We start from the raw sequence: 144,179 nt of genomic DNA on the forward strand, positions 1-144,179 counted from the left end.
TAACCACACTTTGGGGAGAAAGAAGGTAGACCAGGCTGTACTGGTAGATCTCTGGGTAATTTTCAGTAGATCCGTTTCTGACAGAACTGTTCAATACAGCAAAAAGAAGGCCCCACCATCCCTTCTAAATCAGTCCTCTGCAATGAAAGCTGTGTAAACAGACTGCAAGCTCAATTCTGATACTAAAAACAAATTCTTGGTCTGAGCTATGTACCGGGAGGCACCCTGTTCTTTAATTGTAGCTGTACATCTGCCATGGGCCGCTGTTTAGCAGGTGACGCCGGCTGGTGGACCTTGACGGTCTAGTAAAAAACGAAGTAGATGTCTACCAAGTTGCGTGCTGGGGGGTTATTGTGTTTCTGTAACGTTTTTGTTTTAATCTGGGCCTTGCTATCGTTCGCCGCCGCGAACGCCATGCCTGGGGCGAGAGGCGGCGGCGAGGCAGCTCTTCCCCGGCGCCGAGCTCACTCGTCACGGCGGCGGTGCGAGCGCGATTGGCTCCGGCGCCGCGGCCGCGAGGGGGCCGGGGACGGTCGCGGAGCATGCGGCCGCTGCTGCACCCGCCCGAGCAGCGGCGGTGGGTGTCGCTCCTGGCCGGGTGGGGGGCCGGGTGGCGCGGCTCCCCGGCTGCTCTGGCCTCGCGCTTGGCCGGCAGAAGCATGGAGGAGGAGCCGGTCCCTGAGCCCGGCGAGCAGGGGAGCTCCCCGCCGCCGGCCAAGAGGCAGCGGCGGCGGCTGCTGCTGGCGGCCCAGAGGCAGGAGAAGCGGCCCGGCCCGCCCGAGGAGGGGGAGAAGCGCTACGTGCCGCCCCCGCAGAAGCGGAATGCCGGCGTCAGCTTCGGCGAGGCTCACTTCGCCGAGACCAGCTACTACTTCGAGGGCGGCCTTCGCAAGGTGCGGCCCTACTACTTCGACTTCCAGAATTACTGCAAGGGCCGCTGGGTGGGCAAGAGCCTCCTGCACGTCTTCAGCACCGAGTTCCGCGCCCAGCCCCTCGAGTCCTACGAAGCCGCGGCCAAAGCCGGCCGCCTCCGGCTCAACGAGCAGCCCGTGCGAGACCTCGGCGTCATCCTCAAGGTGACAGGAGGCCAGATCGACGGGGCTGCTGGGTATACTACGCCAGCCTTCCCCAACCTGGCGCCCTCCAGATGCGTTGGACTACAGCTCCCAGTATCCCCGGCCTTAATGGCCATTGGTTCTGCGGACTGGGCGCACTGGGAGTTGTAGTCACAAGAATATTAGAAGAGTCATGCTGGATCAGGCCAAGGGTCTATGTAGTCCAACGTTCTGTTCACCAGCTGTTGACCAGGAACCCACAAGCAGGACACAAGTGCATCAGTACCCTGCCGCCCATGCTCCCCAGCAACTGGTGTAGATAGGCTCACTGTCTCTGGTACTGGAGGCAGCACGTAGCTATTGGGACTAGAAGCTATTGTTAGCCTTCTCCAGGAATTTGTCTAACCCCCTTTTAAAGCCATCCAAATTGGTGGCCATCACTACATCTTGTGGAAGTGAATTCCATAGCTTAACTGCACTGTGTGAAGAAGTACTTCCTTTTAGTTGTCCTGAATCTCCCACCAGTCAGTTTCATGGGATGACCCTGGGTTCTAGTATTTTGAGAGCAGGGAAAAAATAGGCCAACGCATCTGGAGGGCACCAGGTTGGGAAAGGCAGTGGCTGGGGGGCTAAATTATTATCCTGCTCTGTACCGCTTTAGGCTGTGTGTGTAGTATCTTTGAACATGCCCATTCAGGTTTTCCCTTGCTGGTGCAAGTGTTGCCAGAACATCACCATCCAAGCAGGAGGAGGAGGTTTGGAAGGATATGAGATACCTTAAGGAGGAAAAAAAAGCCTTTGGGGTGGGTGGCTACATAAAACCTGCCAGACAGCCCAGGGATAACACAGTGACATGGAATGTTGCAGGCTGAGGGTGCGTGGGGTGGGGGTGGGGGACGGACCCAAAAGATTGTGAGGGCGAGGAAATGGTATGGAGTGGCTGGACAAGGAGAAGAAAAGGAAGAGAGACAGAGAGCTCAAATGGGTATATAGAACCATCTCACTGTCTGGATAGATATTCTGCTTTACATAGAGATGCTATTTTAAAATGCCCCCAGAGGTGCCCATAGAGATCAATTGAAAAATCAAATGTTTTAATGTAGCTGGGGCACATGGGGCACATGTCAACCCCAACCCTTCAGAACCCCCCCCCCCCAAATAAAAATAAGAGAACCTCAAAATGGAGAAAGAAACTAGAGTGGCTGGACAGAAGCACTCCACTCTGCAGAATTTTGTTGCACAGTCCCACATTTGTCATATAAATAAATACCAGTTGAATTCACTGCTTCAGGAGACAGTAAGTTTGTTTTAAATTTTAAAATAGATGGCTTTTAATTTCATGTCCCTTTGAAAGCTTCTGTTATGTCCTAGAACTAACTTTGAAGTAACTGACTTCAAAAGTGAAGATGCAGATTGCAAACCCTTTCTTGTCTATAGAGATCATAGAAGTGGTGTGGTATGTAAATACCTTTTACATAATAGAGAATAATGGATTTGTAGATACGACACCAAAATTCTCCCACTGTGTTTCTGGCTTCCCTCGGCCTTAATATTGAAGTTCTCCTTTTCATTTTAAGTGGAGTTATTTGCCATAATGCTTCGCAAACAAGCTATTCGAGAATTCACTGATCCTACTAATGTACCATGATTGCTTTGCTGGCAGAATAATGACTTTCTACGGAATACAGTACATCGCCATGAACCTCCAGTCACAGCACAGACCATTGAGTTTCTGGAAGAAAATGATGAGGTTGTAGTTGTAAACAAACCTTCGTCTTTACCAGTCCATCCATGTGGCAGATTTCGGCACAACACTGTCATCTTTATTTTGGGTAAAGAACACAACCTGAAGGAGCTGCACACTATTCATCGGCTTGATCGTCTGACGTCAGGTGTCCTCATATTTGCCAAATCGGTAGAGGTGTCCAAGAGGATTGATGAGCAAGTTCGACAGCGACAGGTGAAGATCAAAGTTTTTGTTGTTGTTGCTCACACTGATAACCCACCCTTCCTCCAAGGAGCTCAGGGTGGCATACATTAGATGGAGATACCCCCTCCCCTCTATCTTTACAAAAGTCTTGTAAGGTAGGCTAGGCAGAAAAAGTAACTGCTCACCCAGTGGGCTTCATGGTGCTATCAGGGATTCATACAGGTCTTCCCAAACCAAGCCCAACACACTAACCACTACACCTCACTTTTCTTTTTTTCACTGTAGAAAAATACAGAATGAAACAGATGGATGCAATAAAAATTATCCTTGAATAAGGTGTTCAGAATCTTCCTAGGATGGTGCTGGTTCAGACTCTTGGCAGACCCTTGAGTACATGGGGCTGCCTGTAGGCTCACAACTTTACATAACTGAACTGCATATTACAGGAGTAGGCAACCTGGTGAACTCCAGATGTTCTGGACTACAATTCTCATAAACCCCAGCCAACATGGCCAGTGGTCAGGGATTCTGGATGTTGGAATCAAAAACATCTGGGGGGTACCATGTTTCCTGCCCCTGGTGTATTACAGCTTTCTACACAAAACTAAAAAAAAAAAAATTCTTAAGATGTTTCTTCTTTATTAATCTTTTTACATGTTATGCAATCATAGAATCATAGAATCATAGAATAGTAGGGTTGGAAGGGGCCTACAAGGCCATCGAGTCCAACCCCCTGCTCAATGCAGGAATCCAAGTCAGAGCATCCCTGACAAATGGCTGTCCAGCCTCGTCTTGAAGGCCTCCAGTGTGGGAGAGCCCACCACCTCCCCAGGTAATTGGTTCCATTGCCGTATTGCTCTGACACTCAGGAAGTTTTTCCTGATGTTCAGTCGGAATCTGGCTTCCTGTAACTTGAGCCCATTATTCCGTGTCCTGCACTCTGGGATGATCAAGAAGAGATCCTGGCCTTCTTCTCTGTGACAACCTTTCAAGTACTTGAAGAGCGCTATCATATCTCCCCTCAGTCTTCTCTTCTCAAGGCTAAACATGCCCAGTTCTTTCAGTCTCTCTTCATAGGGCTTTGTTTCCAGTCCCCTGATCATCTTTGTTGCCCTCCTTTGAACCCTCTCCAGCTTGTCCGCATCCTTCTTAAAGTGTGGTGCCCAGAACTGGACACAGTACTCCAGATGAGGCCTAACCAGTGCTGAGTAGAGGGGAACTAGTACTTCCCGGGATTTGGAAGCGATGCTTCTATGAATGCAGCCCAAAATAGCATTTGCCTTTTTTGCAGCCACATCACATTGTTGGCTCATATTCAGCTTGTGATCGACGACAATTCCAAGATCCTTCTCGCTCGTAGTGTGGTTGAGCCACGTATCCCCCATCTTGTAACTGTGCATTTGGTTTCTTTTTCCTAGGTGCAGAACTTGGCATTTGTCCCTATTAAATGCCATTCTGTTGTTTTCTGCCCAGCACTCCAGTCTATCCAGATCACTTTGAATTTTGTTTCTGTCTTCCAAAGTATTAGCTATCCCTCCCAATTTTGTGTCATCTGCAAATTTGATCAGCATTCCCTGCACCTCCTCCTCCAAGTCATTAATAAAAATATTGAAGAGCACTGGGCCCAGGACTGAGCCCTGCGGTACCCCACTCGTTACCTCTCCCCAGCTTGAGAAGGTCCCATTGATAAGCACTCTTTGAGTCCGATTCTGTAGCCAACTGTGGATCCACTGGATCGTTGTTTCATCTAGCCCACTTCGAGCTAGTTTGCTCATCAGGATATCATGGGGCACTTTGTCGAAAGCTTTGCTGAAGTCGAGGTATATGATGTCTACAGCATTCCCACGGTCTACAAGGGAGGTGACTTGATCAAAAAATGAGATCAGATTTGTCTGGCAGGACTTGTTTTTGACAAATCCATGTTGGCTTCGAGTAATCACTGCATTGTTGTCAAGGTGCTTCCAGATGGATTGCTTTATGATCTGCTCCAGAATTTTCCCAGGGATTGATGTCAGACTGACTGGTCTGTAGTTCCCAGGTTCCTCCTTTTTACCCTTTTTGAAGATAGGGACAACGTTAGCCCTCCTCCAGTCATCTGGCACTTCCCCGGTCCTCCATGATTTCTCAAAGAGAATAGACAGCGGTTCTGAGAGCTCTTCTGCCAGTTCCTTTATGACTCTAGGATGCAGTTCATCTGGCCCTGGAGATTTGAACTCATTCAAAGTAATGAGGTGTTCCTTGACCATATGCCTGTCGATCTCAAGCTGCAATCCTGCCCCTTCAGCCTGTACTTCGCCTTTGCCAGGGGGGTCATAGACCCTCTTTTGGGAGAAGACTGAGCCAAAGTAGGAATTGAGCACCTCTGCCTTTTCTTTGTCCTCTGTTATCATTTTGCCATCCTTATTTAATAGCTGAACAACCATTTCTTTCCTCTGCCTTTTACTATGCACGTAGCTGAAGAAAGCCTTTTTGTTGTTTTTAGCATCCCTCGCTAACCTCAGCTCGTTCTCCGCTTTAGCCTTCCTGACGCCATCCCTGCAATTCTGTGCTACCTGCCTGTACTCTTCCTTTGTTACTTGGCCTTCTTTCCACTTCCTATATGTGTCCTTTTTTGTTTTCAGGTCATCCCTAAGCTTTTTGTGAAGCCACATTGGCTTCTTCTGTTGTCTTCCACCTTTTCTTCTTGTTGGAATTGTTTGTGATTGTGCCTTGAGAATTTCCTTTTTTAAAAGTTCCCACCCATCTTGGACTCCTTTTCTCGCTAGCATTGCTTGCCATGGGACCTTACTGATCATTGTTCTGAGTTTATTAAAATCAGCTTTCCTAAAATCCAGGGTACGCGTTTGAGTACACTCGGCTTTTGCTTCCCTTAGAACCAAGAACTCAAGTACAACATGGTCGCTTTCCCCCAGAGTTCCTGTAACTGCTACTTTATCCACTAAGTCATCTCTGTTGGTTAGGATCAAGTCAAGGATAGCCGATCCTCTAGTTCCTTCCTCTACTTTCTGTAGGAGGAAGTTATCCGCCACACAAGTCAGGAATTTCCTGGAGGGGCCATGTTTTGCAGAATTTGTCTCCCAACAAATATCGGGGAAATTGAAGTCCCCCATTACTACTACATCATGCTTCCTTAAAACATTGGCTATTTGCTTTTCAAAAGTTTCATCCTTGGCTTCTCCTTGATTGGGTGGCCGGTAGTAGACTCCGACCACCAGGTTCCTTTTATTCTTTGCTCCATTTATTTCAACCCAGATGCTCTCGATGGGGCTACCAAGCTCCTCCTCCTGTATTTCTGTGCAGAGATATGTATTTTTCACATACAGTGCAACCCCGCCTCCCTTTCTGTTCCTCCTGTTCTTTTTGAACAAGTTATATCCTTCAACTGCTGTATTCCAGTCATGAGAGTCATCCCACCAAGTCTCAGTTATACCTATCAAGTCATAATTTCCCTCCTGTATTAAGAGTTCAAGTTCGTTCTGTTTGTTTCCCATACTCTGGGCATTAGTATATAGACATCGAAGACCATGTGCTTCATAGTCTGGCTTTCTTCCTACATGTGTCTGAAGACTATTATTGGGCGCTATCAGCGCTGTTCTCTCCATTGCAGTGCATGCGCCTACGTCCATTGTTACCCCCAACATTACATCTCCCTTCCCCGTAGGATTCAGTTTAAAGCCCTCCTGATGAAGTTCTTCATGCTGTGGCCAAACACATTCTTCCCATCCTTTGTGAGGTGCAACCCATCCCTAGCCAACAGCCCATCTTCCAGGAAGTATAGCCCGTGGTCCCAGAATCCAAATCTCTCTCGTCGGCACCACCTTCGTAGCCAGTCATTCACCCGGAGTATTTTTCGTTCCCTTTCTATCCCTCTTCTAACTACTGGAAGGATGGATGAGAAAACTATCTGGGCCCCAAAGTTCTTGAGTTTCCTTCCCAAAGCTTCAAAGTCTGACGTGATCTCTTCGTAGCTCCGCTTGGCGGTATCATTTGTTCCCACATGGATGAGAAGAAAGGGATACCTGTCAGTGGGCTTTATGAGTGCAGGCAACCTTTCAGTCACGTCTCTAATCTGTCCTCCCGGGAGACAACATACCTGGCGAGTCCACGGGTCTTCGCGACATACTTGGGTCTCGATCCCACGCAGCAAGGAGTCTCCCACTACTACCACTCTTCTCTTCTTCTTCTTGTAGGCCTGGGTTTCATCGCCTCTGTTTGACTGACCTTTAGCCTCTTGCTCACTCTCATGCAGGTTCCCCTGTGATTCTTCCTCTGCAGGCTGTCCTCCAGTCTCATCTGCAAGTACCTGGAATCGGTTCCACAGCTCCACCGCTTCCACTGGTGCAGAGTGGCGTCTAGTTCTTCTTCTCCTAACTAACATAATCAGTGCTTCATGTTCTGCGCTGTATATGAGCTTGAATAATTTAAGTTTTTATTAAATGCGAAATGTTTTTCAAGCTCTTGGGGACTGTAAGGAAGGAACTGTTTGCATGTGGCTGGGAACCAGAGCACAAATGTTACTGCCCATCTCCAAATTAGCAAAAGCCTTCTCCAGCCAGCTCCTGATGAGCCTTCAGCTGTGCTGGCAACCTGTATGCAATGCTGCTGGGTGGATTATAGACTTCAAAAAGACAGTAAGCTGAGATCCTCAGAAAGTTCCTTTATGCAAAAAATGTATGTTTGGAACTGGAACCTTTGAAATGTATAGGCACCAGAGGTGGAAAGTGAAAGTAACTATTGGGATTTTAAACTTGCTGTGTCTTTAGACCCTGCCCTGGGATTGTGTACATGTCTCAGCAAGGTTGCTACATCTGAGCAGGTGTGGGTCTGGTAATTAAGTGTTATAAAAGCATTATCTTCACTGCCTGGAGTTCCATGATATAAGAAAGGTGAGCTATAAATATAATACACCAGCCTTCCCCAGTCTGGTGCCCTCCAGATCTGTTGAACTACAGCTCCCATCTTTCCTAGCTATTGGCCATGCTGCTTGAGAATGATGAGAGTTGTAGTCGATCACATCTAGAGGGCCCCAGGCTGGGGAAGGCTGTACTAAGCTGGATGTAAACTTGTTTTGTATTCTTGGCTGTTGACCAAATTAGTGTTGGTCTCTGTGATGTGTTCTTGGCATCTGAGGAGCTTCAATAGCCACCTATAGATTGCTTTGAGTTGGATCTCTGTTCATCTTCATGTTTTAAAGTTTTTTTCCATCCTCAGTACAGGTTTTCAAATAATACAAAGGTGGAGTAGCATGAGGAAGCTAAGCAGGTCATGCAAAAGGTCAGCCTTCCCCAGCCTGGAGCCCTTTAGATGTTTTGGATTCAGTGGAGGCTGGTGGCTCCGATGTCAGTGGGGCAGTGAATTCTTCAAGGCTTTGCACCTTGGAGAACTCCTTTAGAGTTCAGACTGAAACCCAGAGCAGATTTGTTGCCCCACAAATGACGGAGCCAGCAGCCTCCACTGGTTGGACTGTAACTCCCATCATTCCCATCATGATGGGAGTTGCAGTCCAGTGTATCTGGAGGGCACCAGCTTTGGGAAGGCTGGGTGAGTAGGTAACTTACTGTCATTCTCACACACTCACCTCTTCTGCATTTTAGCATTGATGTTACTTTTTGCTGTTGCTTTTCTTCTCCCCGGCCCCAATAGCTGGAGAAGGAATATGTATGCCGTGTGCTTGGAGAGTTTCCTGAAAGCGAGGTGACCTGCGAAGAGCCCATCCTGGTGGTATCTTACAAAGTGGGGGTGTGTCGAGTGGACCCCAAGGGTAAAGTGTGCAAAACTGTCTTCCGGCGGCTCAGTTACAATGGCAAGACTAGTGTGGTGAAGTGTTACCCTTACACTGGCCGTACCCATCAGATTCGCGTCCATCTACAGTTTTTGGGACACCCAATTGTGAATGACCCGATCTACAACACTGATGCCTGGGGTCCTGCAAGGGGCAAAGGCGGCCATCTCAATAAAACGGATGAAGAGCTGCTTCGGGCGCTGGTGGAGGAACACCTTTCGAAACAGAGTCTGGGTGTCTTGGAAGTTGCTGAGGAAGACCTGAAACCACTCATAGGAAATCATGTGCAGGAGACTCCAGGGAACTGTGCTAAGCCTGGGCAGGTCACCCTTGTAAATGTCAATTCTGGCAGTACTGAAGCATCGAAGGGTGAAGGCGAGAGTGAAGTACTGGTGTGTTCTCAGGGTTCTGCCCCCCAAGCGCAGATGTGTAAGACCGACAGAGGAGAAATGTGTTCAAGTGAGCACCTGGATGAAAAGGATCCTCTGTGTGGAGAATGCAAGATAGTGAGGCCTGACCCATCCCCCAAAGATCTGGTGATGTATCTCCATGCCTTGCGCTACAAGGGAGCAGAGTTTGAATACTGCTCCAAGATGCCTGCCTGGGCCAAGGATGATTGGGAAGAGACCAGGGACTTTTAAAAAGTTTTGTAAGTGTGTGTGTGTGTGTGAGTGAGTGAGTGAGAGAGAGAGGTTACCACTGTTGTTTTTATCAGTGAGTGTAACTGCGTGGAGGAAGACTTCCTTTTTGATTAGTGTGAGGGAGCCATTAAAAAAAAATGAATACCTCATAAAGTAGTTTTTCCATTGTCTGTTTTATATATTTTGGGTCTCTTTTTATTGCAAAGAAACTAGATAGAATTATTTGAAGATGCAAAGCTTCTTACCCAACAAGAATGTTCTTAATTTGAATTATTATCATTTCTAAAGTACCTAAAATCTAAACACTGTACAGAAATTAAAAACAGATCCCTCCTTGCAGGCTTTTGGTGTAATGCTTTGTAAATAATGAATGTGGTTGACGTGCTTAACATCGGCAATTGGCAATTGACATGTTAGCTTTTCATTTGCTTTTCTTTTTTGTCTCTGTATAAGATGTTACTGTAAACAACTTGTTATTTCTGATGCTATTGTGGTACTTAATTTTATTTTGTTTTTTTATTTCAGTTTATTTCTGCCCCCATCAATTTATCGAACACTCCTGAATCCTATTCACAAATTAATACCTACGCTCACTCACTCTAGCACGAGTTGCATGGTACCCTTCTGGCAGTGATGAAACTCTGATAGCCTCACTGGTGGCCATTTTTAATGGATTTGGTCATAGTTCACACAGCACCAATAGTGTGCAAGGCAGGGCATAAAGCATTGGAGAGGCATGGTTCCTGCCCAAATGGTTTAAAATCTAGTTTAGTTCAGAAACAAGACAGCTGCATTCCTTGCAGAGTAATAGTCATAGATTAATCTTTGCATTCCCATTCCTGCACACAACATTACCTAAGCGTCTTGGAATTGAATGAAATTAGCAGATTTGCAGTTAAACACATCTTCTTGTCTCTACTGATCTTTTTAAATACCTAGAACCTATTTTATATTGTAGGGATTTTAAAGTTCTAGTGTGTCTGTCCCACTGGTGCTATCGCCCTAGTCTCCTACTTTCTCTACCCCTTGGCTTCTTAGGACATCTAATGCAGAGTTTGGCTAGATTTATCACTTAAAGTGTGATGAATGTGCATACTGTATGCAGTGGAAAGATAACCCTGTAATACCTAAGGGACAAACTAATTCAGGTCTATCAGACATGGGGCCAATGGTTTTACTCAGAACAGTGAGTTCCTCCATCAGGTCCACAACTCTGGGATTTTGCATGTATTCCATAGCAGCAAACCCATTTTTGCCACTAAGCATATCTCAGTAGGAAGTCACAGCCAATCCTTGGTGTTGATAAATAGACTGTTCTTGCATTCACATTTTATGTGATTAGGTATACACTTAATTGGTTGGTTCACATGTAACAACCCTGTCTTAATGAATGATGTCTGAAGCTATGAACAAATGTTGGACACATGCTCTCCCCACCAATCTCTTGTGCACTGGCTTTGGTGCTTTGACCATAGTTTCTTTAAACCATGGTTTCCTTATGATCTGGTTTGCGTGATCGGATAAGAAAAGTAAATCACCATAGCTTATTTTCCCAACTCCCGTGCCCCATAATTACACATAGTGCAGTTTGTTGTGTCGCCAGAACCTGACGGGTGGGTTACAAACCACCTGCAACCCTAGAACAAGCCATGAGTTCCGGGGTACTTTGTAAGCACCCCCCCGCGCTGGGTTCGGACGACATGACAAACCATGGCCGACAGTGGTAATTATGTAGTGTGAAGAGCAGGAAAATAAACTAAGGTGGCTTATTTTCATTCCCCATCATGTGAATCCAGTCACGTCTGGAACTCTGCTTTACTGACTAGGATCTGAACTCACAACTAGTAAACTGGCATTAAACCAGTTCCCTGTTTCAGATATAAGGGACAACTATGGTTTAAAGAAGCCATGTTTGATGCACCAAAGCTAGTGCACTAGAGAAGAGCACAGACCTGACTATAATTCATCTCAGTAAACCAGAACTATTGCCATTAAGCCAGGATTGTTACATGCAAATTTGCCCAGTATGAATTAGGTATACATCTAGAAACAGCAAAATGGGAAGAAGCCTTTAATCATTAACTCTTGCTGAGAATATAGCTGCTGCTTCCCTAAGATTTCTCAGCTGTCCTCGGAGACTTCAGAAAGGCAGGTGGGCGTGCTTGGTTCCTTCCCCAGGAAAGAATATTCTAGCATAGGCCAAGGGAGACATGAGAAGGTGAAGGATCTGCAGTGCTTGAAGTGATTGCCTTTAAATGAATGAACATAGCAGGGCCTTACAGGTAGGTGTGAATTGTAGCCACTGGTAGATGCACATACGTGTAGCAGTGAGAGCGCAGGACAGGAAGGCCTGGCGTGCTATGGTCCATGGGGTCACGAAGAGTCGGACACGACTGAACAACAACAAGAAAGAAAAACGTACAACACACAGCATTCCCCAGTCTGCTTTGTTCTGTCTAAATATGCATAGGATTGCACCATAAAGCTACAATGTGCTAGGATTTGGGCCCCCAGCCCTTTGGCCCCACCTCCTTTGCCTTTAGGCCCACCACTGTACTACAGCCCCAGAGAACTTCTCCGAAATTGAATTTGGCTGTCAGGCTGAAAGAGGTTTCCCACCTCTGCCCTCCTAAAAAGTCAAAATGTACTTGGTGTTTGTTTGTATTCACAACCTGGGAACCTAATCATTCGTAAGTCTCAAATTATTTACACTGTAAGGGAAAAACTGCAGGCTAAAATTTCAGGGTCCCTGTGGATACCTAAGCCCACCTACTTTAACCAGCCTCAGTTTGGCCCTGACGTGGGGTTCCTTTGGGGACTAAGACCAGAGTGTTCACATTCATTCAGATTTACTTAAATTCTACAAATAAGGACTAAAACAACGATATAAGTTAAATGCATTTATTAAAGAAAGATAATGTTTTAACAAGCACACAAACCATCAGCGAGCAAAGCAGAGATAAAAGTAATATTTCTGGCAGCTCTATTTGGTTACCATTCATACAAGTTCTTTTTCCGGTAAAAGGGACCCTCTCCTAAAAGAGAGACCCGATCCCTTCCGTGTCCGAACTTAAATACCCCACTATCTTGATGTCCTCCCCTCTAATACATATTCCAAAAATTATATTTTCCATTGGAGTATGTCAGTTCATACGTGCATTTTCGTGACATATTTCCCAGCAATTCTGATGCATCTCGTTTACCCTGAAAATGTCTCAGTTTCCCATTTCTGCAGTCAAATGACTCTCCTTTTCCTAAAACCAGTTGGAACCAGATCTGTTCTTCACCCTCCAAATGTTCTGTGATAACTTACTTCGAGCCACCTCATCCTTAGAGATGTATGCAGCCTCATCTTACAGCATACATGATGTCAATTGATTCCCGTATCCTATTGCCCCTCTAAGCTCTGGCAAGCAACTGACATACCTATCTTCCTAGTTGCCCCAAGCATCATCCCTCTATAAGTGTCATTTCTTACCCCCTTAAACTTTTAAACTCCCCTTACCCAAATGTTAATGTAAAAAGTGTACCCAAATGTAAATTGCAAGGCCCAAGACAATTGTTACAACACTACTGGGCAGGCCAGTTAAATATGCCACAACCCAGCCATATACTGAAATAAGCCACCTTCTACTTGGCAGAGGCAGGCCTCAGAATCAATTATGCAAGCATGAGGTACATGGCACCATTGGCGCTAGTACAGATGACACGCTGAGGGTGCCCACAAATCTGTAGAGCAGATCTGTCAGTGCTGCACATTTAGAGCCTTCCTTCCTAGCCAGTTTTAGTGTGGCTGGCTGCTTGTTCAGTAACTCTGTTCCTTAATGCCTCTGTATAACCATTCCAATAAATTAAGTGTACAAAGGGGCTCATTAAACAGTTGTAATGATAGTTAACCTGTGGAGCAGAATTGCCTTGTGGGAGCCTTTCACTGCCTACTTATGTGCTTTAAAAATCTGTGTAATGATAAGAACTATTCTAGCTTCTTGGAAGCATAACATCAAATGGAATTCCACCATTTCCAATATACACACATTAAAATATCTCTTTATAATTATTTGGGCAAGGTCAGTATGTTTGAACGTGCCTGAACTGTGGGCCCTGCAAAATGCATATTGTGTTTGGATTTCTTTGCCTGAGGAAGCCACAGAACCCAGGTGCAATAATCATGCAAAAGTGGGGAGGAATCACATTTTCCCAGGAACAAAGCATTCTGGTTTGAGTGCTTAAACACGTGAAGTGCCGACAACAGCAGTAATTCTGTAAAAATAAAAATAATTTTAAAAAGTTGTCCAGATTCTACATGACGATGGTGCTGTTATTGTGCAAAATGAACAGAGAAAGGTCTTTGCAGACACGGTCTGAAACCACAGAATGTCCTTGGAACTGGAGACTAGTTAAAGGGGGCGCAAAATAGCTGTTGCACAATGAAGAGAGAAATCTCCCTTAGAGATTTCTATTGGGATTAATGCTTCCATAAATGAACGGGGATGGAACTGACCAAGTTGATTGAGAACATTTTATTCAGGACAATAAAATCCAAAGGAGGCTGAAGATCTCCAGACGTTTCTGTGTAGTCTGGGTGACTGGGAAAGGGAAAAGCAGATGGTATTCAATGACCTAGTTCACATGATCATGGTGGGTTGCTGTGGCTTGTTTAAGCCCTGGTGAGCTCTGGCATGTGCTGGGCAGTTTTTTAATATTCAAAAACTCAAAACAAAATTTACATCATATCAATAATTACAACCTCCAACAATATGGCTACAACAGCAACATTGCACAACAACAATGGATCCTAATGTTTATGATCTCACATTGTGAGTTCTTAAAAGGATAGAAGGATCAGGAGGGAGAGATCATAGGTTATAAAGTTAGTTACAGGAACCAAAGACTATCCTTTAATATGTATAAGACTATCCTTTAATATGTATAATTTTCTTTGGGCCATTATTTGAATGACTTGGGGCGCAATCCTATGGCTGCTAGTCAGCGGCTAGATGGCCATAGGACAGGTTGGTTCCCTGAGAACTGACCTCATAGGCAGCATGGACTGGCCCTGCACTCGGCACTAATAAGAAGAGTGGTAGCAGCGAAAACTGGGCTGTCCTGGGGGCAGGCTGGGGCGGGGAGGGTGGATGTGCCTTTCCGATGCTTCCTATGCATCGTCCGGCATCCGCCCCCCCCCCCCAACTTCCTGCATCTAGACAGCCGAAATCTAGCCACGAATGCAGGGCGGCTGAAGCACGGAGGGGACGATCCCTTCTGTGCTGCTCCTGCCCTGCATTGGATAGGCCACCTGTCCCGATAGGATTGCGCCCTTACCGTTTAAAATGTCAGGTTACCTAATCTACTTATTTATAGGACTGAGTCAGATCTTGTGTTTAAGAAGAAAGGCAAAACCAAACCTCCAGTTTAATAGTCATGTGATGTGAACATGAGGGCAATTTTTGCTGAAGAAAAATGAGCATGAATTTTTGCAATAGGAAATCTTGCTCACCAGCTGGGAAGATTTGACCCTGGGACTGCCAATTGTTGATCCCTGTTGTAATACAGGGATAATAATAATGTTAATAATAATAATATAATATAACATTATATAATAATGTTGTAATACTACAGCTTGTGTGCTTGAGCATACAACAGGAACATAGGAAGGAAGATATCCTAAATCAAGTCCAGTGAATGGTCCATCCAGGGCCGGTCCTACCATGAGGCAGGTTGAGGCAGTCACCTCAGGCTGCAGATTTTAGGTGTCATAAAAGGGTAGCAGATTATTAGTTATTTACTTTGTTATTATTGTATTTCTACTGCCAGGGATGGAAAGAGGTGCTTATGGGATGTTCTGCCTCATGTACCAAAATAAGTTGGCTGGCTTTGGATATTATGAACTGTGGGTGGGGGTGCTATTTGCTGCTCTGCCTCAGGCAGCAAAATGTCTTGGGCCAGCCTTGGGCCCATCTAGTTCAGCACTGTCTACACTGATTGGTAGTGGCTCTCCAATGTTTCAGATGGGAAACTTAATCCAGCCCTACCTGGAGAAACCAGAAAAGGCATGGGCCTTTTGCATACAGAGATGTATTCTACCACTGAGCTACAGCCTTTCCCCAGGGTAAGTTCAAATTGTAAGACCGTAGAAGCAAACTGCTGGGATGTGCTTCTGTGGTTTTATAATCTGCCCTTCTGTATTATTTTCTGAACTCTATGCTATATAGCAGCGGCCCCCAACCTTTTTGGCGCCAGGGACCAGTCTTGTGGAAGACAATTTTTCCACGGACCGGGGCGGGGGGGGGGGGATGATTTCGCTGGAGGATTTCTGGCCGCTGGGACGCAAATGGCATCCGCGTAGTGGACACCATTTGCATCCCTATTCTTTGCAGTAATCGGCTACGTAAAGATTTATGTAGTCTATTACTTGAAGAACAGGGACGCAAATGGCATCTGCTATGCAGATGCCATTTGCGTCCCAGTGGCTGGAAGTCTGCCAGCGGCCGGAGCCGGCCAGCAGCTCTGTGGACTTGCTGCGCAGCAGAGCCGGCTGGGGCCAGCGAGGATTCCGGGGGGGGGACACACGAATCGCCTCCCCTCCCCACGGATCCCCCGCTGACCCAAGGTGCGGGGGTTTCACACACCCCTGTGGCCTGGGGGTTGGGGACCCCTGATTTATTGCATACTCATGACTGGCCACTCATGGAAGCTTGCGGGTCCTTTACATCAGCGGTCCCCAGCCTTTTTGGCACCAGGGACCGGTCTCATGGAAGACAATTTTTCAACGGACCGCGGGGGGATGGTTTTGCTGGTGGACTTCCGGCCGCTGGGATGCAAATGGCGTCCGCATAGTGGACGCCATTTGCGTCCCTATTCTTTTCAGTAATTGGCTACATAAAGCCTTACGTAGCCTATTACTCGAAGAACAGGGATGCAAATGGCGTCTGCTATGCGGACACCACTTGCGTCCCCGCGGCCGGAAGTCCACCAGTGGCCGGAGCCGGCCGGCAGCTCTGCGGACTCACTGCGGAGTGAAGCCAGCCGGGGCTGGCAAGGATTCCGGGGGAGGGGGGGAGGGACAGATCGCCTCCCCCCTGCGGACCTAAGGTAAGGGGGTTTTGCACACCCCTACTGCGGCCCGGTTGCTAACAGGCCATGGCCCGGTACTGGTCCGCAGCCCAGGGGTTGGGGACCCCTGCTATATAGTACATAAACAAAAGGTTCTTGCACCAACACATGTAGTGTGGTGATCTTTGTGGGGGAGGAACAGCATGGTGACAAACTGCATCAAGGTAAGTATAGACTAGAGAATGTCTACTTATTAAATCCACTTATGGGAGAAAATCCATCATTATCACTAAGAAACAGAAAGGGTATGGATACATCATGCATAAGAATTTCAGATCAGGGAATACCTTGAGTGAATGCGTAGAAGAGTGCTCGAATGCTAGACATCCAAAATGCCTTTTAGACACAATTTAATAACTACAAAATACTGTTTCTACATTTTCTATCAAAGAATGCCCCTTTTCCTGTGATTTCCAGAGGGACAGCCTTGTTACTCTGTTGCAACAAAAACAACAAAGAGTCATGTGGCACCTTAAAAACTAACAAATTTATTATGGCATAAAGCTGTCCACGGCTGCAGTCCAGTCCAGTTAATCAGCTTCCATAATAAATGTGTAAGGATGCAAATCTAAGCATGTTTCGACAGAAAAAAGACCTACAATTCCCAGCATGCCCCAGCCAGGGAATTGTAGGACTTTTTTCTGTCTAAAAATGCATAGGGTTGTGCCCTTAGTCTTTAAGGCTGCAGTCCTATAGCTATTTCCCCGAGAGTAAGCCTCGTTTAACTCAATGGGAGTTAAAATGAATATCATGTAGGATTATGTTCTATGCAGCAGTTTCCTGTGTCACAGAAAGTTACCCTCGTTGTAAGGGTCATTGTGAGTATCTGAGTGTGTGTGTCATGTATGAGAATGGGCATATGAATGTGGTTATGTGTGCGAGGTGGAACATGTAAGGATGTGGTGTGGCTTCTAAATCCGATTTCCACCACCAAGACCATCACTTGCAGTATTATATTGATCCGTTGAAGGTTCTACTAGGAGAAATCCGTACAACTTTTTCATTCCAATTTTCCACATTTGAGAAAGAACAATTGTGTACTTACAAAGAGTAACCCTAATCACCCAAGTCTGACCTAAGAAAAACCTTCTCTTGTTTTTTGTAAAGATTTTTTTTATAGGCGCTAAAGCATTTACAAAATAAACTCTTTGGACTCTAGGATTCAAAGAGAGCTGCCTGTAACCAGTTAATTAACCACAACTGCTGGTGGAGAGAAAGAAGAAGCATGTACATATTAAATAATTTGTCCACTTGGCAAATAAACACTAGGAACATCAATATGATATTGACATTCAGCTAAATAATTATCGTTTTAAGGAAAAAAAATTACGACGAGGATGGGATTCGAACCCACGCGTGCAGAGCACAATGGATTAGCAGTCCATCGCCTTAACCACTCGGCCACCTCGTCACAGAAGCTTACTTTCTCTCCAAGCCTACAAGGAACTGTTCCAGCCAAATTCCTTTCTCTTATTACTGGTTTGTTTGTGTGACTACGCAATCGCTTCTAAACATTAACTGCATAATATGTGCTACAAGTTTATGTACTGATAAACAATAACCGGTCCGAGATCCCTCGGATTGTTTTCTCTCGTCTTTGCTATCCCTCTCCCTGTGATTAGTTCAGAGGCGGAGCAGGACTGGCCGATTGGAGGCGGCCATGTTGTACGGAAAAAGGACGCTGCCATGATGTACTGTACAGAGAGCAGCGTTCAGGCGCTTCTCCGCCGTACTTGGCGGGCGAGGCGCATGCGCGCGGCCTGGCGGTTAGTTTGAATCCAGTGGCAGAGGCGGCCGCCTTAGTGGGCAGGGACGACGGAGAAGGGCGGGCGGGGCTGTCCTCCTCCGTCTCAGCTGTGGGCTGCGGGGGGAAGCTCTGACCGAGAGCGGGAACAGAGTCCGTTCCTCGGTGCCGGATCTGCGGCGCCCTGCCCGACCAGGTGAGGCGGATCGCACAGCCGGGGCGGGGTGAGGCTGGCCTGCGGGAGCTTTCCCCTCACGGTTCTGGCTCCCGTGCTTGGGGCCCTGAAGGGGTTCATACCGCGACTGCTGCACCCTCCTGGGCAGGACCCCTCTTCGCCTCCGGGCTAACCACCCCACCGCGTTCGCCCTCGGCCTTCTCGTGCTTCGGCTTTGCAGCCCCTTCTTGTGCAGGTTGACTAGGGAGTAGCTCCCCCGTATTCAGCGGGGCTTACTTCCAAGTAGGCGAGTGCCCAGGATGGTGGCCTCCGCCCTCCGCGGCGCTGTTCGTGAGGGCCCCGCTCTCGCCCGCTGTCTCCTCCGCTACCCCTCCCTTCTCTCTTCGTTGTCGCTATTTGCCCCGAGGCCAGTCTTTCAGCTAAAATTGTGTTGGAGAGCGAGGCCAGACAGCCGCAGTTTCTCCGCGTCTCCCGCCCGACACTGTCGTGAACTCGCGCCTTGACCGCTCAGTCTATTGCACGTTTCCTCGTCGGTAGTTAAGTCCCATTGAATTCAGTGGGCCTTTCTCCCTTCTAAAGTTCTGCTGCTATCCTGTTGGAAGGACAGTCGCTGGGTTTCGAGATCTAATTCCGCAGACTGTGGTTGTTGTTGTTCAGTCGTGTCCGACTCTTCGTGGCCCCATGGACCATAGCACGCCAGGCCTTCCTGTCCTGCGCTCTCTCCCGGAGCGTGCTCAAGTTCATATTCATTGCATCCGTGATGCTATCTAGCCATCTCATCCTCTGCCGTCCCCTTCTCCTTTTGCCTTCAGTCTTTCCCAGCATCAGGGTCTTTTCCAGGGAGTTTTCTCTTCGCATTAGGTGGCCAAAATATTGGAGCTTCAGCTTCAGTATCTGTCCTTCCAATGAGCACTCAGGGTTGATTTTCTTTAGGATGGACTGATATGACCTCCTTGCAGTCCAGGGCACTCGTAAGAGTCTTCTCCAGCACCACAGTTCGAAAGCATCAATTCTTCGGCGCTCAGCCTTCCTTATAGTCCAGCTCTCACAGCCATACCTTACTACTGGGAAAACCATAGCTTTGATTATATGAACCTTTGTCGGCAAGGTGATGTCTCTGCTTCTTACTACGCTGTCTAGGTTTGCCATAGCTTTCCTCCCAAGGAGCAAGCGTCTTTTAATTTCATGGCTGCAGTCACCGTCTGCAGTGATCTTGGAGCCCAAGAAAATAAAATCTGTCACTGCTTCCATTTCTTCCCCTTCTATATGCCAGGAAGTGATGGGGCCAGATGCCATGATCTTCGTTTTTTGAATGTTGAGTTTCAAACCAGCTTTTGCACTCTCCTCTTTCACCCTCCACAAGAGGCTCTTGAGATCCTCTTTGCTTTCTGCCATTAGGGTGGTATCGTCTGCATATCGGAGGTTGTTGATAATTCTCCCAGCAATCTTAATTCCGACCTGTGATTCATCCAAGCCGGCATTTCTCATGATGTACTCTGCATATAAGTTAAATAAGCAGGGTGACAATATGCAGCCTTGTCGTACCCCTTTCCCAATTTTGAACCACTCGGTTATTCCATGTCTGGTTCTTACTGTTGCTTCTTGACCCTCGTACAGGTTTCTCAGGAGACAGGTAAGGTGGTCTGGTACTCCCATCACTTTAAGAATTTGCCACAGTTTGTTGTGATCCACACAATCAAAGGCTTTAGCGTAGTCAATGAAGCAGAAATAGACGTTTTTCTGGAATTCTCTTGCTTTCTCCATGATCCAGCGAATGTTAGCAATTTGATCTCTAGTTCCTCTGCCTCTTCGAAACCCAGCTTGTACTTCCGGTAGTTCTCGGTTCGCATACTGCTGAAGCCTAGCTTGTAGGATTTTGAGCATCACCTTGCTGGCATGTGAAATGAGCGCAATTGTGCGGTAGTTTGAACACTCTTTGGCGTTGCCCTTCTTTGGAATTGGAATGTAAACTGACCTTTTCCAGTCTTGCGGCCACTGTTGAGTGTTCCAAATGTGTTGGCGTATTGAGTGCAGCACTTTAACAGCATCATCTTTTAGGATTTTAAATAGCTCAGCTGGAATACTGTCATCTCCGCTAGCTTTGTTGTTAGTCATGCTTCCTAAGGCCCACTTGACTTCACTCTCGAGGATGTCCGGCTCAAGTTCAGTGACCGCACTGTCATGGCTATCAGGGACATTCAGATCTTTTCTGTATAGTTCTTCTGTGTATTCTTTCCACCTCTTCTTAATCTCATCTGCTTCTGTTAGGTCCCTGCCTTCTTTGTCCTTTATCATGCCCGTCTTTGCACAAAACGTTCCCTTGAGATCTCCGATTTTCTTGAAGAGATCTCTAGTCTTTCCCATTCTGTTGTTTTCCTCGATTTCTTGGCATTGCTCATTTAAGAAGGCCTTCTTGTCTCTCCTTGCTATTCTCTGGAACTCTGCATTCAGTTGGATATACCTTCCCCTTTCTCCCTTGCTTTTCACTTCCCTTCTTTCCTCAGCTACTTGTAAAGCCTCATCAGACAGCCACTTGGCTTTCTTGCATTTCTTTTTCTTTGGGATGGATTTCGTTGCTGCCTCCTGAACAATGTTACGGACCTCCGTCCATAGTTCCTCATGCACTCTGTCTATCAGGTCTAATCCCTTAAATCTATTCCTCACCTCCACTGTATATTCATCAGGGATATGATTTAGGTCATACCTGAATGGTTTAGTGGCTTTCCCTGTGTTCTTCAATTTAAGCCGAAATTTTGCAAGAAGCAGCTCATGATCTGAGCCACAGTCAGCTCCAGGTCTTGTTTTTACTGACTGTATAGAGCTTCTCCATCTTTGGCTGCAAAGGACATAATCAGTCTGATTTCGATATTGACCATCTGGTGATGTCCATGTGTAGAGTCGTCTCTTGTGCTGTTGGAAAAGAGTGTTTGCTGTGATCAGCGTGTTCTCTTGGCAAAACTCTATTAGCTTTTGTCCTGCTTCATTTTGTATACCAAGGCCATGCCTGCCTGTTATCCCGGTGATTTCTTGACTTCCTTCTTTAGCATTCCAATCTCCTATGATGAAGAGGACATCTTTTTGGGTGTTAGTTCTAGAAGGTGTTGTAGGTCTTCATAGAACTGATCAACCTCAGCTTCTTCGGCCTCAGTGGTTGGGGCATAGACTTGAATTACTGTGATGTTGAATGGTTTGCCTTGGATTCGTACAGAGATCATTCTATCGTTTTTGAGATTGTACCCCAGTACTGCTTTTCCCACCCTTTTGTTGACTATGAGTGCTACTCCATTTCTTCTAAGGGATTCTTGCCCACAGTAGTAGATATGATGGCCACCTGAATTCAATTCACCCATGCCTGTCCATTTTAGTTCGCTGATTCCCAAGATGTCGATGTTCAGTCTTGCCATCTCATGTTTGACCACCTCCAGCTTACCTTGATTCATTGATCTGACATTCCAGGTTCCTAAACAATATTGTTCTTTACAGCATTGGATTTTCTTTTCACCACCAGACACATCCACAGCTGAGTGTCCTTTCGGCTTTGGCCCAGCCGCTTCACTCTTTCTGGCGCTACTTGGAAATTCCCTCTGCTCTTCCCCAGTAGTATATTGGACACCTTCCGCCCTTAGGGGCTCATCTTTTATATCATATCTTTTAGCCTTGTGTTACATTCCATGGGGTTTTCTTGGCAAGAATACTGGAGTGGGTTGCCATTTCCTTCTCCAGTGGACCACATTTTGTCAGAACTCTCTGCCATGACCTGTCCGTCTTGGGTGGCCCTGCACAGCATAGCTTATGGCTTCACTGAGTTACGCAAGCCCCTTCACCACAACAAGGCAGTGATCCATGACAGACTGTGGTGCTTAGATTGTATCCAATAGTAGTCCTACTTAGAGTAGAGCCATTGAAATGAATGGGACTTAAATTAGACCGGCGTCCCCAACTTGGTGTCCTCCAGACTACAGCTCCCATCTTCCTCCCAGCCAGCATGGTCAATGGCTATGCTGGGTGGGGATGATAGGAGTTCTAGTCCAACACATCTGGAGGGCACCAGGTTGGGGAAGGCTGAGTTAAACATTGGACACAACCCATTGGATACAAACCCATAAATTACATTATGTTTTATAGAGAGATAAGGAACACTTTCAAACATATGCTACCTGATCATTTGAGGAAGAAGAAAACGTATCATGTTTCCCCAGAAACTGTGAGAGGGGTTACCTAACATTTTATTATTTTTATTTCCATTGTTTCTGCCCCAAAGAACCCCAAGGCAGCTAGTTGTACTATGGCTTCACAGGTTTTGAAAGACTAATGTCACTATTTTTGCAGGAAACCAGAGTCTTCCAAAATGGACAGGGTTTATTCTGAAACAAGTGAGGAAAAGTAAGTTGAGCTTCCAGCAGAGGCCTTTTCTATGTTGGCAGTTTATTTTTGTTTTTTATTATGTGGCTTTACATTCTGATTACTACCTGTATATCACCTAGTGTGTCAGAAAACTTGAAGTGGTTTTAAGCAAATTGTATGTTATCTGTGACATCACTGAATGTAATTCAGCATAGTGTTTAGTTTCAGAAAAGAATAAGCCATGGGTTAAACTTGGGATTGTTTAACCCAAGAACAGCCCCAAGTGCTCTTGTTTGGATGACACAGAAACAACCTTTGAGGGATGTTAAAGCAAACAGGAAGCAGCTCACATGTGTCTCAGGAGTGGTGCACATCCCCGCAATTCATGGGTTAATTAACCCACAATTTGCCACCAGATGCCACTGTGAAACAGGGTCCTTGTGCAAGTAGAGTTGAAGAGGAATGGGATTTTGGCTTTCATGCTGAGTTCTCCTTTTGCTTTTTTTAGAGACCTCACAGATGTCACATATAAAAGAAGAATTTCCTCAGTAAGTGTAAACTGTGAATAAGATCTACATATTTACTCCTTGTAAAATCAGGTGGTAGTCATCCTGACTATGTTTACTTGTATAAAGAGAAAATGTAGTGTAATTTTCTGAAGGGGACGTTACAACATCTATTTGACAAATTCATGGAGAATAAGGTTAGCAATGCTTACTAGTCACTATGGCGATATGCTACCTCCTGTATCAGAGGCACTATGGCTCTGTATACCAGTTATTGGGGAACACAAGTGGGAGGATGCTATTGCACTCATGTTCTACTTGTGGGTTTCCCACAGGCAGCTGGTTGGTTACTGTGAATAGAATGGTGGACTACATGGACATTGATCTGATCCAGCATGACTCTTCTTGTGTTATGGATGTCCTTCAGTCTTGCTCATATGAAAATAATAACAGAAATACTGCATTTGTGTTATGCCAGAAATAGAAGACCTTGATAATTATATATGTCTTGTCTGCTTTTCTCCGATCTTGGGATTTTGTTTGCCTGACCTGCTAGCTAGGACCGTATTTCAGTGTGAAATAGTCAGAATATTCCATTCAGCAACCAAGACATTATAAAGTGCCTTTCTTTGCAATGGTAGCCAGAAAAACCTGACAGTTTTGTGAAGCTGAATGCATTCAGCTTGATCTAAAACTTCGTATTGTGTGTCAGCTCTACCAATAACTGGCTTTTTAAATTCAGAATTCCAAGCTGTTGTGTTGAACTATATTGAATACATATGCCAGGCTTCCTGCTTTATGAGCTATGGTTTAAATCAAAGATACACTTCTTAAACAATCTGTAGACTTAACATGGACTATTATCTAGTGGGACCATGGTGCAAAGGCAAGGGAAGAATGCTTAGCCTCAGCCAGATATTTTCCTGGAGTTCTTGCTACTGCAGCTCTACGGCCAACAAGACAAGCTACTGTTTAGTTTTAAGTGTTTTGTCATGTTAGTTATGGAAAAGAATGCCACAACAGTGAACAAAGTTCATTTCCATACATACCAATGGTTTCTTTTGATCACAAGCATAGCAAACATTTTTGCTTAGCCCTGGTACATTCTGCTTCTCAGCTGAAGTGTGTTCATCTGTCTTTGACTTGCAATGTTCAGACTGTGATTCTTAATTATTAATTATAGGGATATGGTATGACTGAATATCTTGGGCCACAATCCAGAGAGCTGCTTTAAGTGCATGCCTGCAAAGTATGCACTACACAAACTTTTTTGTATGTTTTGAACAGCAGAATTTGCACTACAAACTTCTTTTTGAAATTAGCTTGCCATGTAGTCTGAAGTGATGCCTTGGGGCAATGAGGAGTCTCCTGGTAGAAAAAGAGCAAACAGTGAAACTAATAATGTGGTTCTCTGGATTGTGATTTTCATTTGTAGGGTAAAATTATCTACTATACATGATTATTAAAACATAAGGGTTTTTTCAGTTGCTTTTTTTGTTGGTGCTACAGAAATTATTTTCTCAACTGTGCATATTTCCTTTTTAGATTTTAAAAGTTCCCCGAACTCCTCTTCGTGACCTAGGGAGTGGAAATGAATTAAGCCAGGTAAACTTCCAGTCTAGGTGTTTTACAAATGAGGCCTGTTACCAATCTGTGTCAACGGCCACAACTTCCCACTGGATTTTAAAAAAAATAAATTGTAATTATATAAGAAGGCAAATAACTTCTTGGCGTATTTACAAAGAAGCAATCCCAACTAAAATCAGTGGGACATACTTGCATGTAAGTGTATTTGGGAACGGGTTACAACAGTTCAGGAATATATAAGGTTTATTTCATACTACTACTTAGATTTCTTATTCTACTTCAGGCAGTGTTCCTTAAGCTATATTTTGCATCTTAATTGTATCAGAAAGGTGTAACTTTTTCATGAAGAAGCAAGGTTCTTAGATTGACGATCTTAAAAATTATTTTGCCATTTCGCTTGGGAAATAGCCCCGTTAGTTGGTTGTGGGCTACATCTCCAGTGTTCCATCTCCAGCACTAGCATGGATCATACGTATAGATTTTTTGCAGTTTATTATGTTCAGGTATCATGGATACATAGCTCTAATAAGTTATTTTCCAGTGTTACACATGATATCAGACATCCTAGTTGGAAACTTTCATATAAAACAGAACTTGCTGCCTATGAATTTCATTTCTGTGTTGTACATTCAGGACTGCAATATTGAGAAACGTCAGAAAAACTCTAGGCGTGTTAGTTTTGCAGATACCATAAGGTGAGTTTTTTCTTGAAATTGCACATCTATATATTCATTGTTGAATGCAAAGAAATCATCCAGCATGTGATAAACAAGCTAATAAAAAGAATCTTGTATGGTTATCTGTAGCTAAATTCTTTTTCAAGTAACTAAGTGCCTATGGACTGTGATTTCACTTGCACCTATATCAAAATGGCTGGATGGTCCCATTTCTAAAATAAGATTCTGATCTCTTTTTGGAATAAAATTGCTTTTATACTAAGGTGCAATCTTATTGTGTTGATCTTCACCTCTCTGTCCTCTTGCCCTGCATTTTGCACTGGATGGGCTTTTTTGCTGGTCTAGCTGGGGTGCTTTGGAGGAGAAGGGAAGAAGGCTGGAGAACCCTCAGGATGACTCACATCCTGGCCAGTCTGGTCTCCCCCTGCCCCCCAAAAACATGCCCTTCTCCGAAGCTGAGTTCCCAGTCTCTGAAAGCAGCTGGGCAGTTCTTTCTGCACTAGCAGCAAAGGGGAGAAAGGTCAGAGCTATGTTTCCCCTCTCCAAGGTCAGATCTGGGAATCCGAAGTATCCTATGGCCCCTCAGTCACTGTCTAGGGGTCATAGGATTGCTCCCTCTGTGGGTGTGATTCTTCTAGTACATATAGTGTAGCAGTCCTTGTGCAGTTGGCTAGTAATATTAGAACTATATTCTTGGGAACGTGTGCTGTTTCCTGACAACATGATAAGGATTAAGGATACTGTATATGTGTCATATTAAATGGGTGTTTCATCACTGTTCTTTCATTTTTGTTATGTTATAAAAACAAACCCCCATATCCATGATGAGCTTGGAACTGAAATATCATAGGTAATCTTTCATATTTGCACCACCTTGCCTCCATTGTAAAATTAGGAAATTCATTAATTAGATTCCTCCAAGAAAATTCTGGATTAAAATATTAAATTCCAAACTCACCTGTACATTCCAAATTCTGTAAGACCTATATCTAGAATAAATAATTAAATCTTACTCTAAGATGGCATCTGATTTTGGAAGGAATTTAAATATGTTTAGTTAAACAGGTAATCCAGGGTTGCCTACATACCGGTAACACATTTTAAGTGAAGCTCTGAACCTCAGCATATACCACAGAGTGCTATCATAATAGGAAATTGGGTGAACATGTATGCATGTGTATAGGACAGCTAAGCAGTGGGTATGGGCTGTTTGGGTCCTGGTCTATGACAAAATGAAAAATATTTTTTGCTGCACAACAGATTTTTCTAGGCTAGTAAAATTGTCATTGTGTGTATCTGTTTTAGGGTTTTCCCACCAGATCCTCAAACCATTGAGGAATTAAACCATGCGGGTGAGAATCTCTGTTTATGTTCTTAGTTGACTAGGGATGATAAAAGAAGTCTTATTATATTCATGACTATTGCCACAAATGTTCATCGAAATGCTGATGTTTCATCTCAGTGTTTGTTTGTTTTTTTAATTTAATTTTAGGAACAGCAAGGGACCAAGACCCATTTAATGAGTAAGTTTGAAATGAATAACCTAATGTAACAAAATACTCAGTTTAAAATGCCCCCAGCCCTGTTTTTCAGCTGTATAATAGTATCACCAATATTGACTGCTTAAAGTAATGCTTTCTAAAATTCTGATAAATAAGGCACCTTTGTATGAATTGAAAGCTGGAATTCGCTTCACTCTTGCACCCCAAAAGGGATTTTTTTTCTACAATGCGTAAGCTGGCAATAGGCAGCCTCCTTTAAGGGCATATAATTCTGCTGAATCTAGAGTGATTGGATCATTGTATCTATTTCTTTTGCTCATGACACTTCATTGTGCTTCCCAGTACACAGTTTATAAATTATTGGTTTAACGAAGGGATCTACTGCATAAGAAGCTTACATGCAATTGGAGTTCGAAGGGTGATTTCAGTGATAGGACATTTCCATATGTATTGACATTCTTAACAGTATATCTTTATTTGTTATTCGGACTCCAGGTTTCATGGGTACATGGGTCTAATTTTAGCACTTGCAACTTTCTGTTAATGCTTTTTGCTTAGCTAATCTTTGATATAAATTAAATGTTGTGTTGTTTTTTTAAGAAATGAAGAGCCAGAAGTACACTGTGAGATCACAGGTAAGTATGAAAGTAACAAATCTTTGCATATTCAAAACTTCATTGATATCTGTGAGTTGGGTTAGAGTCTGTTAAACAATTTCTATGTAATTTGTTTGGTTTTATAAGAAGATAATTACTGTTGTTCAGTCGTTCAGTCGTGTCCGACTCTTCGTGACCCCATGGACCATAGCACGCCAGGCCTTCCTGTCCTGCACTCTCTCCCGGAGTTTGCTCAAGTTCATATTCATTGCATCGGTGATGCTATCTAGCCATCTCATCCTCTGCCGTCCCCTTCTCCTTTTGCCTTCAGTCTTTCCAAGCATCAGGGTCTTTTCCAGACAGTTTTCTCTTCGCATTAGGTGGCCAAAATATTTGAGCTTCAGCTTCAGTATTTGTCCTTCCAATGAGCACTCAGGGTTGATTTCCTTTAGTATGGACTGATTTGACCTCCTTGCAGTCCAGGGGACTCGTAAGAGTCTTCTCCAGCACCACAGTTCGAAAGCATCAATTCTTCGGCGCTCAGCCTTCCTTATAGTCCAGCTCTCACAGCCATACCTTACTACTGGGAAAACCATAGCTTTGATTAGATGGACCTTTGTCGGCAAGGTGATGTCTCTGCTTCTTACTATGCTGTCTAGGTTGGCCATAGCTTTCCTCCCAAGGAGCAAGCGTCTTTTAATTTCATGGCTACAGTCACCGTCTGCGGTGATCTTGGAGCTCAAGAAAGTAAAATCTGTCACTGCTTCCATTTCTTCCCCTTCTATATGCCAGGAAGTGATGGGGCCAGATGCCATGATCTTCGTTTTTTGAATGTTGAGTTTCAAACCAGCTTTTGCACTCTCGTCTTTCACCCTCCACAAGAGGCTCTTGAGATCCTCTTCGCTTTCTGCCATTAGGGTGGTATCGTCTGCATATCGGAGGTTGTTGATAATTCTCCCAGCAATCTTAATTCCGACCTGTGATTCATCCAAGCCGGTATTTCTCATGATATACTCTGTATATAAGTTAAATAAGCAGGGTGACAATATGCAGCCTTGTCGTACTCCTTTCCCAATTTTGAACCAATCGGTTGTTCCATGTCCGGTTCTTACTGTTGCTTCTTGACCCTCGTACAGGTTTCTCAGGAGACAGGTAAGGTGGTCTGGTACTCCCATCACTTTAAGAATTTGCCACAGTTTGTTGTGATCCACACAATCAAAGGCTTTAGCGTAGTCAATGAAGCAGAAATAGACGTTTTTCTGGAATTCTCTTGCTTTCTCCATGATGCAGCGAATGTTGGCGATTTGATCTCTAGTTCCTCTGCCTCTTCTAAACCCAGCTTGTACTTCCGGTAGTTCTCGATTCACATACTGCTGAAGCCTAGCTTGTAGGATTTTGAGCATCACCTTGCTGGCATGTGAAATGAGCGCAATTGTGCGGTAGTTTGAACACTCTTTGGCGTTGCCCTTCTTTGAAATTGGAATGTAAACTGACCTTTTCCAGTCTTGTGGCCACTGTTGAGTGTTCCAAATTTGTTGGCATATTGAATGCAGCACTTTAACAGCGTCATCTTTTAGGATTTTAAATAGCTCAGCTGGAATACTGTCATCTCCGCTGGCTTTGTTGTTAGTAATGCTTCCTAAGGCCCACTTGACTTCACTTTCTAGGATGTCCGGCTCAAGTTCAGTGACCGCACTATCATGGCTATCAGGGACATTCAGATCTTTCCTGTATAGTTCTTCTGTGTATTCTTTCCACCTCTTCTTAATCTCATCTGCTTCTGTTAGGTCCCTGCCTTCTTTGTCCTTGATCATGCCCGTCTTTGCACAAAACGTTCCCTTGAGATCTCCAATTTTCTTGAAGAGATCTCTAGTCTTTCCCATTCTGTTTTCCTCGATTTCTTTGCATTGTTCATTTAAGAAGGCCTTCTTGTCTCTCCTTGCTATTCTCTGGAACTCTGCATTCAGTTGGATATATCTTCCCCTTTCTCCCTTGCTTTTCGCTTCCCTTCTTTCCTCAGCTACTTGTAAAGCCTCATCAGACAGCCACTTGGCTTTCTTGCATTTCTTTTTCTTTGGGATGGATTTCGTTGCTGCCTCCTGAACAATGTTACGGACCTCCATCCATAGTTCCTCAGGCACTCTGTCTATCAGGTCTAATCCCTGAAATCTATTCCTCACCTCCACTGTGTATTCATAAGGGATATGATTTAGGTCATACCGGAATGGTTTAGTGGTTTTCCCTACATTCTTCAATTTAAGCCGAAATTTTGCAAGAAGCAGCTCATGATCTGAGCCACAGTCAGCTCCAGGTCTTGTTTTTACTGACTGTATAGAGCTTCTCCATCTTTGGCTGCAAAGGACATAATCAATCTGATTTCGATATTGACCATCTGGTGATGTCCATGTGTAGAGTCGCCTCTTGTGCTGTTGGAAAAGAGTGTTTGCTGTGATCAGCGTGTTCTCTTGGCAAAACTCTATTAGCCTTTGTCCTGCTTCATTTTGTACACCAAGGCCATGCCTGCCTGTTATCCCGGTGATTTCTTGACTTCCTACTTTAGCATTCCAATCCCCTATGATGAAGGGGACATATTTTTTTGGTGTTAGTTCTAGAAGGTGTTGTAGGTCTTCATAGAACCGATCAACCTCAGCTTCTTCGGCCTCAGTGGTTGGGGCATAGACTTGAATTACTGTGATGTTGAATGGTTTGCCTTGGATTCGTACGGAGATCATTCTATCGTTTTTAAGATTGTACCCCAGTACTGCTTTTCCCACCCTTTTGTTGACTATGAGTGCTGCTCCATTTCTTCTAAGGGATTCTTACCCACAGTAGTAGATATGATGGTCACCTGAATTAAATTTGCCCATGCCTGTCCATTTTAGTTCGCTGATTCCCAAGATGTCGATGTTCAGTCTTGCCATCTCATGTTTGACCACCTCCAGCTTACCTTGATTCATTGATCTGACATTCCAGGTTCCTAAACAATATTGTTCTTTACAGCATTGGATTTTCTTTTCACCACCAGACACATCCACAGCTGAGTGTCCTTTCGGCTTTGGCCCAGCCGCTTCACTCTTTCTGGCGCTACTTGGAAATTCCCTCTGCTCTTCCCCAGTAGTATATTGGACACCTTCCGACCTGAGGGTCTCATCTTCCGGTGTCATCTCTTTTAGCCTTGTGTTACATTCCATGGGGTTTTCTTGGCAAGAATACTGGAGTGGGTTGCCATTTCCTTCTCCAGTGGACCACATTTTGTCAGAACTCTCTGCCATGACCTGTCCGTCTTGGGTGGCCCTGCACGGCATAGCTTATGGCTTGACTGAGTTACGCAAGCCCCTTCGCCACAACAAGGCAGTGATCCATGAAGGGGAAGATAATTACTTCTATTAGTATCAAGATAATTTCTACTAGATACTAATAGAGTGTATTGAGCTTGTGGCAGTGAATCCTAATTGGCTCAGGTTATGTGGTGACATAGAGAGCTTGATTGCTCAGAGGACTAAACAGTTTGCAGTCCAGATTCTGTGAAGGAGGATACCACTGTCAGTTAGGTTCGGTTTTAAAATTTACATAGGCAGGCTGGGGATGAGGAGAAAGTCCTGAGACGTAGGGAAAAATCCAACACATGTCTTCCTTAGAATACACCCATTGATATAAATTCCCCTTCTGGATGTGAGGGGCTATGCACTATTGGCAGAAAAGAAATAGGAAGGAAGAATCCAAGGGACTTGGTGTTACTAGATCTAGAGTCTGACAAAAGAATTCTGTGGTTTGTGGCTCCTACTGTCATTGTAGTTCAGTGACCTAGCAACGCTTTTGCTACAAAAGCCAAGAAGTAGTGTTCATGGTAGGGCTGGAAGTCATGTATTGATTTGAACTAACCAGCTAATCCTTTGGCTGCAGACTTCTCGTTTCAGTTTGGTTCTGTTAAAAGCTGCATGCTGTGCTGACCAGAAATAAACATTTATCATTTTTATCTTTCTTAAAAGGAATGAATACTTTACTTCATGCTCCCATCCAGACACCTTCGCAACAAATGGAGGTAATAATACAAGGCTTTCTTTCATTGACATAATCTAGGATATCAATTTGTGTACTACGTAATAGAATAGTAAAGAAGATAAGACTACCAGAACACGTCCTCAAAAGGAAGTTACTGCATCTTCCATATACATGTCAGCTGGAGGACAAGAACTTTGTGAAACTGGTAGCAAATTCCTTTCAGAGTTGTTCACTGGCTTCTGTAATGCTGTAGGATCTTATTTAAATGGGCCATGGACATAGTGACCTGGTTTGCACAATCACTGTGGCTTAAACCGATGGGCTGTTGTTGGGTTATTTGAGGGTTGCTTAACCCTCAAACAAGTCATGCCGCCCAGATTCCAACAACGCAACAAGCTGTGCCCAGGAAGTGATTATTCAAATTGCGCCCAGCATGTACCATGGCTTAAACAACAGGTGATTGTGTAAACCAGCCCCCAAAGGAGCTTCTAACTCATTTGTCTTTTATCCTAACAGCTTGCATAGACAATATAGTTAGTGAGCTTGGGCTTGCAAATTAGAATTCCTGTAGACTTGCTAAAGAGTGGCACAAACTTAAAATTGTTTGTAAAAATTCTTAAAATGATCCAATTTACTTTCCACCACCCCCTTATCTCACTTTACTTTTTCAATTTGCAGCCTGTTTTATGACTTGCAGTCCTCCAAACACTTCCCCTTATTGTTCTGCCCTCATAGCTTAATATAGCCCTGCCTGTAAACTTCACACATCCAATTCCATCATCCTTAACTGTGAAGGTCTTCAGCGCCTTTAAACAATTTTTTTCCTTTCTTCATTGATGCCTTATATGCCTAGAACACTCTCTGAGTTATAATGTCCATTCTAATTCTTCCTCAAACCTTCCTTTTCGGTGAAGCCTTTGGGGCAGCCCCTTTGGGACTTAGCCCCTCCAGAAACACATTAAATTTGTGTAAATGATCTGAACTCTTTCCCTATAGATGCTTCCATTTTTCTCCCCTCTCCCTCTATTGCTTCCTCTGTGGCACATTTTAATCTGTACATTCCTTGGTTGAGGGTCCTCTCTTTTTGTTAATGTGCATGACACTTTACAGCTTAATCCCCTTTGATCCTAGTACTGCTGCACCAGTCTCAATGCTATGAAATCCAGAAGTCAGGTGAAAAATACGGTCTATATTGTTTGTTTATCCCATCAATAGGGTAAGCTGGCCTTATAATTTCGGTATCTGTGAAACTTGAGTTAGATATCATTAAAAGTTTAGAACTTAGAAGTGTCAGTAACTTAATTTTCTTGTTTTTATAGTGTCTTGATATAAACACTGGTCAAGAATGGAACAAAATTGATAGAACACTCATATTTTCAGAGGAAAATGAAATGGATATGACATCGGGTCACACTATAATGATTACCCATGACATTGGAATCAGTCAAGAAACTGACAAACCCAGGAAAATAGATTTCAAATCATTTTCAACTGAGTTAAAATCAAAAAAAGAAGTTTCACAAATGAATGAATTCAGCTTCTTCAGCTGCCCTACAAAGGTGAATGAGACCTGTTTATCTCAACAGAAGACTAACACTGAAAACACACAGAAAATTAAGTTTGATGACTTTTTGAAAAGCTTGAAGTCCACTAAACTATTTCCCACTCCTACGGCTGATGTTCTTTCAGAGGCTCCAGAAAGAAACATGAGTTCTTCAGAAGATAATGCATATTCTCACTTGCAAGGGAAAAATTGCAACATTACTGCTGTCTTGGGAGAACATGGTAATAGAATAGCTGGTACACAGCTTTCCCTATCTCATGAAAAGGCCATTGTGCCTGCCTCAGAGCAGTTAGGATGTGAGGAAGTGACTTTGGCTGGTAGAGGGGAAAGTATGGACATGATTACTAACAATATGGAAAGAGTTTTGCCACCTGAAACCAGTTCACTGAACATGGTGAATAAACCAGAGAACCCCAAAAGTGATTACTCAGTCAACGATAACATGGTCAGCTGTAGATTAAAGCCTTTTAGTTATCAACTTGGTGTTCAACAGGGCCCAAGTAGGTGTATTAATGAAATAACTTTAAGCAATAAAGAAGGTGTTGACAAAAACCATGCTGTCAAGGTAACTAGTAGGGCTGCCTCACATCGTTCTCACACAACAAGTACGATACCTGTGTCCGCTGGATCTGTTGCTCCTATGCCTGTTCTCCATAGTGATAAAACTACTACTTTCTCTAGCTTCTATGCAGATATGGAAACAAGTAGGAATTGCACAGGTTTAATCCTGCAAGAATATTTCAAGGGAATGGGCAATCCTATTCATAGAGCTTCTGAAAAACAGAGTGATGATGTCTCCAGGCTAATGGAAGGAACTTTGTTTAGAGAGGACTATACAACAGCAGCAGACAGTAAAATTAATAGAAAAAGTGGGCTTTCAAACAATACAGTAATTCCTGAAGATAAAACTAGTGTATTTGCTTTAAGTGATAACATGGAAATAACTAAACCCACAACACATGCAATGGATAATTCTCTGAACACTGCTGTATTCCAGGGTATGCCACAGCAAGAAATGAGAGCTGTTAAGAAAAGTATAAGTAGCTCACGTAATGATAAGACTGTTGTATTTGCCCTGAGTGAAGACAATGAAATGGAGATTACCAAGAGCTGCACAGTACCAGTAAACTATGGTATGCAGCAGTGTGAGAGAACCCCTCAAGTGCTCTCCCTACAACCTGTAAATAAAACTCTTTATATGTATCATAGTGACATGGATGAGACTAAACCTATAACAAGTGTAATAAATCAGTCTATAGGAAATGATGGTGGCCAGACTGTTGAAAAACAAAGTAATGAGTCTGGTAGAAGGGCTCTCACTGGATCAACCAAAGACAGGACTGTTGTATATTCACTTAGTGATGAGAATGAAATGGAAATTACCAGGAGCCATACAGTGGCATTAAACCATGATGCTGTCAACCAAGGTGAAGACATTCCCTTTACATCTATTGTGCCTTCAAATAAAACTGCCATGTTTACGTTTAGTGAGGATATGGAGATAACTAACCCTGTTGCATGTGTAACTGATAAATCCTTGAGAAATGTAACTGACTCCCCTCCTGTGCCAGAGCAAAATACCAGTAAGAAAAGAGTAACTGAATCAGCTAGTGACAAGACTATAGTATTTTCCCTGAGTGAAGACAATGAAATGGAGCTTACAAGAAGCCTTACAGTGGCAGTAGAGGGAGCTCCTCAAATACTATCCCAGATTCCTGCAGAGAAAACAAACATGTATTTAGATAACAGTAACATGGCAATAACGAAAGCCACATCTTTTGTTCCAGCAGATAAAACTCTGCTGTTTATGCATAATAATGACATGGAAATAACTAAACCCATAGCATATATAAGCAATACATCTCTGAAAGATACTGGTTTCAAGGCTTTGCAATTGAAAAAAAAACCAATTGACAAGTTTCTGTTGGGATCATCCAGTGAACAGACAACTGTGTGTTTGCTGCATGAAAACAATGAGATGGAGATTACGAGGAGCCATACAGTGGCAGTAAACCATGATATTCTCCAACAAGTCAAGGTAGCTACTCAAGGACTGTTCTCAGGGCCTGCAGATAAAACCAGTATGCCTGTGTACAACAGTAATGCAACAATAACGAAATCCACATTTGTTCCTGCAGATAAAACTGTGATGTTTATATGCAATAATGACATGGAAATAACAAAGCCTGTATCAGATACAATCCTGAAAAATAGCTTTTGCAAATCTTTGCCACAGAAAGGGAAAGAGACTAGGAGGATCACATTCCCAGGATCAGTTAAAGACAGTACTGCTGTTCTTGCACTACATGATGATGAAATGGAGATTACGAAGTGCCATACAGTGGCAGTTAACCATGATATTATTTCCCAGTCTGAAAGAACTCCCCAAGTACTATTTTGTCAGGATAATATGGACATTATGGGATCTTGTACTGTTACTAAAAATACTAAAGAAACTTTACATAAGAATGTGATGAAACTGGGAAAGTATGCTGAACGGGAACTCTCTTCAAATGAAAGGGTACCATTAGCTATGACTGAAGATACTGAGGTCACTAAAAGGCATGCAGTGCCAAATGATAGCCAAACAGTCTTACACTGCCCACCAGCTAGCCAAGTTGAGCACCTCAATGAGACTACTGCATTCACAACTTACAAGGCTGGCACAGAAGTCACTCATTTGCCAACTAATACTGTTGATAATGGGAACCTGGAGGAATCTGAGAAACGAGAAATATTAAATAAAAACATACAACAGAATTTGGGTAATGTACTTACCCCTACGTGTGGGGGTGGAATACAAGATACAGAAGTTATAAGAAATCACACAGTTACCATTTATGGCCCTAATAATCATGTACCTGATGTTGAGAAACAGATACCAGACTCTTCCACAAACTCAAGAGAAAAGGCATATGAAAATGCAATTGGTGAGAACATGGAGATGACTAGAAACTATACAATAGGAATTGAATGTGTGTATATGAATGATAAGAATGAATGCAGCTTGAATTCCCAGGCCAAATCTAGCTCTGAATTTCCTGCTTCAGTAGTTGCTTATGAAAACAAATTGGATATTGCCAAAATTGATAAAAGTACACCTGAAAAGTCAACTGGTTCTGCCAGTGTGATGCTATCTATTCCTCTGGGTATTGTCCAAGAGCAACAGAACTTTTTTAAAATTCAAGAGAACCAGCTAGAATCCTGTGCATCTAAAATGAATAATCTTGCAAAAGAAACTGTGACAAATGTAGTTTCAAATGAAGAAAATGATTTTATGTTTCCAGTTAAAATGCCAGCCCCAGATCCAAAGTTATCTGAGGAGACTGCCCTTGATTTAAACACAGAGAGAATGTGCATATTATTTAGTGAAAGCAAGAGCCTGAAAGATGATTCAATGAAGGTGTCTCAGTCAAAACAGGAAGATAACCTTGCTATAGAAACAAATGCTCTTCCAGTTGATGACAACATAACTAAGAGATATGAGACTGTGTCATGTAATGCTACCCCATTCACAAAAGACTGGCAAAATAACTCAGAATTCCCTCCCATCAATACCTTTCCTTCAGAGGAAGAGCCAATCCTTTTACCTAAACTAACTGTCATCAACCATTGTCCAAACATAAAAGACATTGGGAAGAAGTCAGAACTTGTTCAACTCTTCCAAGATGTTGAGTCCAGTGTTGGGGAAGAATTGCCCAAACTGATAATGAAGCCATATGACTGTTTATGGTTGAGAGAAGATGTCAAAAAGGAATCCAGTACTATTGTTTCTAAAGAATGGACTAATACTTCTTTAAGTGAAGGTGCTGCTCTGAGTGTACCATTAAATGCCATATGTACAGATAGCTGTAAAATAAAAACATTGCCCCTGAGCATCTTTCCACCTAAATTGCCAAATAAAAGAAAGTCTGCTCTTTCTAATGTAGAAAATATTGGTGCCAGATCAGAAGAGAGAACAGAAATTCAAGGTTCTTTACTTAAGAGATCCTTAGACAAAATTACACAGAACTTGAGTCCATCTTATATAGATGAAGAGATGCTTCCTGCATGTGTAGAGGAAATGGATTCTAATGATTCTCTAAGTTGTGAAGTGCCAGAAAAGCTTTGTGATGTGATGAATGAAAAAGGGATTGTTGATAAGGAAGGCTGTCGTTTTGAAGAATTTGAAACTATTAAGACGCAGAAGAGAGCTTGGAATCGAGAGGATGAGGAACTTCAGAAAGAAAAGAAGTTCAAAGTAGATGAGGGCTGGAATGATACTGCAGAGTTAAAGCAGGTGGGTGTGAGTCTACTATTTTGGCATATGGTTACTTTTCTCAATTTGTAAAATCCGCTTCTGTGGATTATAGAATGAAGTACATATTTTAACACTGGGTTTTATCCTGAAGAAAGCTGATGTGGTATAATAGCTACAAATACTCTAGGTGGTCTGGGGCAAGTAATGATTTCAGTTGCAGTGCTGTGCCTGTGCTTTGGGGATAAAAACCTATATTTGACTAAGTTAGGGTGCAATCCTATTCAGATAGGCGGCTGCCTCTGAACTCGGAGGCGGACGCCTACCCTATGTAGGGCAGGAGAAGCACGGAGGGGATCGATCCCTCCGCACTTCTCCCGCCCTGCATTTTTGGCTAGACAGCTGACTGTGACTGTCTAGCCACAGGAGGGCTGAGTGGGGGAGGAGGCTGCTGTATGACACATTGGATGTGTCATACAGGCATTTCCTCCCTCTCTGCCCAGGAACGCCTTCCGAAACACTCCTTTTCGGCCGCTCTGCACTCCTCTTGTGAGTGCAGAGCATGGGGCTGTTCCGCGCTGCCTCTGAGGCACTGCGGAAGTGTGGGGGAGGTCGGTTCTCCGACCTCAGAGCGTGGGCTCTGAGGTCGGTTCCCGGAAAACCAGATATCCTGTGGTCGTCTAGCCACTGTCTAGTGGCCATAGGATTGCTCCCTTATAGGGTTATTGTGACTAGGGTGTATGTGTATACACAGACATGCATAAGTTGTATTATCCTAAAGCTTTCCCTCAGAGTCTGGCTTTTTATCTACTTTCTCTGAAAGTTCTTTATTTTATTTTAGAAGGAAAATGCACTATAAAGGTGTGGGGAAATCAGGACAATCAAAAGCACTTTAAAAATCACAAAGAACCTGTTTTTTTAAAGTGACTTTTGTCTGAGATCTTTCACTGGTTTTCTATGATGCTTAATACATGGAGAGATCAATCCTATGGGGATCGATGGTTGCCTCTGAACCCGGCAGCGACCACCTATCCACTACAGGGTGGGAGGAGTGGTGAGGAGCATCTCCTCTGCACTCCCGCTACTATGTTTTCGTGGCTAGACAGCTGATTTCAGCTGTCTAGCTACAGGACCTCGGAGCACAGGGTGGGGAGGCCAGACGACACATAGGAAGTGTCATACTGGCACTTCTGACCTGCCCGCCCCGCCCCTAGGAACACCCCATTTCCCCCACTCTATGCTGCTCTTCCAAGCGCGAGGCACAGGGCTGATCCACACTGCCTACAAGGCGGCGTGGGAGGAGGTGCAGGTCGGTTGCTGGGAACCAACCAGTCCTATGGCTGTCTAGCCACTGGCCCTTAATTGCACCCTTAATTACTGAGTATATCATTTGTTAATCCACTAGGATCATGAAGAGTGATTCATCACTTCAAATTAGCCATGTCTATATTTTGGAGGCTTACTGTATGCTAGCGCGCACACAGCTGAGCTAAACCTTTGTTAAGCAGTATTTAATTGTTTTTTAGCCTTAAGCATTTTTCTCAAAGTTGGCTTTGAAGCAACACACGGATGTTAAATTTAAGCCTAGCTTCTGTTGTTATTTTGGATCAAGCATTATCATTTGAAAGTCTGCTGGACTTAAACTTCCATTGAAAATTCCATATGGGAACTTCCATTGTAAACAGGATGTACAGTGAAATCCTCTATGCTTTGACTCAGAATTAAGCCCCACTGAATTCAATAGGACTTGCTCCTAGGTAAGTAAATACAGGACTGTATCCTAAGAAGGCTTTCTGTGTAACTGACAACCTTATGCATAACATCCGACCATGGAAAGTTTAAAATTTGCTCCTTATGATAATCCACAGCAAATAGTAAGAAATATTTTTGTATGTTTACAATGAAATCTTGCTAATATAATATGTATTGAATAATTACTATTTTAATTTTAGCCCCTCTCCAGCACAGTGGTAGCTCATAACCATGCAGAAATCTATGAAGGTAAAAATGTTCCAGAAGTGATAGCTACAAATTTGGAAAAGACACAAAACAGCAACAGCAGCTCTTTGGACTCGGTTAAGGCTGATACAGACTTCAGTAGTAAGAATCCTTTCTAACCTGATTACTCTGGTTTCAGCTAACCCAATAGATAAAGGAACTCTGTTAGTCTGTATGTGACTGATGTTTCTCCTGTAGCAATGAAGGGTTTCCAAGAATGGCTTGCTTCAGAGGCAGGGCTATACAAATGAGATGGACATGATTTCACACAAGTCGTTCTCTGTCTGTTCCTCTGTTTAGCATCTTGTCTTCCAAGGGCTTTAATATTTATAAAAGCTATATGGGATCTCTCAAAATAACTTGCCAAAATGTTGTATCCTGATCTGGACGCATATGCATAGCTTTGTCTCTTTAGGCAACCATGCAACAGCCTATCCAAGTGTGTAGCATCTCAGGACTTTTTGTTTTTGTATTTCAATAAGATCTTAAAGCAAGGGGCTGCTGGAGGAGGGAGGTGGAATGGCCACAAATCAAATACAGGTCCACCCAATTTTGGGGAATCTGTCCTTCCCCCAGCAGCCCCCATCCCCCAGAGAGGCTTTTGGGAGGTGATATGTGGGGAGAAGAGGAAAGGGGATGGGATGGGAGACTTTCTTTCTGTGAACTTGCTATCTTATGATCCAAAATACTGGCTCTAACAGTGCTCTGGAATACTTCTCTATAGTTGGAAGGTATGTTCAACAAAATACCCCGTTTCCTGATCTGATATACCTTGCAGTCGTGCTAGAAAATCATATACATTTTCTAAATAACTATTGGCTAACTTTAGGTTCAAGAATTTTTAGAGAACAATTGCTTCACTCCCTACACCATTAATAAACCTCTGTGCTATGGATTGGGGTATATTAGGGTAGGGAAACTTTTTCAGCCCAAGGGCCAAATTACCTCCAGGAAAATGCATCAGGGCCCATTTTTTAAAGCCTAAATGCAGGGTGGTGGTGGTGGTGGACGTGGACTGAACAGGGAAATCCATCTCCAATCAGAGATTGGAAATGAGAGACTCAGATGGGAAAATCTCTTGTCTCTCATCAGCTGCTGATCAGAGATGATAGATTTTGGTTTGGGAGGGGAGAGGGGGTGGCACCTGGAGGAGAAGCTGGTGGGATGTATCTGACTCCCACAGGCCAGAGGTTCCCCATCCCTGGGGTATAAGCATTTCTCATTGGGAAGATCTCAAAGATCGCCAGGACATCATCTAAAAAAGGACTAGAATCCTAAGTAAAATAGAATAAAAATCCTTTTGCTCCATTAGGCCAAATTGATTCGGACTGAAGTGGTATTTTCTTAGCATTGATGTGTTGTGAGTATACAATTTCCTGTTTGTTCAGCACATCTACTTTTTCTTCTTAGTTCACCGAAATAATGAAATGGAGACTCATCTTCTCATGGACAGTATTTGTGAACAAAATTTGCAGGAGGTAAGTCAGAAGCTGAAATCCCTCTAATTCCTGCCTCTATCAAGAAGTATATTGCCACATTGTGGAATGCCCTTCTGATTGAGATTCGAGATGTTTTAGATGGTTAACCAACATATTTTTATTCACACAGGCTTTTGGTGTTTAATTTTGCTGCTGTTTTGATTTTGTGCTGCATTTGTTGAGGTTGCTTTTTAGTGCTCTTGATTTAATCTTTGTATTTTTATGAATTGTTTTTATACACTGCAGAGAACACATTTTTATGCAGAAAAACGGGTTATAAATGACATGAAATTAAAAAATAAATATTGGTGGCTTTTGATTTAAACTCTCGAATGATAAAAAGCACATTTTAAGTAATTATGCTTGGATTCTTCATTTTCAGAAATTGCAGGAAGGTACTATTACAGTCCGTGAATTTTTTACACTCCTCCAAGTTCATGCTGTGATACAGAAGCCTCGCCAGAGTCAACTCCCACCCAAAGTAAGTATATAAATGTAAAGATTCACATTTCATAATATGTGTAAATTATTAATTTTTAAGTTGTCCTGAGATTTATGTAGTGATAGATACTGATCAGATCTATTCCATTTTCTAGCTATCTTTCTGATAAACTCTAAAATTGCTGCCACCTCAATTTCTAAATAAACGTGATGATTTATACTAGATAATAACTGAGATCCATTGGTACCCATATGGGGCTTCATAGCTCTTCATGCAGCCATTACCTGCATTTTGATTAAGCTTGAGCTCAGCCAAAGTTTAGTTATGTTTTTCTTCCTTGGCAGTTCTGAAGAAGCCACTGTGCAATTTCAAAAGCAGCTGGTCTCTTTGGAACTGCTGCAGTAAGAAATACACATTCAAGCTTTGGCTGTGATTCTTCCCTATGCGTATATCATGCCTTTTGGATTCTTAAATGTTGGGCTTTTCTTCTTCGCTGTAGTATGCAGTCACCACACCTCCTACTCTAGAAGATGAAATTCTCAGCCAGTACATTTATCGTCCCAAGTTAGAGGCCTATGATGAAGATTGTCAAGCTTTCTACAACATAATAGAAGAGTAAGATGTTTGGCATTTTTGTTCATATAACTTTGTCCTTGTTTTGTGAACATGTAACTGACATGAGTTGCAGTATTATTTGGTAGTTAGTTGATCTCTTTAATAGGGTCTGCAAGGTAATAGTTACTGGAGTTTTGTAAACTCTTGTAAACAGATTTTTGAGGGGGTTCGCCCTCCTTAGAGTATGCCCAGAAAATTCAGGTGATCCTAATATCTTTATGTTTAGCTTTTCCTCCTACTCTTAATTGTGCTCCTGACCTTCCAGGATACAGCAGAAACACCTGGCCATATCCATTTATTAGGGCCCTCTTATTTAATTTTATTTAATTTAAAACATTTGTATTCTTCCCTTCATCCACTAGATTCGAGAGTAGTGAACATCAACGATTAAACACTAAAATATACAATAAAGCCATAAAATTATGAAGCAGCTACTAAAACATACAGCAGGCTAAGTCATTAAACAAATCAAAATGCCTAGAAAAGTAGAAATGTTTTAATCTGGGGCTGAAAAGATTGTAATACATCTTTTTAGAGGGCCCATCTTTTTAGAGAACACTCCATAACTGTGGCACTACCACTGAAAAAGCCTCTTCTTTGTTACATAGTACATATCCAATAAGGAAGGCACTTGAAGTAAAGGGTTAGCAGAAGATCTCAAGACTACACAAATTACACCTGTTGGTGTAAAGTCAGATAAATATCAATGGTTGTCTTTTTTGCTCAAGTAGGGATGTTTCCACAACTGCTTTGCTATGTAAACAGAGCAGAACAGAGTGAAGACATATATTGACTGGTTTTGCATGATTGGCACAGCTCATCATGGGTTATTTAAGCCACAATGAGCTGCAGTGCCTGCAGCTGCAATCCTGAAAGTTCAAGCCACAACCACAGCTTGTTGTGTTGTCCGAAACCATGTGTGTGTTTGTATGTGAGGCCCTCACAGAACCCATGGCCTGTTTTAGGATTATGTAAGGGTTGTTTGACCCTTGCACAACTCACCCCTGCCAGGTTCGGATGACACAACAAGCCACGGTTGAGGCTTGAATATTCAAAATAGCTGGCAGCACACACCACTAACCTCTGTAGTTTAAATATGCTACAGTGGGCTGTTTGATCATCCAAACAGGATTAGGTAGGTATGTTTGATCATGATGAAGGAGCACAGCAGATATGTGTAACTGAAGTTCAAGAGATCTGAGTAAATTTTAGGCAAAATATGCTGTTAGATAATAGATCTTCATGGGGCAGAAAATCTGAGCTGCTGAATCTCGTAATCTGAATTGAACCTCTTAAAGGCAGTTTTTATCTTTAAGAGTTTAGAAGACTTTAGGCAGATAGCTTATAATCCTTATGCAGAGAAAATACAATATGTGAGATCCAAAGGCCCATGTGAGGTAAATAATAAAAAAAATCAGGGCATCTGAGGCCTTTCTTTCACAAATACCAGAAGGCTGCTCTCAAAAGTTAGGAAAATCCTACGGAGTGCCCTCTGACATTGCAGAAGAAGCTGATGTCAGAAGAAGAAACTGGGGATATCTAAGTGCCACACTTGGAGCCTTCCAGGTCCCAGCCAGTATGTTCTTGCTTAGTTCTGAGTTTGGGATCAGGCTCTATTAATGCTATTAGATTAATGACAGCATTAATGAATCCTGTAGTTAAATTCAAATGTACAGATAATAAAAGTCTTGTCTTTTAGAACTGCTACAACAGTTTAAGTTTAAAAAGGTGAGGAGTATAATATATTTCAGGACAGGATTGACTAAAGGGGAAGCACATCTGCAGTCTAATGTTGACATAGATACCTTTTTTATTATTTCAGATTAAAGTTGCATGCAGTTGACCAAGATAAACTTCTGGTGAATGTGCATAAAAGTCTATGGGAAGTAATGAGAACCTGTTCTGATGAGGAGGTATGGACAACTATCTTATTTTGCATAATTGTAGCTATTAGAATAAGTCTACACCAGCGGTCCAGTGTTGCAGTCCTTCATACATTGCTTTGCTTGAACTTGGCTGTCCCTCTGTTCCTCTTTTCGCATTACCAACACATATGTGTTTACCTTTTTTATGACAGTGAACTGTTCTTCTGGGTTGGGTAATATTAAAAAAAGGATATGTCAACACACAGATGACCCTCATACCAATAAACTTGCTGGATATTGAGGACCCTTATACTGTTAAACTCATGGAATGTGCCTCTGCCTGATTTCTGAGGATCTCCCCTTCCCCCTCAGCCCCCCACACCACAGCATACTTTATTCAGCAGGTTCCTGCAATCCTCTTTGTAGCATTGGGGGTGGGTGGCTAGAGGGGCTGCCATGGGGAGCGGGGAGGGGGGTTGTCTGCTTTTGCCAACCCTATTGCATGGCCTATATTGGGATCCAACCCATTGTGACTGCAATATGCCTGCTTCTATGCCATTAACTTTGTCCCTTTCTCTTTACTTATCCTCTTACTATCTTAAATTCCACCACAGTTGAATAGCTTTGGAGCAGAGCTGAACAAAAGGAAATCCTGTTTCACCAAGATGAGTAAAGTTCTTGCTCACAGAGGAAAAGCAAACTTATATACAAAGTTGGTGCAGAGTGCACAGGTAAATTATTTCAAGCAGCCAGTGTGAGGTATTTGTTGGGCACAGAAATTATGTATATCCTTTATGAATCCCACCATTCTTCCAGTGAGCACAAGGTAGCATATATAGGGTTGTCCTGTTTTCCTCAAAAGACTGCTCTGAGATAGGTTAGGCTGAGAGATGATGACTGGCCATGAATTAACTTCATGGGATTGGAATTTAAGTCTCCTTGGTGGAGTCCAACGTTGTAACTGCTGCGTATTTGGAACTATGAACAAATTAACAGAACTACCTGATATACTCTCTGAAAAATAGATTCCCCTCTCCTCCCTCATGTACTTAAACACATTTTGGCGCTGGATATTTCTTCACTTTTCATAATAAAGAATAAAATGGAGAAATGGCAGTTTATATGGATGTAAGATATTGCTTCCATGCAGTTTGGACTTTACTTTGAAATGGCATAGTACCATTAGTCAAAACACCTGAGATGTCCTACCATTAGTCTAGTACTTGTGACTGTAATAGATTCTACTACGATCATTAGTATTAGTTTCATTTTAGGGCATCTCAAGTTTTTTGGGGGTGGGATAGTTTGAAGGTAGCCTTTAGCGCTATAGTTAAAAGTATATAATGTTATCCTGTTATACAGCTCTGTTAGTTTGCAACATAGTTCGTAATTCTTCTCCTTTATCCTCACTGACTTGCGAGATAGGTTAAGTTTAGAAATAATGACTTGATCAAGGCTGCAAACTGAGCTGAGTTCTCATTTGAACCATCGTAACCCTACAGTCCAGCCAGTGCATCAACTGAGTCTATGTTAGTTTTACCCCTCATACAAATAATGTAGTGAAAAGACATAGAAATGTTGGTGTGTTCTTAATCTTTAATATATGTCAGTCTAGTACTGCATTGTTCTATGACTGACAGAACTGGTTCACTTGGGGCCCAGTGAAAGCTCTAGGAGCACCTTATGCTGCCAGGTTGCTAAAATTCAGCATGTATGGGTCAGATCTGTCCTCTGTATGGGCGACCATTAGGTTTAACCATATTTTAGGTTTAAAATAAGGAATATTTTAAACTGGTTTTAGTTAGGAGTTAGCATCAGGCATTACTAAAGGGCATTGCCAAGATCAAATCTAGCCATACAACAATCTACAAATTACATTACAACTAAAAATTAGGTTCTAAAAATACAGTTATTTCCATTTAAGTTCCAGTGGGAAAAACTACAATCAAGACTAGCTAAAGCGGATGAACTTCTGAAAGAAATGGATAGATGTATTGTTGCCCTGGAGACAGGTACAACCTAAAAAGTTTCTAGACAATGTACTTCTATGATGAATTGACTAACTGTATTTGTCACCTGCGTTTCTACCAAGAAAATGGCACTCTAAGGCAGTTTACAGTGATAGGAACTATATTAAAAAATACAAACTTAATTAAAACAATAATAAAACAAATACATTAAAAACACAACAGTAACAGAATTAAAACGGCACCAGCCCAACAGACCAGCTTACACAACAAAGGCCTGCTTGAATAAAAATGTATTTGCTTGCCAGTGGAAGGACAGCAGAGAGGGAGCCAATCTAGCCTTCCTTGGCAGGGAGTTCTACAGCCTGGGAGCTCTATTTTTCTGCTAGAGCTAACTTCAGTTACTTGTTTCTTTGAACTTAGAGGGATAGCTCTGTTAGTCTGTTGTAGCAAAAACAACACTGTCTTGTGGCTAACACTTATAAGTTTTTGTGGAGTAGAATCCATTTTATCAGATGTTCTTGTAAAACATGACTTGACTTTTAGAAACCGCTACATTAGAAGAGTCTGAGCCAGATGTCAATGATGCCATTGCAGAATATGAAGCCAAGCTGAGAGAAACTGAGAGAGGTAACTGGACTCTTGAGATATATGATGTAGAAGTTTGTGAATGAATGTTGGAGTGGTGATGGTGGTATTCGTATAATGTCCAACTTTGTTACTATTTGAGAAACACAAGAGGGACTCATCCCTCTGTCCTAGCATTGCTTAAAAATGAAGATAATATTTTCCCATACTTATAGTTGCTTTGACTGATGAAATTCCTCACGGAGATCCGTAGGTATACTATGTGAAATACATGGGGTGAAATCCAACATTGTCTGTCCAGTGGAACAGACTCTGTTGGCAAATGAGCTGTCCTTGCCTACATGCCCCCAAAATCTGCTTTGGAGGGTTGAGGCATTCTCCAGAGCAGATTTTGGGGGGTGTAGTGGGAAGGAAAGGAAAGGGAAGTTCCATTGGATAATCGGAAGTCTGCTTGTGCAATGTTGGATGTTAACTATGCTTTGGAAAGCTGTGGCTTGCGGCTTCTTCCCAGTGCATGTAAACCATATGCCTGTAGGATCATCATATATGAAGCCCTACATGTAGGATTCACTTAATCCTACACAAATTATTTCCATGTAGAGATTTCACTAAGTATGATTTTACTTTTAGGGAGAAAACTTAGCTTGTTGGGAACTAGACCTACTTAATCAGAAGAAACAGCTAAGCTTGTCATCTACTTGATTCTTCATGTATGTTTTTTCCCCATTCTTTAGAGCTGGAAAACCACAGAGCCCAAGAGGAAGCTCTTCAAAGGTAGTATTTAGCATAAGGTTTTGACTTGTATTTGCATCCTATTGTATCTTGGTTTAGCGCTATTCACAGAATTTTGCTTATGTTTCACTTTTTTTGTTGGACTCCTGTAGAGATCAATCAAATCTGAGAGAGAAAAAGCAACAGATAGTTTCAGAGATAAGCCATCTCCAGGAAGATGCAAAAAGCTGTCAGGAACTCATGGAGAAATACAAGTAAGTAAATTCAATTACTTCATAAATTCAAGTCAACCTTACTGTGATGCCACTCACTGTCCATTTAGTTCCTTACTCGCATAACTTGTCCCTATTTACTTAGGATGAAACTCAGGAATACCATTAATCATATCAGCAGTGAATCTAGAGTGTGGTTGGGTTTGTTCATGACTCTCTTCACCTTCAAACAGGGATGGCATGGTCTTTATAGAGATGATTTTTACTGCTTGGGAAACTTATATTTAATTACGTTTTCATTAGATGCTGAAATTATAGCTATGTAAGATAATGGAGATTTAATTTAAAGTTCTTCAGTTTGCAGAGAGGGAAGATGTTTTGGAGAAAGTAGTTCATGACTACTGAACCCCACTTTTAAAAAACAGAGATATAATTGCTAACGTGCCAATATGGGTGCATGTCTTATCTCCCTTAATGTCTTCTGATGAATTAATTTTTTATTGTATGATTGTTTTTCTTTCTTTTTGTAGCTTCTCTGAGTGGGTGATGAAAGAATGGAATGATCACCAGGCAGTTTTCACCTTCCTTTATGATTCTATTGAGCTCACTGTTGGGCTTGGGCTTCCTGTTGGTAAGTTGCAAAAATAGCAGGAACTCTGTCTGGTATAAACAGCAGAAGGGATACATAAAAGCATAAAAGAACCACTATACTGATGTATGTTTAAGGCTATTTTGTTTCGGTTGTGAAAATTTTATCCTGCCATATGGTCCCAGAGAAGCCTTAGGGCTGCTCACAAAATATCATTAAAAAAAATTAAGTCATAAAACACCATGTCAGATTCGATAATTAAAACTGATTAAGAGGTAAAACTGTTCCTATTCATAAATCTGAGAGCTTTGATCAGAGCATCAAATCTGAAAAAACAGCATGCCACTGATGCAGACAGAAAAGGTTCTTTATCTTCAGTTTTATTGAGTGACATGGTTGTGATGGATACATTTCAGTTTGTACAGCCTGAGGATGTAGACAAGGTCTTTGGTAGTGTGATATCAACCACTTGTGAGCTTGATCCTTGCCCATCCTGGCTAAAGAAAAGGCTTGGTCAACTGAGTAAGGATAGTGATGAATGCCTCCTTTTGAGGAAGGCATAGGTTATCCAGTCTTAAGATGACTATTGTGAGACCTTTGTTGAAAAAGCATCTTTGGATTCCACCATGTTGGATAATATCTGGCCAGTCTCAAATTTGCTATTCCTGGGCAAGATATGCAATGGTGTAGTGGCATCTCCGCTCTAGGGGTTCTCAGATCATATAAATTATTTAGACCTATTTCAGTCTGGCTTCAGGCCCAGTTTTGGGACTGAAACAGCTTTAGTCACCTTCATAGACTATTTGTGCTGGCAACTGGACAGGGGGAGTATGTCCCTGTTGTTTCTGCTGGACCTCTAAACAGTGTTCAATGCCATTGTACCTGATATTCTTCTGGACCACTTTGTGGGGATGGATTTAGTAAGAAACATTTGCAATAGTTCCAAGCCTTTCTTGAGGGATAATTCCAGAAGGTGGTGTTTGAGAGGAGGACTCCTGCTTGGTCCCTTAACCCTTGATTTATGGCATCCTGCAGGAATCAGTCTTGTCCTCCATGTTATTGAACAGTTACTTAGAACCGTTGAGAGAGATCATCCAGGGATTTGGAGTACATTGTCACCAATATGCAGTTAAGACACAACTCTATTTCTCTTTTTCATGAAATACCAAGGAAGCTGCAGCTGGTACAGAACGCGGCGGCTCGCCTGATTAAAGGCAGCCCCCGGCGAGATCACATCATTCCAGTGCTGAAGGAGTTGCACTGGTTACCAGTTGTTTTCTGGGCCAAATTCAAGGTGTTGGTTTTGACCTTTAAAACCCTATATGGTTCCGGCCCAGTCTATCTTAAGGAGTGCCTCCAGCAACACCAGACAGGCCGCTTAACAAGATCAGCCTCGGATGGCCTTCTCTCTGTCCCATCAGCCAGGACAGCTAGACTGGTGGGGACAAGGGAGAGGGCCTTTTCTGTGGTGGCCCCCACTCTGTGGAACTCCCTCCCTAGGGAACTCCGCCATGCCCCCTCTTTAATGAGCTTCCGTCGTGCATTAAAAACGTGGTTGTTCAGGCAGGCATTTGGGGTGGGTTAGGGTATTTTAGAAAATGTTTTTACTGTAGAATTTTATTGTTTTAAACTGTTTTATTGTACGCTGTACATCGCCCAGAGTGGCTGGGTGACCAGCCAGATGGGCAATTAATAAATTTAATAATAAATAAAATAAAATAAAAGCTGGTGATGCTCTTAATGAGAGCCTGGAGGTAATCATGGGGTTGATGAGGGCTAACACATTGAGGCTTAATCCAGACAAGATAGGTGGTCCTGGTCAGGAAGGAGATAGTCTCTGGAATAGGGATTCAGCCTGTTTGGGATGGGGTAGTACTTCCCTTGAAGAATCAAGTTCTCAGTCTGAGGGTGCTCCTCGGTTTGACTTTATGCTGGATGACCAGGTGGCAACTGTGGCCAAGAGTCTCTTTGGCCAGCTTAGACTAATATGCCAGTTGTGCCCATTCCTGAGGAGGTCAGACCTGACCACAGTAACACATGCCTGGCTTACTTTCAGGTTGGATTATTGAAATGTACTCTACACAGGGTGCCTTTGGAAGTTCCAGTTGGTCCAGAATGCAGCTGCAAGAATGGTGGTGGGTGTTTACCCATGGGTTACCATTTTGGTCATCTGGTTACCATTTTGTTTCCAGGCACAATTCACCAGTGTTGGTGATTACCTTTAAAGTCCTAAATAGCTTAGGTCTAGGTTACCTTGGGGACCATACAATCCTGCTAATTTCCTAAGCTCTGATACATCTTCGTGTTCTGTCTGTTGTGGAAGCATGGCTGTGTGGGACACAACAAGGGGCCTGCTCAGTAGCTGCACCGAGATTAGGGAACACCTTAACCCTGAAGTACAGTTAGCCCTCTCCCTCTCTGTTTTTTGCCAATTGTTGAGAACCTTTTTATTTCTGGCAAAAAAAAATTCTGTGAGGCATACAATATTCTTATTGTTTGATTTTAACTGCTGACCTTGGCTCTTTTATTGTCTGTTTTATATCATTGTTTTATGAAATTGCAACTTTTGTAAGCTGTCCGGAGGGAGGGACAGATGAATGAATGAAATGGTCAATCTGTGTTTGAGCTGGTCCACTTCAAGTTACAGGTAGGGGCTTGCATGATCGAATACTCCTCCATACCAGCAGTGAAAAAAAGCAGTTTGCACAGAAACCAGCCACGTCAGGGTCTAGTCTTTTTCCCATAAATGTAGGGTTCCCTCTCAGTCATGCAAGCCCTGAGATGCAATCTGAAATGGGCCCAAGCCATAGATTGTCCACTTCTGTGAAAACTAGGCTTCATTCAGAAGTATTCCTCATGCTGTGTTTGCTTTCTCATAGATGGTGCTATTTCCAGCAACAAGGTCTGCCAGAAGATTGCAAGTTTGAACTTCGAATCACTACTGGATGGTAAGCCTCTGAAGTGTGTTTATGACCCTGTTGCTGAAAGGAAATCTGTATTTTCCAACGTCTCATGTGAAATGTTGTTGTCAAACTTTAAGAAAATATGAAAAGCAGCCTATTGTAAAGTGCCTTTACTTTTCTATGTATTTTTTCTATATTTGAACAACCCGTATAAACATTTTTTATATGGAGGAACATTCAGTCAATAGTGAAACTATCAAATTGAGGCAAACAACTTTTCAAGCAAAGACAGTCATTTAAACCAAGTAACGTATCCTTTCAAGCTATTAAAACAATTCAAAGTTATCCATGAGTCAGACTCAATAATGCTCACTCAGCAGTGGAGAGCATCCTGAAATGGGCAGCTCCTGCATTTATTTATGTATTTATTTGCATTTCTGTACCGCCCAATAGCCAAAGCTCTCTGGGTGGTTCACAACAATTAAAACCATAAAATGCAACATAAGATACAATATAAAAGTTTAAAACTACAGTATAAAATAGAAGTAAAAACCAAAATAAAACCTAGCAGCAATGCAAAGATTTAAAATACTGTAACAGATTTAAACTGAAACTGAAAGACTAAAATGCCTGGGAAAATAAGATCTTCACCTGGCACCGGAAAGAGCACAACGTAGGCGCCAGGTGAGCATCTCTGGGAAGCTCATTCCACAGCCAGGGTGCCACAGCAGAAAAGGCCGTCTTCTTAGTAGCCACCCACCTCACTTACTTTAGGTAGGTTCACAGAGAAGGACCACTGACAACAATCTTAGGGTCTGGGCAGGTATATATGGGAAGAGACGATCCTTCAGGTAACCTGGCCCCAAGTCAATACCAGCACATTAAACCATGGACTGGTAGCCAGTGCAGGTGGAAAAGTACTGGCACAATATGATCATGTCGGCCAGTCCCAATTAACAATTTTGCTGCCCTGTTTTGGACGAGCTGAAGTTTCCACACTGTTTTCAAAGGTAGCCCCAGTGTATAACATATTGCAGTAATCCAGACAAGAGATTAGCAGCATGGATAACTGTAGCTTGGCTATCTCTGTCCAGATAAGGGCATAGTTGGTATATCAGCCTAAGCTGATAAACGTTGCTCCATGCCGCCGCATTCACCTGTGCCTCTAGTGACAATGCTGGATCCAAGAGCACTCCCAAACTATAAAGCTGATCCTTTAGGGGGAGTGCAACCCCTTCCAGAACAGATTGAACATCACTTGGCCGGGCAGATGAGCCACCCAGTAACAGTACCTCCATCTTGTCTGGATTGAGTCTCAACTTATTGGCCCTCATCTGGTCCATTACCATGCCCAGGCACTGATTCAGAACTGCCTTACTTGTATATGATGAAAAGGAGAGAAGAGAGCTGGGTGTCATCTGCATATTCATGACATCTCAGCCCATACCTCCAGCTAACCTCCCCAGCAGTTTCATGTAGATGTTGAACAGCATGAGGGATAGACTAGAGCCCTGTGGAACCCCATAGCATAGCTGCCAATGCACAGAGCAATAATCCCCCAGCACCACCTTCTGGAATTGGCCACCAAAGTAGGGGCAGAACCACTGCAGCCCATTGCCTCCAACTCCCAACCCAGACAACCTAACCAGAAGGATACCATGGTTGGTGGCATCAAAAGCTGATGAGAGGTCCAAGAGGATCAACAGGGTTGCACTCTCCTTGTCCCTCTCTTGACAAAGATCAAAATGGGTCTAGATAACCAGTTTCATTCAAGAGTGCCTGGAGCTGACCAGCAACCACCCGCTCAAGCATCTTGCCCAGGAAGGGGATGTTGGCTTCTGGCCTGTAGTTGTTAACATCATCTGGGTCCAGGTTAGGCTTTTTCAGGAGTGGTCTAATTACTGCCTACTTTAAAGAGGCCAGCACCATTCCCTCTCAAGGAGGAATTTATAGTCTGGATCCAGCCAGATATCTCTTCCCTTTTAGATGTAATAAGCCATGAAGGGCAAAGGTCAAGCACAGAGGTGGTTGACCAGACTTGGTCAAGCACCTTGTCCACACCCTTGGGCCTCAGCAACAGAAACTCATCCAGTAAAACGGAACCAGATGGTGCTCTGGGCACCTCTGCTAATGGAACTACATTAATTGTGGTGTCCAATTCATGATGGATTTGAGTGACTTTGTCTTCAGAATGCTGTGCGAACGTGTCAAAGCATGCTACTGAGGGTTCCACTGTTTCTCTTCCTGGCCCAGATTGTAGCAGGCCATGAACCATTTGGAAAAGCTCCATTGGATGACTGAGAAGATGCAATGATGGTGGAAAAGAACTCCCTTTTTGCCACCATCACTGTCACCAGAGTAGACTCCATAATAAGCTCCGTCCACTTCAGTGGATGCTTCTTTCTGTTTCTCTTTTTTCAGAGGCTTCTCTCAGTTCTCCCCTCCTAATTACTAGTTAAATCTGGAGGCTTGTTAGGGTTAGCCATGAGCAGCACAAGACCGTTGTCAGATTACAGCCTAGCCTGGAGAAACTCACAGAAGATAAGTGCTTCTGGGTTCTCCAGAGTGTACAGGTCACACAGATCCAATGGGAGGGGACCCCAATCCCCAACCTAGACACACAAACAATATCTGCTGCAACTGAAGCCAGGCTTAGCACCAAAGAGTCAGAAGCCGCAGCAACCATTAGATAACGTCCACCCACAATAGTAGCTTGGACCTCCTAGGACATAATCAGTGAGACTGGGTAAGCCCCATCTTCCTCAGGGATCCAAGCATTTCCTCTCCACTCGCTTTAGACAGCCACTGCCTTCACTCCAAATTCCTTTAAGGTAGTTACTAATTTCAGAATTAACGAGCGTAGTTCCAGTTCAGTACTGTGGAAGTTGTTATGACTCTGACCATATTAAATGATTTGATTTGGGACCAGCCCCATCTAAAGCAGTCAGACTGTATATTTTAAGATTCAGGCAAGTGATCTCTACTGAGTAGTATCACTTTCAGCTATATACCATATGACATAATTAATAGTCCCCCAAGAAAGTTAGTCAAACTAGAAATTTCGGAATTATGTACACTATTCCCCCAAAGATACTGTTTTTTTCATGCATACCTTAATTATGTAATTATTGGCACCAGAAAGGTAGGGGGGACCTGCCACCACTAGACAACTCAGTTGTTCATAAGACTGGGAGTTCTGGAGATGCCACAACTCTTATAACAAGTGTGGATAGCCAAACCCTTTGTACCTGATGATGTAAGTATTTTGACATGGGATCTTGGACTACTATGATAGTTCAGGGAGTCTGCATTCTTACTTGGACAATCACCTGCTCAGATCAACATCAAAACAGATAGTCACAAAAGACTGCGATAACCAGATGGGCTTGCTCACCACCTGGGATTATATAGGCTGATATTCAACATTCCATCTCAGGACACCCTTCTCCACTGAGTGAAAAAGAGATAGTGGACTTATTGTGAAGGTTTTTTCCTGCTCATACTGAAGGTGGGCATCATGGCCTGGCCTGGCCAGCTCTGATCCTGCTCATTGGAAGGATGGAGGGTCCTCCCTTCCCTTCTACACCCACCTGGGTAGTGAGAATGTACTCAGCAAGTTGAGCACTGTTGTTCGGTGTATGGGTTTTGCTATATTTTCCCCCCCTTAAGATTTAGCTGTTGTTTTGAAGGTACATTTCTTCCTCAGCTTGTGTACATTCCTAAACTGGAGGGGAAATCCTCCCAGAAGAAAAGGAAGAAATGTTTTAAAAGTCCTATGTGCTAAAGTGATGGGGCTGGTCACCCATCTCAAGACGCCCTTGTCCAATCTGAGCAAAAAGAACCTTCATGGATAGTTCAGTGTATCTTCTTCTGTTCCTGCAGTGCAGTGAGTTGATGATAAGGTGGCCTTTCCACATATTGAGAGTGCTTTCTAAGTGTGATACTTTCTCTACTGCTGATGTGATTCCACAATGTGAAGCCTAGACATGATCCTAGGGAGAAGTAGTAGAACCATCAAAAAAGTAGTGAGGGAAGTGGTAGATAAGTAGTATTACTAATGTAAAAGCCTGGTGCTGATATGAAAGCACTATTTGTATTGGGCAAGAGCTTTGGAAAAGTAGCATTTCATTTGGCTTGGGGCTCTGGCAAGCCAGTGTAGCTGAGCTCCAAACACTGCTTCGTTCTTCACTTGAACCAATTTTGCTGCTGACTTGCTGAAAATGAGATAAGCCTGTTTGGGGGCCATGCCTTTTTCAGACTGCAGGTGAGGCTTGTGTGGCTGAACGCTTCTCCATACAAAAATAAATAAATCCCTGAATATAGTTTTATTTATTTATTAAATTTCTTAATCGCCCATCTGGCCGGTCACCCGGCCACTCTGGGCAATGTACAATGGTACGATTTAAAACAGTAAAATTATACATTAAAACATTATTTAGAAACACCCTAACCCACCCCAAATGCCTGCCTGAATAACCAAGTTTTCAATGCATGGCAGAAGCTCATTAAAGAGGGGGCATGGCGGAGTTCCACAGATTGGGGGCCACCACAGATTGGGGGCCACCACAGAGAAGGCCCTCTCCCTCGTCCTCATCAGCCTAGCTGTCCTGGCTGATGGGACAGAGAGAAGGCCATCTGAGGCTGATCTTGTTAAGTGGCCTGTCTGGTGTTGCTGGAGGTGCTCCTTGATATAGGCTGGGCCAGAACCACATAGGGTTTTAAAGATCAAAACCAACACCTTGAATTTGGCCCGGAAAACAACCAGCGCAGCTCCTTCAGCACGAGAGTGATGTGATCAGATTTGAACGAGAGGTAGAGCTGCGTGTCATCCGCATATTGATGACACTGCACCCTCAACCTCCTGATGATAGCCCCCAGCGGCTTCACATAGATGTTAAATAGCATCGAGGAGACAATGGAACCCTGTGGCACCCCACACGTAATCGGCCACAGGTCCGACACCTCCACTCCCAGTGCTACCCTTTGGTACCTGCCAGAGAGGAAGGACCGGAACCACCGTAATACGATGTCTCCAGTGCCTATTCCTCCCGGCGGTCCAGGAGGATACCGTGGTCAACGGTATCAAAAGCCGCTGAGAGGTCGAGGAGAGCAAGGAAGGAGCATTCACCCCTATCCAAAGCCCTCCTCATATCATCCACCAAAGCGACCAAAGCCATTTCTGTCCCATGCCAAGGCCTGAAGCCCGACTGAAATGGGTCTAGATAATCACCTTCTTCCACGTGTGCCTTCAGCTGCATCACCACCACCTGCTCAATGATCTTGCCCCCAAAATGGCAGATTTGAGACTGGGCGAAAGTTGTTCAAAACTTGGAGATCCAAGGAGGGCTTCTTTAAGAGCGGTCTTATCACTGCCTCCTTGAGGGCTGATGGCATCACTCCCTCCTCAAAGGAGGCGTTCACCACTGCCCTGATCCCCTCACCCAGTCTCTCTCTGCAGCCCATAATGAGCCAAGATGGGCAAGGATCAAGTAAGCAGGTGGTCGGCCTTAAAGATGAAAGCACCTTGCCCACTTCATCAGAAGGAAGAAGCTGGAACCGATCCCACAAAACTGGTTTGCCACAGGCCACCTCTTGCTCGTTAACTGTATCCACGGTGCACAGAGTAACACTCCTAACCTGATCAATTTTATCTGCAAAGTGCCTTACCAAGGCCTCACAGGAGGCCTTAGAATGCTCCAGTGGTTCTGGAGCCACTGGACCGACCAGGCTCCGGACCACTTGGAACAGCCTCTTGGGACAGCACTCTGTGGATGCGATAGAGGCAGCATAGTATTCCTTCTTTGCTGCCTTCATTGCCACATGATAGGGTGAAGATACAGCTCTAGCCCAATAGTCTTCGGAGCGAGACTTCCGCCACCGTTGCTCTAGCCGTCTCACCTCCCATTTCAGAGCTCGTAACCACGGATTGAACCATGGTGCAGTTTGAACCCTGTTCAGGGGGAGAGGGCATCTCAGAGCCACCTGATCTAATGCCCCAGTGATTGCAGCATTCCAGCCACCCACCAGGGCCTTGACTGAGTGGCCGTTGCGTGCTCCACAGAATCCCTAAGTGCGTTCAGGAATCCTTTCAGATCCATAAGATGCCTGGGGCGGACCATTTTAATGGGTCCTCTACCCCTGCGGAGGGGTTGTGGAACTGAGAAGTCCAATGTCACCAGATAGTGATCTGACCACGACAAGGAGGTGGTGGATATACCCCTGACTTCCAGATCACTCCCTGCTTCTCCAGAAACAAATACAAGGTCTAGTGCATGACCGGCTACATGGGTGGGCCCAGTTAGAATATGGTGCAGCTCCCAGGAGGCCATGGTTTCCATGAAGTCCCAAGGTGCCCCTGTGAGGATGGCCTCTGAATGTATGTTGAAGTCCCCCAAGACCAATAAGTTAGGGGACTGCACACGCACATCAGAGACCACCTCAAGCACCTCGGCCAGGGAGTCCGTCATGCGGCGGGGTGGACGGTACACGAGCAGAATCCCCAGACTGCCCTTCGGGCCCAACCTCCAGTACATGCACTCAGCAACCTTGGTCTCCCGGAGAGGGGGTCTAGTGAAGACCAAGGACTCTCAGTAGATAACAGCCACTCCCCCTCCCCAATCCTCAGCCCTCGGCTGCTGTGCATACGAAAATCCAGCTGGGCACACGGCTGCCAGAGTTGGAGCAGCGGCCTCAGCCAGCCAGGTCTCTGTAATACATGCCAGGTCTGCACCCTCATCCAGGATCATGTCATGGATGAGGGATGTTTTCTGGGTAAAAGACCTGGCATTGCAGAGCAGCAGCTGAAGGCCAGAACATGGAGTCACACCTCCCCCAGCCATCCTTTGGCTCTGCACAGGCCCGGAGCAGGGGACAGATATTACACATCTCTCCCTTGTTCCCCTTACCTGGCATGGCCTGCCCCTAGCGCTCCGCCAGTGCCTGCTGCCCAGCCTCTGTATAGTCTGGCCCCCAAGGTTCCCCCCGCTGTCAGGTAGACACATGCCCCCTTGCTTCCACCTATCAGGCAGGCTACCCACCCCTAAAAACACAACAAAAAACCCCAAAACCCACCCCTCACCAACAATTGAACAAAAATCAAAACAAAACATCCCCTTTACTAATACTGGCTCTCCCAGCTCACCTCAGCCAGCCAGCTTATATGGTCCCTCCAAGGAGGAACAGGTGGCGACAGTCAGCAGCAGCTGGCTCAGTACCTGGGGGCCTAGTCCTGCAGGGAGTGGCTGTCTGTCAGGCAGAAGCCCACAGGAAGAGCGGTGGTGGTGGCAGCAGCAGCAGCAGCAAGCAGCAGGCACTCCCTCTTCCTGGATGGTGGCTCTCCTACAGGTACTGGCTTTCCTGAAATTAGTACTTCAGAAAGAAGCCTAGAACATTTCTTCCTCACATCTGGTTTTATACATGCATGGAATTTTTGAATGGAGAAGCAGTCCATCACATGAGCCCCCACCTGCAGTTTGAAAGTCCAGAAACAGGTGTGCTATTCCAGGGAAGCTTATATTTTTAAGCTGACCAGCTTGTTAAGAGTTTTATAGCCTAAATGAAATAAGTATAACTTCATTTACTGTAATGTGTTGTTGTTGGTTGCTTGTTCTTGCAGAAGCCAAAGCATTGCCTTCTTCAAAACTAGTGCATAGGCTCATTTTCCAGTTTATTAACAGTCAAACATGGCAGGAGAAATGCTCAACGGTGCATCACCTTTCTCAGGTAACTAATGGGAAACTCAGTTTCCAAAGGAAGCATAAAATTTCGGTTTGTACAGGGGATCAAAGTAGGTATCATGGCTAATCCCTGAAAACTCTGTCCTAAATTATTTTAATTGGTTTATTTATTTATTTATTTATTTATTTATTTCTGTATCGCCCAATAGCCAAAGCTCTCTTATCTGGTTATCTGCTGGTTTTACTTTCCTGGAGTTTATGGGATAGAGAGGGAAGTTCCCAAATCGGCAATGAAGTGCATACATTTTTCTTAAACAACTTGGTTGGAGTATACATTGCTTGGTAGGAGCAGCACTTGTTATCTGCTTTACTGTCATTTGGCAGCAAGGAGGCTACAAAGAATGCATTTTGTTGTAACCTGCTTTATTCTGCTGTATGCCATTTTGAGCAGCCTTTTAAAAAATGTATAAAGTTTTCATTTTACACTTAGAATAATAACAAACATATCAAAATCAACATGAAATCACAATACATACTGAGGAGATTATGGGAGCTTCATTAATCTCTTTACCTGCCCACTTTGCTTTCTCTGTCCTCGGCCATGGCCTGTGCCCTTAGCCTCGCTGGGATGCACCCTGTCCCCTGAGACATGTGCCGAATTGGAATTCAGGCTGAAAAAATTTCCCCAGTCCTACCCTAGTGGTTTGGATCAGCTCAGCCAGTGGGAGTGGGGATGAGTTGCTTTTTGTACCCAGAGCTCTTCTAGAAATAACCACAGAAGATTCCAAAAGTAGAGTGTACATGTTTCCTCCCCCGCTTCCTTTTTTGTCCAACCACAATTTCTTGCAAATTTCTGTGTTCTCTGCTTTTATGTGTTCCCTCAGTCGTATTTCCAGTTACCCAAACAATTACAAAGACTGGCTTGGAGTTCACAGTTAGGATATGATGTTATAGCTCTGCCCTTAAAATGGTGTTAAGATGTCATGACTACTTGCTGTGATTGTCCAACCAGATGCTGCATGATATCTCTCTTGTGGTGAGTCGCTGTCAACTTCTAGGAGAAGAGATAGAGTTTTTGAACAGATGGGGTGGAAAATTTTATCTACTCAAGACTGAAGTGAATGATACAAAGTAAGCGCTTAAGAAGATCTAATCTAGTCCTATAAAATATATTGATGTGCCTGTTGTATAATATTTGAAAAAGCCCCACAATTTAAAAGTTGACCTTGCCTGGCTAGATATAATTCAGAAGGATTGTATTTGCTTAGCATAACATTTTGGCACATTTCACCTCTGCAAATGTTGTGTTTTTAAATATTGCTTGCCATTTTTTTCTAAATAGTACACCTCTTGGCTAACAAGGAACACAAAATAATAATACAAAAGTAATACAAACTTTACAAAATGCATAACAGCAGCCCAACTAAAACACATCAAATAAAAGAACAGAGCCAAATTCAGTCATTGTATGTGCAGAGCCAAAACTAAATCAAATCAAAGCAACTGGTAAACAAAACCAAATTGAAGAGCCTTGTCAAAACAAGATGGACTCTGCCTGGCACCTTGAAGAGAACAAGGAAGGGCACCAGTAGGATCTCCCTGAGAGAGAGTTCCACAGGCTGAGTGCAATCACAAATATACCCTCTACCCAGTAGTCACCCATATAGTCTCTATAACCAGGGGCACCCAGAGAGGGGCTTCTAATGAATGTCTTAGCTGCTGAGTAGGTTCATTAAGGGACCAAGCAGTTTTCTACATCAGCCGTCTCCAATCTGGTACCCTCCAGATGCGTTGGACTACAACTCCCAGAATCCCCAGCCAGCTATGATGACTGGGGATTATGGGGGTCATAGTCCAACGCATCTGGAAGGCGCCAGCTTGGGGAAGGCTGCTCTAGGTGCCTTCAATCTCCAGCCATTTAGGGCTTTTTAAGTCAAAACCAGCACCTTGACATGTCCCTGGACACAAACAGAGCTAGTGAAGATCTCTAAGAACTGGTGCAATGTTCACAAAGGAGGGCCTCTTTTAACAACCTGTCTGCCATATTCTGGACCAGTTAAAATTTCCAAACACATTTCAAGGGCAGCCCTGTGAATAGAACATTACCCTAATCAAACCTGGATGTCACTAAAGCATTGATAAGGTAGGCAGGTCATTCTGTTTCAGGAGAGGGTCCAGCTGGTATACCAACTGAAGCTGGAAGAATATACTTTGAGTCATGGATGCCAGCTGGGCATCCAGGAGCAAACCTGTATTGAGAAGCATCCCCAAGCTGTAAACCTGATGTTAAGGTGGAGTGCCACCCTATTATGTACAAATTGAATACCACTTCCTTGGCCCATTCCATCTATCCAAACTACCTCCTGTGTGTTGATTTGGGGTCCTGATTCTGTCAGGGCCCAATCAACAGTAGATTCTTTTAGATTACCAAGATGAAAGAATCTACTGTTGACGGGGCCCTGACAGAATCAGGACTCTGAATCAACACATTCTGACCATGTTCAAACACACATTGGGGCGGGGTGGTTAGGCTAACCACAGTGCAGGGTGGTTAGCACTAATCACTGAAAGAGCCCCTGCCACAGGTGCAGCTAACCATGGCTCAGCATGGTTAGCCTAACCACTCTCTAACCACCCTCCCTCCTGCAGTCCTCCAACTGCTCCCTCATGCATCCCAGCAGCCTCTGTGGCTCACACGGCCATTACAGGAGCAGTGCTGTTGATGGCTATTTTCTTCTTTCTGCTCCCCTTACAGAAATAAGCAAAAAATAAATAAAAACACTAAAAAATTGTGCCAAAATCACCATATTGCTAAAATGTGCATTTGCACATATGTGCAAAATCACTATATAGCTATTTTGCACTAATGTGCATTTTAGCGATATATGGGAATAATGCGTGTTTTAGTGATATACAGCAATTTTGCACAAATGCACGTTTTAGTGATATGGTGATTTTTGCACAATTCTTTGTTTTTATTTATTGCTTATTTCTGTAAGGGGAGCAGAAAGAAGGAAGAAAATGGCCACTAATGGCCATCAGCAGCACCGCTCCTGTAATGGTCGTTTTCGCCCGCAGAGCTCTATGGAAGTGAGCCTGTTCAGAATCAAGTTAAGCCATGGTTAGCGCTGCTAACCATTTTGCAGCAGGTAGTTAGTGGGTGTGGTTTGTGCATGGTTAATAAACCACCATGGTTAAGTCTGACCCCCATTCAAATGTCACGCTAAGCCGCCATGGTTAGCTCAAAACTCATAACCATCATGGCTTAGGATGACATCTGAACGGGTTCTCTGTCTTTTCTGACTTTAGTTTCAAATTATTAGCCCTTATCCAGCCCATTACTAACTCTAGACCCCTGTGCAGATATCACTGACTTACCTGGATTAGATGAAAGGGAGAAGTATAGCTGGGTACCATGTGCATGTTGATGACACTTCACTCCAAATCTCCTGACTACCAGTCATTTCATGCAGGTGCTAAACTTTTAGGTTCAGATAATGAAGTACCTCACTAGTAATTCTATGTATCTGTATTTTTTCATATGTAGAGTGAAGCTGTTATTCTCCAGTTCTATAGCACTTGCAAAGTTAGAAGTGGAATTCTCTTTATCTGCCAGCTATCCTGCATCTCCAATAGCTTTCACCATCCAAAAATGCTCAGGCAGCATTGGGTGAGTAAAACAAAGCAGGAGGTCTGTGGGGCTACACATTTGTTACTACAAATTAGTGGAAGAATTTGATTAAAAATAATTTGATCTTCACCACCTCACATATATACATTTTCTGTTCTCAGCCAAGAGGAAGTTTCAGTGGTTTTGTCCAGTGTTCCAGTGGGAGCCAACTACTTGAAGAGAATGGTCAATCAGATTAGTCATAACCTCCTCCAGCGTCCTTCAACAATCCACAAACAGCAAAGAGCAGCTGTCCGATAGTATACTCCGCCTATGGAACACTGAAAAAAATGTTTTAAGTCAACTGCTACATCAGCAGTATTGCAGTGGTCAGATTGTTGCTTACACTTGGCATAACTATAAGTACATAGCTCTTTTTTCCAGCAAGACCTCAAAGATAAAGTACTGCAGTGAAGGGGTGTCTTACAAGATGTATGTGCATATGGATTGCTAGCAGTAGCTTTTGACTCCTATAGAACTAATGAAGTTTTATTTTTATAAACTTCCTCCCAATATTGCATGTAGGAAACTAGATGTGCCATCCAATGTTATTTAAGAAAAGTAGTCTCTTGTTTCTAGGATGAACTCAAGGCTGATTGCATTCATGCTTGTATTGACTGACCTCTCTAACTTCAGAGAAAGACGCCAGTCAAAATTGTTAGCATATTCTGAGTGTGACATTTTGAAGTTATTCAGGCTGATGTGGCTGCATACTGGATCTGTAAAGTTTGTATTATCAGAGTGAAGTATTTCTCCACTTTCTGGTCTGTAATTTCTTCACAACTGTATGTATGTAAAGCATAGCATTTTAAATGCTTTTTGAAGTTGGAGTGTTGGTATTTTAAGTTTTTTGTTTCCTTTTATTTGAAGAGAGAAATATAATAAACAAACTTACAATAATACAAATTGCTTTGTCTTGGTAGTGACTTCGAAAGTAAAAAATGCTGCCAACAATTCCTCTAAATCTACTATTTACTTTCTACTTTTAGTGTCCTTTTATATGTTACTTAAATTTTAGAGAATTATTTGCTCTGAACTATTGTGGGGGTTGCTTTTGCTGTTTTCCTAGGGGTTTTTGTTAAGATTTTATTCTTTTTTGGTTGGATACAAAATAGCAACTGCTCATCTTCATTTGATGAAGAAAACTGAAACAGGAAAAATGATCCATTAGAAACATATTTATAAGTAGAATGAAGCAATGCAAAATATGACACACTTATGTCTAAAAGGAGTACAACATATATAACAGGATTTGTCATGATATCCTACTCAGAACTATCCTCGAGTCCTCCTCAATTCCCACATTATAGAAAGGGAAAGGAGGGCTGAGTTAAATAGTATACACTTGACGTTGTTTTGAAAAAAAAACTTGCATAGCCCTTCCCCCATCTATCTTTCTGTACCTGATTCAGAAAAATTGTGAAATGCAGGTAAAATATATGGAGGCAATGTTTTCTATTCTTCCGTTCACTTTAATAAACATTTGTCCTTCTGCATATGCTGCTGTGTACACTTTTCCTGACTGTTTCCCTCTTGTCTTTTCCTTGGTAGCTTAGGCTTGTGTCTATTTGTCTATTTTTCTTGAATCTTATTTCTGATAGCCAAGACAACTCACTGTGCATAACAAACACTCTCTTCCAACAACCTAAGAGATGACTTTATACATGGACTTCACCAGACGGTCGACACCGAAATCAGATTGACTACATCCTTTGTAGCCAAAGGTGGCGGACATCTATGCAGTTGGTAAAAACAAGACCTGGAGCTGATTGTAGTTCAGATCACGAACTTCTTATTGCACAATTTAGAATCAGACTAAAGAGAATAGGGAAGACCCACAGATCAGTTAGATATGAGCTCACTAATATTCCTCATGAATATGCAGTGGAGGTGAAGAATAGATTTCAGGGACTAGATTTAGTAGATAGGGTCCCGGAAGAACTATGGACAGAAGTTCACAACATTGTTCAGGAGGCAGCAACAAAAACCTCCCAAAGAAAAAGAAAACCAAGAAGGCAAGATGGCTGTCTGCTGAGACACTGGAAGCAGCCCAAGAAAGAAGGAAAGCAAAAGGCAACAGTGATAGGGGGAGAGATGCCCAATTAAATGCAAAATTCCAGAGGTTAGCCAGAAGAGATAAGGAATTATTTTTAAACAAGCAATGCGCAGAAGCGGAAGAAGATAATAGAATAGGAAGGACAAGAGACCTCTTCCAGAAAATTAGAAACATCGGAGGTAAATTCCAGGTAAAAATGGGTATGATCAAAAACAGATGGCAAGGACCTAACAGAAGCAGAAGAGATCAAGAAAAGGTGGCAAGAATATACGGAAGGTCTGTATAGGAAGGATAATAGTATCGGGGATAGATGTGACGGTGTGGTCAGTGAGCTAGAGCCAGACATCCTGAAGGGTGAGGTTGAATGGGCCTTAAGAAGCATTGCTAATAACAAGGCAGCAGGAGATGACGGTATCCCAGCTGAACTGTTTAAAATCTTGCAAGATGATGCTGTCAAGGTGATGCATGCCATATGCCAGCAAATTTGGAAAACACAAGAATGGCCAACAGATTGGAAAAGATCAACTTATATCCCCATACCAAAAAAGGGAAGCACCAAAGAATGTTCAAATTATCGAACTGTGCCACTTATTTCACATGCCAGTAAGGTAATGCTCAAGATCTTGCAAGGTAGACTCCAGCAATTCATGGAACGAGAATTGCCAGATGTACAAGCTGGGTTTAGAAAAGGCAGAGGAACTCGAGACCAAATTGCCCATATCCGCTGGATAATGGAGAAAGCCAGGGAGTTTCAGAAAAACATCTATTTCTGTTTTATTGACTATTCTAAAGCCTTTGACTGTGTGGATCATCACAAATTGTGGCAAGTTCTTGGTGGTATGGGGATACCAAGTCATCTTGTCTGCCTCCTGAGGAATCTGTATAACGACCAAGTAGCAACGGTCCCCTTCATGGATCACTGCCTTGTTGTGGCGAAGGGGCTTGCGTAACTCAGTGAAGCCATAAGCTATGCCGTGCAGGGCCACCCAAGACGGACAGGTCATGGCAGAGAGTTCTGACAAAATGTGGTCCACTGGAGAAGGAAATGGCAACCCACTCCAGTATTCTTGCCAAGAAAACCCCATGGAACGTGTCACAAGGCTAAAAGAGATGACGCCGGAAGATGAGCCCCTCAGGTCAGAAGGTGTCCAATATGCTACTGGGGAAGAGCAGAGGGTATTTCCAAGTAGCGCCAGAAAGAGTGAAGCGGCTGGGCCAAACCCGAAAGGACACTCAGCTGTGGATGTGTCTGGTGGTGAAAAGAAAATCCGATGCTGCAAAGAACAATATTGTTTAGGAACCTGGAATGTCAGATCAATGAATCAAGGTAAGCTGGAGGTGGTCAAACATGAGATGGCAAGATTGAACATCGACATCTTGGGAATCAGCGAACTAAAATGGACAGGCATGGGCGAATTTAATTCAGGTGACCATCATATCTACTATTGTGGGCAAGAATCCCTTAGAAGAAATGGAGTAGCACTCATAGTCAACAAAAGGGTGGGAAAAGCAGTACTGGGGTACAATCTTAAAAATGATAGAATGATCTCAGTACGAATCCAAGGCAAACCATTCAACATCACAGTAATTCAAGTCTATGCCCCAACCACTGATGCCGAAGAAGCTGAGGTTGATCGGTTCTATGAAGACCTACAACACCTTCTAGAACTAACACCAAAAAAAGATGTCCTCTTCATCATAGGGGATTGGAATGCTAAAGTAGGAAGTCAAGAAATCACCGGGATAACAGGCAGGCATGGCCTTGGTGTACAAAATGAAGCAGGACAAAAGCTAATAGAGTTTTGCCAAGAGAACACGCTGATCATAGCAAACACTCTTTTCCAACAGCATAAGAGGCGACTCTACACATGGACGTCACCAGATGGTCAATATCGAAATCAGATTGATTATGTCCTTTGCAGCCAAAGATGGAGAAGCTCCATACAGTCAGCAAAAACAAGACCTGGAGCTGACTGTGGCTCAGATCATGAGCTGCTTCTTGCAAAATTTCGGCTGAAATTGAAGAACGTCGGGAAAACCACTAAACCGTTCAGGTATGACCTAAATCATATCCCTGATGAATATACAGTGGAGGTGAGGAATAGATTTCAGGGATTAGACCTGATAGACAGAGTGCCTGAGGAACTATGGACGGAGGTCCGTAACATTGTTCAGGAGGCAGCAACGAAATCCATCCCAAAGAAAAGGAAATGCAAGAAAGCAAAGTGGCTGTCTGATGAGGCTTTACAAGTAGCTGAGGAAAGAAGGGAAGCGAAAAGCAAGGGAGAAAGGGGAAGATATACCCAACTGAATGCAGAGTTCCAGAGAATAGCAAGGAGAGACAAGAAGGCCTTCTTAAATGAACAATGCAAAGAAACTGAGGAAAACAACAGAATGGGAAAGACTAGAGATCTCTTCAAGAAAATTGGAGATCTCAAGGGAACGTTTTGTGCAAAGACGGGCATGATAAAGGACAAAGAAGGCAGGGACCTAACAGAAGCAGATGAGATTAAGAAGAGGTGGCAAGAATACACAGAAGAACTATACAGGAAAGATCTGAATGTCCCTGATAGCCATGATAGTGCGGTCACTGAACTTGAGCCGGACATCCTAGAGAGTGAAGTCAAGTGGGCCTTAGGAAGCATTAGTAACAACAAAGCTAGCGGAGATGACAGTATTCCAGCCGAGCTATTTAAAATCCTAAAAGATGATGCTGTTAAAGTGCTGCATTCAATATGCCAACAAATCTGGAACACTCAACAGTGGCCACAAGACTGGAAAAGGTCAGTTTACATTCCAATTCCAAAGAAGGGCAACGCCAAAGAGTGTTCAAACTACCGCACAATTGCGCTCATTTCACATGCCAGCAAGGTGATGCTCAAAATCCTACAAGCTAGGCTTCAGCAGTATGCAAACCGAGAACTACTGGAAGTACAAGCTGGGTTTCGAAGAGGCAGAGGAACTAGAGATCAAATCGCCAACATTCGCTGCATCATGGAGAAAGCAAGAGAATTCCAGAAAAATGTCTATTTCTGCTTCATTGACTACGCTAAAGCCTTTGATTGTGTGGATCACAACAAACTGTGGCAAATTCTTAAAGTGATGGGAGTACCAGACCACCTTACCTGTCTGCTGAGAAACCTGTACGAGGGTCAAGAAGCAACAGTAAGAACCAGACATGGAACAACCGATTGGTTCAAAATTGGGAAAGGAGTACGACAAGGCTGCATATTGTCACCCTGCTTATTTAACTTATATGCAGAGTACATCATGAGAAATGCCGGGTTGGATGAATCAGAGGTCGGAATTAAGATTGCCGGGAGAATTATCAACAACCTCCGATATGCAGACGATACCACCCTAATGGCAGAAAGCGAAGAGGATCTCAAGAGCCTCTTGTTGAGGGTGAAAGAGGAGAGTGCAAAAGCTGGTTTGAAACTCAACATTAAAAAAACGAAGATCATGGCATCTGGCCCCATCACTTCCTGGCATATAGAAGGGGAAGAAATGGAAGCAGTGACAGATTTTACTTTCTTGGGCTCCAAGATCACCGCAGATGGTGACTGTAGCCCTGAAATTAAAAGACGCTTGCTCCTTGGGAGGAAAGCTATGGCAAACCTAGACAGCATAGTAAGAAGCAGAGACATCACCTTGCCGACAAAGGTCCGTCTAATCAAAGCTATGGTTTTCCCAGTAGTAATGTATGGCTGTGAGAGCTGGACTATAAGGAAGGCTGAGCGCCGAAGAATTGATGCTTTCGAACTGTGGTGCTGGAGAAGACTCTTACGAGTCCCCTGGACTGCAAGGAGGTCAAATCAGTCCATCCTAAAGGAAATCAACCCTGAGTGCTCATTGGAAGGACAGATACTGAAGCTGAAGCTCCAATATTTTGGCCACCTAATGCGAAGAGAAAACTCTCTGGAAAAGACCCTGATGCTGGGAAAGACTGAAGGCCAAAGGAGAAGGGGACGGCAGAGGATGAGATGGCTAGATAGCATCACGGATGCAATGAATATGAACTTGAGCACGCTCCGGGAGAGAGCGCAGGACAGGAAGGCCTGGCGTGCTATGGTCCATGGGGTCACGAAGAGTCGGACACGACTGAACGACTGAACAACAACAAGCAACGGTAAGAACAGACCACGGAACAACGGACTGGTTTAAGATTGGGAAAGGAGTACGGCGGGGTTGTATACTCTCACCCTACCTATTCAACCTGTACGCAGAACACATCATGCGACGTGCTGGGCTTGAAGCGAAGGCTGGAGTTAAAATTGCTGGAAGAAATATTAACAATCTCCGATATGCAGATGATACCACTTTGATGGCTGCAAGCGAGGAGGAGCTGAGGAACCTCATGATGAAGGTGAAAGAAGAAAGTGCAAAAGCTGGGTTGCAGTTAAACCTCAAAAAAAGCCAAGATTATGGCAATCAGCTTGATTGATAACTGGCAAATAGAGGGAGAAAATGTGGAGGCAGTGACAGACTTTGTCTTTCTAGGTGCAAAGATTACTGCAGACGCTGACTGCAGCCAGGAAATCAGAAAGCGTTTACTTCTTGGGAGGACAGCAATGACAAATCTTGATAAAATAGTGAAGAGCAGAGACATTACACTGACAACAAAGGTCCGCATAGTTAAAGCAATGGTATTCCCAGTAGTAACCTATGGCTGCGAGAGCTGGACCATAAGGAAGGCTGAGCGAAGGAAGATAGATGCTTTTGAACAGTGGTGCTGGAGGAAAATTCTGAGAGTGCCTTGGACTGCAAGAAGATCAAACCAGTCCATACTCTAGGAAATAAAGCCAGACTGCTCACTTGAGGGAATGATATTCAAGGCAAAACTGAAGTACTTTGGCCACATAAGAGAAGACAGGATACCCTGGAGAAGATGCTGATGCTAGGGAAAGTGGAAGGCAAAAGGAAGAGGGGCCGATCAAGGGCAAGATGGATGGATGATATTCTGGAGGTGACGGACTCGAGCTTGGGGGAGCTGGGGGTGGCGATGGCCAACAGGAAGTTCTGGTGTGGGCTGGTCCATGAAGTCACAAAGAGTCGGAAGTGACTGACCGAATAAACAACAACAATTTCTGATAGCAGTCTTTTTTTTTTTTCCTTCTCTGTCTCACTATGCCTTTCTTGGAGGTTTTTGTAATTTAGGCTGCAATCCTATACACACTTATCTGTGAGTAAGCACCATTGAAGTCAGTGTGACATTTCTGAGTAAACATACATAGAATGCTGTTAGGCTGCAGTCCTGTGCACATTTACATGAACATAAATACCACTGAACACAGTGGAACTTATGTCTGAGTAAACATACATAAAAATGTACTGTTAGTCATCTTTAATTTTTCCACATTTCATCCTCTTTCTGTAGTCTTTTGGTTAGAGATATTCAGGGCAAGGTTCTGAAATAGTTCCTAAAATTCTAGAGGGAAGATACCCAGTTTTCTGATGCTTAGCTTTCTTATTGCTGTACTGCAAAGGAAAACTAGCAAATGCTAAGTACAATATTACTTTTCATAGAAGAGCCATGGAAAATCAAGGGTTTTTTTTTCTAATTGAGGGTTTAAATGTTATGGCTGTGCTTGCTCAGCAGAGGGGGCTCCTGCTGTAACATTTCATAAAGGTTTCAGTTCTAAACTATCAAATTACTAGCTCCCTTGCCGGCTAATTAACAAAAAAGCAGAAGGCTTCAGATCATTGTGTATATTTGTGTATTTCTGAGTAGCCACTGCATCTGCTTCCTTGTCCATGCTAGATGATACATCCCTCCCATCCAAACAAAATCTGAAGGTAAACACAGTAGGAATAAAGCAGCTGTAGTTGTAACTTAAATGTAGAGTTAGCAGATTTCTTCCTGGATTTTTGGAGTTTAGTCATGCCACAATCTCCCAAGTGTTTTCTTAGATTTCCACTATTTTAATTATTTTTTTTTACAATTTTCCAAAATGGCCCTAAGGTTTGAGCCTTTACTTATAACTCTGTTTTCCAAAACAAATAATAGTATTATTTCAAAGCTAAACCAACTATATAAAAATGTATACAACTGCATGTTGTGTTCATTGCTCACCCAAAACACAAGAATTTGTCAGGTTATACTTGATATATGTACATTACATTTTTACCCTTTTCCTTTCTTCAAGGAGCTCCGGACAGCATGCATGGTTCTCCCTTCCTCTTCCTGCCCATTAATCTTTACAATAGCCCCATAAGGTAGAGAGTCCTAGGGAGCTTTGACTCAGCATGGATTTGAACCCAAGTTTCCTCTGTCCTAATCTGACTAACTATGTTAAGTTAGGCTGCTAACTATGGCAGCCTAACTTAACCTTCTAAGGTAGATCCATGGCTAGTACATGTGCACTAGAGCCCGGAACTTGCACTTCATGCACACGTGCAAGCTAGGCATGGTTTTGCGACAAAGTGGAGAGTTGTGTAATGCTCTACTATTTTTTGACAAGCTTTGATGGACTGTACAAACTCCCTCTACCAGTTTGGGGCTATTTATATCCTTAGGTCACCTTCATGGATCACTGCCTTGTTGTGGCGAAGGGGCTTGCGTAACTCAGTGAAGCCATAAGCTATGCCGTGCAGGGCCACCCAAGACGGACAGGTCATGGCGGAGAGTTCTGACAAAATGTGGTCCACTGGAGAAGGAAATGGCAACCCACTCCAGTATTCCTGCCAAGAAAACTCCATGGAACATATAAGGCTAAAAGGAAGGCCTGGCATGCTATGGTCCATGGGGTCACGAAGAGTCGGACACGACTGAACGACTGAACAACAACAACGTATCCTTAGGTGTAGTTACTAATAGGCTAAAGATGGCAGAATACATGTGGAAAATGTCATTTTTGTCTTGGAAATACACATGGATTTTTCATGAAAGGCTCATTAGCAAGACCTGTAGCCATTCTTCTATAAAGGGATAATCTGAAAGGCAAGCTTCCACTTAACCAGCCTGTCTTAGAACTTGTCCCCACAGCACTGATTCCTACCAGGGTGCCAAGCTACACCTTGTGAGCTTCACCTGCCATAGCAAGTATGTCGCCATGAAGGCTTAACATTTGATACAGCTGATGCTCTTACCACCTTATCAGTTGTGTCATGCTTTTGGCCCCTACATAACAGCTTTGCAAGGGCAAGGAACTAGTGCTAGAGTTGTGAGAGAGTAAGCCATGTTATTTTAATGTATATCCTGCCTTTATACCCATGGAACGCAAAACAGCTTAGCGAGAGAAGGTGAATTTTTGTGTGTGATTCATTGGAAAACAACCATAACAAAGCTAACATTTTTATATTCTGAATCTCATAATAGCAAGCTCCTCTGCATCCTTCAGCACCTGAGTCATGATTTTTAGATGTCTAGGATTGATTGCATCAGGCTTTGTTGCTGCCTCAAACTGGGCCTTTACCTCACATATCTTCCAGTATTGTAGGGCTACCTTACCCAAATACCTTTACATGACGTAGCCAGACTGATAGTGCTTGCCAGTTAATTCAAGACTTCACAAACATACACTGTTTAGATTAGATCATGCTGAGATTATTCCCTGAATGATTGTGTCTTCCTTTAGCTGCCTTATTTCCTAGGAAGATGGGATGTAACCTTACTAAATAGATACAACGTACAACAGGGATCTACACATGGACGTCACCAGATGGTCAATATCGAAATCAGATTGATTATGTCCTTTGCAGCCAAAGATGGAGAAGCTCCATACAGTCAGTAAAAACAAGACCTGGAGCTGACTGTGGCTCAGATCATGAGCTGCTTCTTGCAAAATTTCGGCTTAAATTGAAGAACGTCAGGAAAACCACTAAACCGTTCAGGTATGACCTAAATCATATCCCTGATGAATATACAGTGGAGGTGAGGAATAGATTTCAGGGATTAGACCTGATAGACAGAGTGCCTGAGGAACTATGGACGGAGGTCCGTAACATTGTTCAGGAGGCAGCAACGAAATCCATCCCAAAGAAAAAGAAATGCAAGAAAGCAAAGTGGCTGTCTGATGAGGCTTTACAAGTAGCTCACGGAAGAAGGGAAGCGAAAAGCAAGGGAGAAAGGGGAAGATATACCCAACTGAATGCAGAGTTCCAGAGAATAGCAAGGAGAGACAAGAAGGCCTTCTTAAATGAACAATGCAAAGAAATCGAGGAAAACAACAGAATGGGAAAGACTAGAGATCTCTTCAAGAAAATTGGAGATCTCAAGGGAACGTTTTGTGCAAAGACGGGCATGATAAAGGACAAAGAAGGCAGGGACCTAACAGAAGCAGATGAGATTAAGAAGAGGTGGCAAGAATACACAGAAGAACTATACAGGAAAGATCTGAATGTCCCTGATAGCCATGATAGTGCGGTCACTGAACTTGAGCCGGACATCCTCGAGAGTGAAGTCAAGTGGGCCTTAGGAAGCATTAGTAACAACAAAGCTAGCGGAGATGACAGTATTCCAGCCGAGCTATTTAAAATCCTAAAAGATGATGCTGTTAAAGTGCTGCATTCAATATGCCAACAAATCTGGAACACTCAACAGTGGCCACAAGACTGGAAAAGGTCAGTTTACATTCCAATTCCAAAGAAGGGCAACGCCAAAGAGTGTTCAAACTACCGCACCATTGCACTCATTTCACATGCCAGCAAGGTGATGCTCAAAATCCTACAAGCTAGGCTTCAGCAGTATGCGAACCGAGAACTACCAGAAGTACAAGCTGGATTTAGAAGAGGCAGAGGAACTAGAGATCAAATCGCCAACATTCGCTGCATCATGGAGAAAGCAAGAGAATTCCAGAAAAACGTCTACTTCTGCTTCATTGACTACGCTAAAGCCTTTGATTGTGTGGATCACAACAAACTGTGGCAAATTCTTAAAGTGATGGGAGTACCAGACCACCTTACCTGTCTCCTGAGAAACCTGTACGAGGGTCAAGAAGCAACAGTAAGAACCAGACATGGAACAACCAAGTGGTTCAAAATTGGGAAAGGAGTACGACAAGGCTGCATATTATCACCCTGCTTATTTAACTTATATGCAGAGTACATCATGAGAAATGCTGGGTTGGATGAATCAGAGGTCGGAATTAAGATTGCTGGGAGAATTATCAACAACCTCCGATATGCAGACGATACCACCCTAATGGCAGAAAGCGAAGAGGATCTCAAGAGCCTCTTGTGGAGGGTGAAAGAGGAGAGTGCAAAAGCTGGTTTGAAACTCAACATTCAAAAAACGAAGATCATGGCATCTGGCCCCATCACTTCCTGGTATATAGAAGGGGAAGAAATGGAAGCAGTGACAGATTTTACTTTCTTGGGCTCCAAGATCACTGCAGACGGTGACTGTAGCCATGAAATTAAAAGACGCTTGCTCCTTGGGAGGAAAGCTATTGCCAACCTAGACAGCATAGTCAGAAGCAGAGACATCACCTTGCCGACAAAGATCCGTCTAATCAAAGCTATGGTTTTCCCAGTAGTAATGTATGGCTGTGAGAGCTGGACTATAAGGAAGGCTGAGCGCCGAAGAATTGATGCTTTCGAATTGTGGTGCTGGAGAAGACTCTTACGAGTCCCCTGGACTGCAAGGAGGTCAAATCAGTCCATCCTAAAGGAAATCAACCCTGAGTGCTCATTGCAAGGACAGATAATGAAGCTGAAGCTCCAATATTTTGGCCACCTAATGCGAAGAGAAAACTCCCTGGAAAAGACCCTGATGCTGGGAAAGACTGAAGGCAAAAGGAGAAGGGGACGGCAGAGGATGAGATGGCTAGATAGCATCACGGATGCAATGAATATGAACTTGAGCACACTCCGGGAGAGAGCGCAGGACAGGAAGGCCTGGCGTGCTATGGTCCATGGGGTCACGAAGAGTGGGACACGACTGAACGACTGAACAACAACAACAACAGGGATCATGGACTGCAGAGCATGAAGAACTTGTACTTTTTTTGTTTGGAGAATAAATCAGGCTTTCCAAAAGTAGAGAGTGCCCACCTGACATGCTTAAGAGCAGAGATGCTTATCAGCTTTACTAATGGGGCTGTAAACCAAGGGACCTGGTGCACTTCAAATTGGCAATCTGAAGTTTGGTACCCTAAAACGTGACTAGGTTACTAGAAAAACCTGAACGTTGGGCATGAACGCCCTTCAAATGCTGGGACAAAAAGCCTGAGTCACTGGGTAGCACAGAGCAAACTAAGAGCTCAGACAGAATGATAGGCTGTTGGATTTTCCCCTTCGCCTATTCACAGCATCCTGCAGCTGGAGAGGTAGGGCTGATTTGCGGGGGGGGGGCGGGGGGGCACAATAAGTTTTTCGTGCTCTGCAGCTCATGACCCCTGTCGTCTCCATCTATACCTATTTGAGGCACAAGGTCTATGAAACTAATATGCGTTTTGAAAACCCCGAAAGCGTTTAACACTTCAGGAGTAAGACGTGTGAGGGCAAACGCTTAGGGAAATGTTCGGCTTCAAGTGAATACTCCCGAAATGTTTTTGGCAGGCAGCATTGCCGATCTCCGCACTCTGCTACGGCTACGAGCCCTTCGGTCGCCTGAAAAGAAACTGCCGCGCATCGTCCCCAGGGAGCGCCGGAAGGCCTCCCTCGCCCACGCGCCGAGCCCCTGAGAGCGAAGGGAACGTCCGGCCCCCGCCGGCGCGCGCGAGGGAAGGCGCCGCCCCCTCCGAAGAGCCCCGGGCGGCCAGGGGAGGGAAACGCGCCGCCGCGGCGGAGAAAGCGCGCGTGCGCACAGGACGGCGCGTTTTTTGGCCAGTCAGGCGCCGCTACGCCCGTGCGCGAGGGTCGCGTGACACAGTGGCGGGCTCCTCCGAATTTGGGGGCGGAGAGAAGAAGGGGAACGGGCCGCGGGGCCGAGCGGTCCGGCCTGCGGGGCGTCTTCGAGGTGAGTTTGTGTCCCCCGTCTGCTGGCGACCGGGGGCGAGAAGAGCCCTCCCCGGCACTCTCCGGAGAGGGAGGGCCGTTGCTGAGCTGTCACCGTCAGTTGCTGGGGGGGGGGAGCGTTGAACATTGGGCGGGTCGTTCCTGGCCTACCTGGCGGGGCGGATGTGGGGAAGGGGTCGGTAAACGTAGCGCTGCTCACCGGGCTGGGGGCGTTCTGGGGAATAAAGCGAACAAGGCTGCTTGCTTGGGTTTCTGTCGTGCATCGTAAACCTGATGCGCCTCCCTTGAATCCTGTTTAAATTAAACGTTGCTTATTATATTTAAGAGAGCGCTGTATTCTTCTTTATATGTTGCAATTTATTGACTGCCAGCGTTCAGAATCACGCCCTTGGCAAGAGGCATACGCGGTGGAGAAGATACATGGCAATTTACATAGTATGTCAGACAGACTTTTTAGAAATTGGTGTATTTACGTCTTGGTTCTTACAGTAGTGGAGATATCGTTTATAGTATGGCAAAATAAAATTCTTGTTTTTAAAAGTTACGTGAAACTAGTTGCACAAAATCTGCTGCCATAGATCAAACTGGGTGTTAGCAGTGTCATCAAGATAGCTGAGAGTGCTCATTCCACCTGCCCAGCTCTCCCAACATCCCCACAGCCCAAGTGCTGGAAGAGTGAGCAGACCGCACCTCATCATCTGAAAGGTGCTCTACTGTTGCCAGGGTGAGGGCCAGTATCTGGGCCTCTTTGCTTTGCTGTATATCATGGACTTGTTTCCTGTGTGCCTGTAAAATTTGTGAGTTGACTGTTAGGGAGGGATGAGGCTGCCCCTGTCAGTGTGGTCATGGGTAGGAGGAGGTATGGCATTGGGCGAGGAAAGTGCTTGGGCATCTTACACCTGTTCCCTCTTCTGGTTTCCCCCTCAACCAAAAGGTTCCATTATACCAGCTTGCCCTCTGATCTGTTGGTGCTGCTGCTGAATGCCATGTCAGTCTGGGATAAAATCTCTCTCATCCACAATAAATGAGTACAGGTGGATACAAATGGGAGAGGTTGACTCCTCCCTATTCCCACACCAAGTGTTGGTTTCAGATACCAGGCTGGCCCCCTCATCTACAATTTATTTGTGGATGAGGGGGCCAGCCTGGTACTGTAACCAACACTTGGTGTGGGAATAGGGAGGAGTTAGCCTCTCCCATTTGTATCCACCTGTACTCATTGCAGCACCAGCATAGACTTGGGGGTGGGCGGGGAGGGGAATCGCTGTGGTCTTTAGGGAGTCCATCTCCTTCCAGTCTTCCTGTCCATCTAAGTGCCAATCTTGAGTGTTTGCCTTGTACTGGGCATTCAGGACAGATTAGGGATTCTGCTGGTGTACTGCCTACCCTGCTGCCCATCAGCCCCCCTGCCTGAGCTGATGGAGATGGTCTTGGATTTGGTGTTGAGGACTCCCAAGATTATAGTTCTGGGAGACCTTAACGTTCATGTTGAGGCTTCATGGCCGCCATGACAATCATGGGGCTGTCCCAGTACAACATCAGCCCAACACATGTGGCAGGACCCACTCTCAGTTTCTCGGTTGGGCAGGAGTATGGTGATTTGAAAGTGGAGGATTGAATGATCTTGTCATGGTCAAATAATTTCCTGTTGAGGTTAGCTTTTCAGTGGCTTTTCCTCTCTGCAAGGGGAAAAGCTTCGGCTATTCGGTGGTATAGACATGTAAAAAAAAAAAAGGTGGGGTAGAGGGATCTATTAAAATGGTCAGCCAGCAGAGGCTAATGAATTCTGATCGACTCCAGAGAGCTCTGGGGGATTTTCCTGCTGGTATGTCTGGCGTTCCTCTTGATGCCCTGGTAACTCTGTGGAACTTGGAGATGTCCCGGGCAGTTAGCATGATTGTACCTATGCATCCTCTCCCACTTTGCAGAGCCCGGGCAGCGCCTTGGTATACATTTGAGTTGACAAGTTTCAGTTGTTGAGGCCTGAGGATGTGGACAGAGTGCTTGGTCATGTCTGGCCAACCACTTGTATGCCTTTCTTGGCTTATTACATCTAATAGGGAGGGGATAAATTCCTCCTTGATAGAGTGGGTGGTACCAGCCACTTTAAAAGAGGCAAGAATCAGGCCACTCCTTAAGAAAGCAAACCTGGACCCAGAAGATGAAAACAACTATAGGCCAGTTGCTAACATCCTCTTCCTGGACAAGGTGCTTGAACAAATGGTCACTGATCAACTCCAGGTTCTCTTGAAAACTTATTTTCTAGATCCATTTCAAGCCTGTAGTTGGAACTGAGACTGCCTTGATTGCCCTGTGGGATGACCTGGCTCAGGAGCAAGACAGGAGGAATATGACCCTGTTGGTTCTCATGGACATCTCAATAGCTTTTGGTACCATCAACCATGGTATTCTTCTGGATAGGCTGTCTGAGTTGTTATGTGGTGGTACTGTATTGCAATGGTTCTGCTCCTACTTGGATGGCCAATTCCAGAAGGTGGTGCTGCAAGATTACTACTATGCCCTGCAATATTGTGCTATGGGTTTCTTTGGCGCTCTGTTCTATCCCTCATGCTTTTCAACATCTACATGAATCTGCTGGGAGAGGTTATCTAGGGATGTGGGCTAGGGTGTCACCAATATGCAGATGACACCTAGCTCTCTCTCTCCTTTTCATCTAATACAGGTGAGGCAGTTGATATTCTGAACCAGTGGTTGGGCAGGGTGATGGACTGGATGAGGGTCAATAAACTGAGACTCAAGCCAGACAAGACAGAGATACTTGTTATGGGCCATCCATCTGTCCAGTTAAGTGGTATTCAACCTGTTCTGGAGGGCACTGCACTCCCCCTAAAGGAGCAAGTTCATAGTTTGCGGGTGTTCTTAGATCCACCATTGTCACTAGGGGCATAGGCCTCAGTGGCTCAGAGCACCTTTTATCAGCTTAAGCTGATATACCAACTATGACTCTGTCTGGGTACAGATAGCCTTGCAACAGTTATTCACGCTCTGGTAACCTCCCATTTGGATTATTGCAATGCATGCGGAGGCTGCATTTGAAAATGGTCCATAAATTTCAGTCCAAAATAGGGTTGATAACTGGGACTGGCCAATGTGATCATATTATGCCAATACTTCTCCATCTGCACTGGCTGCCAGTCTGTTGCTGGGGCCAATTCAAAGTGCTGCTTTTGACCTTTAAAGCCCTAAATGGCTTGGGGCCATGGTTACCTGAAGGATGTCTCCTCCCATGTGTATCTACCTGGGCATTAAGATCATCATCTGAGGCCCTCCTCCAGGTGCCCCCGCAAATGTGGTGAGGCGGATGGCTACAAGAGAGGGGGCCTTTTCAGTAGTAGCACCTCATTTGTGGAATGCTGTCCCTGGAGAAGTACGCCTGGTGCCTACTTTATGTTTCTTTCCAGTGCCATGTGAAGACCTTTCTATTCTCCCAGGCATTTTAAGAATTGTTTTTAGTGTTTTCAGCACTATATTCTGATGCTAGTTTTAATTTGGCTTTATGTGCTGGAATGGTTTTATCCTTTGCTGCTGGTTTTATCTTGGTTTGATTCTGCTGGTTTTTTGTTTTTATGTTTGTATTATATTTTTAATGTACTGTACACTGCCCAGAGAACTTTGGTTATTGGATGGTTTAAAAGTACAACAAATAAATAAGATTAGGTTCTTCCTGTTTTGATAGAAAAGTTGACTACTTCATGCCATGGCCATGCAAATGCAGTGCGATGCAAGTATCGATGTATCAACAGAGGAGGAAAGCTTTGGTCCTCAACCCATTTCACGGCTGGAGGTATGTGATCAAGAAGCCGTGTATCTTATATCACCAGGAACAGAAACTAAAACACCTTTTAGTAAAAGAAAACTTTATCAAAGTTGCCATGGGTGGTGGGCAAGTCTCCAAAGTAGAGGATGTTTTTATTTTACTTAAGACATTAAGCTCAAGCATTCTTTAACTGTAGTCTTCAAATATTGTGGCGTTGAAATAACCAATACTGTGCTTTTTATTCTTAATAAAATAATAACATCCTCTATCTTGGAGACTTGCTTACCACCCATGGCAAATTTGATAAAACCTTTTACTAAATTAAGGTGTTATAGTTTCTGTTCCTGGTTTTGTTTTTTCAAGTCAGTCTGTGAAGGAATGAAAGTGAAGAAATCTTATAATTAAGGCCACAATCCTATGCATGTTTAGACAGAAAAAAAGTCTTACAACCAACATGACTGGCTGGGGAATGCTGGGAGTTGTAGGACTTTTTTCCTGTCTAAACAAGCATAGGATTGCACCCTAAGTGTATACTAATTTTAAATGTAACTTTCACTTGTGTAATGTTTTTATTAAAAATCAATACAAGTAATGTTAGAAAGATGCTGATTCATTATTAGAAATATATTTTCAAGTCTAACGGTCAATCTGATCTTTAAGAGGACTATATATTGTTTATTACTACAACTACTAATGTATGATATGGTACATTAATTAGCAGATGAACAGAGTAGAGCTCTGTTTTGACTCCTTATTACTAGTGCAAATAACTGAAATAAAGAAGTATGCTTTTCAGCTGCTATATTTCCAGTGGAGTGAAGTAGTAATGCATACAGTGTGATCCTATGTGTGTCTACTTAGAAGTAACTACCACTGAGTTCAACGGGACTTACTCCTAGGAAAGTGTATATAGAATTGCAGCCTTAGTATTATGTCATATTAAAATGTGTTTGTCTACATATTTCCACTGAAATTTATCATTTCAGATTCTGTGCTAAGTGTTTCATAGTGAATAACAATGTTTGTTTTGTGTAGCAATGTGGTATAAATGCAAATGATGTGAAGAAGTTAGAAGAAGCTGGATTTCACACAGTTGAAGCTGTTGCCTATGCACCAAAGAAGGAATTGCTCAATATTAAAGGCATCAGTGAAGCCAAAGCAGATAAAATCCTGGTAATTATACTTAAAGCTATTAAGAATATGAAAATGTGTAATGTTTACATGCTTTTTCTGTGTGACCATTATTTCTTGAAAACCACGCTCTTTGAAAGTTTTCAAGTAAGATATGATGGTGTACTTTTTCCAATACTATTATAATATAGTTTTAAAGTAAACATTACAGCAATAAAAGTGGGGATTTTAAAACAAAAATGCAGTCTTATTTTACTGCTCAGTCTTTTGATCTTGCTGTTTTTCTCAGGCAGAAGCAGCAAAATTGGTTCCGATGGGTTTTACCACAGCAACAGAGTTTCATCAACGGAGATCAGAGATTATTCAGATCACCACCGGATCCAAAGAACTTGATAAGCTCCTTCAAGGTGCGTATCTTGGTTTAGAGTTAGCCATTAATTTGTGTATCATTTTATTACACACTATAAATCAGGGGTGTCGAACCTCTTTCCAGCGCGAGAGCCAAATTCAATTTTAGAGAAGCTCTCGGTGGGCCACATTGCAGTGGTAGGTGAGACTGAAGGCAAAAGGGCCAGGGTCCCAAATACTAGCATATTATAGTTTAACACTCTTACTGCCAGTAACTAAGACTTGGGAAAGACTGGGGGGAAAACTCCACCAAAGCTGGGAAACCACCAAACAATCTCTGGGTAGGGGGAGTGGGTGTGGCCAACTGGAGAACCCTAGAGGGCCAGATTGGGACCACAGGTGGGCTGGATTTGGCCTGAAGCTCAACACATGCTATAAATAAAAAGGGGCTGGATTAGGACCCCTGCTATCAACAAACAAGTATGGAACAAGACATATCAAAATATGGAGGACACAGACGGCTTCAAAGTCCTAATGTAAGGAGGGCCGTTACCTTGATGCCTCACAGATACTGAACTTCACATTTAGCCTACAATCCTATCCTCACTTACCTGAGAGTAAGTTCAATTGAACTCAGTGGAGCTTACTTTTGAGTAAACATATGTAAAGACTAAGGACCCTGATCTCTTCAGAACTGACTGTATCTTTGTTTCACAAAAACATCTAATAACTTGTTTGTTAATTCATATTACATTCCATAGCAGGGGAGGCAATACAAAAATAATGTCATTCAACAAAGGAACACACAAACAGTAGCTTCACACTGAAATCCACATCTAGTTATTGAATAATAAATCTTTTTCATAATAAAAGGGGAACAAAAATCTCTTGTATAACATAGCAAACTTGCCCTGTAGGAATTTTCCATTATCCAGAATCTGTCCATTATGTATCTTGTGCCTGAAGGTTTTGGATGCTATTCCAGAAGTAATCCCTTAGCATAAGGCACATCACAAATAAAAAACAAAGTGATCTCAAGGTCTCCATGAGCTTGAATATATACATTTGTGAGATATACCTGTTGCGTATGGAATATGATTACTGAGATGAGTTTGAAATTCTTTGTATTTCTTGTCAAGGAGGAATAGAAACCGGATCTATAACAGAGATGTTTGGAGAATTCCGCACCGGAAAGACTCAGTTGTGTCATACGTTGGCAGTAACCTGTCAAGTAAGTAGGTGAAACTCAAGTGAAGTATTGTACAGAAAACGCTTTGGAGTGCCTTCTAGTCCATGTATTTTCAGTGACCTGTATCATTCTCATAACTGATGCAGTAAAAATATAGAGTTCTATAGACCATATGATAGTCTAATTATTAATGCTGGGGGTTGTAGGATTTTTTTCTGTCTAAATATGCGTAGGATTGCTCCCTAACTATGGATTTACAAAGATGCAACTAGGTTTAACTTTCCCAGAGATCAACACACTTTTGTAACAAATTAGCTTTGTCTTTTTCTTAGCTCCCTATCGATCGAGGTGGTGGTGAAGGGAAGGCCATGTACATTGACACAGAGGGCACTTTCCGTCCAGAGCGTTTGCTTGCTGTGGCTGAGAGGTCTGTAATTATTTTCAAGAAATCATTGGTGTTGCATCCCAAGTGTAGAGGTTGTAGTGCCAACTACTGATAACTGATGAAAATAAAAATCATGATACTCAATATCAACTCTATAGTTAACCGGATTTATTTTTAATTAACTTGAATGCCACTGAAAGTGCCTTATTGTTTGCCTTAGTTAAATTAGATTTAAGGTTAGAACACTGCAGCATTGTATAACAACTTTATAATGTTGCTAATATACACAGCTACCATTTTGCTAGCACAGATGTATGTTCCTGGCTGCTAGTGAAAATTCCCACCTCCTCAAAGACTGATTAAAGGGGCATGCAACTCCATTCCATGTGTACATTGGCTTCCTCTATGCTGCAGTAATGGCCTTTATTATGAGTTGTAGGAAGTGAATATAAAAATGTTCCATATGAGACTGTTGTATCAATTATATTATGGTTTTCTGGTTGGTGTAGAAGAAGTATGCTTCATGCCCCCACGTTTTGAAGGACAGATGTACAAATGTTCTACTTTTACATTTTTCTAGAAAATTGGGGTGTACTGGATTTATTTAATTTATTTATACAATACATTTTTATTCACTCTTCAATCAAAAGGCTCCCAGAGCGGCTCACAAGAATCAATAATTAGACTGTCCCTGCCCCCAGGTTTATAATCTAAAAAGACATGAGACACAAGGAAAGGGACTGGGAGGGAGGAGGAAAAAAGCATTGTGGTTTTTGGTTCAGTTGCCTAGATGGCTGGGAATATACCTATTCTGGAACCAAATGTGCTAGGTTTGCGCAATATCTGTTGTCCTTTTGGGCTTGCATGTTTTTTTGCTGGCCTGTTCCTCTTTTCTTTTCTACAGTTTCTCTTCTTCTGAGTTCAAGCTTAATCTGTTTGTTCTCCCATTCTCTCAGAGTAAGATGTTTTCTCAGATGCCCTTCTGTTGGCAGTTGGGGGAAGGCAGGTCCACCACTGGGCGCTAGATGGTGGCAGCTCACCAAGCTGTGTCTTTTTCTCCCATCCCATCAGGGCAAGTTGTTTCCTCAGAAGCCCTTCTGGGAGCAGTATACGTCAATGGTGAGGTTTGGCATTGTGGAAGTACCATGACAGTTTGGATATCGCCCTAAGTGAGACCTTCCTGAACACTTAAATATATATGTGATGACAAAAACAGAACCAAAAGCATGGCTTACCAATTATTATAACTGAATGGTTAACCGCCTTTTTCAGTGCCCACCCCATCTGTGTAAAAGCAAACAAAACAAACCCCAAACTTATTATGCACTAATCTCTCTCTCTTTTTTTAATACTTTTTATTCTATTTTTTATCTTTATAAATGATATAAACGGTACCAACAACCTAATCATTATCTAGTTTCCAACAATACAGTATTCTTAGGAGGACACAGTAATAACGAAAAAGAAAAAAGAACAGAAGAAGGAAAAGAAAGAAAGCAAGAAAGAAAAAGGAAAAATATTTAAAAGTTACTTAAACGGATTAAATTTAAACTGCATTACACAGCACTAATCTCAAGTAATGTGTTTCTGACTGCTACAGGAATCCTTGTGATGATAGTTGGAGCTTTTCTGTAATGCTAATTGGGTTCCTAACAGATGACAGTCAGGAAACAACTGTTGCACAATATGGGTGGTCTTGATTACATCTTTCACTAAAACAGTATACCCAAAGCCTTGGAATTCTGACATCAAATCACCTTCTTTGCCCAACAACAGTCACATTCTTTTTTATTGCTTGAAAACCCTTGGGGATGGGCAAAGTTAAATACAAAAGATGGTTTATAAGGACTTCTAACAATAACTAAATAAACAGCAGAGATGATGGCAGCTTCCACCCCAGTTTATCAAATCAACAGGAAAAAGATCAATTTGCTGCATGGGGAGCCCTGAGGAGAAGTTAGATGGGGGAGGGGACAATAATATGGTCTGGGACCATTTGAAAAGTCACATGGGGTATCAGACCTAACAACACATTTCTGCAAAGATGGAATAAGTCCCATGGCTATGTATTCCATACCTGTATCTGTCCGTGTGACAGAAATGCAGAACTTGTGTTTGATGTGGAAGGGAATCATAAAAGCCAGGCTGTAAATTTAGAATTTATCACAGATCTAACAAAAATCCACCCTACTTCACTGGTATGGAGAACAGCAGGAGAAGAGTAATGAAGAAACTATTTAATACAGATCTTTGATAGCATGGAAGGACACCTTTAAACAACAGCTGCTTTCTTAAGAATTCCTTTATACAGAGTATAATGTAATAAAAAGGGGAGGAGGGGAGAGGAGGAAGTTGTTGTTCCTTTTCAGGTAAGCTGTGATCAAATTTAGTTATTGGAATCATGTGTCTGATGGGGTTCACCATTTTTGTTTAAAAACAATTCGATTAGCTTTTGTCCAATTTTATTTTCCTAGGTATGGCTTATCTGGTAGTGATGTGCTTGATAATGTGGCATACGCTCGAGGATTTAATACAGACCATCAGACCCAGCTCCTTTACCAAGCATCTGCTATGATGACTGAATCGAGGTAAAAAACTTAGCACATGCAGAGGAGATTTCATTCATTCATTCCATTCAAATAAGATGCTGGCATTTATAAGGCACGCAACTTAGGAAGTACATAATTTTGTACACTTTCTCTAAAGAAGGCAATATAACAGCATATAAAGCATCTTTGGTTTATTTCACTATAGGAGCTTTAATGATAAAATTGCCTTTTGAAATAGCCCATCATCGCTAAAAATCTGTATCTGTACAGATAAATCTCTAGTGTATGAACATGACAACATGTTGGATCAAACTAAAGGCCTATCTAGTCCAGTGTTCTGTTAGCTAAGTGAAGACAATATATTTAGTTGCAGTTGGTCTTTAGAAGATTACCAATTGATTTTGCCAGTAGGCTGCATTTCTTTGAAGAGCAAAAGACATACTTTTGATACCATTGACCACGGTGTCCTCCTGGACCGCCTGGAGGGGATGGGCACTGGAGACATTGTATTACGGTGGCTCCAGTCCTTCTTCTCTGGCAGGTACCACAGGGTAGCACTGGGAGAGGAGGTGTCAGACCTGTGGCCGCTCACGTGTGGGGTGCCACAGGGTTCCATCCTCTCCCCGATGCTATTTAACATCTATGTGAAGCCGCTGGGGGCTATCATCAGGAGGTTTGCGGTGCGGTGTCATCAATATGCGGATGACACGCAGCTCTACCTCTTGTTCAAATCTTCACCAGGGTTGGCCGTAGAATCCCTGTCCAAATGTCTGGAGACGGTAAGTGGCTGGATGGGGAGGAATAAGCTGAAGCTGAACCCTGACAAGACTGAGGTACTTTTGGTGGGAGACAAGAGGAGGCTGGGGGATGTTGACCTGGTGTTGAATGGGGTACGGCTACCCTTGAAAGACCAGGTCCGCAGCCTGGGGGTCATTTTGGACTCCCAGCTGTCCATGGAGGCTCAGGTGTCAGCTGTGAGCCGGACAGCGCTGTATCAACTCCATCTGATATGGTGGCTGCGCCCCTACCTTCCTGACCGTCTACTCCCATCAGTAGTACATGCCCTGGTCTCCTCTCATGTAGGCTACTGTAATGCGCTGTATGTGGGGTTACCCTTAAAGACGGTTTGGAAGCTGCAGTTGATACAGAACGTGGCGGTTCGCCTGATTAAAGGCAGCTGCCGGTGAAATCACATCACTCCAGTGCTGAAGGAGTTGCACTGGTTACCAACTGTTTTCCAGGGCAATTTCAAGGTGTTGGTTTTGACCTTTAAAACCCTATATGGTTCCGGCCCAGCCTATCTTAAGGTGCGCCTCCAGCAACACCAGACAGGCTGCTTAACAAGATCAGCCTTAGATGGCCTTCTCTCTGTCTCATCAGCCAGGACAGTAGACTGGTGGGGACAAGGGAGAGGGCCTTTTCTGTGGTGGCCCCCACTCTGTGGAACTCCCTCCCTAGGGAACTCCGTCATGCCCCCTCTTTAATGAGCTACTGCCGTGCATTATAAACGTGGTTGTTCAGGCAGGCATTTGGGGTGGGTTAGGGTATTTTTTAGAAATACAGTGTTTTTATTGTAGAATTTTGTTTTAAACTGCTTTATTATACACCTTGTACATCGCCCAGAGTGGCTGGGTGACCAGCCAGATGGGCGATTAATTAATACATACATACATAAATACTTCTCTCCCCCTATTACTGACAAGCTGAATTCCAAGCAGCCCCACCCCCACCTTGTCTTTCAAGGAAAAACAATGCCTGTTCTACAGGCAGGAATATCCTGTTTCCAGGCACTGACCCTAATACTGTGCACCAGATTTTTAAAAACCATCTTGTTTCATCTTTGACCACTTAAAGTAGTATTAGCATGAGGAGAGACGATGGGCAGTTGTCCAGTACGGATTGCTTGTCATTATTAGGAATGTCTCTAGCAGTAGTTTTTAATGGAAGTAGAACTGAGTGAATACAAAGAGATGGTTCTCACTGGTTCAACGTGTGAGCTTGATTGGTTTCCATCCAGATATGACTTTTAAGTATACAACACGGCTATATCATAGTCAAAAGGAGTAACAGGATTTATCCTATCTTTGATAAATAATTAGATGTTCAATTGAATTGTGCCAAGGCTAGGGCGTCCACGAAAGCAAGAATAATCTCTTGCAGCCAAGAGCAGAAATTAATGCACAGTAATGTTCATCTGTTCTTTCAGATACGCTTTGCTGATAGTAGACAGTGCCACAGCCCTCTACAGGACAGATTACTCTGGCCGGGGTGAACTGTCAGCCAGACAGATGCATTTGGCCAGATTTCTACGTATGTTGCTTCGACTTGCAGATGAGGTAAACTGTTGTTAGACTGACCTCCTGCTTGTTCTCATTTTTGTTCCATTTGCGATGTTCTGGATTGTATTTCTATGGAGACCCTCTTAATGGTGCATTGTATCAGACCACCTGAGAATGTTTCAATTCATGGCAAAGGAACTGAAATTGATCATATGCCTCTTTTATGACAGTTTGGTGTAGCTGTAGTGATCACAAACCAGGTGGTAGCACAAGTAGATGGAGCCGCAATGTTTGCTGCAGATCCCAAGAAACCTATTGGGGGAAATATCATTGCCCATGCTTCAACAACCAGGTAAGATTACCAGCTTCTGTTTACATAGTTTTTAAGTCATCATTTACTTAACTAGAGCTTTTATATGATCTGAAGCGTCAGTGTGGAGTCCTAATAGTTTCTTGTGCAAAGCAAATACAGATTTTGTTCTTGAAACAGAAATTGGTGCTATAAACGTTCAGCCATCCCCAACTTTCCATGGTCTAGATGTGTTGGAATACAGCCACCTGATGGGAGTTGTCATCCAGTATCTAGGGGACACCAGATTGGGGATGGCTGTAATTATCAGTTCTTAATTTCTAGCCTCTTCCCTAGCTCAGGGCAGCTAACAACTTTAACAGAATGTACAATACACTGAAATGATTTAATATCTGCTTACATTTATGAATTCCCATCTGGTACAAGGAGACATCCATCATGAGTTAACTTCTCCCAGTGCCCAGGACAGACGAGGAACATGCCACCTGGACTCTGTGCCTCCTCCCAAACAGTTTGTTCCTTGCCTCCACCCAGGACCTTTTCTCTTTCAACAAACTCTACTTAGGCCTCTTATTCTCTTTTCCTATTCTTTACCTCTACAAACCTGGAGTTGGACTTCTCTCCTTTTCCAGTTCTGTTCTCTGCTTTAAAAAAAAAAAAAGTGTTTGTCTTTTCCTTGTCTTGGCTTTTTCTTCTTTTGCTACAAGATGGGTCCAACAAACAAACAAAAAACTCCAAATCTGGAAAGGAAAAGAAAGGTCAGTAACTCACATTAGAGTTGTCTGGACACAAACTGTTACTCATAAAGTACCTACCTCACTTGAAAGTTGGTTGCTGCTGCTTCAGATCAGAAGGATTCTGTCCAGAGGGCCTGATGTGTCTGGTCCAAAGCCAACGCCTGTGCTCTACTGCAGATTCTATCGGGGCCTGTTGTGCCCAGGCAGAGGCAACACCCATGCCCCACTGACACCATAATGCACTGAATGGAAGCGAATCACAGCAGATCCCTCCTAGAATGGGAAGATGCGGGATCGTGCGTGCTCTCCTCTCTTCTTGCCTCACTTGGGACTGATCCAGACATCAACCCAGAAGTCTTCACCAGGGCATGTAAGCAAGTCAGGAAGAGAGTGGGATGAGACCGCGTTTTGCACATCTGTTTCCTGCCTAAAATCATTTTGCATTCCCAAGTATATTTAGCCATCCCTGGGGGAAGAAACAGAAGTATATTTGTAGCCTATGAGGGTAAAAGAACTCCCTAAACCTGCACGTGCCACAGTACACTGCACCAAGGCTGTGCTGCTCAGTGGTTTTTCTCTACTATCGTTACTTTAGTGGAGATCTGCGGGGCAGTTGCCTGGTCCTAACGTCACAGATTTGTTTGGTATTTTAAACTGAACAAATATGCTTCAGCTGAAACAGTCTTCAGACATAGAGTAATACAACAGTTTCTCCCTCAAACTTACATTCAGCGTCCTTTGGGACCCACTTTATAGGAATAGTAGCTTTTGTACATCCCATGACAGATATCTTCTCACATCAGATGGGACTGGAAAGTTGGGTACTTACCATGAAGTTCCATTCTGATTCATTGTACAGGAGACATCCATACCGCACCCTGTGGCATGCTGAACACTCTAATTATGTTTTTCTGAATGGAGTGTGCCAGTCCCTAAGAGATGGGGTTTTTTGTTCTGTCTCGTCAGTTCTCTCCACATTTTCTTCCTTCTTTGTTTGTGGCTGTTCAATCACTGCTCTGTCTAAAAGCTCTAATAGAAAAGAACTGGCTGGGAGGAGCAATAGGGGCTAGGACCAAGGCAAAAAGCCTGGTCGCATATTCCTTGCCTGTCCCAGCCCAGGCAGTGGGAGGAATTGACCCATGATGGATGTCTTCTCCACACCGAATCAGAATGGAACTCCGTGGTAAGTACCCAACTTTCCAGTCTCGTATTGCTTCTCCAAAATGCCCAGATTAAGATCAGGTATACCTCCAGAAGGAATGAGTTCCAGAGCTGGAGAGTAGTCAGAATCAGGTGATGTCTTTGTGCCTCAACCTTCTTGGAGGACAAAAGCTAGAGAATTGGTTGACTGTAACAACTGTGATCAGAAAATAGTGGAGAGGCACACTCTTAACAGTGTTAGCTCTGTTAAAGGGATTTATGTTAAAAATTGGTGGTTTGAATTGGTAGCTACTACAGAAGAAGTGCAAAACATGGAGCGCTGGTGTTAATGTGCTTCTAGTAACCCGTCCCCATCAATATGTGGCATATGGTGGTCTGCTCTAGCTATAATTTTTGAACAGCTTTCAGACAGCACTTTGTAGAATATAGCTTTGAGGTCACAAATACATGAATAGCAGTTGCAGAGTTTAAATGTGATAGAAAGGGGGTTGCAGTCTACATTCCAGATGGAGCTGGTGATGGCAGTGATAAGAAATGAATCATGAGCGTGAATACAATCACCACAACGCACTTTCTATATCATGCTATCTAAAGATTTGTGCCTAAAGGTTTGGAAGCAAACAGGGCCATCCAAAAACATGTGGTTTCTGCATACTTGAGAAAACTCCCTAGTTTCCCCAAGCATGCAGAAGTATATTTGCAAATTAAAAGTATTTTTTAAAAACAAAGTGGCCTGAAAGAATCAGTGCTTTTCAAGACCTACAGAATGTTGAGCACAGTTGAGCAATGGAATGTTGAGGGTGTCAGTTGAAAGGTAAGATAAGGTATAAATTAAAAATGGGGCAGCTATCCCTCTACCTAAGCACATTCTGGCACAATAGAAGGTTCCAGAAAAGTGGGAAAGAAAAAAAAGGACTTTTTCCTTTCCCATCTCCTGAAAGCTCCTCCATCCATGATCTCCAAATAGCACTGCAAGGCTCCTGTTAGAGGCTGGGGGTTCACTGCAGCAGAGGGACCTGTTTCCCTATCTGCCAACCAAGGAAGGGATTATGACGATGCAGACTTCCACTCTGTCAGGATAAAACTCTTCCCCTCACCTACCCATTTTTTCTTAATTTCCGGTAATGTATCATGGTTAGGAAGGTGGGGGTGGGGCATTAATTAACAGATCATTGATTTGATGTCAGATGACCACAGATCTCTTTTTACTTGATAGATCAACAGTCCTAATTTGAATAAATGCATTAATTTGTTCCCATCAGGCTGTATTTGAGAAAAGGTAGAGGTGAAACTAGGATATGCAAAATCTATGATTCACCTTGCCTGCCTGAAGCAGAAGCCATGTTTGCTATTAATGCTGATGGAGTAGGAGATGCTAAAGACTAAAGAATCCCATCTGTTCAATTTACAACACGAGACTAGCCAGAAGAGGCTATCCTTTTCGTATGATCCTTGTCCTGATGTCTCCTACTAGAGCTTCTGTGGCTGCCAGAGGAAGCTGTAATAAACTAAGCAAAACTTGAAAGCTGTTTCTCCTGCTGACACAAATCTCCTGACATATTTTACTGAGTTAGATCCTTCCATTGTTTAATGGAATATTGTGGTGACAACTCTGAGAAACAACATTTGAAAATGTATGCAAGACTCATGGATATATCAAGTGTGAAACATTAAACACTTCCTGATTTTGTGATTGATGCCAAAATAAAATGAAACAAATCTGTTCAGTAGGAGTTACAACACTAGTTGATTATCCTAAAATTCAGGCAGCTGCCAGTTCAGATGAGAGGCTTTTTCTGTTGAAATTGTTAGCAGAAAACATTTCTAGAACAGAAACTACGAGCTGACACTTAACTTTTCTAAATCTATTTGCACAGCTGTAAATCACAATGTTTGCATCAGCCCAGAAAGTCTAGGCATTGTACTGTGGTAAGCAAAAGCTGTAGACGTTTTTATGACAGCATTGTTCAGATGTGTTCTGTATATTCTGCCTGTAAATACTACCCAGACAATTTAATTAAAGTTAATCATACACCTACTGCCTGGTTTGCCTTTGTGTTCTTACTCTTATATGTATCTCTGAGACAAACAAAAATAAAAGAAAGCATGCTACATAGATTAATCCTGGACCTGGAGAAAGGCAAATGTAGGCAGAGTTGGTCATGCTCTGGGCCAGAATAATCCAAATTCTGTATCTGTTACACAAATAACACGTGTTTCAATCACATGCTTTGGGGGATGGGGGTTTGCAGTGTATAACTGCAAATTTAGGGAGTGCTCATAAAAGTAGGATGATAAAGAGCAAGCAATGGAAGAACAAGTAGAGGAACTCCAGGAAGTCACAAGCAGCTTGGAGGACAAAAGCCCCATTTAGCATCACGTAGCAGAGCTTTAAACAAGCACTGCAAATGCAGACCTTATCTCTGCAAGAATGACACTTCAAATGAATGCTGAGGTGTCTGGATCACTAAAGAGACCTTTAAAAATGGGTTAAAATTGTACACAATGTGCATAAGAACACTGCAATTGCTTCCTACATTATTTTTCTTACTCTTATTTAAATACATAAAGAGAAACAACCACAGGTGGCCATTGATGTACAATATTGTAATGTGTAAATGATTGGGGTGCCTGCTTTGCTCATACAGCTGACAAAGATCTTTCCAGTTGAACAATATAGCAAGAAGCCTCTCTACTCCAACCACTACCATGCACCCATTTTAAGGATGCAAGTCTTTGCAAAGTAATGTCGAAGAGAGGCCATGGTGCATTATAGTGCTGACTGATAAAATCCTCTAGTACCAGACCAGGGCACCAGCAACTGTGTCATAACAATTTGGCATTTTTGCCTTAATTTGAGAGAATGTGTTATAACAATTGAATCAACAAGTAACTGCACTTTTTCTAAATGAATTTAAACATTTGTCCAAAACATGCAGTACTGACTGCACTTTTCAGTTTGAGTTCATTAAAGCACCATAGAAATAGTGCTGCAATCTACCAATATAGGACCAAATTAAAGCACTGCTGTAAGTGTATCTTATACAATATTATTCAAGTACACAGCATGAGTAAAAATGGAAAGGAAGCTACATATTTTATCTCCCAAAATTGTGTTAAGCAAATCGTATGTCAGTGGGCACATTTTGCTTAATTGTTTCCAGTTGCTGAATTCCACAGGCCTGGTTTTATACTGGCTATAGAAACCAAGAAATCCAATAAGATCCTAAAATAGTATGTGCGGAATGACTTCCCATACCAAGAATTCTAGGAGTCTTCAATTTACGCTTTGGCTATAACTTGATTGATGTGTACTAACTGGATTTTCCAATCTGTAGGCCTGGATTCAGGGAAAAGCTTCTGAAAAGGAACAACTTTGTGGAAGCAAACATAGCACAGCAGAATACTGTGCTCATTGTATCAAAGCAGCACACTAATCCTGCTAGCTTTCCCACTGCAATTACCCTTGCACTGCAGATCAGATTGCCAGGAAGCATGGGCAAAACATGACATGGCTTGTGGGGACCAGCCCTTTGATACCTTTTCTGAAATATGGCCTGCAGAAATGTACTTACTCTAGGCTAGATGAAACTTGAGTGGATCTCAGTGGGCATTTTCCCCAAAAGGTCAAATCTGTTTTGAGGGTGTCTTCTCTCACCTAGCTAAGTGGTACCCACAATCTCTGCTGATCAGGGGACTGTATGGCCACGTATCTACACTGCAGATGGAGGGAATAATGGAATCAGCATGGGGCGTCTTGGTTCTGCACTACATTCTCCCTCTCTTTTGGGAGTCTTATTGCTTCTGAGCTTCTAGTTTAGTGCTAAAGCTTGTACCACATGGTGGAGGGGCTCAATAGTTGACTGGCTGACCCTTTTTTTCCTTTCAGAAGGTGAGTCGGGCACAGAACCGGCTGCCTGGTTGTGGGTAGAGGTTACAAAATGTGCAGGAACTGCTTGTTTTTAAGTGGCAACTCATATTCAAGACTGTTGTGCTCAAGCCTAAAAAAACAAAGATCATGGCATCTGGCCCCATCACTTCCTGGCATTTAGAAGGGGAAGAAATGGAAGCAGTGACAGATTTTACTTTCTTGGGCTCCAAGATCACAGCAGACGGTGACTGTAGCCATGACATTAAAAGACGCTTGCTCCTTGGGAGGAAAGCTATGGCACACCTAGACAGCATAGTAAGAAGCAGAGACATCATCTTGCCGACAAAGGTTCGTATAATCAAGCTATGGTTTTCCCAGTAGCAACATATGGCTATGAGAGCTGGACTATAAGGAAGGCTGAGCGCTGAAGAATCGATGCTTTTGAACTGTGGTGCTGGAGAAGACTCTTGTCAAATCAGTCAATCCTAAAGGAAATCAACCCTGACTGCTCATTGGAAGGACAAATACTGAAGCTGAAGCTCAAATATTTTGGCCACCTAATGTGAAAAGTCACTGGAAAAGACCCTGATGCTGGGAAAGATTGAAGGCAAAAGGAGAAGGGGACGGCAGAGGATGAGATGGCTAGATAGCATCACCGATGCAATGAATATGAACTTGAGCACACTCCGGGAGAGAGCAGAGGACAGGAAGGCCTGGCGTGCTATGGTCCATGGGGTCACAAGGAGTCGGACACGACGTAACAACTGAACAACAACAAAACTTGGAAGGCTGATTATTGAATAGCAAAAGTTAGTTAATATAAAAATAGGCTAAGATCCTAAATACATTCTAGGGATTCTTAAGGACTGCAAGGATTCTGAAGCAGTTTGACTAAACCAAACTTCATGTGTTGAGCATAAGTTTCTGCTTTTTCTTCTTTTCCCTGAGGGTAGTGTGACAGCTGGAGGAGAAATTAGGCATCCTGCTGCCTAAAGTGACTCAAACTGTTTCAGTACACCGGTTTAGTTACCAGTCACGAACATCCTGCTGCCACTCTTCGGAGGTCTAACACATCTGTTGTACATATCTAGGAGAACTGGCAACATCATGGACTATACAATTAGCATGTTGTACACAAATTTAACTGCTGCCTAATATACGTGAGATGTGAAGGAACCACAATGCTAGAGGAACTGAGCCAGACTCGCAGTTGGAGGAACAAATGGGTAGCCTTATGTTACTAAGAAATCTGTTCTCTCATTTCTGGAAAGAAAATCCACATCTTGTTACAAGTTTGTGGGTAGAGAGTTGGCTGAATTTGTCACTGTGTGTGGTCAGAGATGTCTAGTTTTCTGCCCAGCTTTCAGAAGCATAGGCTAATTTTTCCCATGTGTGGACTTAATTGGTGTAAAAATAGGGAGATTAATAATTGATGCCATTTTTTAATTTTGTCAATAATTTGATATAGGCAATTGTTAATACTTGCATTATAGTTGCATATTGCTAAAGTCATGGATATTTATTGCCACCCATATCTTTAAAATGTAGCGTGACAGCTAGAAGTATCCAGTTAAATAACTGTGTGGGCTACCCCACAAGGTACAAAACAGAGAAGGTGTAGCATCTTTTATTGGACTATGAAAAAATGCAGGCTACTGTATTAAACAATGTGGCTCATAGGGGATGATCCAGCCCTGCATTATATCCTTCCCTCCTCCTCTCCTGTGGTGGACCCCCATTTGCCCCTTCCTGTGCATGTGGGAGGCAGCATAGACTGTCCCCATAGTTTTTGGAACAAGAACTGGGCCTTCCAGTTTCAGCCTCCAATTTGTTGTCACGTACCAAGAAACAGGCCTTATAAAATATAATCATCAGTTTAGGCCATTTTACCTTGTTAGGTGTCCTTCTAATGAAATAGCTTTGTGCATTGTTCTCAACTGTGTCAAACAGTCTGCTAAGCTTTATTTTTGGAACATAGGAAGCTGACTAATACTGAGTCAGACCCTGGGTCCATCTAGCCCAGTATTGTCGACACTGACTGGCAGCAGCTCTCCCGAGTTTCAGGCAGGAATTTTTCCAGCCCCACCTGGAGATGCTGTGGATTGACCTGGGGAACTTCTGCATGCAAAGCATCTGCTCTGTCACTGAGCCACGGCCCCTTTTCTTGCCTGTGTGGGGAAGGAAAAGCATGGTATGGTATAAGCATAGGACACTGTGCTGTTGGAGTCGGGCCACAACTAATAAGACAGACCACATTCCTCCCCCCCTTTTAATTGCTCTCATTTATTTAATAACACCACATAATTTGTAGTACTGAATAAAATGCAGGAAGTGGTCAGGAAGGATTACTGTCTTGAGAACTGTAGATCTCATTACCTAGTTAAGGGAAAAGATACCTTGTGTCTCAGCAAAAATTAGTTGGTTTCACATGAAATCAAGCACAAATAAGTGATGGGCTTGAATATTAATATTAAAGACTGCAACCTATTGATATTAGAGATCATTATTCAATCAGTATGTAAGATAGCACATATAAATGTACAAAAGTTTTAAAATGTTTTAACATGGTGTTTTATTCTCTTATTCTTGCTGTTCACTACTCTGAAATCTTTTGTTGTGGAGCAGTATATAAATACTATAAAATAAATAAAAACATTATATAGAAAATTCCTGTTTCTACCAGATAACTGTATTTTCTAGAACACAGTTATCAAAACTGAATCAAATATTAAATAATGGATGTTGAATATTGATGGACAACAAATGGCTGCTGAATACCATGCCAAATGGGTGTCAAAGATGAAAACCTATCTACTATCAAATATGACTGATGTAACCATGTCAAGCGGTTGGCAGATTTCAACCACAGATGGTGGTAGAGAATTTAGAAGAATATGGAAGCGAATTTCTTTTAGCTCTACATATCTGAGCAGCAGGTAGCCTAATGTAGAAGTTATGTACAGTGATAGAAGCACTAAAGCACTAAATAGCTTGGGCGCAATCCCAAAGTTCTCTCGTAAAATCCCCATTGAAATGAATGGGAGCTATGCAAAAGCAGTACACAGTTCCCATTCATTTGTTCAAGATAACTGTCTTATGGACTGTACCCCCTCAGTGGTGCACATATGTATAAATGTATGTATGTATGTGCTTAGCTTTTATACTCCATCCATCACAAAGCTTGAGATAAGTAATTATAATTGACAGACATGTTATATAACAGACTCTATGACCTCACCCTCATGAGTTTTACTTCCACCTACCAAAAGCCAGTGTGACATCTAAAACTTCTAGAAGAAGTTTAGGCTCAGGTTTTACTTAGCAGAACTCCAAGGTAAGGAAGTTTCACAAATATGGGAAAGCCTCTCTGATTCCTTATGTGTATGATGATCTAACTTGACACATGGGTCAAGAATAGCATACAAGAATAACAAAATTCCAGGATGAACTATCTAACAACACTGGTTTGGAAGAGATCCAGTGTTCTGCGTAACTCTTATTATTTACTCCAAAACAAAACAATGACCACCAATAGTACATCCAGTTTATAAATTTTATAGATTAAAATTTTATTTTTTTTCCAGATTTAAAAATTAGAGAGATTTTAAATAATTGTATATGTCCACCCTATTCATTAGATCAAACTCTTCATCCGCTTCTACTGCTGCACATGTTATAATTATATTGTCTATATATCAGTGAAACAGCGGGGTACACGGAAGGAGCCTCCTCAAAGATTGTTGTACAATTGGGCGTACCCTGGTAACGGTGCATTGTGCCGGCTAATCCTTCTACCACCTGACTGAACCGCAGCTCGACGGTGTGGCGGTGGTTACATTTTGGCGGAGCGGGGTTTGGTCTGGACATGACACGACACAAGTGATACAGCAGGATGTCACGATCAACGCAGTGTCTTTCCATTGAGATGTAATGGCCAATAATGGTGCCAATTGATTTCCCATTGCTAAACCACATTTCTGTGAAAAATATCCACAATTAAAGCAAAAAATATTACACTGTTAATATGCAGCTATCAATCCATCAATACGGAAGCCATAACAATTAATCAAATGGTAATTTTCTTTTAAAAGTTCTATCAAAGTGGATCTTGCGTCTTCATTATCCACATTGGTGTACAGTGTTTCAGCATAAAAGCTCTCCATATGCATTGTGAATTATGAAGGGGGTGGCCAATATAAAATTAGCACAGAAACAGCCAAATGTAGATGTTGGCTTCCCTTTTTGAATGTGGAATTAAAGGTCTGTAATGGGCAGTTTGAAACAAGATGGTATAGGAAACTTATGAAAAGGGATATATTATTGAATTGTAACTCTGCACACCCTGTGCTAGTGAAAAGGTAGGTGGTAAAGATTCAGAAAGCTGTTGGGGTGTCTGCGATTAATTATGCTGAGGAATCAAAACAAAAGGCAGTAAAACTGGCAGAGGCTAATGGTTACCAGTTCCAGCTGTTAGGAGTGTGACGTATACCAAAAGACTGCCCGTTTTGAAAATCCCATTTGTAACTGACATTTGTATGGAAGCCCAAAAGATCTTTGATCCCCATAACATCATGGCTAACGTTTGTACTGCCCTGTTAACATTGAAACAACATCTTGTGAAATTTCAGCTATATGACAACAAATGCTGGACACAGGAATGCCCTGTCTGTGTGAGTTTACAGTTAAGAGTGCTATTTATAACATGTGAGTGTTTGGAATGTAATTCCTTTTACCTTGGTGCAACTGGAAGGTACAAGGAGCACTTCTCCTAAAAAGGTACAAGGAGAAGATCAAGAGGGAACGTCTTAGCATTTATGGTGGGCTCGTAAAAAAGCTAAAACATTTTGGAAAAGAATACAGTCTTTAGCTCAAAGAATATTAAAGACTACTATAGAATTAAAGCCAGAAACTTTTTTATTGGGACTAATAGATAAACATGTAAAAGAGAAGGGGGGGAACCCTCTTCTGCAAGGTTATCGTATGCACAAAAGTGGAAGAATGAAACAATTTGACCAACTGTGAGCGAGTGGATAATGAAAATGATGGAGCTGGCAGAGATGGCAAAACTTGCTATTATAATTAAAGAAGGATCAACAACGAAATTTATGATAGATTGGAAACCTTTTATAGAATTTGTACAAGAAATAGAGAAAAATGATATTTATATATGTGGATTTTGAACTTTGAGATGGTTCTCTTTTTGTTGTTAAAATTAGGAGAGAAATGAGATGTCTGTGAACTCAATGTATGATATACAACTTAGATAAGAACTAGAGAATAATAACAAGCATTTGTTGTGGGGAGCCAAAGGTAGATATCTTACAATCTTAAGAGATATTTTAGTGTATGTGTATTGTGTGTTTTTTGGGGCTGCGGTGGCTTAGTGGTTAAGACGCTGAACTGCAGACCGGAAGGTCAGCAGGACAGCAGTTCGAGACCCGAGTGCCGCGTGACGGAGTGAGCTCCCGTCTTCAGTCCTAGCTCCTGCCAACCTAGCAGTTCAAAAGCAAGAAATTGCAAGTAGATAAATAGGTACCGCCTCGGCGGGAAAGGTAACAGCATTCCGTGCACCTTGGTGTTCAGTCATGCCGGCCACATGACCATGGAAGCGTCTTCGGACAGCGCTGGCTCTTCGGCTTAGAAACGGGGATGAGCACCGCACCCTAGAGTTGGACACGACTGGTTGGGGACACCTTTACCTTTTATTGTGTGTTTATGTTGTTGTTGTGTTGTGTTTTTCTTTTTTTAAAAAATTATATATTAAGAAAAAGGTACAACTTGGCTGATATTTAGCATAATGAAACATGTGCTAGACTTTCGTATAAGGGAGAAACATGCTGGCAGAGTAACTTTAGTGAAGATCTCTGTGCTAGCAGTTGAACAGAACCTCCAAAGGAGAAAGATTAAGGAGGCATGTTTATTGATCAGCTGAAATCAGATATCAATGTAAAGCATGAGATTAAACAAGCCATGATGTTTATTAATGTGGCTTGATTGGCTGTTGAATACAGGTGCTGATTGTTAATCCTTGTTGCCTCACAGAGGTGTGGCCTGTTCCTGACTGGCTCTGGCTCAGCTTATAAGCAGTAATGTAGCATACTCTTGTTTGTGACTGAAGCTGGTGTTTTATACCCAAACAGTTCACATTTTAAAATCTGGATGGAGAGAGCGAGAGAGAGAGCATGTGCATTAAATCTGTAATTTTTAATTCGTTTTAGAATTTTAACATTTTAAATCTCTAAAATGTATAAACTGGATGCACTACTAGTGGTCATTGTTTTGTTTTGGAGTGCTGTATCGTGTGCATTGCATCGCCTACATATCAGCTGATTCTTATTATTTATCTGTTACATTGGTATCCTCTCCTAGTGAGGATGAGATTTTACCCTTAACACAGCTTTGTGATGTAGATTTAAGCTCAGAGCTAGAGACTTGCCCAAGGAAGCTCATGGGTAAGTTGTCATTTGAACATCCAGACACTAGCCCCTGCTGTATGCTGGCTTTCCATCTTAGTATTTATGGATGTCCATATTTATGAAGGAAAACATAAAAGACACGCATGCATATACATTTAATTACTCTCAGAGCATATGATCTTGTGCAGACAGCTCACTGCAGCTCACATGCTTCATCTTTAGAGTTTGTGGTACACTTGGCGTCTGTATTAGATGGTCAAGGGAGGACTAATGGACTCTATCCGTCATACAGACAGAGCCACCGGCAGAAGAGCCCAGGTTCCTGGCACCTTGTTCTTTTTGAGGCTTGTGGCAGCTTCCCTTCAATCCTCTGTTGCCTCCATTGTCTTGTGGGTGGAAAACAAAAGAATTAAGGGGAGCCTGTCAGAAGGTGAAAGCTGGAAGGGAGAAGGCAGGCAGTCACGCAACGAAAACAGCGCTCGCACTAAGGGGGCAGGGTTCTCATGCACTGCCGTGTAACCCTGTCATCTATCTTGCCACGGTCCAAGCCTTCCTGTCAGCATTAATCCACACCAACAGTGGATTAATCTTCCCCTCACACCCATTCCCCATCCCAAGGGTGAGACAGGAATGGGGGGGGTGTTCTTTTCTTCAGCCAAGAAGCCTCTATTTCTTTGGCTCACACCCATCCTGAAACAACAGCTAGTTATGGAGAACAGTGATTATGTCTCAATTTTGCATGCCAGAAGGAACTTTTTCATTTCAGTTTCTCCTTTTCATTGGCAAGATATCCTGACAGCCCTCCCTCCCCACCAGCACACAGGCACACTGAGAATTCATTAGAGGAACGAAAGGCCCATTGTACTCCACATGGTTGCTTATCCCATCAAACGTAAGAGCAGGTGTAGTGAACCAGGGTAAAAACCTTCTGTGTAATAACTGTTTGGACTTCAAGTTGAAAGGAGTGGGGAGTAGCGTTTAAGCAAAGCACTTGGATAACCTTTTACCTGGTGATTTAACTTGGAATATACAGAGCACCTCTGTACCTCTGAAATATTTGGCAGGAGAAGATAACAGGGTTTCCTTTTGAATCCTGGCTGGGGAAGGTCAGAATCATAGAATAGTAGGGTTGGAAGGGGCCTACAAGGCCATCGAGTCCAACCCGCTGCTCAATACAGGAATCTAAGTCAGAGCATCCCTGACAGATGGCTGTCTAGCCTCATCTTGAATGTCTCCAGCGTGGGAGAGCTTACTACCTCCTTAGGCCATTGGTTCCATTGTCGTATTGCTCTAACAGGAAGTTTTTGCTGATGTTCAGCCAGAATCTGGCTTCCTGTAACTTGAGCCCATTATTCCATGTCCTGCACGCTGGGATGATTGAGAAGAGATGCTGGCCTTCCTCTCTGTGACAACCTTTCAAGTACTTGAAGAGTGCTATCATATCTCCCCTCTTCTCAAGGCTAAACATGCCCAGTTCTTTCAGTCTCTCTTCATAGGGCTTTGTTTCCAGTCCCCTGATCATCTTTGTTGCCCTCCTCTAAAACTTCTCCAGCTTGTCTGCATCCTTCTTAAAGTGTGGTGCCCAGAACTGATCACAGTACTCCAGATGAGGCCTAACCAGTGCTGAGTAGAGGGGAACTAGTACTTCCCGGGATTTGGAAGCTATGCTTCTATTTGCAGCCACATCACATTGTTGGCTCATATTCAGCTTATGATCGACAACAATTCCAAGATCCTTCTCGCTTGTAGTGTGGTTGAGCCACGTATCCCCCATCTTGTAACTGTGCATTTGATTTCTTTTTCCCAGGTGCAGAATTTGGCATTTATCCCTATTAAATGTCATTCTGTTGTTTTCTGCCCAGCGCTCCAGTCTATCAAGTTCACTTTGAATTTTGTTTCTGTCTTCCAAAGTATTAGCTATCCTGCCCAATTTTGTGTCATCTGCAAATTGGATCAGCATTCCCTGCACCTCCTCCTCCTCATTAATAAAAATGTTGAACAGCACTGGACCCAGGACTGAGCCCTGCAGTACCCCGCTTGTTACCTCTCCCCAGTTTGAGAAGATCCCATTGATAAGCACTCTTTGAGTCCGATCCTGTAGCCAACTGTGGATCCACTGGATCGTTGTTTCATCTAGCTCACTTTGCTCATCAGGATATCATGGGGCACTTTCTCGAAAGCTTTGCCGAAGTCGAGGTATATTATGTCTAAGTATTCCCACAGTCCACAAGGGAGGTGACCTGATCAAAAAATGAGATCAGATTCATCTGGCAGGATTTGTTCTTGACAAATCCATGTTGGCTTCGAGTAATCACTGCATTGTTTTCAAGGTGCTTACAGATGGATTGCTTTATCATCTGCTCCAGAATTTTCCCAGGGATTGATGTCAGACTGTCTGGTCTGTAGTTCCCAGGTTCCCCCTTTTTACCCTTTTTGAAGACAGGAACAACATTAGCCTTCCTCCAGTCATCTGGCACTTCACCCGTCCCCCATGATTTCTCAAAGAGAATAGACAGTAGTTCTGAGAATTCTTCTGCCAGTTCTTTTATTACTCTAGGATGCAGTTCATCTGGCCCTGGAGATTTGAACTCATTCAAAGTAATTAGGTGTTCCTTGACCATATGCCTATCAATCTCGAGCTGCAATCCTGCCCCTTCAGCCTGTACTTTGCCTCTGCCAGCGGGGTCATAGGCCCTCTTTCGGGAGAAGACTGAGCCAAAGTAGGAACTGGGCACTTCTGCCTTTTCTTTGCCATCTGTTATCAGTAAGTAAACTCCACTGACTTCCATAAGACATACTTTCTGTGCACTGCCCTGAGATTAGAGCTCCATGCATGCTTGCTATGCACATTGCTGAAGAAAGCCTTTTTGTTGCTTTTAGCATCCCTCGCTAACCTCAGCTCGTTCTCAGCTTTAGCCTTCCTGACGCCATCCCTGCAATTCTGTGCTACCTGCCTGTACTCTTCCTTTGTTGCTTGGCCTTCCTTCCACTTCCTATATGTGTCCTTTTTTGTTTTCAGGTCATCTCTAAGCTTTCTGTGAAGCCACATTGGCTTCTTCTGTTGTCTTCCACCTTTTCTTCTTGTTGGAATAGTTTGTAATTGTGCCTTGAGAATTTCCTTTTTTAAAAACTCCCACCCATCTTGGACTCCTTTTCTTGTTAAAGTCGCTTGCCATGGGACCTTACTGATCATTTTTCTGAGTTTATTAAAATCAGCTTTCCTAAAATCCAGGGTACGCGTTTGACTACACTCAGCTTTTGCTTCCCTTAGAACCAAGAACTCAAGTATAACATGGTTCCTTTCCCCCAGAGTTCCTGTAACTGCTACTTTATCCACTAAGTCATCTCTGTTGGTTAGGATCAAGTCAAGGATAGCCAATCCTCTAGTTCCTTCCTCTACTTTCTGTAGGAGGAAGTTATCTGCCACACAAGTCAGGTATTTCCTGGAGAGGCCATGTTTTGCAGAATTTGTCTCGCAAGGAATATCAGGGAAATTGAAGTCCCCCATTACTACTACATCACGATTCCTTGAAACATTGGCTATTTGCTTTTCAGAAGTTTCATCCTCGTCTTCTCCTTGATTGGGTGGCCGGTAATAGACTCCGACCACCAGATTCCTTTTATTCTTTGCTCCATTTATTTTGATCCAGATGCTCTCGATGGGGCTACCAAGCTCATCCTCCTGTATTTCTGTGCAGAGATATGTATTTTTCACATACAGTGAAACCCCACCTCCCTTTCTGTTCCTCCAGTTCTTTTTGAACAAGTTATATCTAGGGATGTCAGAGAATTCCGCGACGGATCTCGGTGAGGCCGAATGCCAGTGCATTCGGACCCCCGAAATCCATCGCGGAACGAAGCCCCCGCCCCCCACCCCATGAAAGGCGCGCGGGACGAAGTCCCCGCCACCCCCACCCCACAAAAGGCGCGCAAAACGGAGCACTTACCTGCTCCCGTCCGCGCTGTTTTGCGAATGGCGGCCGTCCTGTGGCCGCCATTCGCTTCGTCTTCATAGCCATGATAGGCTACATAAATACTCACATAGCCTATCACGGCTAATGCAGGGACACCATTTGCATCCCTGCAGAGGCCGTGATAGGCTACGTAAGTATTTACGTAGCCTATCACAGCAGGGGGAAAAAAACCCAGCGTACGCAAATGGCAGCGGCTACCTCCATTTGCGTACGCTGAGGGTTTTCCCCCTGCCGTGATAGGCTACGTAAATATTTACGTAGCCTATCACGGCTCAATACAGGGACACAAATGGCGGCAGCTACAACAGCCACCATTTGCGTCCCTGCAGGGCTGCCCAGCGGCCGGATGTCCGGCTGCGGGTTGCTGGAGCTGGCCGGCGTCTCAGTAGCTTGGCCGCGGAGCAGAGCCAGCCAGGCAGGATTCCGGGGGGGAGGACCAGATCGCCTCCCACCCCCCGTCGAGGATTCCGGGGGGAGGGATGGAGCGCCTCCCCCCCACCGCGGATTGCCTGGCACAGAGCCAGGTAGGTGTTTCGTACATCCCTAGTTATATCCTTCAATTGCTGTATTCCAGTCATGAGAGTCATCCCACCAAGTCTCAGTTACACCTATCAAGTTGTAATTTGCCTCCTGTATTAAGAGTTCAAGTTTGTTCTGTTTGTCTCCTGTACTCTGGGCATTAGTATATAGATGTCAAAGACCATGTGCTTCATAGTCTGGCCTTCTTCCTACATGTGTCTGAAGACTATTATTGGGTGCTATGAGAGCTGTTCTCTCTGTTGTGGTGCATGAGCCTTCGTCCATTGTTACCCCCAACTTTACATCTCCCTTCCCCATAGGATTCAGTTTACAGAACCTGATGAAGTTCTTCATGCTGTGGCCAAACACATTCTTCCCAGCCTTTGTGAGGTGCAACCCGTCCCTTGCCAACAGTCCACCTTCCAGGAAGTATAGCCCGTGGTCCCAGAATCCAAATCTCTCACACCAGCACCACCTTTGTAGCCAGTCATTCACCCGTATTTTTCTTTCCCTTTCTATCCCTCTTCTAACTACTGGAAGGATGGATGAGAAAACTATCTGGGCCGCAAAGTTCTTGAGTTTCCTTCCCAAAGCTTCCAAGTCTGACGTGATTTCTTCGTAGCTCCGCTTGGCGGTATCATTTGATCCCACATGGATGAGAAGAAAGGGATACCCGTCAGTGGGCTTTATGAGTGCAAGCAACCTTTCAGTCACGTCTCTAATCCGTCCTCCCAGGAGACAACATACCTGGCGAGTCCACGGGTCTTCGCGACATACTTGGGTTTCGATCCCACGCAGCAAGGAGTCTCCCACTACTACTACTCTTCTCGTTGTTGTAGGCCTGGGTTTCAGCACCTCTGCTTGACTGACCTTCAGCCTCTTGCTCACTCTCATGCAGGTTCCCCTGTAATTCTTCCTCTGCAAGCTGTCCTCCAGTCTCATCCTCAAGTACCTGGAATCGGTTCCATAGCGCCACCACTTCCACTGGTGCAGAGTGGCATCTAGTTCTTCTCCTAACTGTCACCCTTTTCCAAGGACTATTCTCTACTGCATTTTTCCTCACCTCAGCATTTCCCACTTCTGCCTCAGCTTGCTGTTGCTCTTCAAGCTTCTGGGCTTCACTTTGCTGCTGTAGTTCCACCGTTCTGTCCAAGAACTCTTCGTGTTCTCTTATTCCCCGGAGGGTCGACAGTCGCCGTTCCAGTCCTCTTACTTTTTCTTTCAGCAGCGTGATCAACTTGCACTTGTTGCAGGTGTAGGCCGTGTTGTTCTCAGGCAAGAAAACAAACACTGCACAAAACTTGCAGGTCCCCACCACTGGAGAGTCTTGTCCTTCCATAGCCTCTTTTCCCTTTTTGTGTCTAGCTTTCTTATTGTTCTAGACTAGCCTGTGCCTGGTCCCCTACTCACTGGAGGTTAAAAGCAGAGTCCCAGCAGAGTTAGTTAACATTAAGAACATAAGAACACAAGAAGAGCCATGCTGGATCAGACCAAGGGTCCATCTAGTCCAGCATTCTGTTCACACTGTGGCCAACCAGCTGTTGACCAGGAAACCCACAGGCAGGCCGTGAATGCAACAGCACCCTCCCACCCATGTTCCCCAGCAGCTGGTGTACATAGGCTCAGTGCCTCTGCTACTGGAGGTAGCGTAGGGGCATCACAACTAGTAGTCATTGATAGCCTTCTCCAAGAATTTATCTAACCCTCCTTTTAAAGCCATCCAAATTGGTGGCCATCACTACATCTTGTGGCTGCAAATTCCATAGTTTGACTATGTGCTGTGTGAAGAAGTACTTTCTTTTATCTGTCCTGAATCTCCCACCAATCACAGGATGACCCTGGATTCTAATATTTTGAGAGATGGAGAAAAATGTCTCCCTATCCACATTCTCCACGGCATGCATAATTTTGTAGACCTCCATCATGTCTCCCCTTACCTTTTTCCAAGCTAAACAATCCCAGCTGTTGTAACCTTCCCTCATAGGAGAGATGCTCCAGCCCCTTGAGGGCAACTTGTGGCCCTCCGGATGATTTTGCCAACAACTCCCATCAACCCTAGGTAGCATAGCCAATGATGGGAGTTTAGGCCAAAACATAGCCAATGATGGGAGTTTAGGCCAAAACATCCGGACAACCACAAGTTCCGCATCCCTGCATTACAAAGTCTCCCAATGGATTTGAAGCTAGAAAGTTTGGTTGGAAAATGGCTCTGAAAGCACTCTCATGGAACCCTGGTGCAAGTATTAAGGCTGCTTCAACTCTGATGTCCTAGCTGGTTATTAGTATGCAGAGATGAAATTAATTTCCCCCTCTTGTGTAGCCTCCTTAAAATCCTCTCATGTGAATAAATGTTCATTGTTTGATATTCAACAATATTTAATATCTGACATTTGATATCAAACAGTATTCAGCAGATGACATACAGTGATACTTAATGTGTGACAGTGTGTGACACCTGATATACAGTGGTATTTGCTGTTTGACAGCTATTGTCAGAACTCCCAATAGTGATTAATAGACAACAGCTTGGGCGTTTGATATGCCATCTTTCTTTTTGAGATTTGAAATCAACATTAAATCATCATGTGACATTGTTATTGATGGGTTCTGGATTTTTCCCCCTCGAAATCTCAGTTTTGCTCTTTTCTTGTGACCTTAATGCCTACTTGCTATCTCATGGTACATTCTGAATACTAAAGTCTTTGATTATTGTACTCGGCAGTAATGATCATTCTGCTCCCTTTTCTACTTTCCAGATTTATATTCTATTACATGTCATAATTAAATCCTCTCCGACCAGCTCACTTCTCTCCTTTTGGACCAAACTCTTTTTCATGGATTAGATCTCTAAACAGAATGGTGTCTCATTGACTTTTCAGCCTCTCTGTGTTAGGTAGTCAGCATTTACAGCCTTTCTGGTTATGCTTTAGCTTTTAAAAGTTTGCATCAACCTTAGCACAATGAGACTTGTGATAGACAAAATTCAGTGTTGTTTTTCATAACTGGAGATGAACTCTATGCTGTGCCAAGTAACAAAACCCATACACGTCAGGCTAATGGATCTTTTACATGCTGCTGAGGTCATGGGTGAGATAAAGTTCAGTGCCTGTGCTGAGGAGTGAGGGAAGACAGGTAAGGAGTTCAAGCTTAATTTACTAGAGCAGAAGCAGTTCACCAGACGAAAATCTAAAGAATAGAAAAGGAAGTGCATCAGCTACAGGAAAATCCAAGGCAACGCAGAGTACAAGTCTTTCATTCACCCCTCTCTGACTTACAGAGTGTAGCTGCTTGCTTGGCCTTATTCCTAAAAACCCCTCAGCAGAACTGCACATTTGTAATTCAGTCCTAAAAAGTGCACTGGTCACAATTCACAGAACTGGGAGCTCAAGCTACTGTGCTTACATTCTTCCAGAGAGGACAGGGCTAGAGAACAAAAGCCTCTTGGAACACCAGTCAGATATCAAGCAGGGTTAGAGCAGGGAAAATGGATTAACCAGGCTTCTGGTGCTTCCAGACAAAGGGTTCTGAGTGCAACTAATTAGAAGTCGCTGTGCAGCCATTTAGTCTTTTTATCAACAAATTTTCTCCAGTAAGAAAAAAGATTGATGCAGTGCTGGAAAAACTTAGGGTTACGAGTGGAGGATGACATTGTCTGGAGCACACACACACATACTGTAAAATTCCATGAAAGAGGCAGGGCAATGGCTTGATAAAAGTGTTGTCCTGAAGCACCTTTAGTGTACCTCTCAGGCATATTTCTGTGCTTTTGCCTTCCCAATAGTAGACTGGTTCTGTGAGAGGCTACTGAGAAACCTATTGTTCAAATCCCTGGAGGAGATGGAAAGGGGTCTCACAGGGCTTGCTGCTGCTGCTGCTTCTTCTTCTTATTATTATTATTTATAATTTTATTTAATATTTTAATTAGTGCCATTTCCCCTTCTCTGCACCCATCCTCCTAACAGCTGATTATCACTTAATTGCCCTTGGGGGAGGCATTGAGGCTGCACCTTCCCCAAGCTCAGACCACACTGCTAGTCTCAGTGAAGGTAAGAGAAACTTTTCCCCTCATCTCACAATGGGAAAAGTTGGCCACTGTCAAATGAAGTGCTGAGCTGGGAGAGGAGGGGCAGAGGGCACTGTGAAGAGCAATAGGGCTTTTCATTGCTCATGCCAGGCACCTTTCAAACAAGCCACGCAGAGGCCATTATGCCAGGTTCAAATGTCACAACAAGCCACCCTGAACTACCCAGCAACAAGCCATGGGTCCTCAGGGGGCTTGTGCATGGTTAACAACCCATGCTTAAGCCATTCTTCTGGGTTCAGACAACACAAGCCATTCTGAAACAAACAAGGGTGAAAAACTACAATGGGTTGTCATGTTGTGCAAACCTAGTCAATAAAACAATGGGCAAGTTTGCATGCCACACTAAGCCACCCTGGGAATAAGCCACTGTAAGCTGGTTGTTCACTCACTAACCCAGCAGACGATCGGGTGCTCTGCGGCTTTTTGTGGCTTGTTTCCCCCCTCAGTTTCCCTCAGTCCTCCTGCTGGCTCCCACCAGTTATCCCAGGCACCTTTGTGGCAGAACTCTTTGTTTCCTTGGTCTCTACATCAGCACCATTTCTGCAATTGGTCTGCTAGGGTTGCCAGCTACTGAAACTCCCCCCTGCCCCTGCATCAGAATGCCAAATGGCATTAATTTGCTGACCCCTTATGAATGCGGTAACGCGTTCACAAACTCTTTTTTCTAGCACAAGACTGCCAGTCCTTTAATTAGCCCAGGATACGGATATCCCCCTCTTGTCAAAGTCCTTGTCCATTTCATCCTCCACTTGGTGCTTGCCTTTGTAGTGAACACCTTTTATTTTAAATGCTGCTTCATGTACTGCCAATTACACCTGCCTGAAAAGCTCCTTCTCATGGAGCTGCCAGCTGCTTTCAACTCTGCCCGACACACACACACACCCTTCATGTTTGTCACTTCCCTCTGCTGGTCTCCATTGCTAGCTGTCAGATCTATATGCGGGTTACAGAGCAGTGACAGGGTAAAGATACACAAGTTTCAAGGCAGAGCAGGGAGTGAAGGGGATTGGTAAATATTTGCGAATTTCATAGCAGAGCAGTAAAGTGTGAAGGGGGAAATTACACAAATTTCATAGCCGTGGACTTTCGAATGTGTGAACTTGCACAAGTCTGAAAATAATAATAGTGAAAAGGTTGCAAATGCGTTCGGGACACTCTCCAGTGTCCTTTCTTCTTGATTTCTAGGAGCACAGAGTGGAGGCCACTGAGAAGGAATGAGGGAGGATGGAGGCTGCACTAGTGAGATCACGCAGAGCGGCAGGTGTTTTTGCTGCCCTTGCCAGAAGGCTCTTTAGCCATTCCCAACAACCCAACAACAAGCCATGGGTTCTCCGAGTGGCTTGTTTATGAAAAATAAGCCACGCTGTGGAAGCCGCGCTGGGTTCGGACGTCACAACAACCCACCATGGGTGATCACCCATGGGAGATTGTTGTGTCATGCAAACCAGATCATTGATACCCTTTTTAGATCTACTTGTCTCTTCCTCCATTCTCCTTTTCCAGCTACTCTATTTCATTCCCTCTCCCCGTGTTTTCAGGTTTTTTTCCTCTTAACTCCATGGGCACTGAGTATGCTCAGTCCTAGAATCATACAATCATAGAATAGTAGGGTTGGAAGGGGCCTATAAGACCATCAAGTCCAACCCCCTGCTCAATGCAGGAATCCAAGTCCTCACTGTGTGCCCATTCCTCCCTCCCCCAAATCAGTTTTTTTCCCCTAATATTTTGGTACTTTTGCAAATGTCATGGTTAAGAACAGACAGGCTGTATAAGACAAAGGTCCATCTAGTCCAGCATTCTGTTCACACAGTGGCCAACCAGCTGCCTGTGGGGAACCCACAAGTAGGACAGGAATGCAATAGTACCCTCCTGCTCATGTTCCCCACCATACCGCCTCTGTTACTGGAGGTAATGTTTAGCCATCATGACTAGTGGCCATTGATAGCCTTATCTTCCATGAATTTGTCTAATCCTCATTTTAAAGCCATCCAAGTTGATAGCCATGACTATATCCGGTAATAGCAAATTCCATAGCTTAATTATCCATTGCGTGAAGAAGTACTTCCTTTTGTCTGTCCTGAAATTCCCACCAATCATCTTCATTTGAAGCTTGGGTTCCCCCCAAGTCTGCTGATACCTCCCTGTGGGTGGTGTGGTTTTGGTTGCATAAGTGCAAACACTCAAAAGCCTTGAGATCAGTATTAGTATATTTATTATGATGGTAACCCACTCAGAAAATACCAAATGACCGCAGTTTTACTGTTCCATCAACTTATTCAACCTTAGACTCACATTTTTCTGATTCCTAGGTAAGTATCTGTATATTTATTTTACACACATCAGGTTTCCTGAAAAACCCTCAAACATGCAAATGAGCACGATAACTCCCATTGATTTTGACAGCATATGCTTAAGGCTTTCATGGAAACCAATGGCATTTTGAAGTGCTTAACTGTGACTGGATCCTGCGCAAGAAATCTATGGGTGCTTCCAGACAGAGGCTCATAGTGCTACAAATCAAAAGGTATTCTGCATCAATTCCATCATTTTCTCCTTCATGTTTTTTTTCTGATAAGGAAAAAAAGACATAAACAGTGGGAAAACATGAGAGGGTTACGAATGGAGAGCTATGTCATCTGGACCTCCTATAAAATTCCATGTTTAAGGCAGGACAATTGTACAATAAAAGCTTCATCTGGAAGCACCATCAGTTCCTATTTTGGATTCTCTGGTAATACATTCATGGTAAAACTCAGGTTTAAATTAAAAGAAATGTGGGGTGGTTTTAGCTTTAGCAATATGAGATGAATCTGGATCAGCTCATTTTGCAAACATGAAGTAAAACCTAGACATCCTCCTAAGACATAGAAGAAAATGTTATTGAGAAGGGAACTTATGGTAGCTGAGAGTTTTGAAGCAATTGGGGAGAAGAACTTCTCCACACTGTACATTCTCTTTGTTTAGAGTTTACCAGGAGAATTACCTGCCTAACTTGCCCTGCTGCATACATAGAAAAAAAAGACAAGAAAATCCTCCTAATGTTACCTGAACTTAGAGTGTTCTTTGCTTGTTAAATGTCAGCTGCTCTTTGGGTTGCTGATGAAGTGGAAAATCTGTACACGATGGGGATGAAAGAATCACGGAATCTTATCCATCCAATTACACAGTTCATTTATGATCCTGGCAATATGACAGAACTCCCCACAACAGGAGACTTGTTTGGCACAGTGAATGAGAAGACAAGATTGAAGCACAGACTCAGTTACTCCTGCTGAAAAGGAGCTTGAAGCTCTAGCAGCACTAATAGTAATATATATTTGAGTTTATATAACAGCTTGAGTCCAAGATAGCTAAGAAAGATCCTTTTCTAGATCCTGTTGCAATCAAAAAGGATGTGAACCTTCTTGAGTGTACTATACATATGCCAAAGGCACATACAGAGGGATTCTCAGTGGGTTCCCCAGAGTTAAGATCGTTTTGTTCACCTGGGATTTGTCAAAGCCCCAAGCTAAGCTTCTTTCAGAAAGTCTGGTAGGACTTTTTAAAAATTTGGTCTGGTTTTTGATGGCTAACACAGTTACAGAACGGTGGAGGCACAGTGAGCTGTCTCAGAGGTATCTGATACTGAAGCTAAGTGAATGCAGACCTGACCAGTCCCTAGGAGACCAATGTAATAGCTAGATACAAGCATAATAAAGAAGAAAAAATGACAGAGGTTGTTCAGCTTCTGCTACTTATGGCATTTGGCCATCATCCTTCTCTTTTGGAATGTACTGTGTTGTATATTTCCTAGCATGCCCCAGTTCCACAGGAATGGCCACCATTCCCCACCACTCCCCCTGCCTAAAGGAAGACTGAACCCATCCATTTAACATTTTGTTGCAATCAGTTCCTTTAAATCTGCCTATTCTCTCCAAACAGACCCTTCTGACCTCCATGCCTCTTCTTGCCCTCCTCCCATAAAACCCAGGAAACACACCTTGTTAACAACAAAGTCCTGAGGCCTGAGTCTTCTCTGCTTGCAGTGCTCAATATCCTGAAACACAAAGGTGGAGCAGTGGCATTCAAGATCATTGTGTTAAGGGGGCAGAGGAGTCCACTTTTAAGATGCAGCAACATCATGTCAAAAGAGCACTTTGGGGCAATTTTGCTGAACATCTCTACCAGTGGGGTGGCTCCATGGAGCCATGAAAGACAGGCTGATCATAACATGGGTCAAAATACATTGGAGGTATTTGTTCATCAGATACTCTGGTGAGAAGCAAGAAGCATTTTGGGGTGATCTGAAGCACGTAAATGTTGTTGTTCAATAGTTAAGTCGTGTCTGACTCTTCGTGACCCCATGGACCATAGCATGCCAGGCCTTCCTGTCCTCTGCTCTCTCCCGGAGTGTGCTCAAGTTCATAACCAGGTAAATAGCAGGTGAGAAAGGGTTAAGCACACGCAGCCTGTCACTTCTTGGCTATCAATCACCCCCTCCTGAAGTGACTGTAAAGTTCAAAAGGGCCATTGGAGAACAGTTACACACACTCACATGTAATTTGGTCCCCAGTTGTAGAGTACATGCTTTGTACACAGAGGATCCCAGGTTTAATCTTTGCCATATCCAATTTAAAGGATCTTTGTTAGCAGAGCTAGAAAATATCTTTGCCTGATGCTCAGGGGAGCTGCTGTCAACGCAGTAGATTGGAAGTTCTCAAGAGTGTTGTCTGAGAAGCACTGGTGGCCCATGAGCTCCATTCAGAAGCTTTATGAAAAGGCTGAGGAACAGCTGAGAATATCTGTGCCTGAGCCCTGCACTTGATTTATTAGTTTTCATGATATAGATCAAGACCATTTTGATCATGACCAGATTATCGGACAAGTTTACATGGCCCTGGCCTAGGGCCCATGATTTTCGTAGTAAACTGCATCAGTGCCATATTAATTTCCCCCAAAAAAGATGCCAGTGAAAGAGGCCGTTCTCAGGCTAGGACCTATGTTTTTCACAATATAGCACTGATTTTAAGGATGATGTAAGTGCAGAAGGAAAATACTATTAAAATGAATTACGCATGTACTTTGATTTGTAGAGCAGGAAAAATAGTTTTTTAAGTGGTCAGCAGAGACCCCTAGCAATCTTCAAGTGACCCATGGGTAAAAAGTTTGAGAACTGCTGGAATAGATGATCCTGGGCTCATTGAATAAATAGCCTAAATGTCCATATAATGCAGTGTCATGCGCTTGTTATCTCTTGTCTTTTCATTACTTGTCTGAATTTTACAGTGTAAAACCAACATTTTTAACAGTTCCATTTCACTGCTAACTTGGACCTCAATCACAACATTTTTGCTTCCGTTTCTTCTGCAGAGCTCATATGACCCTGATTTCCCAAATATTTTAATGGGTTCTTGCTCGCAATTAGGCAAGGTCTAAAGAAAAATATGAAAGCATGAAATATAACTTCCATAGGCATGTGTGTCGGAAGCAGTGAATATAGCACTGAACTGCTAAGTTTATATAACGGACACAGATGCATAACAACATATTGGCTAACTCTGTTTTTCCTCCTAGTCTCATCCAAAAAGTTCCCTGTTTGCATCTGTCCTGATTCAATCACAGATTCCCAAGTAGCACTTGTAAAATGCCTTTATACCTGCTATATACCTTCTGCAGTGCATGGGAGGGAGGCCACAATCCCCAGCCAGTAACTCTAGAGTAGCTATATGTAACAAAACAGATGTGATGTGAAAGATCCAAGACAGGAGTGCCCAACTTAAAAAAAAAAACCAAACTTTTAAGGCAGCTGCAGGGACTCCTATTTTGGATCCACGTCATTCATTTGCAGCTGCTATCAGCCCTGCAAGGAAGAATACAGGTACTAAGATCATAAAAAGAGCCATCCTGGATCAGACCAAAGCCCTATCTAGTCCAGCATTCTGCTCACACAGTAGCCAACTAGATGCCCCAATGGGAAGCCCACAAGCAGCACATGAATGTATTGGCATCTCCCCACACAAGTCCCCAGCAACTGGTATACGGAGGCATGCTGCCTCTGATACTAGAGGTAATATATAGCCAGCATGACTAGTCGCCATTGATCATGACTACTCTCTATTGTGTCTGTATATCCTCTCATGAAATTGGACTAATAGCAGCTTCAGGGGGGTGGGGATTTAAATGAAAAAAGGGTGAACTGTAAAATGCTTCCACACCCAGTGCTAGTTGAAAACACAGAAAGGGCTCATGGACTACTTATATTTATATGTAATAGGAAGTGCTTAACCCTTCCTCTGCCAGCCACTTTTTTCATGAAACTCTCCACTACTGCTCAGGTTTTCTTCCATTACTGTTCTGAACCCACATTTACCTCACAAACATGGGTCTCTGAGGTGAAAATGCTTGGGGGTGGGGGCGAATGGCTGGGGACAGAAGGATTAAGTACTTCCTTCTCCCAACCCTTTTCTGCTGCAAAGCTCTCCCTTGTGAGGACACTTTGCAATAGATAAAGGTTGTTGGGCTAATTAAACACAGCTGCTGTGTAATGCGGTTTGGCCCTGAACCGGATTTTGAACCTGGGATTCTCCATCCAGCCCCAACCAACACTCTAGCTACTCCATTATGTTGTTCACATTAATTGAAAAAACAGTATTTGAACTTCAGCTGGGTCTGTATTATCAAAAATGACTGTAGGTTCAGTTCCAAATTCACTTTACCCGCATGGTGGAGAATGTCAGCCCTGGGCCAGTTGGCTACAAGAGCTTGTACTAGATGGTATTTTCTTCCTGTACTGAACTCACATGTTGTGTATTTAATATTACACATAGCAGGAGTTATTGTAACAGACTTCTAATAATTGTGTATGATCTGAGCCATACCTTAAGAACTGTGAAAGGACTGTTTGGCATAGTTTCAGTTTAATCACCATATGCTTGTTGCTGGCTGATTCAACATGTAGGTTCATAGCCAGTTATAACCACATTGTTTTATTATATGCACAGACAGGAGCTTGTCTAAAACTTCATTTTTCTCCTGGAGGAGAATGTGTATGTTTATGTATCTTACTGCAATTTCTTTTCTGTTCCTCATGCTATCTGGGATTAATTACTTTTAATTAAAACCGGGTTTTAGGCCTGTTCCAGTGTATATGTAATAGAGGAATGCCCGGTTCTGAAATCATATATTCTAGTGCCCCATAGTTATCTCACCCAAAGGAGCCACACTCGTTATCAGCCAGCTCTTCCACAGAGGCATACAGGTCATCTCTACACCAGCCTAAAATCCCGCATTTAAAATGGGGCTTTCTGCTTCCATTTTAAATGCAGGATCACGATGGACTCCCTTTACACATCCTTCCTTCGCCCCCTTTTCCTCCTTATCTGGGTCTTCCAAATGTTTCATTAGTCTAGCTCCTCTTACTGCAAGTTTTCCTCTTTTCATGAGGGAACTCTAACGAAACTAAAGCACTGTAATTTGATAGCTCATTATCTCCAATCTTTTAAAAAATGGAATAAAGGTCATTTAGTGTGGGTGACACCCTGGAGGTTAATGAGATGATGTTATCTAAGGGACCCACAAACATCCATGAGTAACCAATCTCAATAGCAGGATAAAAGCTCCATGTGAAGAAGCTCGGACTGACAGAGGTGGATGCTTCTTTCCTACTACGTCAGTTCCTGCCATAATAAAGAGCATATCTACATTAAAGCAGTGGAGGCTAGTGGCTCCAATGTCAGTGGGGCAGTGAATCTGCTCGGGTTTCAGTCAGAACTCTAAAGGAGCAATCCAAAGTTCACCGGTTCTCACTGGAGCCTGGAGCAGATTCACTGCCCCACTGACATCGGAGCCACCAGCCTCCATTGCATTAAAGAAATCAGGTTTTAATATTCATTCCCTCTCCACAGGGAAACCTGGGAGCTGTAGTTCTGTGAGAGGGAATAGGGAACCTCTAAAATAATTCTCAGCACCCTCATTCACTAAACAACAGTTCCCAGCATTCTTTGGGCACTATTAAGCTGGCATAAAAATCATTAGTTTGGAGTGTGGATGTGCTCACAGACATTCTTCTCGTCACAAGAGCAGCTTGCCAGGCTCACATGCAGAAAGCACTGCCAAACACTGTAAGGGTCCTGATACCACAGCTCCTCCAATGGCCTGTCCCTAGTGCCAATTCTGACATGCCAATTCTTTGCTGGAAACCCCCCATTTAGCCTTTCAGAATTACATTTCATGGGCATGACCTTAGGACTGCCTTCCTCAATCTGGTGCCCTCCAGATGTGTTGAACTACAAGTCCCATCATCTCCAGCCACTGCCCATGCTGGCTGAGATGGTGGAGGTTACAGTCCAACACATCTGGAGGGCCCCAGGTTGGGAAGCCCATCCGAAGGAGATTGAAATACCATTCTAATCCTGCACATAATAGTAAGCCGGCTTCCACGCCTAGAGTGGAATGCTGTTGCGGTTAACATTTCCACCTTTGCATGGGCTATCATTTAAAAGAGAAATAACGCCTGCCCCTGAAATTATAAAAAACGAAAAAACGAAAATGAAAAATAGCCCTGCCAACTTGACTTCATGAGCTGATAAGTTAAGACTGCAGGGGCAAAAGGATGCCCAGATCACTTCTATGTTCCTTGGCTCTGTACCCTGAAATGCCTCTAGAGTGACAGAAGCATCTTCTAAAGCAGGAGCCCAGAGCACCCCATTTGCCCACACAGTGAAGTCTAACCTCAGGTCGTGTAGGAAAGAGTCGTGAGAGCTTCTTGGGGTGGGGGAAGAAAACCCAGGCCAGAATTTTGCTGTGTTATAAAACTTTTTAGCTCTCTGAGACTGGCTCAGATGGGGGGGAGGGAAGCAGTTGTGAGGCATAGCAGGCCTTAACAAAAAACAAGAAAGAAAGAAGGTAAATGAAAGCCATGTGTGCTGGAAAGGAATATATTTTGAAAGGCTTCTTCCTGGCTCCGGACATGACCTGGTGCTTAGAAATTTATCATCGAAGTCACGAATCATTATTATTGGCTGTTAAAGACCAGCCTTGGAGAAGCAGCCAGAATGACAACCCTGGGCTGTGTTTCCATGACAATGGGAGGAGAAGCGAATGGAGGAGTACCGGATTTTTTTTAAAGGAATCAATTTTGCTGTGCTTGGTCCATGCAGGGCTCCACGAGCAGGTTCTCCACACCAGTAAAAATTGCTTCACAGAACATACTTCCTGGTAGGGGTGGGAATTGGAGTAGCAGGAGCTGCTCAACCAATAAGAGAGGCTTCCCCCCCCTTTCTCCTTTCCCCTGAAAGTCCAGATGCACCTGCATTTCAGGAGCAAGCCTCACTGAGCACAATGGGAGTTACTTCCGAGTAGACACACATATGCTTGTGCTGGGAAAGGGGGGGGTGAGGAGAACACAAAGATGGGAAACCAGCCTCCATTTTAACCCCCAGGATCTCTATAACGTAGAGTGGAAGTAGTTTCTTCCTAAGACAATAAACCAAAGGAGAATTGGAGCCTCGAGAACACACGTGGGGAATTGGGCTTTAAAGTATGCCATGTCAATTAAGGGGGATCTCTGTAAGTTCTGATGTGGGCATTCAGAGGGCAAGCCTCATTGACCACAAGGAGAGTTACTTCTGAGGAGACACTAATGGGTTTGTTGTGGGAAAGAGAGCAGTAAACACAAAGATGGAAACCAGCCCCCACTTGAACCCGCAGGATCTCTATTAAACTAAACAAAGGAGAATCAGAGCCTTGAGCATGCTGGGGGCATTCAGCGGACAAATCTCATTCAGCACATTGGGAGCTACTTCTGAGGAGACACTAATTGGTCTGTGCAGGGATGGGAATCACTCAGGAAACACCCCTTGACTGGGGTCACGGTGAAAGGCCCACCCCTGGGCAGGGCTAGCATACCTGAGGTAAATGCGGGGGCTGGGGCACACAGCAACTATACCGAGGAGAACCGGCTTAAGGAAAAGAATCGGACTTTTAAGGAAATCTGTTTTTTCCCCTGATAAGCTCCGGGGTGGCTGCTGGATGGCCATGACGTCATGTATGCCTAACGACTTCAACACACAGCCAGCATGGAGTACATCGCTGGTGGAAACACGCGCACACACGCACGTGTACACACACGGAGACCTCTTGTAACAGAAGAACCTCTCTTACCCTGTGTGTTGGATTTCATTTACACAGCCAAGTATAAAAAAGGAGAGCCCTGCTCAGCATGGCTCAGTAAGTAGTGGCTGCTGTTTATTTTCTGGGAGGTTAGGGGACACCTAGACTCTTGTAGACAGGCTGGAACACTTAGGGCACAATCCTATGCAAATTTAGAAAGAAAAAAGTCCTACAACTCCCAGCATTCCCCAGCCATGCTGGGAGTTGTAGGACTTTTTTCTGTCTAAACATGCATAGGATTGCACTCTAACCGAGCGACTGCTAGGGTCCAGGACCTTGTAACAGGCCCCTGAAACATCGCAAATCTCCGTTGTTCACCAAAGAAGCAGTCATATATGGCCCTGTTCTGTTCTGAAGATGAGCCATTTCTATCTTGATCCCACTGAGCTTGCTGTGATGCCCCACACTTATTCCAAAAGTGCCAAAATAAAACTGAAACAGAATAGATGGAGAATACACGTTCTTGCCCTCCATCTGGAAGCACCCCAAGAAGAGAGTGGGGTACATTTACAGGGGAGAATCAGTAGGCCAAGGAGCACTTAATCCTTTCTCCACCCACGGCTTTCCCCCCAGTCCCTTCCCAGCCATTCTTGCTTACAGTGCCATTTGCCACATGCCTGCTCCCTTGGCATGAGCAGCAATTGCCCACGAGCAAGTAGAGGAGAACAGCACCTGCCCCCCTTTGCCACCCATGCTGGTGCTCTTTCTTGGCCATGGGAAGAAACCGAGAGAACGGCTGCTGCTCTGCTTTCCCCATGCCACTCATGCTACAGTGCTATCTTCTGTCCCTTTCACACTGGGGAAGGCAGCTGGCATGGTCGTCTTTGGCTGAAAATAGTACCATCCAGCTAGAATGCTGCCAAGGCAATGCAGCAGGAGCCAGCTGAGCCCTGGACAGTTCTTTCCCAGCTGATGACGCGCTGTGGTGGCAGGTGACTAAGGCAGAGTTGGTGGCCAGGCTGGGTGTATGGAGGCAGCGGGGAACCTCTGGCCTTTGGCCTGAATCCGGCCCATGGAGATACGGGCTCCTTCTGCAGGCTCTGCCCCCTCCCCATGGCCTGGAGGCTACCAGGAACTTGCAGAATTGGCAGAGAGAGAATTTACTGCCTTGGCCTTCGTGACTAGCTAGCCCCCTAGCTCCTCAACAGCCAATTTTTTCACATGCAAACTTCAGCTAGAGTTGCTCCTGGGTCAGGGCCCTTTTTCACAGCCAGCTCTGCAGGTAATATTTGGAGAGGGGGAGGAGCGCTCCCAAAAATGCACCCTCTGAACAGAACTGCAGGGAGGCAGGAGGCTGAACTCCAAAACTCTCTCTCTCTAGCCTCCTTTCCTTTGCTCACCAGCAGAGCTGGCAGTAATTATGAACAATGCTTTGTGGCCTGGAGTGGATTGAATTACATTACATGCAGGCTGACAGATGGTTAACAAGTGGAACCCCTCTTGCAAAATTGGGATGCTGATTTGTATGTGTAAGCTTTCCAGACAAATCCAACTTCCTTTTTTTTCTAATGAAAGAAGTCCCCCTTATAGATTATGACCAACATGGCTAGCTTAGCTATGGTTGCTTGTCATTTTTATAGAGCGCAGCAAAGCCTACCAATTCTAGGTCTAGAACACTGATAAAATATATTCTTTTAAAATTTATATACTGCCTTGATTGCCCCATAGGGACTCCCAAAATGGCTCACAGTGTAACCACAAGATAAATGTTTTTACTTTCCATTAATTTAAGGGAATTGTGATTGAAGAACAGCCTGGCATTCTAAAGGCTGAAGAAAACAATCGTCACAGAATGATTCTGTATTTGTCACCTCCCAAGTCTGTGTGTGGATACAGAAGTCTGTTTGTTTATTTATGTATTTATTTAAAACATTTCTTGGCCACCTTTCAGGGCAGAAGCCCTCCCAAGGTGGCTTACAGCAGTAAAATACATAAAAACAGTTAAAATATTAAAAGCGGTAAAAACATAAAAACAACAAAAACAACAATAAAAGCCAACGAATGTTGGCAAACTAGGCTGGGCTGGAGAGGGTCTATAACAGGGGTGGAAACTTGTGGCCTTCCAGATGTTATGGCCTACAACTCCCATTGGCCCTAGGCAACATAGCCAATGGTGGGGGATATTGGGAATTGTAGGCCAAAAACCTGGAGGGCCACAAGTTGCCCAGCCCTGGAATAAACCAATGGGAGGGATGGCTTACCTTTGCCAAAAAATCCACAGGGGGAATAGCACCCTACTTCCCCTCAAAAGTATGGGTGCACATAAGCACCTCCCTTAAGTTTCTGTTTTTTAAGGTTATGATGGGGTATTTCTCGTGGGAAGTTGCCTTATACCCACTTAGACCTTTGGTCCATTTAGCTCAGTACTGTCTACATACTCGATGGCAGCAGCTCTCCAGGATTTCAGATGGCAGTCTTTCCCATCCCTGCCTGGAGATTGAACCAGGTACCTTTTGCATGCAAAGCAGATAGATGCCCAGCCACTGAGCTATGGCCCTTCTCCTCAACTTCTTCTCCATGGTGTGCCCCTCTCCACAGCACTACTGCAGGCAGCGAAATGCCAGCAGTTCCCAATACCTAGGAACTAGAGACTGCAGCTGCAGAACTACTAATGGTGCTTCCCCATTGAGGACAGGGTAGTTTTGTGACTGGTTGGGCCAGTCACAACAGCCCCCTGCCAGGAAAGATGCCGGGGTAACGCTCTTCCTCCCCACTACAGCAGTGTCCCTGAGAGGAAACAATGGGAAAGAGTCTTTCAGCTGCAGCTGAAAAGCCCAGATTCGGTGCAATACTTTCCCCAGATGCCATGCCCACAATGGCACAGGGCAACAGGATTGTTGAATGGTTCCAAAATATATATTTTATCAGTTAAAAGAAAAATAATCATACAGTTAATAACACTGATAAAACACGGTTAGAGACAAGAGAGTTCTTTTTCTTTTCTTTTAAAGAGTTTCAGTATTACAAAAAGAGTTCCCAAACTTTTGAAAAGTTCTGCAAGTCCCCATATTATTCCTAAAACCTTGGAGCACTGTCAAAAATTTGAGGTAGTTTTGTGGAGTGGCCAGCAGGGACATGCTGTTAGAACAGCAGGGTGGAGCTGGTATCCAATTTAATTGAGCATGAACCCAAGGTCTGCTCCAACTCTTGGTCCCAGGGGTCTGGCATTCTGACCTGGTGTGCCCCTTGAAAATTCAATAGTGCTTATTAAGGGATTCTGCAGTCCCCAGAGTGTCGACATGGAAATGGATTCAGTACCATGGTCCATAAGACAATTTTTTGTTTATGCCAGGAAAACTGTCTTCACCTCTTTTAGGCTGACAGCACATCTAGCTATCCAGGAAAATATTCCTAATGTGCTTTTTCAAAAAATGAAATAATCCCTCTTGGAGACTGCAGTAAAAACACAAAGACAGGTTTTCAGTAGGCCTTTGCAAGAAAGCTTACAAAAGGACCTACCCATATTTTATTCAAGAAAAAACATGTGTCAGTTAAAACCACAAATCTTAAATACTAATAAATTTATTCTGTCATAAGCTTTTGTGGGACAGCTGGGGGTGATGGAAGTTGTAGACCAACACAACTGGAGGGCACCACACTGGGGAAGGCTGCTGTATATTTATATAATAAGCCCCTCCCCTAACAACTTGGCAATCAATGAATACTTTGACCATTAATTGATCCTTTATTTAGAGATAGGCTGTCAATATGGCCCCTGTAAATAGCAACTTTTAATTTTTAACTAAGACTGAAAGCTCACTGTAATGCAGGGGTAGGCAAGTTTTTTGGGCTCATGGGCACAGCTGGCAATTTGAGAAACTGTCCTAGGAGCCACTACAAAATGGCTGCCATGGGAGGTGTGGTAGTCACCAAGGAAAAGTCAACCCTCCCCAGCCCCCACAGGGGCTACCTAACCCCCTTCCCACTCACTTCCCTGACTCCCCACTGGGTTACTGTTGCCCTTCCTAGCTACCCTGCTCCCCCTACCCCCTCACTGCTCTCTTTAGCTCCCCCCTCCATTTACCAGACAGCCACAACAGGGGTCCCTTTTTCTTTCCCCCCATCTTTTTCTTGGTGTCTGGGCACACTGCAGAGGGAAGCAACTGTCTTTAGCCACCCACCATCTTCATTTCCTAGGAATGCCTCTGAACCCCACGTGCCACTCAGAGGCATTTGTGGGAAATGAAGATGGCAGCGACTGGAGGCCCTCTTTGCTTTGGAGCAATCCCAGCTGCCAGCAAGAACACTTAAAAAAAAATTAGATTAAAAAGGAGTAGGGGTAGGATACCTCGGCAGACACCAAGGAAGGAGTCTGATGGCACACTGGTGCCTTTGGGCACCACGCCACCTGCCCTTGCGGTCATGTGTCTTCAGCCTGAGAAGCAAATATTGTCATTTTTATTCCATATACCTACAATTTCACCACAGAAGTACAGAAACTAGCAGCTGGTCAGGAATTCCTCAAGGTGAAAAACTCTTATTATTTTAAAGTGGATGATGATGCAGACTTTTAGACCACAGACAAAACAGAAGACACACATGGAGAGGTTTTTTTGATGTTCTGATGACCCCTTACTGTAACTCACATGCTCAGCACTGGTCTCTATTCCAGGTACCCACATACTGGGTTGGATCCAGAAATGTTTTTCTGAGTGCAGAAAGATACTGCATGCACAAAGGGACTTCCCATGTCCTCTCGTCCCTGCTGCAGCCCCACCCCATGCTCATGTACCCTCCAAATATTCCCCCCCCCAACAGTACGCAGGAAGTCCCATTCCACAAGTGGTAGTCCTTGGCAGGTGGAAGAATGTTTCTGGATCCAACCCACCCATTTCCACTTGCAACCTTCCCATCTCCATGCTTCCTCCAACCCAAACATCACCTTATTTTTAAAAATCACAATTATTTGACAGCTTATTGAAGGGGGGGAAATTTGATTTGCAGAATTTTCTCTGGATGCATACTTTGATTTGCCTTGAAAGAGAATTGATACTGTGTGTGCGTAGCTCAAAGGTAGTGCACAAAAGTGATGACCACCTCCTGTGGTCTGTCCGATGGCCAAGGTGGCTAGGAATTTTGAACTGCAACTTCCATAATTCCCAACCAGCTTGGCCATCAGACAGACCACAGGAGGTGGCCATCACCTTTGTGCGCTGCCTCTGACTCCCCACGCACAAGGCAACACATCTGGAGAGCTGATCTAGTACCTTGGCACATGGAGTTTCCATTGAGCTAGTTGGGTAAGTACTGTTGAAAGACTGCTACTCCATGACTCCATGAAAACATTTACGCTCTTCTATCCTCCGCTTCCTGAGACTGATGAGAGATACGATAGCGCTCTTCAAGTACTTGAAAAGTTGTTACAGAGAGGAAAGCCAGGATCTCTTCTCGATTATCCCAGAGTGCAGGACACGGAATAATGGGCTCAAGTGACAGGAAGCCGGATTCCAGCTGGCCAAACATCAGAAACAACTTCCTGACCGTTACAGCAATATGACAATGGAACCAATTACCTAGGGAGGCAGTGGACTCTCCCATACTGGAGGCATTCAAGATGAAGCTGGACAGCCATCTGTCAAGGATGCATTGACTTGGATTCCTGCACTGAGCAGGGGGTTGGACTCGATGGTCTTATAGGCCCCTTCCAACCCTACTATTCTATGATTCTATCATGCCTAGCAATACATTTCACTGGATTATGCCATGTTCTTGCCTTCACCTCTGAGCAGAAAACACACTTTTTTTCCTATATTCACTAACTTTTAAAAGGAGGAAAAACAGAATTGCTGTGTTTATTGTTTTAGCAATGTTTTGCTACTTCAGAAATGGGGATTTCTAAGCCAATAAACCAGGCTTTTGTTTTCTTACGCTGAGTAAATGTCCTGTTACATTTTAAAATATATATACAACAAGGCATGTGTAGCCATTTGTCCCACTGTTGTCATCACAGAGCAATGAAAATGACTGAGAAACTACAAGACAGTTGGTTTCCATCTTTGTTGTCCTCCCTTGTTTTATTTTTACATACAGCCCAGTGAGATGAAAGAACACATACTGAAGCAGCCAGGTTGAAATTAAACAGCTGTCCTGAAAAGGTTCTCTAGGGGCCTTTTATAATGGGCTGCTCCAAGTTAATAGTTATCCATTTATTCAAAGAAAGCTGCTACTGCATGAGAGGCCACTATTACCAAAAACAAGACCTCCCCATCTTCAGAGAAGGTACTGAACGACCTTCCATGTAAATTAAGCTTAACACATCTCAAAAGTGACCAGACATCAACCTGATTAAGAGCTCCAGCCTGGGGTTCTCAGCATTCTTGCAGAACTTTGCACTGGATGGAGACTTGTAATGACATTTGTCATCAATATTTATTGACTGATTGATTTATAAATCAATATTTATATTTATTTATTTATAATTACATTTATATCCTGCCATTTTTCCTCTTTAAGGAACTGAAGCCAGCATACATAATCCTCCTCCTCTCCATTTTATCCTCACAACAACCCTGTGAAGTAGGTTGGGCTGAGAGTCTGTGACTGGCCTAAAGTCACCCAGTGAGCTTCTATGGCCGAGTGGGGACTAGAACCTGGATCTCCCAGCAACTAGTCCAACACTCTAGCCACTGCACCGCCCTGGCACCCTAGAATACACCTTGGCAACATCAGCTACTGCAAACTGCTATTCAGAAAATTATTATTATTTTATTTTAGGGATTTATACCCTGCCCTTCAACATAATTCCTATAGCAGCTGGAAGCAACAGTGGCCCAACGCTCTGAAGGAACGTCTATCATTAACAAACATTTTGAATGTTCTGATGATTTGCAACATACTATGATTAGCTACTGAAGAAGACCTGAGGCTAGAAATGCATTCAGTATCATATATATCTTTTCAAATTACTGCACTAATTTGCATCTGTCACATGACTGAGGTGACTAACAAAATGGACCTGATTAATTTTCTTTCAAAGACAAGTAGCTAGTGGTTTTTAATGGTATAATAAATTTGTAATGTTTGTTTACTGTAAGATTTTGCCTTAACTCTTTTTGGTATTGAAATGATTTCAGGAAGGGGCAGACATAACTAGTTTTATTCCCCCTTCCAGCCTTATGCTCTCCAGATTCTTTGGACTATAACCCTCAGCATTTCTGACCACTGCTCATACTGGCTGGGACTGATAGAAATTGAATTCCAAAACATCTGGCGGGCATCAAGTTGAGGAAGGTTGCCCTTTTCTAATGCCACTGTTGAGTTAGTGGCACAACGCAGGCTGTATGCAAGAGTTGCTGCATGTTGGGCTCTGGAACTGATGTTTGGTACTGGGCTTGGGGAGTGGTGGTTGGCAGAAAGAATATGTTTAGAAGGTAGTTCCAAGCTAAAATATTGGGCATACTTCTACGAAGTTTAGGTACACCAGTCCCACTGAAATTAATGCAAATGACAGGTTTCAAGGCGTGTTTCATTCTCAATGGAACATATGCCTGTCTTTCACCTCGGTACACCCTTACAGCCCAATCTTATACATGTCTATTCAGAAGAAAGTCCCACTGAATTCAGTGGGGCCTACTCCCACATAAGAGGGTATAGGATTGCAGTCTTAGTCCATAAATATTTTCAAATGAATTGAAATTTGGTAAAGGGTACTCATTGTTATTTTAAAGCAACTTGGACGTTCTAGACAGTACCCAACAGCCATACATCTAAGCTTCAGACTAGAGACCATACGTATTTTCATTTCTCTCACCCTCTCCCTAAGAGCAGACAACTCCACAGTAACATTCAAAAAGGTGAGGTAAACTCACAGACCTGTGTTTTACCTGTAATGAGCTGTCAGTATTCCATTTTAGGCAAGAGAAAGATTGCAAATGTGTTAGTCATGGTCACAAAAGACAACCACCTGCAAAATGAACAAATGTTGCAAGGTACTGATTAAGTTATGTTCATGGAACCCAGGAAAATATACTTTTAAAATGTTAGCTTAATTAAGAACAAGCTAGACAAATTCTAGAGAGACCACATCAGTGATGGAGATCATAGCACTAAGCACAGCTGACATTTTTTTAACTTTTAATTTGATCCTACAGTATCAATTAATTTGATATGACAGTATCAATGTCATTTTTTAAAAAAAACTGCCACTGTGTCACAAAGGGCACTTCTGAATGAGGCTTTTTATTGCCTTTTATTGTACAATCATGCTGCCTCATTCATGGAATTTTACAGATGAGTCCAGGCTCATTTATAACCCTCCTGTGTTTTGCCACCGCTTCTTCCATCTTTTTTCTTTCCACAAATAATCCATTAAGGAGAAAAAGACAGAATAGCTGTGCAATGCCTACTGATTAGTAGAGCTAGAAGCCCTCCCTTTGGAAGCAGCCAAAGTTAAATTTCACTTAAGGAAACCAGTTACTTCTAATTTCCAACAATAATGTAAATCCAAAATATAGTTCTCTCTCCTGCCAGCATTCCTCTCTCCTTAAGCAAAGTATTCAGAAATGTATTTCCATTCTTTACTTTTGAGTGGAGATATGCATTACCAAACAATGCAACTGATGTTGATGGTCTCGGCTCCATCAACCCTTCTCACCTCCCTCCTTAAATTTCCAGATTACCTCATTGGGTCTTTCTGCAGTTGCTGTCATGTTCGGCAAGATGTTTCCACATCTTAGATTTAAACTGCACATCATGTCAGTGTTGGGATTCTGTAAGAATGTTTCTTGCCCCTGCTTATGAGAAAAGGAAGGAAGGAACCTTCCTTCTCACCACCTCAACTACTTGCTTCTTGCCTAACAAAGGTTCCGGATTACCCACGTGAGGGCCCAAGGGTTCTTATACAGATGGACACAGAGCACAGCGCATTTTCAAGCCAGCGTATCTTATAAGGCAACAACAACAACAAAAGAGATCCCCTGTGGGATTCCATACATGGCTGGCTTTTGAGGGAGGAGGAGAAGCTTCATTCCCCTCTTGTATGCTCCTTTTTGTGTGAGAAGTACCCCACTTCCGCATTACATGAGAACACAGTAACCATGTGCTTAAGATACATGCAATGACCCCATGCTTCTAGCTTGACCCTCAGTGGCAAAGATGTTGTTGTTGTTCAGTTGTTCAGTCGTGTCCGACTCTTCGTGACCCCATGGACCATAGCACGCCAGGCCTTCCTGTCCTGCGCTCTCTCCCGGAGCGTGCTCAAGTTCATATTCATTGCATCCGTGATGCTATCTAGCCATCTCATCCTCTGCCGTCCCCTTCTCCTTTTGCCTTCAGTCTTTCCCAGCATCAGCGTCTTTTCCAGGGAGTTTTCTCTTCGCATTAGGTGGCCAAAATATTTGAGCTTCAGCTTCATTATCTGTCCTTCCAATGAGCACTCAGGGTTGATTTCCTTTAGGATGGACTGATTTGACCTCCTTGCAGTCCAGGGGACTCGTAAGAGTCTTCTCCAGCACCACAGTTCGAAAGCATCAATTCTTTGGCGCTCAGCCTTCCTTATAGTCCAGCTCTCACAGCCATACATTACTACTGAGAAAACCATAGCTTTGATTAGACGGACCTTTGTCGGCAAGGTGATGTCTCTGCTTCTTACTATGCTGTCTAGGTTGGCCATAGCTTTCCTCCCAATGAGCACCTGGTTAATGCCACCAACACAGTCTGCCACTCTTACTTGGCAACTTAACTGGAAACTTCTGCTCTAGGAGTAGGCACAACACCGTCCAACTAAAACATGAGCTGAACCAAAAGCTCTGAACCAGTGCAGGGCTGGAACACATTCCTCCTTGATCACTTGGGGTATACTGTCTGAGACAGAGACAGTGCTGGATAATGAAAATGAAGGATGGAAGGGGATAAAGACAGCTTGTATGCAAGCCGTCAGGCTCAAGGTTCCTAAGTCCTGCAGTCTGAGTTCCAGACCTTGATTCTGAAAGCATCCCTCTGTTGCCAAGCCAGCATTCTTTAATAAGTTCCCTTGATCATCAACTTGTTTTCAAGAAACCATGATATAAACAAACCTTCCTCTATGCCCTCCAGTTGCTGAAAGCAAATGGGCCATAGAAAAGATAACATCCACTTGTAGCTAGGATGGCACAAGATCTGCCATCACAGTTAGTCTGTCAAATTTTGACTGGGTTCGTACAACACACTAACCCACAATGGATTGTTTTCTTGAATAACCCATGATGGGTTAGCATGTCATGTGAACGTGGACTGATTTTATCAGGGTGGGTTGTTTTTCCCAAACAACCCACCCTGATAAGCCATAGTCTGCAGTAGGGGTTGTTTTACCCTTGATGGGTTGGCATGTTATTTGAACCCAGACATGCCAACCCATCGGGGTAAAGGGCATTAGGTAGCTAGCCGGTTGGCAAGAGCAGCGGAACCACCTGCTGTTCTTCCCGAGCACGGCCGCAACCACTTTTCGCGACGACGGCCAAACCGCTGACAGCACCACCCCCTCCAAAGTGCCCAAACAGCACTTTGGAGGGGCTGCCACTGCCCCCCCCAGCTCCTGCCAATCCCCAAGCCCCATCGCGGTTGAAGCCTTCTTTTAAAAATTATGTTTCTTTTCTTGCACAAAAAATGGGGCTAGGGGAAGTTTTCCGGATTTTCCCAGCCCTGTTTTATGTGCCCAAATGCCACTCCTTTAAGAAATATTTTTGGTTATTTGCAGTTGTGGAAGTGGACAACTGCAGGTATCCAAAAATGCAGGGAACACATTTGCTTGGCTGCTCCCTTGTATGTGAAACATAAAAGGGAACACTCAAAGCAACATTGGAGCAAGGCTATTTTGACAACCTTGCATAGTTGAGAGGTGGGGAAACTGGGTGTGGATCATCCCCTAGTAAGGTTGTCCTGGGGTTCAGGGCCTTGCCCTGAACCTTGGGGGTGCCCTGCTAGGAATCCCACTTACTTGAGTCCCCTGCTCCTGTTTTTATGTGTGCCTGAGGCCCCGGCTTTCTCTCCTCAGATTGCTGTAACCATTTCTATTTTGACAGCTGTCAAAATGGAAGCAGTTACTTACTTTGGAGTACAGAAATGGGGTGGCATCCACTTTTATATGGAAACAGGTGCTTGGAACTCAGGAAGGGCTGTCCTAGAATGAGGGGATCTACAGGAGGCAGGGTGGCATTTTAAATCACAGGGGTCCTTGGCTAACTGAGAGATCTTAGCACTTTTGACCAGTGGGGAAAGTGCTGAAGATCCCCTAGTTAGCTGAGTTGTTCCCTCCCAATTTAAAGTCTTGTCCCCACAAATGGGGGTCCCCTCTTCTACTCCACCCCACCTTGAGTCAGCAGAACCCCGTTTTCACTGAAAAGTGAAATCCCCCTCTTTTTCGCACTTGTTCTATTAGCTCCATCGGATTTTAACAGCTGTCAGTGAGCTGTCAAAATCCTGCTTGGCTAGTGGAAAGGGCGGGGGGAATGGGGCAAACAAGTGACTCTCGCTGAAAAAGACTCTCGTTTTTACAGAGGGAGCATCCGTGAGAATAATTAATGGTTCTTGCAAACCCAGAGAGGTCAGGTACAAAGGAGGTTCTGTGTGTGCTTGCTTCCATTCAGCCTCTGCTGAGATTAGGCAATTCTGCCAGTTCTCCCTATCGGGGGAGATTAGACCCTGCAAGCAGATTCGATGCAAAGACAGAGCAGAGCTGTCCCTCAGATGAGGATTGGTACCACGGCACTTCTGCACGAGTCACTCCTCTGGGTTTGCTTCCCTCCAGCTCAGAAGACAAACCCAGATCAATGGCTCTTGTCTAAACACAGGATGGGTTCCCCTGAGAATGGGTCGTTCTGACTCTTACCCATGCCAAAAGTAAACCTTTTCTAGCTATAAAAATGAAGTCTGGCTCCAACATGAATTCAGAGAGGGGAAAGGGTGTGTCTCGGTTATCCGATGTTTGGAAAAACATAAGGTGGTGATGTATATGAAGACTACATACGAGCTGCACTTTGTTCTGAAGTACTTGGAGCCAGCAGCCCAAAGAACTAACAGTGAGGTGAACAATGCTGAGGGGATATCCACAGTACAAACTTAGATCGATTTTCTACCACTTTGCTATCATGCCCCTGCCCCCCACAAAGAATCCAGGGAATCGGTTTGGTGAGGTGTTGAGAACACACACCCCAGCAGTGGAGGCTGGTGGCTCCAATGTCAGTGAGGCGCTGCATCCGCCCCGGGTTTCAGTCAGAACCAGTAAGTACTCTAAAGGAGCTAGCCAAGGTATGAAGCATCTAGAGTTCTGACTGGTTCTGGCTGAAATCCAGAGCAGATTCACCATCCCACTGACACTGGAAACACCAGCCTACACTGCACACCAGCCTAAGAGAGCTACAATTGCCTAGGAAGAGGGAATGACTACTAAACCAGTTGAAGGCTGGAGTGAGCCCCAGAGTGATCCGCTTTATATTAAGTCAGGCCATTGCTCAGTCTATATCGAGCGGCAGTGGCTCTCCAGAGTTTCAAACAGGAGACTTTGCCGGCCCTACCTAGAGACGTCAAGGATTGAACATGGGCCCTTTTGCATGCAAAGCAGGTGCTCTTCCACCGAGCAACAGCCCCTTCCTTATGCGCATGGGATCGCCCTGCAAAGCTGCAGCGTAGACAGACTACTCTTACTCTTGGCTCACAGGAGCCACAGGAGGTGAACTGAGCAACCTTGTCAAAGGGGAAAAAAGAGGAGGATTCAAACCAAATGGTTCATTCTAAGCAGCTCTATTTAGTATCAATTAATCCACATGTGGCAATGTAAACAGGGCCACTGAAATTATTTCCCCTGAAAGTTACAACGGATGTGCAAAGGGCAGCTCTGGAATGTTGGACGCTTGAATGGGTTTAATTAAAATAAATACCAAAAGGCACTGCAGAGCAAAAGCAACATGCAAGTTAGTTTAAAAAAAGAAAGAAAAGCACTGCCTCTGAATGCATGGCACAAAATATGTATTTTAATCCAACAGCTATTGTTTCACATACATGTAAACATGGTCAGATTGATGTATAAAAGTTTTCCCTAGGAGTCTATGATTATAAAAGGGTGGGGGGAAGGGGCATCCTGGTTTGGACATAACCCACCATGAAGTTCTCCTGCACAAGCCCCGTTAAATGAAAGGGAACCAAAGAAAAGCACAGCTTCCATTCAGTTTAACAGCACGTGTGCAGGAGAACTTCCTTGCGGACTGTATTTCCCAAACATTGATCTAAATAGGGGCCTGGAAATCATTCAGAAGTGTGTATGACAAAGTTCCAAACCTTGTAGTCTATGCATACAGGGGGATCCCGATACCATGCAGGGTTCAGTTCTGTTCTGGGCAGCCCATGCCACTGAATAGGACTAACCTGGAACCATTCTAAGGAGCCGCAGCTGTCTGCACAATTGGTGTTGCATTTTCAAAGTAGGAAGGCTTTTCTTTTGAGGAATTTGCCCTGTGTGTTTTGCGGTACTCTGCAAAGCTGTTGTGGGGTGTGTCATATAATTGCTTCAGTATTAAGCACACCTCACGAGCAAGCTATAAAGCAGCTTCCAAACATGTGTTTCCTTCACTTCTGTGTAGTAAAAATGTCATGTGCAAAGAGGCCCTAAGTAGGACCATGCAGCATTTATCTCGTAAATGGCTTGCTAGCTTAACACTATTTTGGTATGTTAAGAAAAACCTCACCAACTGACGTCGAGGATAAAAAAACTTGCTTTTTATATCTACACAATACACTGTATTAATATTAATACAATCAGTTTGTTTTAGGTTCCCATACAACACAGCTCTTAGCCCTCAGGTCAGGCTGTCTTTCTTTTCCTCTTCCTTATGTAGCCATGGCATAACTGTGGTGCACCCAGCATGACTAAGTGCATGGCTGGCAAAACTCAAGGAAGATGGTATTCAACCTGCCCAGCTACACCCCATCTTATTGGACCTCTCACCAAGGGCAACGGAGGGTTCCCAGCACAATCAATCAAAAGGCATTGCACAGTTATTCCATCTTTCTCTCCTTAACAGATTTCTTTTCATAAGAAAAGACAGAAGAAGCAGTGGGAAAACATGGAAGGGTTATAAATGGACTGTGACGATGAGCCTTTCTACATGAGGCTTTCATTGTGCACTCATGATTGCTTACTCACAGTAGCTTGCAGGTCCTTTATACAACGTCGTCATCCTCCAGGGCCTCTCCTGCTCTTTGCATCCATTTCCCCAGCTTTTTCGAGATCGAGGAAAGTGTGGTATTGTTTAGTAATGGCAGAATGAGACTCTCATGTATTTGCGCAATTCCACTATACCACAGCACCATCTACTGGGTGTGTAATGAAACATATAGAAAGGCAGAGAAAGAACCTCCACTAAAAAAAACATGTAGAGGAGCAAATCTTAATCCTGCAAAGAATCTGGTAGCAGAAGCCTCAATAAAGGTGCAGGTTAAAAGCCTCATGTAGAAAAGCCCAATGTTTGCAACCCCCATAACATTCAGTGAATGCACAATAAAAGCCTCATCAGGAAGCACCAGAAAAATCTGTTAAGGAGGAAAAGGTGGAAGAGCTGCACAATGCCTTTTGCTTGGTTGGCTAAAAGTCCTCCTTCTGGATGCGCCCCATGTATCTGGGGCTATGCGCCTGGCTGAGGAGGTCAGTCTGACCTGAAGCTCTGCCTTGCTTTGTTTGCCAAGTGAAGGCAAACTTGCTTGCCTCTTTTCATACTTGCTTTTTCCTGCCTGGAGGCAAGTCCTGAGGCAATCAAATGAAGGTCCATGTTCTTGAATGTGAGTTGGAGTCGAAAAGAAAAGAATTCCATTCAAAGTCAGTTTAGGCTAGCACTGTGCTGAATCTAGGGATGGTGGAGAATTTATCTCTGAAACTTCGGGGGGCTGAGCGCCAACGTGTTCGGCCCCCCGAACAAGTTTCGGGGAGAAATTCTCCGCACCCCCCCGCACCCCGCACACACCCCCGGGACGGGATTTACCTTTGGCGAATGTCCCTCCCGGCGGCGGGTCCGGCCGGCAGTTCGTCGGGTCTTCGTCCGGGGCGGGAGCGGCAGCCGGTCTTTCGACCGGCTGCCGCCACCGCCATTCCAATAAAAGAAAAAAGAAAAAAACGCCCCCGTGATAGGCTACGTGACGATTAACGTAGCCTATCACGGCTAGATTTGCAAAGTCAGCCATGATAGGCTACGTAAATCGTCACGTAGCCTATCACGGGTGACTTAAAAAAAAAAAAAGTGCGTACGCAAATGGCGGACCCCATAGGGAGCCACCATTCACGTTCCTTATTTGGTCGCTGTAGTCTACGTAAAGATTACGTAGACTACGGCGAAAATAAGGGCAACGCTATTTGCGTTGCCCTTATTTTCGCTGTAGTCTACGTAAAGATTTACGTAGACTACAGCGACCAAATAAGGAACGCGAATGGCGGCTCCCTATGGGGGCCGCCATTTGCGTATGCGCTTTTTTTTTTTTTTTTTAAGTCACCTGTGATAGGCTACGTGACGATTGACGTAGCCTATCACGGCTGACCTTCAGATCTAGCCGTGATAGGCTACGTTAATCGTCACGTAGCCTATCACGGGGGCGTTTTTTTTTTTTTTTAACTTTTAATTTCGCGGCCAGGCGAGGCGCCTTCTCCCCGGCCTAAATTTCAGCCAGGCGAGGCGGGAAGCCTCCCCCCGGCCTGAATTTCGGCCGGGCGAGGCGGGAAGCCTCCCCCCCCGGCCTGAACTTCGCAGGGGGAGCAGCGAAGCGCCTCCCCCCCACCGCGAAAAGCTGCGAGACCAGGTAAGTGACTTTCATGCACCCCTAGCTGAATCCTGCTCCCTATATTCGGGGGGGGGGTGTCTCTCCCTGTGAAAGATGCATTGTTTTTTCAGCCTCTTTTGCAGGGAGGGGGAGAATTTCGGAGAATTTTCTCCTGAGGGAGGGGGACAGGGTTTCCACATAGCTTTTTAAATTTGGTAGGTGGCTGAAGAATCTTCTTTCGGGGGGACGGGAGTTTACTTGAAAAACACCCCGACCACAAGAGGCTTCTCCAGCCCAGCAGCACTTCTTGAATTTCCATGAGACCATGTGAGCTCGCCCTCACCAACAGGCGTTCAGGAAGAACTCCTGAGTAGCAGAAGCTTCTTTGCAAAAAGCTTCTTTGCAAGAACAAATGAGACTTTTGGAGCTTTCAAAAAATGCTTATCTTGCTTGCTCTGTGTTGCTGCAAGGAAGAGCAGAATTCTTTTAAACCTCTAAAATCCCCAATTACTCGTGCTTTGCAAAGAAGCTTCTGCAGCCCCAGAGCCTTCCCTGAATGCCTACTGGAGAGGGAGAGGTCACATGGTCTCCTGGGAGTTCAGAAAGAGCTGCTGGGCTGGAGAAGAGTTTTGAGCTCCTGCAAGTGCAGGGGGTGTTTAAAAAAATATATAGAAAGAACACCCCTCAGCCACCACCTACACTTAAAATGGGAAGCTGAAATCCTGTCCTCCTCCCCAAGGTGAACGTTACTCAAAATTCTCACCTCTCCCAATACAGTCTTCGATTCATCCCCAGCCCCCACAAAATGCCGAAAATTGAAGAATCAAAATTAGGGTGCAATCCTATGGAGATAGTTGGGCACCTTCGACCTCCCCTGAAGTCGGAGGCGACTGCCTATCCAATGCAGGGCGGAAGCAGCATGGCCGCCCTGCACTTTGCCTTAGACACGTGTTTTTGCATGTCTAAGTGCAGCTTCAGGGAGGGGGCAGGAACAGGGCTGGAGACCACATAGGAAGCTGTCTAAAATAGCTTCTCTGTTCTCCTCCCATCCCCACCGCCAGGAGTGCCCGTTTCCACCCCTCCATGCTCTGTGTTATGAGCACAGAGGCGGAAGCAGTGCGATTCTCTCCACGTGAGCTACGAGGGGGAGGGGGCGGGGAGAACAATTTTGCAGCTACGAGCTCGTCGCGCTGTCTACGAGCTTGTAGCTGGGAAACTGAAAAATCCTATCTCTCCCAGACCCTGTCTAGGGGACATAGGATTGCTCTCTTACCTGGAGTACAGTACATCCTGCTGAACTCAGCAGAGCTGACTTCTGTGTAGACATGTACAGCTTTGCACTGTTCATAAATGATATCAAGGCAAGAAATACATTTCCTAAATATTCTCCCACAGTGTTTTCTCCCTTTATCCTGTTCTTCCAAATAATATAACCAGATGCTTTTTAATCTGATTCTTTTTATATGAAGTTAAAAAAAAAAAAACCCAAGGTTTTAGGGTTTTTTGTTTTTTTTAAGAAAGCCATTTATACTGTGATCATAAAATTACAGAGTTGTAACAGGAAATCATTATCCAGTCCAGCACCTGGCCAGTACCCCAAGGTGTCTTCCCTTTACCGTTTCCAGATGATGGGCACCAGGCCAATATAAAAAATGCTTACTGTTTGACCAAGCTGTTTAATCTTACATGCAGTACGAATCACTCTGGTTCATGAGGTCATCCAGTTCATTGTGCTTAATTTTCCAGTCTCATCCCGAATTATCTATTATTATTTTATACCAGGAAGGGGAAACCTCAGGCCTGGGGGCCGAATTCAGCCTGCTGGGGTTCCCCAAAAGGCCACACCCACTTTCCCTGGCACCACTCTCATTCCCCAACCACCAATTGTTCGGTGGCTTCCCAGGTTTTGTGCAGTTTTTTTCCCTAACTCTAAAAGGTTAATAACTCTCCTAAGGCTTAGTTGTTGTTGTTATAATAATAATAATAATTATTATTATTATTATTATTATTTACATTTACATCATGCTTTTTTCCTCCTTAAGGAACCCAAGGCGGCATACATAATCCTCCTCCTCTTCATTTTATCCTCACAGCAACCCTGTGAGGTAGGTTGGGCTGAGTGTCTGTGACTGGCTCAAAGTCACCTAGCAAGGCTCCATGGCCGAGTGGGGACTAGAACCTGGATCTTCTGACGCCCAGTCCATCACTCTAGCTACTACACCATACCGGGTCACACACAATAACTGGCAATGACAGCTTTAAGCTACAACAGGCTGGTATTTTTTGTATTTTGGGCCCACCCGTTTTACATTTGGCCCTGACCATCACTGGAATGAGGTTTCCAAGAGCTTCTCAGAAACTGAACTTGATCTTTTGGCTGAAAGAGGTTCCCCACTACTCTTTCATACAGTACCACCAACACACACACTGCTTTACAAAGTAACACAAGCAAAAGCTTCCGGTTGGAACCAATGTCGCTCTGGTAGCATTCCACAGGCGCTCCGTGGGAGCTTTCTCAAACAGCTTTTTAAAAGGTTGAAAAACCTTTTCATTCCCCCCTGGAATTAAAAGGGGGGCAAGGCAACATCTGGATAATATCTTGGAGAAAAGTACTCCCCTCAAGATATTGGGGGGGCTGGATTCCAGGATTATCTCTCCAGAGCTTTACCAATGCAAAAAGCTGTACTGAGACTCCTATTTCATAGGAGAAAACAGGGCTGACGTGTTCCAAAATAATATATGCTTTAAGAAATGTCAACAACTTCTGAGGGATGATTTAAGAAATGTGAACAATATTTGAGAACATCTGAGGACCTGCAAGATCTGTTTGAGAGAAACATGTCTGTGCCGAGAAGAAAGGAGCCAGCATCAACTCCCCCCGCACCCCTTGTGTCAAAAGTTTCGAGATCAGAAGATATAGGGGAATTATTTACTCTGATAAAAACTTTATCTTCGCAATTTACGGAGCAAGCCAAAAGACTGGATTTAATCCAAAATTCCATCACCGCCTTGCAAGGAGCTGTAGATTTAATTAATGGCAAAAAATGGAGACAAAAATTAATGAGCTAGAAGACCGAGTGGCAGGCAATGAAACTATGACACAAATTTGTTTTAAAAATACCTGTGATAGAATTTCTCAACTGGAGGCCTTCACGAGGAGATCCAACGTACGTGTTATTGGGATTAAAAATCTGTCTAATGATGTAAAATTGCCTATTTTTGTGGATAAACTTTTGCATGAGATACTCCCTATCCCATCTGATTATTTATTTGATATTGAGCAGGCATTTCATGTGCCAAATGCTAATGGGACTGATTACACAATCACAGTCCAATTTGCAAAAGTCTCCACAAAGAATTATATCCTGCATTTGGCAAGAGAGGGTGGAAGCCTTTCCTGAAAACAAGATAAAGTTATGTTATTTCCAGACTACATCAAAGAGGTGGTGAATAAAAGAAGGCAATTTATCAAAACAAAAAATATGGCAAAACAAATGAACTTACAATATTACTTAAAATATCCTGCTACACTTTGTATTGTATCTGAAGGTCAGATGAAGAAGTTTCTAAATCATGAAATGGCGGAGGCATGGCTGACTGTAAAACTGCATGAGAATTCTGTTACAACCCCATGAACTGGAATCTTTAAACACGCTTTGTTAACTGCTTGTGTTTAGTCTACATGATCCAGGCTAGGTCAGAAGATAAATGATTACACATATATTTGTTTATTCTCTTTCATCTTTCTTTTTTTCTTGCTTTTCTTTATATTTTTTATTTAAAAATAGATATGGTATGCTGTATTTCAATTTATTGTTTCAGGGTAATTGTGCACATGCATTTATATATAAAATATATTACTGATCGTTGAAGGTTTATTTTAAGTTTTATTATTATATAACACTATATTTCTTTTAATTATTATTATTGTTGTTATTATTAATATAGGCTACTGAGAATGAACTGTAGACCTGTTTCTTTGATATGAGATTGATATGATATTGAAATGTAAGGTTGTTTATTAAACTGTAATTTTTTATCGTTAAGGTTATAGATATAGTTTTTAAAATAGAATGGCATCGGAGGCCGGGGGGTATTGGAGTTTAAACTTAATTTTTTAAAGGGGAGGAAGAAGGAGAGGGGGAGGGGAGGGAAGGGAAAAGAATCTTCTTTTTTCTTCACTTCCTTTCCTCCTCCCTTTTCCTTTTTTCCCCCTTTTTCCTTCCTTTCTCTTTTTGTTATTGTGGTGTCCTCATCAGAATATTGTATTGTCGGGAAATTGTAGTATTGAGCAGGTTGTTGGTAATTTTGGTATTATTTCATTTATAAAGATAAAATAAAAATATATTCAAAAAACAAACAAACTAAGTAACACAAGCAAAAAGGCAGGTCTCTCCCTGCAGGGGTTTGCAATCTAAAAGGTTGACAATGGGAAAGCAACAAGGGACGGGAACAGAGAGACAGAGTAATGAGGGGTGAATGTGGGCAAGTGCAGTTAGATGTACTAAAACTTTGGCGCAGCTGGAGATGTGGGATTCAGGCCTCCTACATAGGTGCCACCTGAAAACTTCATCCGTTCATTTTTTTCTACCCGCCTCAGGATAAATAAATAGCCCACAAGATGGTGCCACAAGATAAGAGAGAGACACCAAACCATGGGTTGTATTTCCTCAGTCCCCTCATGGTGAGATGTAAGGTGCTTCCAAATGAGGTTTTCAGCTTGCAGACACCCTGTGTCATTCATGGAATTTTAAAGTGGGGTCCAGATGATGATGTCTTCCATTTGTAACCCTCCCATATTTTCCCATCACTAATTCCATTTTTTCTTTTCTTTTTCACACCATGGAATAGATGCACAATGTCTTTTGGAAGGAGCTCCACAATGTCTTTTGATTGGTAGCACTGGGAACCCTCCACCTGGAGTCACCCTGATTTCTGTCAAACAAGCTAAATTTGGCCATTTAAGCACTCTGTAGCTGCTATGGATGCCACTGGGGGGGGGGGGATTTTTTTTTTTTTTAAGAAATTGAGGGGGGGAGCAGGGGCCACATATGGACCCCAGGCTAGTGTTACCCATCCTTGCTCTATAGCAAGTCCCACTAACCATTAATAAAATTGTAATTATTTTAATTCATTATTATGTAATTATTAAAAGGAGACCACACTTAAGGCACACAAAATTACTACTGTTTAAAAGTACACAATTTATTTTTCATTGTTCTCACAAAATATTAATTGCTGAATACATGTTTTCATCTTTCAGTGTATGTACTGGTTGCTGGATAGGTGTCCTCTTAGTTTTGTAGTACTTATATCTGCTTTTATTGCCTATTTGATTACTGTGCTTCCCAATAGGGAAATACATTGTTCAATATTGCATTTTATTGCTATTCTATTACTCTAATTGTCCCCACTTTAACTCTCCATACTTAATCAAATATTTGCCACTGAATTTCTGAACCTTTTCTGTACTGTCAGGTATTGATGCCACAGGAGCAAAGGTGGGGAACAGGACTGGTCCCAGAGGCTGGGCTGGGCTCTCGGACCAATCCAGAAGGCTGGATGATGTCAGGGGGCAGGCCCCTCCCTCGCTCCACCCCCTGAGCGCCACCTCTGGACTTCATCTGGCCCATTTTGCCTTTCTCCATGCCTCTGCTAGCCTGAGGCTTGTGGGCCAGATGGGCTGGTTCCCCATCCCTGCTATAGAACAAATACTTTGAGATGACATGGACTATTTTTCAATGATATTATCCTGACACTGGAACAGGATGTCAGCTGAGATATTCTTTTCCCTTCGTTTTCCTCCACTCCTTCCCCAATGCCCTTTGCCACTGTCACTACTCTTAGGATACCCTCTTAAAAGAGTCCCTTAAAGCAGGGGCAGGCAGAATGTAGATCAGGATCTGCTAGTAGATCTCTGGATGATTTTCAGTAGATCAGCAAGGGGTTCTGACTCCCAGTAGCTTAACAAGAGCAAGTAAAAATGCAAGCGAAGACTTTAAAGAATATAGAAAATATACGGCTGGCCTTGTGTGAGCCACTTATCTCTCTCAGCCTTGGTGTTCCTCACCTGCAAAGTACTGGCTTTTGAGCTCCACTGGCCAGTTAATTCATTGTCTTTGACTAGGGGACCATCTACACAGCACCACTTTCACTCTGTTGTAACTGCGCAGCATTGCAGCTGCAAATTAGCTTCTGCTGTGGTACACACACGATTTACTGGGGACTTCTCCAACGGAAAAATCCACTGTGCCCTGACACATGGCCGTTAAGGCGAAGTAAACTGCGGTAGTCACGCTGCTTTTTTTATATATATATTATTATAGTTAAATGCACAGCTGCGCAGGCGCAGCCACATGAGGATGGGGTTGCGACACTTTGGGTTTCAGTCGCAGTTTTGTATTTTAGGGGTTCTGGTGTCTATCCTTTGGTAAGATGTGGGTAGTCTGCTCCTTCATTACCACGCCAACTGTTTGTACACAATCACAGCGGCAGGGCTCACACTCTCACGATGGTTCGCACATGCGAAGGGGTGTGTCCACGTGGGAGGTACGTGCCTACCCATCATTCCAAAATGGATGCCTCTCTGCTACTGCACAGCTGCAAAGGAACAGGGAAGAATGGGGAAGAATGCAGAAGAATGCAGAAGAATGAGAAGGCGTCACAGAGTGACACAATCACTAAGCACACCCACTGTAAACTGCGAAGTCAGTTCAAGGAAGGGACAGACCGCTCAGCAACCACAGTAAACCTGGAGCGAGCTAAAAAATCACAGTAAAAGTCCTCTGCGGAAATCCGCATTTTCCCTGTGAAAACCACGGTTAGGCTGCGAAGTGGCAACTGCGTCATATGTCCTGAAGGTCCTCGGGTCGCAGCAGCCCCAGAGTAAATGGCTCATGTAAATGGAGACTAGGTCTTTGTGTAGCTCTGCAAGCCAATTTTAGAGCTGTGTTAGAATCCCTGATCTACGTAACTCAGATGGAGATTTATATATGCCAGTCATTCCAGTCTATGGCTCATGAGTTGCAATAGATCTGTTTCCACTCCCTTAACCATCATTTTGCATCTAGCTTCTCACCCTCCAGTAACATTTTGCACCGGGCTCTGGTTGGTGGCCCTTGGAGTTTTAGTAAAAAGCAAAAAAAAAATAGTAAAAAGCAAAGGAGATCCTACACGCATGATGTATGCCCACTCAGCCTTAAAGGGGATCCTTTGTAATTGCTTCCAAACTCGCCCTAAACTCATAGTTGACTAACCAACTAAGGGCAGTATCCAGCAATGCCATTCCACTAACGCAAATTACACTGCACTAGCATAAGGGTCCTCTAGCACAATGCCAATAGCATTAGATTACACAACAAGTTTTCCAAGGAATCCCATCACACAAGCTAACACTATTGGCCCCTTACAATAGCACAACATAATTGCATTAGCAGAATGATATCATTGGCTATTGGCCAAAGATTTCTTGTGGCACCTTGAAGACTAACCAATTTATTGTAGCGTAATATTTGGGGCGCTAGAGACCACTTGCATCTCAGGAAGTAGGCATTAGTCCATGAAAGCCTGCACCACAATTTATTGATTAGTCTTTAAGATGCCACAACACTCTTGTTTTTGCTGCAACGGACTAACACACCTACCCCGTTAGAACTTTATCTAAACAGAATGCCACAAATCTTTTTTTTAAGTCACATGATGGGGAGGGGAGCACATACTTCAAACAGTATTTTTATCATGAAAAAGAATTTCCTTTTAAAATACACACAACACACAACAATAAAGTCCAGTGAAATGAGCTATTACATTCCTAGGTTGTGTTTTTTTTTAACCATCTTCCCTTTTGGCTATAGGCCAGTCTAAAAAGCCACAGAAACAAGGAATTCTCAGAAATCCATGCAAACGTTCCTTTTGGCCGTAATGATTCTGTGTTGGAAACATCCCTAGCAGAACACTGAAGCAACAGACAGGCTCAATGTGGCAGCACAGCTGTGAGTGACATGTTGATAGCAGAGGCTGTCAATTTATTTCGCGACAGTCTTCCCTTCCTACTTTGGAATGTTAGGGGGCATTCACCAGAAAGGGTTTGAAGCTGTAAAGTATTAAACAATATTGCATCATCTCAGACAGCAACAATAAAGCTTAATCTTATTTTAGAACAGAGCTCTGCAGAAAGTTTTGGCTCCAATTAGGCTATCTAGAATGGCAGCTTCTCCCCTTCACATGACCTCTTCATCACACTGTGCCAACAGTTATGATTACTCACAGCCACCCCATTAAGCACATTCTTCAACACTCCATCAAGGTGATCTTTAAGTGGCACGCCACCGACAGCCTCTAATAAATAGATGTTCAATGACCACTTGTATTGCTTAGCTATATTACTCCCTTACATTTTACTTTGATTTTATTTATTTCTTATGCCCATCTGTTTCTATGTATTGTGCAGGCACAGACATGCACACAACTCATCATTAATTTAGTGAATATATCTGTTCTGCAAGGAACAGAACAAAATGTTCTGCAAATATTGGCATGCATCAATGTGGCTCAGGGGTTAGCACGATGGACTTGTGTCAAGGCGACGTGGGGACAAACGTCAGCTTAGCCACAGGCTCAATGGCCTAAGTCTCTTCCTCTCAGCCACAGTTCCCTTTCTATAGAATCTGAATAATGGCTTATAAGGAAAAATGCAAGAGAAGGATTATATTGGCAGAAGGTTAGCACTTGATTGATCTTGCAGCCCAGCAGGTACGTGGGTGGGTGTGTTTGTTCAGGACTGAAAAAATACAAAGACATGCTAAAGACATATTATAACACGAACCTGCAACTATATCACATGACAATGAATGTGGTATATACCAAAGCATTAGCATTAAGAGAATCTCAGGGTACACCCAAATACACCTGCTTTAAGCCCAGCCTGGTGCCCTCTACATGTGCTAGACAATTCCCACTATCCCCAGCCAACATGGCCAATGGTGGGAGCTGTAGTCCAACACATTAGGGGACACCAGGCTGAAGAAGGTTCTTTTACACTGTTGTGAAAGCACATTCACTGCGTTTTGTTCATATTACAATCTTCTCCCCTTGGGGAAAAACAGTTCTGTATATTTGGGGTAGAGGCCAGCTATGCACTGTCTGGGGATTGGCTGGGGAGTTGTGATGCCATGAAGCCTTCACTAGAGGGAGCAGTCGATCAGTGCTTATAAAATGCCAGACAAATGTTCAACTAGTAGCCCAGGAATGTTAACTCAGATAAAGCAACGGACTGGAGCGCTGGGCAGAAAACAACAGAATGACATTTAATAGGGATAAATGCCAAGTTCTGCACCTAGGAGAAAGAAACCAAATGCACAGTTGTACAAATGTACAAGATGGGGGATACATGGCTCAACCACACTACAAGCGAGAAGGATCTTGGAATTGTTGTCGATCACAAGCTGAATATGAGCCAACAATGTGATGTGGCTGCAAAAAAGGCAAATGCTATTTTGGGCTGCATTAATAGAAGCATAGCTTCCAAATCCCGGGAAGTACTAGTTTCCCTCTAGTCAGCACTGGTAATGCCTCAACTGGAGTACTGTGTCCAGTTCTGGGCACCACACTTTAAGAAAGATGCAGACAAACTGGAGAGGGTTCAGAGGAGGGCAACAAAGATGATCAGGGGACTGGAAACAAAGCCCTCTGAAGAGAGACTGAAAGAACTGGGCATGTTTAGCCTTGAGAAGAGAAGACTGAGGGGAGATATGATAGCGCTCTTCAAGTACTTGAAAGGGTGTCACAGAGAAGAAGGCAAGGATCTCTTCTTGATCATCCCAGAGTGCAGGACACAGAATAATGGGCTCAAGTTACAAGAAGCCAGATTCTGGCTGAACATCAGGAAAAACCTCCTGACCGTAAGAGCAATACGACAATGGAACCAATTACCTGGGGAGGTGGTGGGCTCTCCCACACTGGAGGCCTTCAAGACGAGGCTGGACAGCCATTTGTCAGGGATGCTCTGACTTGGATTCCTGCATTGAGCAGGGGGTTGGACTCGATGGTCTTGTAGGCCCCTCCCAACCCTACTATTCTATGAATCTATCTATGAACCTGGAAGAAATTCAAAACAAGCTGAAGTTTGGTACCTAATTGTAGCTTGACCTCCTGAAAAATGCTGGCCATTATGCAGATATGGAAAATGGCTGTAAGATGGATTCTATGCCACCCAGGACCATGGTTTTGGTGTCTTCAAACAGGTTTTCGAGGAAAATAAGAAAAATCATGTTTGTTCAAGCAGAGATAGGGAAATGCACTCCACTGTGTTCACAGCATGCTTCCATACCTGTTTGCAGATGGTCATCTGAACTACGCCAAGTCAGGTCACCTGTATCTGAAAGAAATGAATACACTGCAATTGAAGTTGTCTCCAATGAAGATTGAAAGGTTTTGCACAAC

General features: G+C 43.6%; 3 protein-coding genes and 1 non-coding gene across 11 annotated transcripts; 3 read left to right on the forward strand and 1 right to left on the reverse strand.

Annotated features, from left to right (window-relative positions):
- Positions 1-525: 525 nt before the first annotated feature.
- RPUSD2 (RNA pseudouridine synthase domain containing 2) lies at positions 526-9,926 on the forward strand. Its single transcript, XM_084845344.1, has 3 exons — positions 526-1,076; positions 2,719-3,015; positions 8,629-9,926. The coding sequence occupies exons 1-3, from the start codon at positions 543-545 to the stop codon at positions 9,406-9,408; spliced, it is 1,611 nt and encodes a 536-aa protein (XP_084701470.1). The 5' UTR covers positions 526-542; the 3' UTR covers positions 9,409-9,926.
- Positions 9,927-17,850: 7,924 nt separating this feature from the next.
- TRNAS-GCU (transfer RNA serine (anticodon GCU)) lies at positions 17,851-17,932 on the reverse strand. Its single transcript has one exon. It is a non-coding gene; the product is annotated as a tRNA-Ser (tRNA).
- Positions 17,933-18,167: 235 nt separating this feature from the next.
- KNL1 (kinetochore scaffold 1) lies at positions 18,168-63,688 on the forward strand. The gene is made up of 26 exons (XM_084845429.1): positions 18,168-18,461; positions 22,770-22,823; positions 23,293-23,332; positions 24,836-24,895; positions 25,511-25,572; positions 26,860-26,906; positions 27,047-27,077; positions 27,657-27,691; positions 31,642-31,694; positions 32,974-37,497; positions 39,408-39,555; positions 40,864-40,931; positions 41,314-41,412; positions 41,873-41,988; positions 43,811-43,901; positions 44,468-44,584; positions 45,778-45,865; positions 46,367-46,450; positions 47,143-47,182; positions 47,293-47,394; positions 47,883-47,983; positions 50,821-50,889; positions 58,460-58,566; positions 59,533-59,651; positions 62,068-62,190; positions 62,313-63,688. Exons 2-26 carry the CDS (start codon positions 22,789-22,791, stop codon positions 62,449-62,451), a joined length of 6,498 nt encoding a protein of 2,165 aa, XP_084701555.1. The 5' UTR covers positions 18,168-18,461; positions 22,770-22,788; the 3' UTR covers positions 62,452-63,688.
- An 11,391-nt stretch (positions 63,689-75,079) lies between these two features.
- Positions 75,080-91,053, forward strand: RAD51 (RAD51 recombinase). 8 transcript variants are annotated; one of them, XR_014789362.1, is made up of 12 exons: positions 75,080-75,146; positions 78,843-78,950; positions 79,959-80,096; positions 80,344-80,461; positions 81,542-81,633; positions 81,924-82,018; positions 83,048-83,095; positions 84,451-84,564; positions 86,732-86,861; positions 87,035-87,156; positions 88,029-88,221; positions 90,275-91,051. XR_014789362.1 is itself a non-coding variant. In XM_084845448.1 (11 exons), the coding sequence occupies exons 2-11, from the start codon at positions 78,864-78,866 to the stop codon at positions 90,396-90,398; spliced, it is 1,068 nt and encodes a 355-aa protein (XP_084701574.1). In that variant the 5' UTR covers positions 75,080-75,146; positions 78,824-78,863; the 3' UTR covers positions 90,399-91,053. The 8 variants fall into 8 exon arrangements, 5 of the variants coding, with proteins under 5 accessions (XP_084701574.1, XP_084701565.1, XP_084701586.1 ...); XR_014789363.1 differs by lacking the exon at positions 83,048-83,095; XR_014789364.1 differs by lacking the exon at positions 83,048-83,095 and having other exon boundaries at positions 78,824-78,950; positions 90,275-91,050.
- The last annotated feature ends 53,126 nt before the right edge of the window (positions 91,054-144,179 follow it).

Source organism: Heloderma suspectum, chromosome 1 (genome assembly GCF_057233095.1).
Source record: "Heloderma suspectum isolate Gila_16-S chromosome 1, 16-S_ref, whole genome shotgun sequence".
In the NCBI taxonomy this organism is placed as follows: domain Eukaryota; kingdom Metazoa; phylum Chordata; class Lepidosauria; order Squamata; family Helodermatidae; genus Heloderma; species Heloderma suspectum.

What these genes read in the sequence shown, in the direction of transcription:
- RPUSD2 (XM_084845344.1), top strand. Translation starts at nt 543, where the DNA reads ATGCGGCCGCTGCTGCACCCGCCCGAGCAGCGGCGGTGGGTGTCGCTC. An exon ending in ACCTCGGCGTCATCCTCAAG is followed by an intron (nt 1,077 to 2,718) that starts GTGACAGGAGGC and finishes CTTTGCTGGCAG; the next exon opens with AATAATGACTTTCTACGGAA. An exon ending in AGCAAGTTCGACAGCGACAG is followed by an intron (nt 3,016 to 8,628) that starts GTGAAGATCAAA and finishes CGGCCCCAATAG; the next exon opens with CTGGAGAAGGAATATGTATG.
- KNL1 (XM_084845429.1), top strand. Translation starts at nt 22,789, where the DNA reads ATGGACAGGGTTTATTCTGAAACAAGTGAGGAAAA. An exon ending in TGAGGAATTAAACCATGCGG is followed by an intron (nt 26,907 to 27,046) that starts GTGAGAATCTCT and finishes ATTTAATTTTAG; the next exon opens with GAACAGCAAGGGACCAAGAC. An exon ending in GACCAAGACCCATTTAATGA is followed by an intron (nt 27,078 to 27,656) that starts GTAAGTTTGAAA and finishes TGTTTTTTTAAG; the next exon opens with AAATGAAGAGCCAGAAGTAC.
- RAD51 (XM_084845448.1), top strand. Translation starts at nt 78,864, where the DNA reads ATGGCCATGCAAATGCAGTGCGATGCAAGTATCGATGTATCAACAGAG. An exon ending in GGGAGCAGTATACGTCAATG is followed by an intron (nt 83,096 to 84,450) that starts GTGAGGTTTGGC and finishes TTATTTTCCTAG; the next exon opens with GTATGGCTTATCTGGTAGTG. An exon ending in GCTATGATGACTGAATCGAG is followed by an intron (nt 84,565 to 86,731) that starts GTAAAAAACTTA and finishes CTGTTCTTTCAG; the next exon opens with ATACGCTTTGCTGATAGTAG.